At 41.8% G+C, this 144,179-nt stretch overlaps 3 protein-coding genes across 4 annotated transcripts in view; 1 reads left to right on the top strand and 2 right to left on the bottom strand.

The window, feature by feature from the left end:
- rpsa (ribosomal protein SA) overlaps positions 1-3,296 on the top strand; it is a 9,022-nt gene extending 5,726 nt beyond the window's left edge. For both annotated transcript variants that reach the window (XM_052043253.1, XM_052043252.1), the window contains exons 5-7: positions 391-519; positions 1,762-2,005; positions 3,123-3,296. In XM_052043253.1, the coding sequence (XP_051899213.1) occupies positions 391-519; positions 1,762-2,005; positions 3,123-3,217 (468 nt within the window). In that variant the 3' untranslated portion in view covers positions 3,218-3,296. The remainder of the gene's footprint in view (positions 1-390; positions 520-1,761; positions 2,006-3,122) is intronic.
- Positions 3,297-11,684: 8,388 nt separating this feature from the next.
- LOC127585632 (ubinuclein-2-like) lies at positions 11,685-70,853 on the bottom strand. The gene is made up of 17 exons (XM_052043245.1): positions 70,494-70,853; positions 65,534-65,626; positions 63,818-63,919; positions 59,349-59,486; positions 58,268-58,380; positions 57,199-57,709; positions 54,879-54,949; positions 54,318-54,447; positions 46,504-46,622; positions 44,125-44,238; positions 35,579-35,722; positions 32,299-32,349; positions 31,840-31,882; positions 29,081-30,691; positions 25,127-25,385; positions 21,775-21,855; positions 11,685-12,560 (listed from the first exon to the last, which is right to left on the bottom strand). Exons 1-17 carry the CDS (start codon positions 70,689-70,691, stop codon positions 12,508-12,510), a joined length of 3,831 nt encoding a protein of 1,276 aa, XP_051899205.1. The 5' UTR covers positions 70,692-70,853; the 3' UTR covers positions 11,685-12,507.
- A 9,459-nt stretch (positions 70,854-80,312) lies between these two features.
- Positions 80,313-135,146, bottom strand: ttc26 (tetratricopeptide repeat domain 26). Its single transcript, XM_052043251.1, is given in 19 exon segments — positions 80,313-81,504; positions 81,506-81,584; positions 90,459-90,592; positions 96,340-96,446; positions 97,233-97,302; positions 100,161-100,244; positions 103,342-103,430; positions 104,898-104,961; positions 107,066-107,119; positions 110,707-110,762; positions 114,613-114,715; positions 116,722-116,796; positions 118,523-118,694; positions 121,678-121,823; positions 123,420-123,469; positions 124,554-124,668; positions 127,258-127,350; positions 131,928-132,065; positions 135,096-135,146. Coding segments are annotated over 19 exon segments (1,665 nt in total). The 5' UTR covers positions 135,099-135,146; the 3' UTR covers positions 80,313-81,471.
- Positions 135,147-144,179: the final 9,033 nt, after the last annotated feature.

Below are 144,179 nucleotides of genomic sequence, written 5' to 3'. Positions count from 1 at the left end.
CCCAGATCTCCATCTTGGTTCAGGTGGGTGGCTACTAGAGTGAAGAGATTGGCTATGAGACAATTCCCTGTCCAAGATGACTCTAGAAGATAATTAACACACAGCTTCCTAATAACTAATGCCAGCCTCTCTTAACACCCACTTGCAGCCAGTGAGCTTCTGGTACAGAGTATGATCACTGGAGTTCTTTGCTCTTGTGCAGATTGTGTTGACAGTGAAGGTAAATTGACATGGTTTAAGCAATGCCACACTCCGTGCACTATTAAAGCCCGTTTATTCTGTGCATGTTTTTTACTATTTATTTAAATCAGTTTGTTGTTTTGATGCAGCTTTGTGAAGTGGAACAATGGCAATGAGGACATTTCTTATAACAAGTGTCTTGTATGTTAGGGAGCACACTCCATTGGTTTGATGTGGTGGATGCTTGCCCGTGAGGTGCTGCGCATGCGTGGTACCATTAGCCGTGAACATCCATGGGAAGTGATGCCTGATCTGTACTTCTACAGGGATCCTGACGAGGTGTGTTTCATGTATTTAGTTTTAATTTAGTTCAGGATTTTAATCAGTAATGGTTCAAATAAGTAGTGGGGATTGCTGCCTTGTTGGAAATGTTTTAGTGATAGAATTTTTGTCAGACCTGCCTCATTCAGCAACATAAATTCAGATCATTAGCCATGTGTGAATGTTTGCTCATGTAAGCAAGAAGATTCATTACTCTCCAGTGATAACTCCCATCGAAGTAAGTTTGATTCTGGGCCAGTTAGTGTGGTGCTGGTGACTGCTGTTGCTCAAAATCATGCCTGATGGGTGCAGCTGCAGTACTCAAAGCCCAACACTCTCCAGGACAGCGAGCTACTTGATTGGCACCCCACCCATCGTCTGAACATTCATTCCTTCCACTGCCAGTGGGTGCACTGTGGCTGTGGTATACCATCCACAAAATGCATTGTAGTTACTTGGCCAGGCTATTCCGACAGCAACGTCCAAACCCATGACCTTTACCGCCAAGAAGGACAAGGTAAGAAAAGACATGGAAATGCCACCGCCTGACTTGGGCATGTCCCTGTTCCTTAGTTGCTGGTTGTAAATCCTGGAACTCCCTCCCCAACAGCACAGTGGGAGCACCTTCAGGAAAACTAGCAGTTCAAGAGGTGGCACACTCCTTCCTTCTGAAGGGCAGTTAGGCATGAGCAGTAAAGCTCGTCCTTGCCAGTGATGTCCACATCTTGGAAAATAAAGGAAAGTATTTGGATTTCTCATAACTTTGTAATTTTTGCTGTTCCAAAATGTTCCTCAATATCTTTCACTCTGACTTTTGCCCCTCATTGAATCAAAACTAAACTTTGTGGTCAGTATAGATTTGGATTTGGACTGTTTCGATTGTTGGGTGCTTTATCAGCCATAATCTTTGAAATCTATACCAGAATCTGACGAGTAAATACTGCACTGGTTAACTTGCTGTGCTATTGGCTCAGAGCCTCATTTGGTTAATTGTGCTGCTGTAATGTGTGTAGGTTGGGGGGGGGGGGTGGTGCGGTGGGAATTGCATGCTCTTTTTCCTGCACTGTTGGATTATGGCATATCTGAATTTGATCCAGAAGTCTGCACTGCTCACAGATGCTTGTGTTGGCAGTTTGTCTACTTAATGCTGGGTCAAACTGTAAAAGTGGGTGCCAAGGTATATATCTTTCTAGGGAGCTGTCTTGCTGTTTGGACAACCTGAATAACTTTGTCCTCTGTTTTAACTATCTCTGTTTATAGATTGAGAAGGAGGAGCAGGCTGCTGCAGAGAAGGCTGCTGGTAAGGAGGAGTACCAAGGAGAGTGGACTGCTCCTGTTGCAGAGTTTGTTCAGCCTGAAGTTACTGACTGGTCTGAGGGCGTGCAGGTCCCTTCTGTGCCGATCCAGCAGTTCGCAGCTGCAACTGGTAAAAATTTGGCTGAGACGCTGGAGGCAGCCAATCCCTACGCCAAGCCTGCAGCATTCCCCGCTGAGACAGCTACAAGTGAGTGCTAGGCTAAGTAGTGTGCTTGGAATGATTGTCTTGGACTAGGAGACTGTGTGCGCTTATGAATGCATCTTGGAAAGTGTTGACCCCAACTAGAAATAACCAATCCTGTATTAGCCCAAGTAAGATTCTCTTTCCAAGTGATTCTAAGTGTCTTGTAATTTTATATGGATGATTAGCAGATTTAGGTGACGTAAAGATATGTTGCATTGAGAACAGAGTTCATTGCTGATTGTAGATTTTCCCAATGCAGAGTTCTGTATCTCTTTCCTTCCCTTTGGGAGCGATGTTGCAAACTTTCTGTGATTTTTGTCTTCATGATATTTCATAAATCAGATGAAACATTGTTCTCTCCACTTCCATTCCTCTGGAGTGTCAGTAGCATGCCTCTTTCTGTTGTGATAGATCCATTGTATTGGTCCCTATTCTATTTCTATAATTTTTAAAAATTCCTCTGTTGCAGTTAGGGTATCTCTGAACAGCAACTCTTTCGCCCTTATCTTCTGTAAATACTTTGTACCCTGCAACATTTAACCACCAGTCCTGTTGATGTAACTGGGTTTTAGTTATGCAGACAAACCTTTACTATTAAGCATGGACACTTATGTTTGGTTTTGGATGTTGTGTAGGTTATGCATGCAATTTAATTTTGTTAATTAAGTTTTTCTTGCTTCTAGCATTATACTGGTGTTCTTTGTTCACTGACTGCTTGTCAGTCTTGTTCTTCCTTGACCTTTCTTCATATTTCTTATTCAATGCTTATTAATTTCCAGCAGATCCCATACCAGTAGATGTTTTTGAGGTTTGTGGCTTGGTCTCTCTGGTCTGTACTTGGTTTGTTCAAGTACCTGGGCGACTTTAGTTGTCGGGATGCCCCAACCATATTCTTCACTTGGCGTAGAGAAATCCCTTGGGGTTGTGAGGGAAAGGCTATGTAGCTAATTACCACATGGTGACTAGAATGCAGGCTGAAGTGGTTTATGGATTAAGATGTGGACTAAATCCTCCCAAGGATAAGCCTGAGTGAATGAAATGTGAGTTGCCATTAGATTGTACTGTAGACTGCTGTGGTCACTAAGGTTCTCCTTGCTAATGTTTTTCTTTCTCTTAACAGAGGACTGGAGTGCTCAGCCTGCTGCTGAAGACTGGTCTGCTGCTCCAACTACACAGGCTCCAGAATGGGGTGGTGCCACTGCTGATTGGTCTTAAGACCATTAAAGCTAACTAGGCACAGGCCTGTCCTTCCTGCATTTGGGAAAGAATGAAATAAAAGATACTGGTTTTTAAATGTCTTGTTTACTTAATGGCTGAGAATGTTTCACCATACTGTTGGAGTTGGACTTTGTAGTCTGCTGGCCAGAGTATAACATTGTATTGGTAACTGGATTCTTAATGGCTGTTATACAATCAATCAGCCTGGGGTCAGGCATGCAAAGAGTGAATGGTGAATTCGCTGATTTAGTTTGAAGCTCTCTTCCTTGATCCCAACAATGAGAATTCCTCCAGGGTGGTTTATCTTGTGGGTATACCTGATTAGATATTGAGGTTGTTCAATTCATTGAAGAGACGTCTCTTTACTGCCTCAGTACCAGTCCCTGCAGCCTGTCACCTGAGCCTTGGCTTGCATTTCTGTACAAGACATGGCCTGGCTGATCCTGCAATAGGGAATTGGGTTCACTTCTGCATTGTTGGTGTGATTAAGCCCCTTAGCTTTGGGAGAGCAGTTTTTGACTTGAGTCTCTTGACTTTTCCAGAGTTATTTCAGAATAACATCATACAATGTTTGCATTTACTTTGACTTTGGTTGAGAACCAGTTGACTCCAGTGAGTTTGCCAAAGGTCACTCAGAATCTGTGTGTAGTACCAGCATCAGGAGCCATGCCCCACAACCTCTGATAGGCCATTAACAAGGCAAAGCATATATACAAATATGGGTACTCAGCAGCCAGTACCTGAATATAACAGGACCATCTCAATTACACTAGCAGATAGTTGGGGTGACTGAGTCAAAGATCAGTCATAAATACAGCAATGTGTACACTCAAATAGCTGACAACTGACATCTTTTACAAACCCACTGACTCCCATAGTTACCTTGACTACACATCTTCCCACCCTTGTCACGTGTAAGGATGCTTTTCTCTCAGTTTCTCCACTGCATCTGTTCTCATGGTGAGGCTTTCCATTCCAGGACCTCCGCGATGTCCTTTTTTTTCAGAAATCAGGGTTTCCCCTCCACTGCTATCAATGCAGCCCTCACCTGCATCATCTCCATTTCCCACACATTTGCCTTCACCCCATTCCCTCTTCACCACCACCCCCCCCCCCCCCCCCCCAGCATAACAGGGATAGGGTTCCCCTTGTCCTCATTTACCATCCCACAAGCCTCCGTATTCACCATCTCCAACGGGATCCCACCACCAGGTGCATCTTCCACTTCACTTTCCACAGAGATCACTGTCATCTCATCCCCGCCAATCCCTCTCCAGGCACTTATCCCTGCAACACTGTGTTACACCTGCCCCTACACCTCTTCCCTCACCACCATTCAGGGCCCGAAAAGAGTCTTTCCAAGTGAGGCAGTGCTTCACTTGAGAATCCATTTATTGCATTCTGGGCTCCCTGTGTGACTTCTCTACACCTGTGAGACCTGATGCAGATTGGGGGATCCCTTCGTCGAGCACCTTCATTTCATTAGCCAGCCATTTTAATTCCACTTCACATTCCCACACTGACATGTCTGTCCACGGCCTCCTCTACTGCCAAGTTGAGGCCAAACACAGATTAGAGGAACAACACCTCAAATTCCGTCTTGGTAGCCTTCAACCTGACAGCATCAATACCAATTTCGCTAACTTCCAGTACCACTCCCCACCAACCCCCCCCCCCCCCCCACCACCCTTTTTTGGTTTTCCCTTATCCCTCTGGCCCCTTTTCCCCTCGTCTTTCCCCTTCCCCGCCCTCATGAGCTGCCCATCACCCACACCTTCCTTCCTCTGGTTCCCCACTTCCCTTTATTCCATGGTCTACTGTCCTCTCCTATCAGATTCTACCTTGTTCAGCCCTTTGCTTCTTCCACCAATCAATTCCCAGTTTCTCACATCATTCCCATTCCCACGCACCCCCACCCCACCCACAGATTCGCTTATCACCCACCAGGTCATGCTCCCCACTCCCCCACCCTTTTAATCTGGCTTCGCCCTCTCTTTCTAGTCCCAGTGAAGGGTCTTGGCTTGAAATATCGACTGTTCATTTCCCTCCATAGATGCTGCCTGACTGAGTTCCTTCGGTATTTTATGTGTGTTGCTCCAGATTTCCAGCATCTGCAGTCGTCGTGTCTCTACAATGCAATTAATTTGTATATGGGCTTTCAAATGCTGTTTAGGAAAAGTACCACTTAATACACTTAAAAGAACATTGGTAGTTATGAGTAGAAATTTGGCAAAGGGGTCATAAAAGTAGCAGTGAATGTGTTTTCTGACCAGATTTGTGTGTTAGAACTTTTGGTACATTAATGACTTAGATACTGTTTGCAGGTCTCACAAATCAAATGGATAAAAAAAAGGAAGATTTAAGAGTCATAAGGGGCTCAGACACACAGATACAATTTAACAGATTTGTTTGGTAGGAGGAATTGGAAAGAAAATGAAGGACCTCTTGAGTAATTCAGTGCTGTGCTGATGTTCTATGGCACCTTGTGAGATGCCTTTGGCCATCTATCCTGATTTTGGGTGCTGTCTGACATCTGGGTTTCCTCCCTCACACCAAATATACACAGGTCAATTGCTTACTGCAAATTACCCCTTCATCTAGGTTAATGTCATCAACAACAAAAAATGATGGAAATGGGAGAGAAATAAGTTGTAGTGAAATAAGCAGTGGTTGAATGAGACTGATGGCTACTCCAGTGAGCCATAATGGATGCCATGGGCCAATCACTGGCAGCTTTTAAGTATTAAAGATGATATTAATACTGACTTGGCATCTGTCCCTTTCATGGCATTTCAAAACAACTACACAAATCCACTGCAACTCTGCTCATAGTTGTCCTTTTACCCCTTTGCTTTTGTTTTGATATACTTACCATCAAGTAAAACACCCTTGAGGACACTACCGCAACAGGGAGCTACTAATTTTTAAATCCCCTGTAGCTACATCTGTTGGATTTTGTTCTACACCTCCCAGGACCATTTCCTGCAATCTTCCCATGACTGACCACCCCTAATTGTTTCCTTTGGGGCTGTTTTAGAGTCATAGAGCAATACAGCATGGAAACAGGCCTTTCGGCCCAACCAGTCCATGCTGACCAAGATCCTCATCTAAGTTAGTCCCATCTGCCCACGTTTGGCCCATATCCCTCTAAACCTTTCTATCCATGTACCTGTTCAAGTGTCTTTTAAATGATATTGTACCTTCCGTCACCACTTCCTCTTGCAGCTCGTTCAATATACGCACTACCCTCTGTATAAGGTTGCCGCTCAGGTCCCTTTTATATCTTGACACGAGACTGCAGATGCCAGAATGTGCCGGAGGAACTCAGAGGGTCAGGCAGCATCTGTGGGAGGAAAGAAACTGTCGACGTTTTGGGTCGAAACCCTGCATCAGGGCTCATCATGAATTATTTATCTACTGACAGATATGGATAGTTGAATTTTAGAGATCAGCTACAACTGGACAACAGGAGAGGCTACAATGGTTAGAGTCTGAATCTTACTAGTCAATCTGCAGTCTATGCTGAGGTAGCTGTACCCTCCAGCAACTAATCTCAGTGCTTTGCACTGGGCAATGGAGACATTTGGTTGTGGTTCCTACACCTGACTGTAATCCAGCAGGTCCAGTTGGGCAACACCTGAGTTTGGTGCTTGCTTGGATGAATCCAGAGAGATGTGTGTATTGGAGGTGGGGAGGAGAACACATCGAGATCGAGGGTCACACCAAATCAGTGGCTTTAGTAAACAAATTACATTCATTCTGAATTTGGTCAATTCAGGATTTACTATTTTTCTTTTGTTACAGACATCAACAAAAAATTACAGCATGTCCATAACAGTCTGATCACAACCGACAACAGGACGCCTCTCACCAGTACAACACTGGTCTTGTTGGGCAATGTAGGACAGCTCCAGTATCTCAGAGAGCAGATTAATGAGTTTGACATATAATATGATCAACCTGAAGTAATTGTGCAAATGTTTTCAAAGGCATCTAACTCACTGTCATCCCAAATCTGAAATGAGATTTTGCCCCAAGTGTAAATTTGATTCAAATGGTAGAAAAAGCAGATGACACAGTTGTCTGAGGCTCCAGCTTCAGTTTAGTTACAGGATAATTAAGTAGATTAAGGCAGCCCAATAGATCCTTCCTATTAAGCACTAGAACACATGATAAAATGAGTTATTTGCTTCCATGTGGTCAGGGTTAGAACTCAGGGATCTCCTGTTTTAGCTGGGACACAGACCTGTCACAACTGATTGTGGAATCTTACAATACAGGAGCCCTTTTGGCTCCTCGTGCCTTTGCTGGTTGTTTGAAATATCCTGGGTTCTTTCCCAAAGATCTGCAAAACTTCCCCTTTTTATCCAAATCCTTTATTGTAAATTAATGAATCTGCTTCCTAGGGAGCGCATTCTAGATCCAAGCACACTGCTTAAAAATACTTCTCTCATCCTCCCCACTGGCTTTTTGTCTAATTACCTAACATTGTAACCTCTGATCACTGCTCCTGCTGTGACTGGAAAGTAAAAGCAAAGAAAATCCTGCCGGAAATTTAAAACCAAAACAGGAAATGCTGGAAATTCTCTGCAGGTCAGGCAGCGTCTGTGGAGAGAGAACAATGTTTCAGGCTGATGCTGCTGTAACTGGAAACTGTTCTCCCTTGTGATCTTCATTACCGCCATTAAACCACAAACTAGGTGGCTCCAGGTCCACAAGGTGGGGCTGCAGGTCATTCAATAGTTTTAACACTGAAATTTTCTAGGGGTCTAGTAATTTATCCTGCAACCCAAAAGCACTTGGACTCCATCAAAGGTGGGGTTGTGAGGGGTGGAGGGATGGGAGCTGAAAAGGGTAGGAATCAAAGAGGGAACACCCATTCCCGCAAATATCCAATCCCTGAGGAAGTAACCAAATCCACAGGGAATAACTACCCTCTTGCAGTTCTCTCATGGTAAGCACATATCAAGCGAACGGGTTTCAGTATCCACCATCTCCAAGCGGCAACAGTTGAAAGGCACAAAATAGTTGTTGGCACAATGGGGGCTGAGAGGAATGGGAAGTAAAAAGCATCATGAGATTGGGCGCTGGGAAGCACAGGACCCTTCCTCAATAATAGCAACAGCCCTGGGACCCTTGTGTGAATGAGCGAGCAACTGGCCCGAGTGTGCAGAACCCCAGAGGTCTACAACCAACAGGTCCCAACCAACCTTCATGTTGAGTCTCTCCTCCCAGTGAGGATCTGTTGTCACATGGGTCACTGTCCACTACTGGGTGACATGGTGACTGATCTGGTCCTGTCCTCAGCTCTGCCCTTTCCTGCATGTCCCCTGAACACTTGGCACCAAATAGTCCAAAATTCTGTCTCTCCACCTCTGGAGGAACAGGCCATCCAAACAATATCACCTTTAAAGATCTCATCAAACATAAAAGGCCGTTCCCTGTGAGAAACGGCACCACGGTCACATTACATCCCGGAGTGCAGGTGGCCCTGGACTGACCACAGAGGGGGTATCTCACCCCACTGACAGTTGCCAGGCTGAACATGCCAGGATGGCACCACCTGCCTGAAACCACACGTCCAGCAAATCTGGACAAATTAAACGAGAACAAGAAACACCAGGAGAGCTCCCTAAATCAGATAATCTTTGCTGAGAGAGAAAGCATCTCCCTCTAGTGTTGTGGATGTGAACATGGTTGACTATTAATTAGTCTTAAATGGCCAGCAAACCAGTCATTAGGCGCAGGTAATACAAGCTGACCTGATACCATGAATTAGTTTAAAAACTGTTCTGTCTGTGAACTCCCTCGGGACATGTCGCTACTTGAGACCTTTAGTAATACAGGTGCTGTTAACATTTTGGGACTTTGAGCTTTCAGCAGAGCTCCTGTTGTTGAGCCGAAACCTCTCCACTGATCCTGCCCCACGACAAGCACCTTGTTTTGTTTTGTTTTGATTTCACATTTCAAGCAGCTACAATATTTTGCTTTTGCAGACACGAATGTTGCTGTTTGAGAAATCAGATTCTTTTGAAAATAATCCAACCACTTTAAAAAGTTGTCATGTTTTAAGAATACGCCACCTTTCCATGCCAGATACTTACACCAGTTGGTTTGGGCTTAGGAGGTGGGTGGATCCCGTGATCCGGAATGCTATCTAATGCTTTCAGCAAGGCCAAGGGAAGGAGACGGAGATCTCCTTCATCCATTGAGAACACTGGCAGCAATTTGACCCAAGTGGGTTTCAGGAGTGAGATCTGCCTGACTTTTAGTGCACACATGTGGGTTCTCTCTCTGCCTTCACAGACTCCTGATCAAGGGCAACTGTTAACTCCTGGCACTGGAATATTCTAAATATCAGAAAGGAGAAAGCTCAAGAGAGAAAGAAATATGTTAAAACCACTGAGCTACAAACATGGGGGCCACGGTTTGTCTCTCACTGTGTGCTACATGTGGCTGGGATGGTATTTGGTGTATGAGTCATCACACAACATTTATGGATATAAATCACATATGGAAGTGCGGCTTATATACAAGTGGCGGAAGCTAAAGTACAGATAAGTAAAAGGTGGGGAAAAGAAGCCCTCATTTAGTCTAAAAATGCTCTATCCATTGTTGAAGTGGTTTGGAAAAGAGAATGGTTTATTCAGCCACATTGCCTTCAACAGACAATGATAAAAGGGTTTCCCCCACCTCATCTCCCCAGTCTTAACAATAAATGATCCGTGGATGTATTAAATCCCAGTTAACCTCGTGGTCCCAATTCAACATGGCCAGCGCTTTCCACTGAAGACTCTGGGTGGAACCTCATTCCACTCTCCACCAACCCCAGTCATTTTTTTTGCGCCCTGTAATCTAGAGCAGGAAAGGGTCAAAGGATAGGGCTGATGGGGGTGAGGGATGGTGTCACACCCACGTTGTTCTTTGTGGCATCTCCTCTCCTCTCCATTTGTATCAAGGATACAACATTCCAGCACGGGCAGCTGAGCAGCCAGCGTGACAAGTAGGGAGTGCTTACAAGATGTTCAAGCAGAGGGTATCTCTGTACGTTGCAGCTTTATTCATTCTAGTGCCCATGTCCAGCTAGGCTTAGAGCACAAGGCAAAGCTCACGCTTCTTGTCTCTTGTGAAAGGTATAGGACTGGATAGAACTCCGAGTATCGCCCTGTCCAATATCAGCAGAGGCACAGAACCAAACCAGTCAGCGTCAGTTTCAAAAGCCGGGTCAAATCTCAATCAGTATAAAGACCCAAAGTTAAACTCCAACTTCAAGCAAGGACACCAGATGCTTAAAGTTGGTAGGAATGTAGTTTAATATTTCACCTCTTTTAAAGGTGTGCATCTGTTAATCACCACACTGTACAATCTAAGCAAATGTCACGACTTTTTCCAAGGAATGGAACTGTTTGGGTGTTGATTAATGAAAGCCCTCATCAGATTACATCAAGAAACCCAAACATACTAAATGTATGCCACAATATAAAGTACAGGAACCTTCCACATCCAAAGGGAGGCCAGAACTGCTGAAAGAGACACCACAGGCACAGGTGGCCATGTAACCAGCAGCTAAATATAGTCTATGTGATACAGTCTGCCTTGTCAGCAGAAGATGCATCCCTCTTTGAAAGAAAGGAAAGTATTGAACTACAATGGAAGTTGGTTCTGGGCTGACAAAGCCCTCACAAAGTGGTTCATACAGTTCTTCCTGCTCCCTGACACCCAGTTATCAATCAACATTTTGCCTGATCTGCAGTATTGCTAATCACGTGTCAATAATCAAGTTCTGTTATTGGGGCATTCCAACCAATGACTGACCAACTCGAGGATGGGTTTGAATGTCAGGACCACGACCCATCCAGTGCCCACAGAGAAAACTCTGCCCACTAGGTTAAGGCACCCACCCCTGTCCACAGCCCCCACTAGCATTCAAAAACACCTCAAGCTCCCCAAACTTCATTTCAATGTCTCAATACTATCTGTACATAAGGCTCACTGGGTATTGGATAAATAAAACATGTAATAAACAGTCATTTGTCTTGAGCTCTCAATTTAATGTTCAGCCTCACCCTGCAATTCTCCTGGACCTCACTCAGTTCCACACCCTATGTGGGCCCACGGCTCAATTTGGCCTCAGTCTCTTCCCTGCACTGCTCCAGGCCCCGCATCACTCTCACCCCAGCCCCCCACCAAGCTCTTTCACTCCCCAGCGACCCCCACCTCACTCAACACTCTTCCACCTGTCCACCCCAATACACAACACCCCCCCGCCCCCTTTCCACCCCTGATCTGCTTCCACCTCTCAACAGCCCCCCCCCCCCCCCCCCCCCCCCGCTTTGCTTTCTCCCTCTCACTGTATCTGCTCCTTTGCCCAGACCTCCCTGCCACCTGGCCCCTCTCTTGTATCCATCTTCACCCACCAACTCCATTTCCCTTGCCCACTATCCCCTATTTCCTCCCTGTCCCACCACCCACCTTAGCCCCTCCCATCCTTTTCCCTTGCCCCTCCCCTGCCTCGCACTCTCCCTCCTCCCTGCTCAACTAATGCTGTACCACCTTCAATCTCACTTTCAGACCAGCCCCTCTCTCCTCAGCCCTTGACCACACACTCGACTCCCTTTTCTGTCCGCCACTGCCCCACCTGCCCCATCCCCCCCACCCCTCACACACAATTCTTCTCCCAGACCTCACATCTCACGGGTCCTGGATTCTTTCTCACTTCATGCCTTTGGGCCTTACACTCTCCATTGATCTCGCTCTCCCCTCCTTCCCCCATCTATAGTACCTATGGGATTCTGGTCTCAATTTTCCCCTTGACCCTCTTGGCCTCCTGCTTCCTACCCCCTAGTCTCACCTTTCTCTCTGGCCCTCACACTCCCCCCCCACACACCCCCTCCTTTGTCTCCTGCCAGGGCCTCAGGTCTCTGCCCCCATCCCCAAGTCTGCGCTACACATCTTGTGGAATAAATGCTGTGCTTGTTGAGTAACCTTATGCTTTGGAATCCTCTTTCACCATCTCAGTTCATCCACGGCTGAAGTCCTCCTGGTTAGCAGATGAGCTGACGGACAGATTGGCCTGTCCCAGCTCCAGCTTAGTTAGGTCCCATTTGTAAATTGACTTGGTAAAATATGTTCCCTTTCCCACAGTGCTCTGGGTCAAAAGTTTTATAAACATAACGAAAGGAAAACGCCCTCAGTCATGTACCCAGCAAGAGGCCTCCAAATGGAGGCAACTGGACCAATCAGGAGACTTCAATCCAACATGTCCTGTGTCACTCCGTTCTTTGAGGTCATTGTGATTTCCGCTGGACCTTCGAAGAGTCTCCCTGGTTTTGGTTGCCATCTGAACAGTGGAAGAAAGTGCAAATATTAACAGCGGAGTTTAATACCTTCCCTCATAATGTAAATTATTAATTTATTTACATCATACTTCAAAGTAATAAACAAATTTTCAGGAATACACAGTCACAGAACAAGGAGGGGACCAGGTTTATCGTGGCTCTGCTGACCTCTGATCGAGATTTCTAATTAGTCCCATGGCCCTGCTCCTTTGCTGTAGACCTGCATCGTCTCCCAGTACAGGCCATGTGGCCCCTTGATCATTACTGATCTTCTACCTCAACCCCTTTTCCCCCACTGTATCCCCCTGTCCCTGGACTCATCTCAAAGAACTCCCATGCCCTTGGCCTCATTCTCAAAAATCTTTAGGTCTTGAAGATTCTTCTCACCTAAGCCATTAATGGATGACAACATATTCTTAGAGAGTGATCACTAATTCTGAACGATCTAGCCAAGGGAAACTGCTTCTTTACATCTATGCAATCTAACTCTTTAAGGATTCTACACGTTTCAGAGAGATCATCTCTTCCACTAATTACTCAGTCACTTTTCACAGGCCATCCCTTTCATCCCAAGAAACAATCCATGAAACCTTGTTGTAATCCCTGCAAGGTACATCTGTCCTTCAAATAAAGGGACTGAAACTGCATCAACAGTGAGTCTTCTTACTTTAATATTCAAATCATCCCGCAATAAGGCTGTGGCATTTATCTCCCTAGTTCTTTGGAGGTTGGGTTAGCATTCCGACCTTGCATTTTAACTTTTAAATATTAATCCAATGCTCTTTTAAAAACTTATACTGCACCTGCTACCACTACTTTGAGAGTATATTCAATAACTCATTGAATATAAAATTTAATCCTGCTTCTGTTTCTTTTGCCGATTTCATTAAATTTGTCCTCTAGCTTCAACCCTCCAGCCAGTGAAGTATCATCAAAAATCCTACCCTATATAAGTCCATCATAATGTTAAGCATTTGTATTAAATCTCCCCTTAACTTTCTTTCTCTGCTTTAAGGAAAACAACCCCAGTTGCACCTGTGGAGACAAGTGACTGCAGATGCAGGAATCTGGAGCAACACTCCAAAAGCTGGAGGAACACTCGACTGAGACGCTGCCTGACCCGCTGAGTTCCTCCAGCTTTTTGCCCATTACCCCGGTTGCACCTGTGCCCACACATTCCTAGAGATATACAGCACAGAAATAGGCCCTCCAGCCCACTGAGTCTGTTCCGACCATCAACCACCCACTTACACTAATCCTATATTAATCCCATTTTTATTTTCTCCACATTATTCACATTTACAAGTTTGCAGATGACGCCACTGTAGTGGGCTGGATCTCAAACAACAATGAGGCGGAGTACAGGAAGAAGATAAAGAATCTGGTGGCTTGGTGTCAAGATAACAACCTCTCCCTCAATGTCAGCAAAACAAAGGAGCTGGGCATTGACTTCAGGAAGCGGGGCAGAGTACACGCCTCTGTCTGTATCAGTGGTGCTGAGGTGGAAATCGTTGAGAGCTTCAAGTCCCTAGCTGTAAACATCACCACCAATTTGTCCTGGTCTAACCATGTAGATACTATGGCCAAGAAAGCACACCTACGCCTCTACTCCCTCAGAAGGCGAAGGAAATTCGGCATGTTCCTGATGACCCCCACCAACTTTTACAGATGCACCATCAAAAGCATCTTATCCGGATGCATCACAGCTTGGCATGGCAACTGCTCTGTCCAAGATCGCAAGAAATTTCAGAGAGTTGCAAACACAGCCCAGTCCATCACACAAACCAGCCTCCCTTCCAATGACTCTGTCTACACTTCCTACTGTCTTGGGAAAGCAGCCGATATAATCAGGGATCCCTCCCATCCCAGTCATTCTCTCTTCTCCACCCTCCCATCAGACAGAAGATACACCAGGCTCAAGGACAGCTTCTATCCTGCTGTTAGCAGATTCTTGAACGAACTCCCTGTACGCTAAAGATGAACTCTTGGTCTCTCAATCTAGCGCATCACGGCCCTTGCACTTTATTTGTCCAACTGCCCTGCACTTTCTCCGTAACTGGAACACTTTATACTGCAATGTTTCTCTTCCCTTTTGTACTACCTTGATGTTCTTATGTATGGAATGATCTGTCTGGATGGAGCAAGCAAAAGCTTTTCACTGTATCTTGGTACATGTGACAATAATAAGCCAATATCATTTGTCAGCAACTTCCCTCAGACTTTGACACTAACTTACACACTAGGGGTGATTTACAGGGGCCAATTAACCTACCAATCAGCAGGTCTTTGAGATGTGGGAGGAAACCAGAGCACCTGAGAAAAACCCACATATTCACAGACAGCACCAGAGGTCAGGATTGAATCTGGGTCTCTGGCACTGTGAGGCAGTGGCTCCAATGAGCCTTGTTACTATTTTAGTAAATCTCCTCTCCTTGACATTCTGACACTTGAACACGACACTTCAGGGGAGCTGAAACTGATGAGGACAGTTAATGAGTTCCTGATGGCCCAGCAATCCAGAGATCTGGGTTAGGTTCATGGAGTTATACAGCACGGAAACAGGCCCTTTCGCCCAACTCATCCATGCCGACCAAGATGCCTGTCTAAGCTAATTAGTGATGTGGAATCATGAGCTCAAATTGCAAGAACTCAACTGATTTGAAGTTCAGTTAAATTAAAAATAACTGGAATTACAAGCTGGCATCATGTGACTGTGAGACAACCAGATTTCTGTAAAATCCATTATATTCATTGCCTTTTAGGGAAGGAAATGTGCGATCTTTACTTGGGCTGGGCTACATACAACTCCAGTTTCATAACACCATGGATCACTCAACTCTGTCAGAAGAGCAACAAAAGCCACACTAAGGTAAGTGGATGAAGCACCCGGCATCAGCCTAGCAATGGATCTGATTTGGACACAGTGAAGGCACACTCATCCTGTAAGGTTCTCCTCAGTAACAACTGGGGATGCACCAGATTGGGAAGGTTACCCAGAGAATGGTCAAGCAAATATTACAAAGGAATAATTTATTTGACCTTGTCCTTAGCTGTCTATTTGATCTTGATGCATCTTTCCACACCAGCCTCACCTCCATGGACTCTGTCTACACTTCTGGCTGCCTCAGTAAAGCAGCCAACATAATCAAGTTCCTGAACGTCAACATCTCAGGGGATCTATCTTGGGCCCAACACATTGATACAATCACAAAGAAGGCATGCCAGTGGCTCTACTTCATTAGGAGATTGAGATTTGGAGTGTCACCAAAGACTCTTGCAAATTTCTACAGATGTACGGTGGAGAGAATTCTGACTGGTTGTATCGCCGCCTGGTATGGAGGCTCCAATGTGCAAGATTGAAAGAGGCTGCAGAGGGTCGTAGACTCTGCCTCAATCTTTCCCGCCATCGAGGACATCTTCAAGAGGCGGTGCCTCAAGAAGGCGACATTCATCATCAAGGACCCTCACCACCCAGGACATGCCCTCTTCATGTTATTACCATCGGGGAGGAGGTACAGGAGCCTGAAGACCCATACTCAATGATTCAGGAACAGCATTTTCCCCTCTGCCATCAGATTTGTGAACGGTCCATGATCCTATGAACACTACCTCGTTATTTTCTTTTGCACTATTTATTAATTTTTGTAATTTATGGTAAATTTTATGTCTTGCACTGCACTGCTACTGCAAAACAACAAATTTTACGACATAGGTCAGTGATAATAAACCTGATTCTGATAATCAAAGACCCCACCCACCCTGGTCATCTTCCTCTCCCATTGGGCAGAAGATACAAAAACCTGAAAGCACGTACCACCAGGCTCAATGACAACTTCTATCCCGCTGTTATAAGACTATTGAACGGTCCCCTAGTGTGATAAGATGGACTCTTGACCTCACAATCTACCTCATCATGGCCTTGCACCTTACTGTCTGCCTACACTGCACTTTCTCTGTAACTGTAACATTTTATTCTGCATTCTGTTATTGTTTTTACCTTGTACTACTTCAACGCACTGTTGTAATGAATTGATCTGTATGGATGGTATGCAAGACAAGTTTTTCACTGTACCTCTGTATATGTGACAATGATAAACCAATGTACCAATTGAGTGGATTGTTAGGAGAAACTACTGCTCAGTACTTTGGATACAAAATCCCAACTTCAAACAGAGAGTGCCCTCTGTCATGTTGTCCATCAGTACCAACCTTCTAATTATAACAGATTCAGAACAGATCTAACAGCTCAAAACTACACTAACATGATGCAAAGCAAACCTTAACCTGCATTAGAATTGCATTCCACTGCAATCTGTAACATTATGGCTCAACCTTGTGGATCAACAGTGCTTCTGATATACGAGGAGGGAAGCAGAACAAAATTAAGTAACCTTGGAGTGGTTACGTTGACATCAGTTGTTTATAAAATCCTACAGAGCAAGATATGGTAAAGGGTCACCTAGATACCTGAACACAATCAGGTGAAGTCAGCTGAATTTTATGAAAAGGAAATTGTGCTTGACAGATCCAATAGCATTCTGAAAATAGTAACTACCCCAGGATAGCTATTGGGGAAGGAGGGAATGTAGTATATCTGCCTTTTCAAAAGGCATTTGAAAAGGGTCTTACACAAATTTAGGGTTCACATGGCTAGACGACTGGTTATAGGACAGTACGAATGAAGGTGACATTTGCAAGTTGGGAAGTTATTACTAATAGAGTGGCACAAGGATTAGTACTTATGGCTCAGCAGTGGTCAGCTATTTACACTGTACTAGTGACTGATGAGAGGACAGAAAGCAATCTATCTAACTTGCACCAGTCCTGATGCAGGGTTTCAACCCGAAATGTCGACAGTTCCTTTCCCCTCACAGATGCTGCTTGACTCGCTGAGTTCCTCTAGCAGATTGGTTGTTGCTCCAGGTTCCAGCATCTGCAGTCTCTTGTGTCTCCAACAATCTATCCAACTTTACCGATGAAACAAAGCAAGGTTGAGCAGGATGGAAGTGTCCAGAAAGGCACAAGGACGGGCCAAGAAGATGGGAGTATAATTTGAGATGTAGGGTTATTCTTTTTGGTACGAATATTTTCTTAAGTTATGGGGAACTAGGAATTGATAGTATAGAGAGGGATTTTGTGTGTTTGCAGGAAGTTACCATATAGGTAGAGCAAACAATTAGGAAAGCAAATAGAAACTGGTTCTTATTGCAAGCGGTTTGGAGTAGGAGAATAGGAAAGTCTTGCTGCAGTTGTTCAGGGCTTTGGCAAGATCTCAACTGCCGTACTGAGTGCACTGTTTTGGTCCTCAAACTTCATGACCTAAGTACTTACCTCTGGGACAATACAGTAGGGACGCACCAGATTGATTAGTGCTTTGAGGAGTTGTACTGGGAGGACAGGCTGCAGACATTCACTGGAGTTAAAAAGGACGAGGGATCATTTAATAAAAAAATAAGATTCGCAGGATGTATTGACAGGGTTGATATTGAGAAGCTGCTTTCTCTGGCAGGAGTCTAAATCTAGAGATAAGTGTCTCAGGATAAAGACACTCAACATTTCAGGAAAGCTTCTTCCCCTCCACCATCAGATTTTGAATGGTCCATGAACACTACCTCATTATTCCCTTCTTGCACTATTTATTTAATTTTTTAAACTTATAGTAATTTTTGTCTTTGCACTGTACTGCTGCTGCAAAACAACATATTTCACGACATGTCAGTGATAATAAACCTGATTCTGATCAAATACACCAAAAAATTAATTCCCTCCACTACTGGCAGAGCTCATTTCCAGTGCCCATCACCTATAAGATGCATATAGCTTCTTTGATAGCACCTTAGCCCATAAATTAACTAAAACAGATTTATCAGAACCTGCTAGCACAAACACAATGGGCTAATTGGCTACCTCATGTGTTGCAAATTTCTATGATTCTATCACTTTGTATTTTTTATAAATTGAGCTTCTATTTATAAAATGTCTTTTTTTAAAACAAGTCCTGTCCCTGCACCTGCTTTAAAATTGCACTCTTCAGCTCTCACTTCACTTTTTCCTTCCAAAGTGCAGTCCATTTAGGTGGAGCTTGAGCAACACCAACCACTTTCCTAGTTTAATGGCTGATAATTCACAAGACTTGTGCAACACTGAGAGGGACCACAGCTGGTTATAGTGTGGAACTAATGAGCCAGGAGGTGGATTCAAATCCCAGCACAGAAATTCCCAATTCACTAGCTGTGGGGATTCTAGGAATCATTGCTGCTTCTTTACACTCAGCTCTGGAGCATCTGGACAGTAAAGACACATACATTAGACTATTGTTTATTGACTACAGCTCTGCCTTCAATACAATAATCCCAAGCAAGCTTGTCACCGAACTACGAGACCTAGGACTCAACACCTCCCTCTGTAACTGGATCCTTGACTTTCTAACCAACAGACCGCAATCAGTGAGGATAGGCAGCAATACCTCCGGCACGATTATTCTCAACACTGGTGCCCCACAAGGCTGCGCCCTCAGCCCTCTACTCCCTATACACTCATGACTCAGCCAGATTCTGCTCTAACTCCATCTACAAGTTTGCAGATGACACCACCGTTGTGGGCCATTTCTCAAACAGTGATGAGTTGGAGTACAGGAAGGAGATAGAGAGCTTAGTGGAATGGTGTCATGACAACAACCTTTCCCTCAATGTCAACAAAACAAAAGAGCTGGTCATTGACTTCAGGAAAGGGGGCGGTGTACATGCACCTGTCTACATCAATGGTGCTGAGGTCGAGAGGGTTGAGAGCTTCAAGTTCCTGGCAGTGAACATCACCAACAGCCTGTCCTGGTCAAATCGCGTAGATGCCACGGCCAAGAAAGCTCACCAGCGCCTCTACTTCCTCAGGAGGCTAAAGAAGTTTGGTTTGTCCCCTTTGACTCTCACCAACTTGTACCGATGCATCACAGAAAGCATCCTATCTGGATGTATCACGGCTTGGTATGGCAACTGCTCTGCCCAGCACCGCAAGAAACTGCAGAGAGTTGTGGACACAGCCCAGCGCATCACGGACACCAGCCTTCCCTCCTCGGACTCTGTCTTTACCTCTCGTTGTCTTGGTGAAGCAGCCAGCATAATCAAAGACCCCACCCACCCGGGTCATTCTCTCTTCTCTCCTCTTCCATTGGGTAGGAGATACAGGAGCCTGAGGGCACGTACCACCAGACTTAAGGACAGCTTCTACCCTACCATGATAAGACTATTGAACGGTTCCCTTATACAATGAGATGGATTATGACCTCATGATCTACCTTGTTGTGACCTTGCACCTTATTGCACTGCACTTTCTCTGTAGTTGTGACACTTTACTCTGTACTGTTAATGTTTTTACCTGTACTACATCAATGCACTCTGTACTAACTCAATGTAACTGCGCTGTGTAATGAATTGACCTGTACGATCGGTTTGTAAGACAAGCTTTTCACTGTACCTCGGTACAAGTGACAATAATAAACCAATACCAATACCAGCTAGACCCATTCCCTCCCTTTTTTTTTACAGCCCTGCAAATTCTTACCTTTTGGAAACTTATCCAGCTTCCTTTTGAATGCTACAGTTGAATCTGCCTCCACTTGATGGTGCTTTCAAAACCTTAACCACTTACTGCGTAAGATTTTCCCTCATTTTACATTTCTCATCACGTAGGTGGTGGCCATTTGGCCTATCATGTCTATCTTAAATCTCAGAACAATTTCACTTATTTCCTTGCGACATACTCTCTCACACTTACTATCAACTGAACTCATTCTCCTACCACTACACCTATACTAATGGCAATTTACAGCAGCCAATTAACCTAATAACTTTTATTTACTTTTGATTCTTCCGCCAATCCATGTCCTCTTTACCTACTCTGTCAATACCTTTCATGATTTCATATATTTCTATCAGATCCCCAATGAACCTCCTCTGTTCAAAGGCGAACAATCTCAGTTGCTTCAGTCTATCTGCGCAACTAAAGTTCCTCCTCCTGGTAAATGTTTTCTACAGCTCCTTTAAAAATTGTTGAGAGCTTCAAGTTCCTAGGAGTAAATATCACCAATAGCCTGTCCTGGTTCAACCACATAGATGTCATGGCCAATAAAATGCACTTCCTCAGGAGGCTAAAGAAATTCAGCACGTCCCCATTGACCGTCACAAAATTTTATAGATGCACAATAGAAAGCATCTAATCCGGACACATCATGGCTCAGTGTGGCAACTGCTCTGCCCGAGACCACAAGAAACTGCAGAGTCGTGGACACAGCTCAGCACTTCACTTAAACCAGCCTCCCCTCCGTAGACTCTGTCTATACTTCTCGCTGCCTCAGTAAAGCAACCAACATAATCAAAGACCCCTCCCACCCCTGACATTCTCTCTTCTCCCCCCTCTCAACACACAGAAGATACAAAAGCCTTGAAGAACATACCACCAGGCTCAAGGACAGCTTCTATCCTGCTGTTATAAGACTACTGAATGGACCTCTTGTACAATAAGATGGACTCTTGACCTCACAATCTACCTCAGCATGGCTTTGCACCTTATTGTCTGCCTGCACTGCACTTTCTCTGTAACTGTAACACTATATTCTACATTCTGTTATTGCTTTTCCCTTGTACTACCTCAATGTACTGTTGTGATGAAATGATCTGTATGGATGGCATGCAAAACAAAGTTTTTCCACTGTACCTCGGTACACGTGACAATAATAAACCAATTCACTAATCTTTACACCTTTCCTAAATTGTGGAGCTCAGAACTGGATACAATACTCCACCTGTGGCTGAATCAGTATATATAAAGTGCAAAATCCAAAGTTTTAAAGGCCACATTGCTCTATAAGTGAGGGATGAGCAGAATCATCAGACTGTTGGAAGGAAGCTATTTTTGTTGCATTCAACACCATGCTTTGGTCCTGTAACTGAGCCAGTGTTTGTTGGGGGTCCACAAATATGACGGAGGATCTTTGACAGTGGTCTTCGAGCATTGTGCAGATTTGAATTGCAGCCCTAGGAACAACAGCTGAGAGATACGTCATGCCAGATCACAATAAGCCAAGGTTGAAGTTGTCATTGTCCACCGCCCACACAGCAGCAACACCCACCCAGCAGATTCGTTAGTTATTCTAGAAGAGGACACTGCCATTGTGCTATGAACCTGCCTAATAAATCATATGTAATCAGTGTGGAATGGTACCTGTGTAGCTCTGTTGTAAGTGGGCTGGTACACTCGATCGGGAAAGCTGTGTAGAACTAGACTGCAAACCTTTCAAAATATCTGTTGGGAAAGACAGAAAAAGAATTAACAAGGCTTATCCACCTGCTTTGAAACAGAAGTAAGCTTCCTTATCCCAAAAGCACAGATCCACAGAGAGCAAAGTACACTTAGAATCATAAATCATAAAGGAAGGCATTCAACCCGTCAAGTAGATGTTGTTTCTTTGAAGGAGCTATCCTACTAGCCTCACAATCCTCTTTCCCTACAGCCCTACCCATATTTTCTTCTCAAATATCAAACCAATATCATCTGAAAGCTACTATCGAACATTTTCCCATCATCCTTTCAGATGCAGTGAAATCTAGATCTTGCTGTGAAAAAATACTTTCCCTGTTCTCCCCCACTGGCTCTTCCCCTAATTACCATTAATTTTTCTCGTGGTTTCTGGTTGCCAAAGAAATTATGCTCCTTATTTACTCCATCAAAATACCTCATGTCAGAACCTCCCATTAATGTGAAGATCTCTGCTAAGTGTTTCTCTATCCTCTCTAATCATGACAATAACTCGAGGTTCTGCAGTCTCTTTACATAACTGTTCCTCAGCCCAGCATCATTCTAGTATATTGTATGGTTCACTGGGCAAATCCATTGTGTGATGTGCTCCTGGGCATGCAAACAGGATAAGTGGTTAATGAGCACTCAGGCAGCTGATCTTAGCAGACAAAGTGGTTGAGACTTTAACATCATGCTACAGAGGGGAGAAAGGCTGCAATCCATAGATGCCAATGACTGTATATGGCTCAGTGGCAACGTTATCACCTCTAGTCAGACAAGGTTGGTTCAAGCACCAAACCACAGAATCACACACATAATTGAGGTTGACATTTGTACAACAGTGAGGTTTGAGATTCTGAATTTCACATGAGATAATAAACAATGTTAAAAAAAAATCCCACGGCACCATTTTGAACAGCACGCAACCTTTAACAGACATCCCAGACAACTTGTTATACGTATAATAGATTATCTCTTCATTTACTTTTTGCTGCCTATGCACAGACTGGTTGCTGCATCCTCCTACATTAGAATTTCAAGTACACTAAAGTTACATTTTGTGGTTGTGAAACACATTTAAATGCAAATTTCCTATTGTCAGGTCAGTGGATTTAACTCTGCTGTCACTTCCTACCATGCTGATTGAATAGCCTACCAAGGTCACTGTCTGGACTACTTGGATAATATCCCTGAAGCTATCAAGCACCTGCACCATAAGTCACTGCCGGGAATCAAAGAGGAAGCCAGGGGCTGATGATGAAAGCTGGGATAATACACAGTGGAATATGTGCAAATAATGAACCACTAGAAGCAAAATGGCAGCATTCGGAGAATATTTAAGATGTGCTTACAGCAGCTCCTGTTGTTTTGGTAACTTGGCCTCTACCTGACTCCTGCCTCAAGGCTAGGGATGTAGGTGTTTGCTTACTTCTGTCCATCTTGTATCCTTTGCCAGACTGGCTAAATTCCCATGAGAAGGTGGGAGTGCCAGGGACCCTGCTCTCAAGACTTCCTTCCCTCCATACTTTGAATGGCTCTATTCTATCTTACTTCAATAGATGCCAATTCTCTGCAATTCCCATTCTATCTAGCTCAGAATTTGGGCTCAGTAGGTTTACACCTGCATGCTTTGGCGTGCACCTATTAACCCCATCTCCCTGCACACCAACAGTCTTTGCTGAAGGGCAGCCTTCACAGTTAAATCAATATGAACACAGCCCCGTTCATCAGTTCTGTTCTGGATTGCATCACCCTCCCTGCCCATCCCTGGGGCTTATTGGTTTCAAATTTAGGAAACGCCAATACAGAAGCAATGGAAATCTGAAACAAAAACAAGGGAGTGCTGGAAATATTCAAGATTTGTGGAAAGGGAAAGAAAGTTAACATTTTAGATCAATGATCTTACAACAGAACTGGAGTATTAATACTAATAATGATCCCTTCAACCCTTTTGCAAGATACTAAAACTGCTCCTCTTTCAGTGGGTTGACTGAAACCAAATCCTTGTGTGTTCATTTCACATCCATCACTATCCTTGAGGCAATGTGGCTGTGGGAGGGGGGAGATGGAGGGAGTGGTACTTCCATTACTCTCACTTTGCAAGATATTTGGATCCTTCAGCCTTGATGTCAAATTTTAAAAATATAGCCATTACATTACCATATCCATTCTTGAGCTGTAGACATCGTTTGCAAGGCAAACCTTGGTTGCCCACTGATTTTGATTTGATAGTAAGCCAGCTTATTGAACCACAGAAGTCTGTGTGATGAAAGTGCTTTTACAAAGGTGGTGGGTACAGAATTCCAGGGACTTGACACAGACACAATGACAGGTCAGAGATGCATTTCCAAGATGAAATGGTATGTGATGCAAATGGGAGAGAGAGGTCATGGTGTCGTTATGCAGCTGATTCCCTGGTGATTGTGGGTTTGGCAACTCCACAGCACAAACGCAATGGGGACAAGCCATCAGTCCAAACACTGGGCACAAAAATACAAGGCAACTGCTGATGCCCAGGAACTTAGTCTTTAAGAACCCTCTATGCTTCTTCACAGAACCAAACACATTACCAATTATTAGAGAGTAGGTATATAACTTGTAACAGAGCAAGAAACTACAACATAGAACAGTACAGCACGATACAGGCCCTTCGGCCCATGATGTTGTGTGACCTTTAAACCTTGCCTAAGACTATCTAACCCCTTCCTCCCACATATCCCTCTATTTAAAATAAATTTCTGCATATTATCTAGTAATCTATTGAATTTGACCAATGGACCTGCCTCCACCACCGCCCAAGGCAGCGCATTCCATGCCCCAACCACTCTCGGTAAAAATCCTCCCTCTGATATCTCCCTTGAACTTCCCACCCATTACTTTAAAGGCATGCCCTCTTGTGCTGAGCATTGGTGCCCTGGGAAAGAGGTGCTGGCTGCCCACTCTATATATTCCTCTTAATATTTTGTACACCTCTATCATGTCTCCTCTCATCCTCCTTCTCTCCAAAGAGTAAAGCCCTAGCTCTCTTAATCTCTCCTCATAATGCATACTCTCTTAAACCAGGCAGCATCCTAGTAAATTTCCTCTGCACCCTTTCCAACGCTTCCACATCCTTCCTATAATGAGTGTTTCACCATCTACAGCTTGATCTCAGTGTTGGGTGCAATGCCTATCCAGTGATACTAGAAAACTGATATGGTTGTGACCTGGTGAGACTGCCCACAACTCCTACCACAAGAACTCCCACCGGCCCATCCAACAACTTTGGGGAACTTACTCTGTGTAAAGTTGTGCTGGAACGTAACTGAGGTAGATCCAGTAGGCGCGGTGGTGGAGACGGCAGATTCTGGTGCAAAGCTCAGCAGGTTGAGCGGCAGCTGGAAGGGAAGGGAAACAGGAACCAGGCTGCCCAACATGCTGAACGCTGCCGCCGTGTTCAGAGATGCAGACGTCGCATTGAGATTTGTTACATTCAGGGGCGATGGCATTAGAGTCAGAGGTGACGTGTTTGCCAACAAGGTTGATCCAGCGGTCGCCTGGAAAGGGAGGCAAAAAGAAACGAATACAGAACGGGGACTGCATGAGGCAAGAAATGGAACTGGAAACGTGCATATCATGACGCTGCATCTAAATAATTTTTTGAACCAAATATTTTCTCGCTAACCAAGTTCAATTTCACAAGTTATTGTTGGCTGGATAAGCTGACAACTTGTTACGAGGACAGCAGTTATCGACCTGCAGCTCCTGCCTATCGATCATCAGGCACCGACTCCAGTTGAATAGTCAGTATGTAGGTACCAGGCAAGCTTAGGAAGGATGTACTGATGTCGGAGAGGGTGCAGAGAAGATTTACGAGGATGATTCCTGGAATGAAAGGGCTTACATACGATGAGCGATTGTCAGCTCTTGGACTGTATTCATTGGAGTACAGAAGAATGAGAGAGGACCTCATAGAAACATTTCGAATGTTGAAAGGACTGGACAGAGTAGATGTGGCTAAGTTGTTTCCCTTGGTGGGTGAGTCCATGACAAGAGAACACAGTCTTAGAATTAGAGGGTACCCATTTACAGCAGAAATGAGGAGAAATTTCTTTAGCCAGAGGGTCGTGGATTTATGGAATTCATTGCCACATACAGCTGTGGAGGCCGGATCATTGGGGGTGTTTAAGGGGGAGGTTGATAGGTATCTAAATTAGTCATGGTATCAAGGGATATGGGGGTAAGGCCGGGAATTGGGGCTAGATGGGAGAATAGTTTAGCTCATGGTGAGGTAGCAGAGCAGACTCGATGGGCCGAATGGCCTACTTCTGCTCCTTTGTCTTGTGACCTTGTGAAGCACACACTGATCACACACACTGCTGAACTCATCAACTCTCAGTCACTGGAGCAGTAAGCCAGTCAGTTGTTTGAACGGAGAACAAACTTTACAGGTTATTTGGGTGGTGGTGGGTGAAGTAGGAGGGTGAGGGGGTGGGGGAAGGAGCAGGGCACAACTGAGGGATAGGGAAGGGGGGAGAAGAGGTGGAGGGGTGGCGATACTGGTCAGGGACACTGTTACGGCTGTGGAGAAGATGGATGTTGTAGAAGGATCATCTCTAGAGTCCGTATGGGTGGAGTTAAGGAACAAGAAAGGAGCAGTTACTCTACTAGGAGTATTCTATAGGCCCCCCGGTAGCAGTAGAGATATAGAGGAGCAGATTGGCAGGCAGTGTTTGGAGAGAAGCAGAAATAACAGGGTCGTTATAATGGGAGACTTCAACTTCCCAAATATAGACTGGAACCTGCTTAGTACCAAAGGTTTAGATGGGACAGAATTTGTTAAACGTGTCCACGAGGGATTCCTGACGCAGTATGTTGACAGGCCGACTAGAGGGAATGCCATGTTAGATCTAGTTTTAGGAAATGAATCGGGACAGGTGAAGGATCTATTGGTGGGTGAGCATTTGGGGGACAGTGACCATTGCTCCATAACCTTTAAAATTGTCATGGACAGGGACAGGTGCAGAGAGGACAAGAGGAAGGGCTAACTACGAGGCTATAAGGAGAGAACTTGGGAGTTTAATTTGGATTGTCCTTTTTGAAGGAAAATGTACCATGGGGATGTGGTCGATATTCAAGGATCTTATGCAGGATGTTAGGGATAAATATGTCCCGGTGAGGCAGAGAAGGAATGGCAGGGTGAAGGAACCGTGGGTGACGAGAGAGGTGGAATGACTTGTTAGGGAGAAGAAGGTAACATACGTGAGGTATAAGCAGCAAGGTTCAGACAGGGCCCGTGAGGAATATAGGGTAGCGAGGAAGGAACTTAAGAAAGGGCTGAGGAGAGCTAGAAGGGGACATGAAAAGGCTTTGGCTAGTAGGGTTAAAGAAAATCCCAAGGCCTTTTTCAAGTACGTGAAGGGTAGGAGGATGGCTAGGGTGAAGGTAGGTCCGATTAAGGACAAAGGTGGGAGAATTTGTCTGGAGGTGGCGGAAGTGGGAGAAGTTCTCAATGAGTACTTCTCTTCGGTATTCACCAGGGAGAGGGGTCTTGATGATGCGGAAGGGAGTGCTGGTAGGGGTAATGTTCTCGAGGTTGTTGATATCAAGAGAGAGGATGTGTTGAAGTTGTTAAATAATATTAAGACAGATAAATCTCCGGGGCCTGACGGGATTTTCCCCAGGCTGCTTCGAGAGGCTAGGGAGGAGATTGCTGAACCGCTGGTAAGGATCTTTGAGTCCTCGTTGTCTACGGGGGTGGTGCTGGAGGATTGGAGGATTGCGAATGTGGTCCCCTTGTTCAAAAAAGGTAATAGGGATAGGCCAGGGAATTATAGACCGGTGAGTCTCACGTCTGTGGTGGGTAAGCTGTCAGAAAGGATTCTAAGGGATAGGATTTATGAACACCTAGAGAATCATGGACTGATTAGGGACAGCCAGCATGGCTTTGTGAAGGGAAGATCTTGCCTCACAAGCCTGATAGAGTTCTTTGAGGAGGTGACCAGGAAGATTGATGAGGGCAGTGTGGTGGATGTGGTTTACATGGATTTTAGTAATGCATTTGATAAGGTTCCTCATGGTAGGCTTCTTCAGAAGGTCAGAGGCCAAGGGATCCAAGGAAGCTTGGCTGTGTGGATTAGGAATTGGCTTGCATGTAGAAAGCAAAGGGTTGTGGTGGAAGGAGTACCCTTAGATTGGAAGGCAGTGACTAGTGGTGTCCCGCAGGGATCGGTTCTGGGACCTCTACTTTTTGTGATATTTATAGATGACTTAGATGAGGGGGTGGAGGGCTGGGTTAGTAAGTTTGCGGACGACACTAAGATAGGCGGTGTTGTGGATAGTGCGGAGGGCTGTCGGAGCTTACAGAGGGATATTGATAGGATGCAGAGCTGGGCTGACAAGTGGCAGATGGAATTCAATCCGGAGAAGTGTGAGGTGGTACACTTTGGAAGGACAAACTCCAGGGCAGAGTACAGGGTAAACGGCAAGGTACTTGGCAGTGTGGAGGAGCAGAGGGATCTGGGGGTTCATATTCACATTCGTTGAAAGTTGCCTCACAGGTGGAAAGAGCAGTTAAGAAGGCCAATGGGATGTTGGCTTTCATAAGTCGTGGGATTGAGTTTAAGAGCCGCGAGGTTATGATGCAGCTTTACAAAACTCTAGTTAGGCCACATTTAGAGTACTGTGTTCAGTTCTGGTCGCCTCATTATAGGAAGGATGTGGAGGCATTGGAGAGGGTGCAGAGGAGATTTACCAGGATGCTGCCTGGATTGGAGGGTATTGAATATGAGGAGAGGCTTAAGGTGCTAGGGCTTTATTCACTGGAAAGGAGGAGGATGAGAGGAGACATGATAGAGGTATATAAAATATTGAGAGGAATAGATAGAGTAGACAGTCAGCGCCTCCTTCCCAGGGCACCAATGCTCAAGACGAGAGGTCATGGCTTTAAGGTTATGGGTGGGAGGTTCAGGGGAGATGTCAGAGGGAGGTTTTTCACCCAAAGAGTGGTTGGTGCATGGAATGCACTGCCTGGGGTGGTGGTGGAGGCAGATACATTGAACAGGTTCAAGAGCTTGTTGGATAGGCATATGGAGGAATGTGAAATAGAGGGATATGCGGGAGGAAGGGGTTAGGTAGTGTGAGGGTGGTCTGATGGACGGCACGACACGGTTCTGTATTCCAGCCTGCTTGAGAAGAACCTGCTTTCTCAACAAAGTCCGGTAAAAGACAGGAAGGCGTAGAGAGTCATTACCTGGATACCAGCTGATGATCCTGAGGCAGAGGAAGGTCTGTGAAGGGAGGGCAGCATTTTTATAGCAACCTGAGCACCGCTTCCTGTCCCCCCACTCACATTAGTCCTTGTGCCAGCTCCGGTCGGGCTGCCCCTATTGGCAGCTGAATTGCTCAGAGTCCCAGTCCTGCTGACAGAGATGCTGGAGCTGGCGGTGCTGCGGCTGCTGGTGCTGAGGCCCACGGATCCAGTGGCACCGCTCCTCCCTGCCGCTCCACTGCTTTTGACGGACGCCCCACTTGCGCTCAAGCTGCTGCGGCTGACTGCTGCAGCTGTGACGGTTTTGCTAGGTGCAGCTGTACCGGGAGGGCTGGCCAGTTTCTGAGGCACTGAGGTTTTTTTCACAAGGGTCGCTGATTGTTGCTGACCGCTGGCCGAACTGGAAGATGACGGCCTGCTGCCAGACGGTCCGCCGGAGAGTTTGGCACTGCCTTGCCTGCTGGCAGAGCCCCCACCCACATTACCTGGCCCCACCGACACATTCTGGCTCCCGGCGCTGGAAGTGGTGACAGTCTTGAGCGGGCCAGCCATGGTGAACGGAGGCTTGAAGCCTTGCACTGAGGTGCTGGTGGGCACCGTGGCTTTCGGCATGTAACTGCCAGAGGTAGATGGGCTGACGTTGGTCCGAGAGGCCAAAGTGTGGGAAACATGGGTGCTGCTGGTAGCCGAGGGGGCAAACGATGACTGATAGGCGGCTGACTTCTCTGACAACTGGGGCAAGTGACTCGAGAGCAGGTGCTGCGGACAGGTGTTCAACTTCACCACCGGGTTTTGGTGAACCTTGCTGACGACATGCGAGGGAGATGCGAGGCTGTTGTGATGCACGCTGGACTGGGGTTGCTGCTTGTTGACCTGGGCCTGCGACTGGCTCAGCCTCTGCACTCCAGACTGCTGCTGCTTGGCCGTGCAGGCCACGGAAGGAGCTTTGGGCGCTTGTGGCGAAGGAGCTGTGTAGCCAGCGATCAAGCTGCTCATTCCTGGTCGACTTGCATCCTGGGATTTCTTTGTGCTCGAACTGTGACCAAATAAATGACTGAAGGTCAAGGGAACAGGAGAAAGCGTGGAAGCTTTTGGAGACGGCGTGGTCACTTTTGGAGACGGCGTGGTCACTTTCGGCGAGGGCGTGGTCACTTTCGGCGAGGGCGTGGTCACTTTCGGCGAGGGCGTGGTCACTTTCGGCGAGGGCGTAGCTTCTTTTGGAGATGTGGTGGCAAGTTTTGGGGATGGTGTGGCTTCTTTCGGAGAAAGTGCCAGAGGTGTGACCTTGGCCACAACCCTCTTATCCTCTTTCGTCATAAGCTGAGGTCGAGCTGTGCCTGGGACAGAATTATTTACAATTCTGGTGGCCTTGGGTGTGCTATTGAAGACGGACAACGCATCTGACACAGACTCTAAGGAAGGGGGTTTAATGGTCAGATCCTCATCTAGAGAATCATCCAAGTAAATAGTGTCTTGGTTAGGGGTACAACTGGAACTTGAGATATTGATAGGTGTGATGTTGCTCACTGGCAGCACTTTCAGCCCAGCATCTATAGAAGCAGAAAGCTTTTGTTCTTTCTTTGGGCTTGAATCCTATATAACGAAAAATCAAAAACGTAATCGGTTAGCAACTGTAACAGTCACCAGATTACCTCAACTCCTACCCAAACTTCAACATAACCTCTTGCAGAACAGAATAGTCCTCTTCATAACCATCCCAATTACAAACTTCCTGAGGTTTCCACCACTGAAAGTGTCTACATGAGGTGCCTCCTCAAGATGATGTCATCTATCATCAAGGATGCCTACCATCTGGATCATGCCCTCTTATCGCTGCTACTGATGGGCAGGTGGTTTAAAGTCCCACATCACCAGGTTCAGGAACAGCTGCACGACCCTAATCCTCCCTCAGCAACTGAACACTACGGACCACCTCTTGCACTACCATGGACGTCCCTGACGGTGTTGTTTTGCACTAGTCTTTTTTTTAAACCACTGTCGTGTATAATTTATGTTCTGTGTGTTGTCTGAATCTACATGCCTGTGGTGCTGCTGCAAGTTATTCTTTGTACCTGTACCTCACTGTACATGTGCACATGACAGCCAGATAGGTGTCAGGTGGTGATGGTAGGAGCAAGTGGTGGCATTGGGATGCTGGGGTTGGGGAGAAGGCAAGAGAACGGAGGGGGAAGTGGGAAATGAAGTCCATGTAGGATTGGAGCAGGGGACAAAGGCCAGTGGGTGGGGGCGGGGGGGGAGGGAGGAGCGAGACAGTGAAAGAGAAGAAATGAAGGAGTGGTAGATAGAGAGATTTGACCAGAGCAGAGCAGGATTTAATATGGGGAAGTGGTGGAAGGGGAAATAGGATTTCCTCAAGGTGCTCCAGTTTCCTCCCACGTTCCAAAGACGTATGGATTAGGAAGTTGTGGGCACACTATGTTGGCGCCGGAAGCGTGGCGACATTTGTGGGCTGCCCCCAGAACACTCTACGCAAAGATGCATTTCACTGTGTTTTGATGTACATGTGACTAATAAAGAAATCTTATTTTAACTACTGGGAGAGAGAAAGGGAGATTATTCCTACCTCAATTTTACAGACACCCATTTTCTAATCTCATGCTTAGCCAGTTGAAACTACTTAACTACAACTTGTCATTGCATGTTGTGACTGCAATCTAGTTAAATAAATCCAATGTAGACTTGAAGAAGAAAGAAGAGCAACAAGAAATAGAAGGATTCACCTTTACTTTTGGTTTTGGTGCCAGTATCACCTTCTTCTTGGCTCTAGGAAAAGAAAGACAGTGAAGAAAGGTCCTTGACTGCACCAACCTAAACAGTATTTTATAAATAAGATTGAAACTCAAAAGGTAATATGTAGTTGCCATCTGAAAGAGAAAGACACATTAATGGTCATTTCTTTGGTTCCATCCACACACGCACAGACATGCGGACACACAGACAAGTAATAGAATGCAAATGCATTAAAAAATTCTCAGCATTCTACAAATATTAATTTTATGGTTACAGAGACATACACAGCCAGGATCAATCCTGACCCATAAAGGAAGACTGGCTCAGGAGAGCTGCAGGAGCCTGCAAAACACATTCTAGGAAGGAGTCTAGGTCTTTGTGGAAGGAGTCTAGGTCTTTGTGGAAGGAGAGAAAATAGTTGTGAATAAAAACTGATGGGTTCTACTCACGGTGTGGCTGTCAGATGATTATGCACTTTCTTGCTCTCCTTAAGCAGCATCCTGCAACAGAACAGACATTCAATATCAAAGTCCATGACCAGGTGCAAATCGCAGTTTTGGGAGGACAGGGACTGTCACGACTGAACTGGGTGTTGTTTTTTTCAACAGAATATTTTATTTCTCACAATAATAGATGCAGAATAAAATCTCCACTCCTTTGGCTCAATATTCTTACCCAAACCTCAGAACAGTATCCATTTAGTATCATAACAAAAACAAAATACTGGAAACACTCAATAAATCAGACAGCATATGTGGGAAGAGAAACAGATCAATGTTTCAGGTTAACGATCTTTCATTAGTGTACTTACATATCTTCAAGGGTATCTAGATGTACCCTTGATTATTCACTGTTAACATCATCTACAACTGTCTCGTGACCCTGAACAGCTTGTTTTGCAGTTGGCATCCAGCTACACTGACCAACGCTGAGTGCCTCTCAGTACTTGGGACTCAGTGAAGAGGTGTACTGGGACTGTTACCTTGAAGAATGGTCTCAAAGAAGTTTACTGCTCAACCAGATACCCTAACCACCGTGCCCAGATTCCTTTTATTACCCGATGACGAATATTAATGATGAGCAGAAGTTTAGTCCGACATGCGAATCGGTTGATAATATGGCTTTTAATCATGGTGGGGGTCAGACTGGTATTGACTTATTACTATCACACGTACCGAGATCCTGTAAAAAGCTTCCTTTTGCCCGCCATCCAGACAAATCATTCCAAACATAATTACATTGAGGTAGTAAAGGAAAAGAGAATGCAGAATAAATTGTTACAGTTACAGAGAAAGTACAGTGCAGCTAGACAAATAAAGTGCAAGGGCCACGAAAAGATAGAATGGGAAATCAGAAGTTCATCTTTTAGCATATGAGAGGGCTGTTCAAGATTCTGATAACAGTGGGATAGAAACTGTCCTTGAGCCTGGTGGTCCATGCTCTCAAGCCTTTATACCTTCTGCCCAATGGGAAAAGGGGGCAAGAGAGAATGACCGGGGTGGGAGGGGTCTTTAATTATGTTAGGTGCTTTCCTGAGGCAGTGGGAAGTGTAGATAGAGTCAATGAAGGGGAGGCTGGTTCACAGCTCTCTGCAAGTTCTTGTAGTTTTAGGCAGAGTAGCTGCCATACCAAGCTGTGGTGCATCTGCATAGGGTGTTTTCTATAGCACATCTGTAGAAATTGGTAAGAGTCATTAAGACACATTATTGTAAGGCCATATCTTCCTCTAAGGGAAAAGAAATCTTCTCTCCCTCCAAATGACGAAATTGAAAAGGAGAAACAAATTCCACAGGCAGAATTGTCAATAAATGACAGAATCACCAGGGAAGAGATTATTTTTTTCTACCCAGCAATTATAATCATGAACACATTATCAATAAGGGTTGTCAATATTTTTCAGGAGAAATAGATAGGCACTTGAAAAAGACATAATCACAGGACCACGGTAGTGATACGCAAGTGGGTCAAACAGGATGGCTCTTCAAAGATGCCATTGGCCTTTTTCTGTACAATATGATTTGACAGTCATTGTTATCTGGTGTTTACAAACATTTGAATCAGGCACAGAAATAGGCCACTGGAGCCTGCTCTGCCATTTATTAAGATAACAGCAGATCCGATTTTAACCTCAACTCTAACTCCTGATTGTAACCCTTCACACTCTTGCTATCAAGAATCTACCTACCTCCTAAAATACTCAAAGACTCTGCTGCCATCATCCTCTGAGGAAGAGAGTTACAAATGCTCCACAACCATCAGAGAAAATAATTACTTCCTAAATGGGCAATACTTATCTTTTATTATTAGTGAACCTTTGTTCTAGATTCTTCCACAAAAACAAACATTACATCCACCTTCTCAAGACTTTACACATTTCAATCAAGTTTCCTCTCACTCTGCCAAACTCCAGCAGATACAAGAAGTGACAAGTCTATCCAATTCCTCATAAGACAACCTGCCCACTCTAGGTTATGAACTAGGAAATTGTCTCTGCTCTACTTCTAATCCAAAAACGTTAGATGGGGAATCCTGCTGCTGCTTTAACAAACTGCCCAAATTTCATAGGAGCAGCACACGAGGAGATGGGAGCACAACAACAGATGTTTCTTCTTTCCTTCTCCTGCTTTTTGTCTCACCTGGGTATCCAAATGATCAGACAGAGAATACCAATGGGGAAGTGCACACACCAGCCCAAGCAATAATATTTGCAAGTATAATGAGGGATCATCTTCCATAAGGTAATGGGGAAGAGCTGGAGGTGAGAATGCCAGAGTTACTGTGTCCGTGAGCAAGGGCAAAAATTTAAACTTGACCACATATAGAAGGGAATATTAAATCCATGTATTGCTTGATTATCAAGTGGATCCCATGCCCTTTCTAGTCCACCCCTGTTGGCTCTGTCAATTCCTGTGGCATCACCTTCAGAGTAAATAACCTCCAGAGCCAAGACCTCCCAATTCTGAAGATTCTCTGTATGTGGTCAAATTGGTTTTACTTTTACTCTGTCATTGGCATCAGATCCCATTTCTGAAAGATTGAACAAATAACACTATCCCAATTTCACCTGACACATGCCTGTTTTACGAATTATGCAGCTTTCTGATTAAAGTGTGGTTAATCATTTGTGGTTACTGCCATGATCAGTGTGTTCACCCGAAGATAACACTTCAATCTGGAGACGCCTGAAGCAGCTACGGAGAGAAGGGGGAGGCAAACCCTGTTTTCTTAGAAATGTACCACACACAGCAGAGCTTCTTTAATTTCTCTGCATCCTTAAAGGGCCAGGGGCCATTTAAAGCTGTGTGCTTCTATTGTCTCTTTCACAAAGTCAGGACATCTGCATGTGCTATACCTTTAATTATGTACTTCCTAAAATGCAGACAATATGTTTGTATAGATAATTAGGCAGCCAAGCCAGCCACTGAGTCAGAGGGATGGACCTCCTTACTCAAACCTTCTGGGTTCATCCAATAGCACTGACAGTTTACAGAAGTGATAATCCATTTTCCCAAGCAAATAAACCTCGCCTCCTGAAATGACTTGGCCTCTGAATAGCCATGTCACCTTTACAGAAAAGGCCAGACCAAAAGTAGGGAGGGTAATGGAAACAGACTCATTAACAAATGACGTGCTCAGTGACTCAGTAACTCTCAGACATCCATCTCTGTTTAAGTTATTTGATTTTGCTTAAAGGGGGTCATAAAAGTGACAAAAAGCAGCATATCTTACCGTGACTGCATCCAACCTTTCGGCCAGATAGGTTTCACCTCAGTTTCCATAAAAGCCTTCAGATAATCCTCCACCGACTGTGACTTGTTTTGCTCCAGTTCATAACATCCCAGCTTTATCTTCACCAGATTACACAGCAAGTCCCTGATGACAGCAATGATAAAGAGACTGTTGTCAGAATCTTGGTAGTTTAGGTCAATCACCTTGCACTGTTTGTTCTCTCTTTCCCCTTTACCTTAATTTCTCATATGATAGCTGGATGTTTGCCCACTCATGAGAAATTAAGTTTGGTCAAATAAGCCCAGGCTATCCAATCTTTCCTCATAACTAAAGCCCTCCATTCCAGGTAACATCCAGTGAATCTCTTCTGCGCACTCTATATTGCTGTTACATCCTCCGTGCAGTGTGGAAAAGAACTGTACACAATACTCCCAAGTGTTTTTCTAACCAATGTTTTTGTACAGCTTCAACATAACAGCCCAACTCTTATACTCAATGCCTTGGCCCATGAAGGCAAGTATACCAAATGCCTTCATCACTACCCTATCTACCCGGGTTGCCACTTTCAGCGAGCTATGAATGTGTACCCCAAGGTCCCTCTGTACCTCAACACTCCTGAGGTCCCTGCCATTTACTCTATATGCACTACCAGAATTTGACTTCCCAAAGGGCATCACCTCACACTTGTCTGGATTGAATTTCATCTGCCACTGCTCCACCCAACTTTCCAGCTGATCTTAGTCCTGCTGTATCCTTAGATAACCTTCTTCACTGTTGACGAGTCCATCAATTTTTCTGTTGTCTGCAAACTTACTAATCATACCACCAACATTCTCATCCAAATCATTTATATATACTATTTGGAATACTGTGCGCAGTTTTGGGCCCCACATCTTAGGAAGGATGTGCTGACGTTGGAGAGGGTTCAGAGGAGATTTACGAGAATCATTCCGGGAATGAAAAGGCTTAAGTATGATGAGCGTTTGTCGGCTCTTGGACTGTACTCACTGGAGTACAGAAGGATGAGAGGGGACCTCGTAGCGACATTTAAAATGTTGACAGGTAAGGATAGAGTAGATGTGGCTAGGCTGTTTCCCTTGGTGGACAAGTCCAGGACCAGAGGGCACAATCTTAGAATTAGAGGGTACAGTTTCAAGACAGAGATGAGGAGAAATTTCTTTACCCAGAGGGTGGTGAAATTGTGCAACTCCTTGCCACGCACAGCAGTGGAGACCAGATCGGTGGGGGTGTTCAAGGAGGAGATAGACAGATATCTAAATAGTCAGGGTATCAAGGGATATGGGGATAAGGCTGGAAAATGGGATTAGAATAGTTTTTTTTTCTCTTTTTTTTTCCCCACCCCATTTCTTTTTCCCTTTTCCTTGGAGCAGACTCGATGGGCCGAATGGCCTGCTTCTGCTCCCTTGTCTTGTGATCTTGATCTTGTGATTATACAAGGTCCCAGCACCAATCCCTTCAGTAAACCACTTGTTACAGATTTCCAGGCAGAAAAACACCCATCCATCCACCAGTACCACACACCTTGGATGTGTTGTGCCTTCACCTTCTGGACCAGCCTACTACAAGAGGCCTTGTCAAAATCCTTTTTGAAGTCCATGTAAACCACATCTGCCTTCATCAAGTTTCTTAGTTACCTCCTTAAAAAAATCAGCTTTGTGAGACATGATCTCCCCTGCACAAAACCACATTGACTTCTCCCAATCAGTTCCTGCCTTTCCAGGTGAACATAAATCCTGCCTCTCAGAATCCTCTCCAACAACTTTCCTACCACTGATGTAAGGCTCATCAGCCTGTAGCTTCCAGGCCTAGCTCTACTGTCCTGTTTGAACAAGGGGACAGTAGCAATCCTCCAGTCTTCAGGTACCTCACCCATAGCTAATGAAGATGCAAAATCCTCCAAAAGAGCCCCAGCAATCTCTGCCCTTACTTCCCACTGACTTCTTTAAAATTCATTATTTAGGACGTGGGCATCAATGGCAAGGCCAGCATTTATTGCCCATCCCTAATTTTCCTTGAGAAGGTGGTATGGTAATTGACCTCCTTGAACTGATGAAGGTTCATCAACAATATACTGGGTTGGAGTTGCAGGATTTGGACCCAGTGACAATGGAGGTGCAGTGATGCATTTCCGAATCACGATAGTGTGCAACTTCGAGGTGAACCTCCAGGTAGTAGTGTTCCCTTATTCTACATCCTTTGGTGGTAAGGTCACATGTTTGGGAGGTGCATCAGAGTAACCTAGGTGAGTAACTACAGTGCATTTTGCAGATGGTACACACTGTAGCAACAGTGCACCAATGGTGAAGGGATTGAATGGTTAGGGTGGTGGATGGGAGAGCCAATCAAGCAGATGATTTGACCTGTAAGGTAGTGAACTTCTTGAGTATTATTAGAGCTGCACTCATCCAAGCATGTGGAGAATATGCCATCAGATTCCTGACTTGTGTCTTGTAAATGGTGGAAGGGCTTTTGGGTGTCAGGTGGTGAGTCATTCACCACAGGATACCCAGACTCTGACCTGCTCCGTAGCCACAATATGACTCAAACTTCTGAGTTTCTGGTGAAAGGCAACCCCTAGGATACTGATGCTAGGGGACTTGATAATGCTATTCAACATCAAGGACAAGTGGTTAGATTCTCTCTTGTTGGAGACAGCCATTGCCTGGCACTTTTGTCCAGGCTTGAATGTTGTCTAGATCTTGCTGCATGTTGCAATGGACTGCTTCATTTGCTAAGGAGTTGCAAGTGGAATGGAACACTGTGCAATGAACATCTCCATTTCTGACCTTACAGCAGACAGAAAAAATGAATAATCAGTTCATTTTCAAGGTAGCATGGAATCACTAGCAGAACGTGCAAGGGTCATTGAAAGGGACAAAGTTCTCAAAATGTACTATGCATTAAGAGGCCAATTCCAGTCTCAAACAAAATTCAGATTAAGGGGAGAAATTCAAAGACACTGTGAGAATTGTGAAGCTTTGGAATTCTCTATCCGAGAGGGCTTAATGATCAGCTAGGTCCAAGACTGAACTAGATGGATTATCTGGCATTAAGGGAAATTGGGATTCACTGCAAACTGATGTAAAGGTTCAGGCAAGTTTCACTGAATGGAAGAGTAGAATAGATGGGATGTTCTGGAGTGTCAGTTTAGATTTATGCTGGCTTTGGAAGAGGACTTGAACACATAAAATTCTGGTTCAGAAGCAAGGAAAACTCTTGGTGTCAAAAGTGCAAAATCTACCAACAACATTCTTGACACCTAATTTGTATAAAAGTGCAGAAGCTAGATATTGTGGCCCCATAAATGTTAAGAATTGACTCTATGCCAGACAGAGTGAACCAAGTCTAGAGAAAGACTTCCACACATCACCATAAACTGGAATTACATCACAGTGAAAGGTTCAAGATTAGTGTGTTAACAGATTTAGTGGTGACCTACGTCTTGAATCACTACATCTTGTGGAGTATGATAAACAGGTCTTCTTAAAGATTAACTAGTGGCTGTATAGAATCTGTGCTTTCTCACTGGACATAGCTTGTGTCATTGTATTTCCATTTCATCCAGTAGGTGCATAAGCTGCTAAGACAGAAGAGGAGTTCTAATAGAAAGAAGAGCCTCAATAACAGGAAGCATTTGATGTTATTCTATTGAAAGGTATTTTCTTTCAACAGCTGCAGCTGCATCTTTCTGGACAGTAAGAAACACATATTGCCCAAGTTATGCAACATCAGTTCCTCTCTAGTCCATTTAGTTGAACTCATTGCATCCGCTGCATCAAAAATAGGAACCGATGCAAATATACTGAGCTTCTGTGAAGGACTACGAGGAAAGAATGGGGGAGGGAGACTAGTTGCATTGGGGACACGTGTGCTGGGCAGGGAAATGTTTAGGTATGAAGAGCAGTAAGGGTGAACATCTCCATAGCATCAATGATGAAGTTGGGGGATGGTGGGGGTGGGGGTGTTGCTGAATCTTGGTAGCCAGTCTCAGGGTTTACTGAATCTTGGTAGCCAGTGGTGATAGTCACTTCTTGCTTAATTGTTTATTGGCAACCTTGGTGGCTTTGACAGAAGTTTCTTTCTTAATAGCTGACTTGATCACACCAGCAGAGGGTGGACATTTTGAGTTGGATCTGAGGTAATACGATGCTGAGGTTGAGGAAGGAGATGAGCTTGTAAACGAGAGAGAGAGAGAGAGAGAGAGAGAGAGAGAGAGAGAGAAAGGAAGTAGAATAGAAAATGGACATATACAAAATAACATTAAAGACAAAACAGAAATAATAAAAAGGATTAAAAAGTGACTCATTGGCTTACTTTTCTGGAAGATGTCTGGCAGAACATTAATAGCAAGATAAAAAAGAAATATCATATGAAAAGTAGCCACAGGAAAACATGGCATAAAAGCAACAAGTACTGTTATATCCATAATGGGACAAAGGTAGGATTACTAGATAATCCACAGAAGAAGAAATAAATCTCAGGATGATGTAGAAAATTTGAAATTGAGTAAAAAATCTATTACCAATAAGATTGCCCATCAACATTAGTCTAGAATTAATAAAAGTCTGACTGGTACATCAGGGTCCTTTGCTATTTTACTTGGTAAGGCTTATCAACGACTCTGGTCGCACACATGGTTCAATCATAACTATCCATGAAAGCCACTCAGTTGTACCAAACTATTGCAAATACAGCAGCCTCAGCACCGTCTGTTCGGAGCAACTAAGGATGGAGATTAAATGCCAGAGACATGAATACTCTTTTGAAAAGTATGTGAACTAGAACTTCATGCACAATGAGCCTAACGCACCAGAGCAAATAACTCGAACAGTTTTAATTTTAACAGCTTATGAGTGGGGGTAAAAAAAATCTAAACTTAACCCTGCCAGTTAAAACAAAACTGAAATAACTATTTGGATATGTTCCTTGTGTAGTGCTGAGTGTTCAGGTTAACCCTTTACTGAGTGAAATCCAGGGTGCTGTATTAACTGTTTTCAATGAGCTGGTGAAGTAGCAGGACACTCAGCCCAAATACATGAAAATCTACAATGACTGACACAGAAATGAGAGTCCTACTGACTAGTGGATCTATAAATTTAGACCTATTCAGAGATGTTTATTCTGACTATTTAAAATATGAGTTTTCCTATCATTGATATTTGAATGCAACTTTAATAGTAGAGTTGGTTGCAGAAGGATTTAACTACAGTTTTGAGAGATTTTAAGCTTCAACACTACATTATTTTCACTGGTAGGAAGCTATAAGTAGAATAAATTTATAGCCATTTTTAATTATGTGGAAAAAGGAATTTACAACAGTAAAAATTCAAGTGTGAAAGAGTATTAACAGGAGCATTTGAATCACTAAGGCGTGATTTGAATCACGGACCAAGTACTGGTAAATAGGATTAGAATGAATGGGTACTTGATAGTTGTCACGGATGGGGTGGACACGTTTCTGTGCTGTATGACTATGAGGAAATGAAACTATAGAGGAAGGAAATGTTCATAGACAGTAGATTTTTTTAAGCAATGTTTTAAAGTCAACCTTAAAAATCACCTGGTTATTTTCATAATAATTCTAAATCTGTACTAAAATTAATCAACTGACTGGTAACAATAATTTCAATTCTCTTTTTGCCACTTCTGCTATCAGCCGTAAATCAGGACATGAAGGGCTCTGCTGTGTACTTCGCATTATGTCATTTCCAGTGAATGCACAGGGAGATAAATTTAGAAGATGCAAAAGAATAAATTAGAATCAATTAATATAACGTTTTGGTTATATTACATTAATCGAGAGGCTTGTCCAGTATGGGTCTCTTTGGAAATTAACTCCGTTAAAAAATTTTCTATTATTTCTCTGCTTGGTTCTCCACTTCCTTTATCATTAATTAAACTAACAGATAATTTAGTAGTTAAACGTGCCTTGAGGATTTGGTTACAATTTAGAAAATATTTTGGTTTATTGAGTTTTTCTTTGTCCAGTCCCATTTTCTCTAATTACTTTTTTAAACCTTCTATGACTGATGTAGTTTTTAAAGAGTGGGACAAATTAGGTATTACTTGTTTTCAAGATCTATTTGTTGGAGGAAATCTTTCTTCATTTGAATAATTGTCTACCAAGTATAATTTACCAAAAACTCATTTTTTTTTAGATATTTACAAATTAGAGATTTTCTTCGATCTCAATTACATTCTTTTCCTTTGTGTCCCGATAAGAATTTATTAGATGTAATTTTTAAGTTGGAACCTAGATAAAATTAATCTAAAAGTAATCCCACTAGATAAAATTAAAAATGCTTGGGAACAAGATTTGCAGATGTCAATTTCCGAGGAAACTTGGAATGAAATTTTCATTATGTGCTTCATCATTATGTGCTTCATCATTATGTGCTCGTCACTCTCTCCTTCAATTTAAAGTGGTCCATAGAGCTCAGTTGTCTAAAGATAAACTATCCCGTTTTTATTCTGATATATCTCCTTACTGTGATAAATGCAATAACGGAGTGGCTTCCTTAATTCACATGTTTTGGACTTGTCAGAGTCTTAAAAAAATATTGGACAGAGGTCTTTCATACTTTTTCTGTACTTTTTAAAATAAATTTTAAACTTACTCCTTTGACTGCACTATTTGGATAAAAAGATATAACTTTGAAGGCTTCTGATTTACATAGTCTGGCTTTTATTTCTCTTATAGCCAGGACAGCAGTATTGCTTAAATGGAAGGAAGCTACTCCACCTATGCATGTTCAATGGTTACGGGATGTTATGTCATACTTGAATCTAGAGAAGATTCGCTGTTCAGTTTTTGAATTTAACCTAGACTTTCAAACCCTGTGGGGACCCTTTTTGAATTATTTTCAAAATCTCTGATTTGGGGACTAAAACGCAGATATTGGCTGACACTGTTATGTTTTTTAAGGTTTTTCCTTGCTGTTTCTTCTATCCAACAGCTTCGGGTTTTGGTAGTGGGGGTAGACTTTTTTTTGTAATAAAATACTTCAATTTTTTCTTATTAACTGATTATTATTATTAAGATTATTATTCTTATTAACTTATTAACTGATTATTGATTTAGAGCATTGTAATCCTAAATATGACTTAATACAATGTATTCAGTAGTATTTTTACTTTCTTTTTTGATGCATGTACTCTGTATTTTTTTCATGGATTTAATAAAAATATTGTAAAGAGAGAGAGAGAATCAAGTAATCTTACAACACAGAGAGTAGCCATGTAGCCCTCAGGATGAAGTGCCATATGTTTAAAATTTAGCATAGAAACGTACCGGAGACATTTTGGAAAAAAAACAGAACAACTTATTCAATGTCAAAAACAAACTGATTGCTGCTTATCAAAGCATGTGTACTGTCCAGTGAACTTGGTCACTGGAGGAAGAAATGCCTGATCATGTGAGCTCAGACTGATACAAGCTATGAGTTGCATTACAACCCATGTTCAATCCTTTTTTTTAAATTAACTATCTGCAAATGCATACTTGGGAAAAAGATAAGTTAGTGCACCAGTGCAGTGCCCAGGTCAAACTTTAGCCCATCAGCCTCTCCAAAAATTGTCAAACTATAATAAAATTAATTCATCTGATATGCATCTCAGATACTGGTGCAGATCAGTAGCAGTATTAAATATTAACCAAGAAATAAAGAAAAATGAAGGAAACAGCTAAAACAAAAGAGATATAATAAAACAGACAACACTTTATTATGTCCAAAGGGGAATCCAAAGTATTTTGCAGCCAACGTACTATAAGCTGAGTTAAACTGGCAAAAACTAAAGAGACCAGGACAGAGGAGGCAAAGGGATTGAGAGGATGGAATTAGAGACAAATCTGAACTACTATATTCTGCATTCTCAAATATAGCTATTCCAGGAAGGTCAGAATTATTCTGTTAATTTAAGGATGACTAAGAAAATTATTTTAGGAAATTAATCTTTGAATTTGGATAAAAAAAACAGGTAAATTTTCTCATATGTTAGTTGATGGATAAGTATTGGCTATGACTGCTGAGAGAATTCCACTGTGCTTCTTCAAGATTAAAGTCTCATTGAAACAGGAGAATGTTACCTGCTTTTTGCCCCTTGGTGCAAAAGGGTGAAGGTGCTGGGTGTCAGAAGAGGTTTAAAGATTGAGACAGATATTTGTTTGTCGGGAGGTTTACGGGACAATGGTGGGGGTAAAAAAAAAAGTTGATACAAAATGCCCTACTCTACTTTTATGCTTCCAAGTAAGATAAAGAGTTTGGAAATGAATTAAAACAATAACTACATTGGGAATTGAAGTCCACGGTAGTACCAAACCCTCCACACAAAAAGGTAGCACAATTGGTTTTGACATGTTTCATTGTTTGTTTAGTTTGACTTTCAATCCTTGAATAATACTTTAAGAAGTGATTATTAACATTAGTTTTGGTTCCATAAGATCTTCTCAATGCACATAGTGATGATTATCATAATTATCAACAACAAAAATGTAAAGGCAGCCCTCAAGCTCATGGAACTTTTACCTGACATAATCATTCCAAAGAAATTTTTTCCGTGGTCCCATGACCCTTCGACCTGGCTTATCGTCATCCTCCTCTTCAGATCCATTCTTATCTCGATCCTCCTCAGATGCCATCCTGAAAAGAGACCAAGTACATCACAGAGAGCTGGGAAATGACAACTATTCCCCTACCACACTTGCATTCAAGGAGAGCTGTTGATCTGCAGTATTCACACAGGTAGCAACACCAACTCTAACCAATGACAAAGGACTAAGAGAGGAGCAGGACAAAACGTGCAGTCAGTGCATGAAAGTCAAAAGAACCTACAAATCTAGAAATCAGAAATAAAAACAGAAAATGTTGGAAGCAATCAGTAGATCAGACAGTACCTGTGGAAAGAAAAGCATAGTTAATGTTTCAGGTCTGATCTATTTTCCTTTCCACAGATGATGCCTAACCTACTGAGTCTTTCCAAAATTTTCTGTTTGCAGAGGACATGATGCAATCTAACCAAAAAAAAGAGATCTCCGAAAGTGAAACAAAGGCACTGCCTCCATGCACCTCGCCTCAACACCAGACAATAAATCGTGACTACTTCCTGGTCACACTCAAACAACCTGCAATAAATCAGAAGCAAAAAGATGTGGGATGTAGATACACAAATTACTGAAAGTTACTGGCTTTTATATCAAGGGGGCTGGAGAACAATGCAGAAAAACTACTGGTTCAATTTTACGCAACTTTGTTGAGACCTCATCTAGAAGCACTTAACCAGGACAGAAAGCATCTATGCAGAATCAGTTAATGTTTCAGGGCTGAGAGGGGTACAGGTTAAGTAACAAAAGTTAAGGCATTGTAAAGGCAAAAAACTTCCCCTTTTGTTCTTGCCTACATTTCTTCCTTTCTCTGCATCTAAAAACCAGTTTCATCTCCTAACTTCTTTCAGTGACTTTATCACTAACTTCTTCCAGTGACACATTGGCTTTGGTTCTATGGGACCTACTCAGTAGACACAGTGGTGATATTAATGTCAGTAACATTGATTCCCTTTGCCGCACACAAAAAAATGATGCTACAGTGGTCCCGCAGCCTGTTCATCACTTCGTAATACCTTCCTCACCCATGAAACCCTTCCAGCATTAGGGGTGCAAGCCCTATGTGATTTCTTCTGTCCTGAATTTAGGTTAGTAGTGATGCTTCACCTGCTGCATTGGCAGTCAAGATCAGCTAATTTATCATGGTCCTTCCAATTCCAGAATGTTACCTGACTCCATCCCTGCCTCGACCCATGTGCTGCTGAAACCTTTGCCTATTCCAGTGTTCTATGGGCTGATTTCCTATCCTTCATAAAGCTAGAATCATGTTCCAAGATCATTATCATCTTCTTCTTAAGATGGTTCCTGAGAATTGAGGATAACTTGTTTCCATTTCAGTTCTGTGGTGGCTGATAGACCAATGTCAGATCTATAGCCTGTGTCACCAGTGGGACAAGAGATGCTTGACAGAAGCAGATGGGTGAGTGAGTAGCACAGGAGGAGATGTGCTCCTTTCGACATTTTTATTGGTTTTCCACATGCTCCCAATGCAGAGACTTGAAGCTCTCAGTGCCATCCAGGATACTCCTCCATTTTGAGCAGGTGTGGTTCAGTTGGTGGGGAATATTACATTCCCTCCCCTCCCCACCAAAGTACATCCTCAGGATTTTTCTTCTAATCTCCCAGTAATCTCTTGATGTGATGGAGCTCAGTTAATTTCTTGTTTCAGGGGTCTAGTGCCGGACATATAAATGATGTGGTTTTGCCCACCAGAGACGACCGAGTGCAATTAGAGCCTCAGCTGGAGTTGATGCAATCTCGGTTCACTTCCCCTGCAGGTTGCCTAAGTCTCTGAACAAGAGGGTGGTGGGGATTACTGCTGACTGGGTGTTACTACTGTTGGGTTTGAGACTTTGATCATTGAACATACTTCTCTGCAGATGGTCAAAGACCAGGCTAACACCCAGGAGAGGGTGGTGAATCTCATCATCATTCCATGTTGTAAGAGTCCTGTTCACATATCACCCCACTAATTTACACCAGCTCCCTGCCCAACAACAATTTCATTTTGAAATCCTCATCCTAGTTTTCACACGGTGACCTATCAATGTAACTTCCCTCCAGTCCTATAACCCTCAAGAATTTTATGGCCTAGTACTTCAGCATGGTCTTTGACCATCTGCAGAGAAGTATGTTCAATGATCCAAGTCTAAAACCCAACAGAAGTAGTAACACCCAGTCAGCAGTAATTCCCACCACCCTCTTGTTCAGAGACCTGGGCAACCTGCAGGGGAAATGAACCGACATTGCATCAACTCCAGCTGAGGGAGAAAACATTTGGAAAAAGGTGTAAGGATGCACGTACTTGGCAAACCGGGCCTGTGTATGTGCTTGCAGTTCTTCTTGGTATTTTATCAGCTGTGCTGGCATCGCATTTGCCACTGCTTCCTTCAGTTTCTGTGTAGGATCGCGTAACCGCTCATCCTGCAAAGGCAACGTAGACACTGATAAAGAAATACAACTCACACTTTCATTGTGCATTTCAGGATTCGGCACACCCCACAGCATAGTCAATGAAGTGCAGTGCTTGTTGTATTATAGGAAACATGGTGGCCAATGTACATGCAGTAAAAACACACAAACAGCAAGGTGATCATGTTCTGCTTCAGTGAAAATATTTGTGGGGGTTAAATATTGTCCAGGACACCAAGGGAAATCCTGCTCTTCAAACTCTGCCTTCAGATCTGAGAAGGCTGATTGTATCTTGGTTTAATACTTTGTTTGAAAGTTGGCACCTTTGACAATACCACTAATACTTCACTGAAGTGTCAGCCTAGAGTCGAGGCCTCAAACCATTGGAATCAGGATCCAGACTGGACCCCAACCTCCACAGACTGAGAAGGAAGCAACTTTACTCTGCATAGTTTAACCTCCGTTGGTGCTACACACAACAGAGAAGAGATCATGTATCGTCTCCAGAGTTAGCAAGGTTAAAAAGGGAGAGTAAGTATAGTTCACCCCCATTTTAACATTATACATTCTCCACAAGTTTAGATAATGATTTCACTACAATTAAAGAACAAAAATTATGACATTTTATATTGCAGACAACTTGAGTCATTTGGAGGTTCTCTCCAGCACAATTAAAGCAGCTGGGAGGGTCAGACCTGGCAATATAGCACAAGTACTGTGACAAGTTTACACAGGCAGTTTCCACTATAAACGCTGACACAGGAATTTATAATGGAAAAGTTTACATTTGCAACATTGACAGGAAATATGGCTATGTCTGTAGGAGTGTACACTTAATATTTCGGGTAATTCAAATAATGCCCAAAGAACCATAGAGACTGCAGATGCTGGAATCTGGAGCAAAAAACAATCTGCTGGAGGAAGTCAGCAAGTTGAGCAGCCACTGACGCAGGGCTTCAGCCCAAAATGTTGACAATTCCTTTCTCCCCTCCACAGATACTGCTCGACCTGCTGAGTTCCTCCAGCAGGTTGCTTGTTGCCCAAAGGACCATATGTGGCTCAGGAACTTCAACAATATGGTTTGTTAAGGCCCAGGTAAAACATACTATTTGGATCCTCTGTTTGAATTTCAGAGAGCAAATGGTCTGAATAGGTGGCTTCCATAGAACCATAGAAAACTACAGCACAGAAAACAGGCCATTCGGCCCTTCTAGTCTGTGCCGAAACATTATTCTGCTAGTCCCATTTACCTAACCCCAGCCCATACCCCTCCAGACCTCTCTCATCCATGTATCTATCCAACTTAAGAGTGAGCCCGCATTTACATCAGATGGCAGCCCATTCCACACTCCCACCACTCTTTGAGTGAAGAAGTTCCCTCTAATGTTCCCCCTAAACCTTTCCCCTTTCACCCTAAAGCCATGTCCTCTCGTACTTATCTCTCCTAATCTAGGTGGAAAGAGCCTACTTGCATTAACTCTGTCTGTGCCCCTCATCATTTTGTAAACCTCTATCATATCTCCCCTCATTCTTCTACGCTCCAAGGAATGAAAGTCCTAACATGCTCAGTCTTTCCCTGAAACTCAACTCCTGAAGGCCCGGCAACATTCTTGTAAATCTCCTCTGCACTCTTTCAATCTTACTGACATCCTTCCTGTAGTTCGGCGACCAGAACTGCACACAATATTCTAAATTTGGTCTCACCAATGACTTATACAACCTCACCAAAACATTCCAACTCCTATACTCAATACTTTGATTTATAAATGCCAGGATACCAAAAGCCTTTTTTACAACCCTGTCTACCTGTGACTCTACTTTCAGGGAATTATGTATCTGAACTCCCAGATCCCTTTGTTCCTCCGCACTCCTCAGTGCCCTACCATTTACTGTGTATGTCCTCCCTTGATTTGTCCTTTCAAAATGCAACACCTCACACTTGTCTGCATTAAATTCCATCTGCCATTTTCTGGACCATTTTTCCATTTGGTCCAGATCCCTCTGCAAGCTTTGAAAGCCTTCCTCGCTGTCCACTACACCTCCAATCTTAGTGTCATCCGCAAACTTACTAATCCAATTTACCACATTATCTTCTAGATCATTGATATATACAACAAACAACAATGGCCCCAACACAGATCCCTGAGGCACACCACTAGTCACAGGCCTCCAATCTGAGAAACAACCATCCACAACCACTCTCACACTCATCCAATTTCGAATCCAGTTTACAACCTTTCCATGGATACCCATTGACTGAACCTTCTGAACTAATCTCCCATGTGGGACCTTGTCAAAGGCCTTACTAAAGTCCACGTAGATAACATCCACAGCCTTACCTTCATCTACTTTCTTAGTGACCTCCTCAAAAAACTCCACAAGATTCGTTAAACATGATCTACCACGCACAAAGCCATGCTGACTATCCTTAATCAACCCTTGGCTGTCCAAATACTTATATGTCCTATCTCTCACAACACCTTCCAATAATTTACCCACTACTGATGTCAGGCTCACTAGCCTGTAATTACCTGGTTTACTCTTCGAGCCTTTCTTAAACAATGGAACAACATGAGCTATACTCCAGTCCTCTGGCACCGCACCCATGGCTAAGGACATTTTAAATATATCTGCCAGGGCCCCTGCAATTTCTACACTAGTCTCTCTCAAGGTCCGAGAAATATCTTGTCAGGCCCTGGGGATTTATCTACCTTTATTCGCTGTAAAGCATCAAGTACCTCCTCCTTTTTAATCTCTATATGTTCCATGACACTAGTGTTTGTTTCCCTTCCTTCCATACCCACGCTGCCAGTTTCCTGAGTAAATACTGATGCAAAAAAACTGTTTAAAACCTCCCCCATCTCCTGAGGCTCCACACATATACGACCACTCTGATCTTCTAGGGGACCAATTCTGTCTCTTACTATCCTTTTGCTCTTAATATACCTGTAGAAACCCTTTGGGTTTACCTTCACATTATCTGCCAAAGCAGCCTCATGTCTTCTTTTTGCCTTCCTGATTTCCTTTTTGAGTATTTTCTTACATTTCCTAAACTCTTCAAGTACCTCATCCATTCCTAGTTGCCTATACCTGCTATATACCTCTCTCTTTTTCTTAACCAGCTCACCAATATCCCTTGAAAACCAAGGTTCCCTATGCTTGTTACCCTTGCCTTTAATCCTGACAGGGACATACAAACTCTGCACTCTCAAAATTTCGTCTTTGAAGGCTTTCCATTTACTGAGCACATCCTTGCCAGAAAATAACTTATCCCAATCCACCCTACCTAGATCCTTTCTCATTTCCAGACGTGATGGATTTCCAGTCTGATCCACAACCTAGGAATGGGGTGGGATGTTTAGAATTTGTGCCACATGAACTTCAGGCAAACATTTTCTATTCTGATTTTCGTTCCTAATTTTTGATTTTGCAATGTACAATATGTTACATTGTTGGAATTACCACGTGAGACTTGCAGGACTTCAGATTCAATTACTAATTGATAGATAAAGGCAGATAATTGGATAATCTTTGTATGAGGGACCATCTGACATTGATCAAAGCCTGTAATGCAGAACTTGTGACTCATGGATCAAATCCTGCCCATTGCATTCTGCCAGACCCCAAAGCATGTTTTATCGATTCTCATGCTGGCCAAGTGGTGGCTTCAGTTGTCATTCGGGTAACGCACAGAAGTTCAGTTTTCCCACTTCCATGGTACCTGAAGTTCTTCAAACAAAAATAGATGATAAGCAATCAAACCCATTTGGATTTGAATCTAGTTTTCAGTGTGTTAACTTGCTATTCTCAAGCCAATGTCATTATTTTTTTCCACTGTGTTTTATGGAAGGAGCAGTTTGGTTTGATGTTTTTGAGATTAATGGACTGATTTTGAGAGGAAAAGAAAAAAAAATAGTGGCTCACATTTGATTTTATCCCTTTTTTTAAATCATAGATTTTTCTTTTCCTTTCCCTCTCCAGTACATTTCCAGCGGCAACCTAATCCGTGAACCCAGTTCCTAAATTCAAGACTTCATGCTCCTGATAGTCAATTAAGCCACAACCATAGGCTTCCTGCCAAAAGACTTAATTTTGTGAATGCCTCTGACAATCTGTAATAATCAACAATTTAAATCCTTAAAAGATTAAAAACACTGGAAAACTTAAAAACAATTAAATGTTTTTAAATTAACAATTACACAGTTTTAACTCAATTAATTCAAAATTGTAAATTACCCTAAACATAACCTTTTCCTTCTATTGAAATTAATGAGTTGCTTATCCTGCACCAACCCAAATCACTATGCTCCTGTACCCAACATTATTGCAGCCACGGCCAAAGCAAGAGAAAAGAGCCAAGGCAAGGGTGACATCAATGCTGCATTTGACAGAAGGAGCCCTGTTAAAACTGGTCAATGGGAATCAAGGGAAAATGTCTCCACTGATCAGAGTCAAACCTCACACAAAGCAACATGGTTGTGTGGTTTCTAGAGAGTAATTCATCTGAGCCGCAGGACAGCTGCAGGAGTTCCTTAGGGCATGATCCAAGGCTCAACCACCTTTAGCTGTTTTATCAATGACCTACTCTTCCTAAGGTCATAAATGGGAATATTCACTGATGAGTGCATATTGTTCAATTTAATTTGTAATGCCTCAGAAAGCGAGTTAGCCCATTGCTCCATGCAACATTCAGGCATGGAGTGGAATGTGCCAAGTAACATAAGCCTCAAACAGTTGCCCCAGGAAATGACCATCATGAACAAGAGAGCACTTAACCCACCACCCTCGACATTCACAACATTATCATTGCCATTTACCACCATCAACATCCTGGGCTAAGACCAGACACTTAAGCCAAAATCAGGTCAGAGACTGTATCCTCCAGTGAGTGATTCAGCTCTAGACTTAAGGCTTACCACCATCTAGAAGGCACAAGTGTGATGGATTACTCTCCACTTCTCAACTGAGTGCAGTTCCAAGTATACACCAGAGGCTTGACACCATTCACGACAACACAGTCCACTTGATTGATACCCCACCCACTACCCAAAACATTCAGCCCTCTACAAACACCAGGGTGGTTGGAGCTTGTATCATTTACAAAATGCATTGTAGTTACTTGCCAAGACTTATCATCACCTCCCCAAACCACAATGTAAATTACTTTAAAGATGCGTGAAAATGTCAGGATCCGCGAAAATGTCAGGATCCGCAAGCTAAACACTATTCCAATTTAGAAATATCTTGCTGCTCCTTCAAGATGGCGGAGACAATTATGGATGGACAATCAAGGCTGGCTTTGCCAGTGACTCCCGTTATCTCATAAATGAAAATAAGAAACAAGACCTTTAACCTTTCACCCACTTCCCAAGGACACAAACACACAAGCAGCATTACTTGGTTCTCCACCATGCAGTATTTAGGACCCTACAGCAGCACTGTGGTTGGTGATCAAGGGTAGCATAAATGTGTTACAGGATCACAGAGGAGCTCAGGATGATGCCCAATTATTACCGAGTTCCTTGCTACAACTGCACGTTGAGTTTTAATGAGAAAAGGAAGAAGCCCAGCTCTGTTAAGCTTGAAATTCCTTCCTTTCTCCCACTTATCAGATTGAAATATCCTGATCAGCCTGGGAGTTATCAGCCCAGCAAAATTAAAGAATGTGATAAGACACAAAGAAGCCATTCAATCTGCTGTGTTTGTGCTGGCTCTTCGAAAAAGTTATCTAATCTTTTCCTCGTAACCATTTGAATTAGACCCTTTCAAGTATGAGGCAGAGAAAGGGAGGCAGACAGCACAGAGAAACCATAGAGAATCTCACTCCAAAATCAGTTCACCATGTTGGAAAACGGTGGGGTGAACACACCTCCGGAGAATCCAGCCAGAATTAAGATTACGGCAATATGGGTGTCTCAGCTGCATAAGAGGAAAGAAGCAAGTGTCCAAAGACATTACCAGTAGAGACTTGATAGCCAGTCAAATAGACAGGCACTTCTGCAGCTACAGATGTGAACCTGGATGGTGCATTCCCTCCCTGGCACCAGGATGAAGGATGTCTCAAAATAGTTGCAGGGCTTTCGAAAAGGGGAGGGTAAAAAGCCAGACATCATGGTTCACGTTGGTAGTAACGCAGGTAAAAAGAGGTACAAAGTTCTGCAACATGAATTTAGGGAGCTAAATAACGGATTAAAGAGCAGGAGTCGAAGGTTGTAATTTCTGGATCATTTTCAACACCATATGCAATGAATTGGAGGACAGATCAGATGAAAGAGATGGTGCAGAGAGGGTTTTTGGATTTCTGGATCATTGGAACCTTTTCTGGGAAGGCAAAATCTGAAACTGAACCCAAACAGGTCCAACCCTCTTGTGGAGATGCTTGCTCATGCTTTTGGTAAGGTTTAGAGGAATGCAAGCTAAATTGCATCTTTCTTAATGTAAGCAGTCTGACGAGCAAGGCAGATTCGCATGTGGGAGTATGATATTGTTGCTATCACTAGGATATGGTTGAAGGAAGAGCTGGCAATACAACTTTCCAGAGGATAGAATCTTCAGGCAAGATGGGAGGCGATGTAAAGGAGGAGGTCGCACTGCAATATTAATTCAGGAGTCCATTAGTACAATAATGAGGGAGGATATCCCAGAAAGCTCTTCAAATGTGGTCATATGGGTAGAAACAAAAAGGTGATCACTTTGCTGGAAGTATAGCACAGGCATTCAAACAGTTAGTAGGAGACTGACAAGCGGATATGTAAACAAATCACAGAGAGATGCAAGAATAATAGTTACAAATATTGGGGGATTTCAAGTTCCCCAATATTAACTAGGGTTGCCTTTGTGTGAAAATGCTGGAACTTTTAAAATGTCCAAGAGAGCTCTTTGAGCCAGTACACTGATAGTCCTCCGACACAAGTGGCAGTACTGGACCCAACCTTGGGAAATGCAGCCAGGCAAGTGAGGTTGCCGCACAATAGAATGGAGATTACATTGGAAATGATGCAGAGCAATTTTACTGGATGTTGCCCAAGATGGAACATTTTAGTCATGAGGAGAGACTGCATCGGCTCGATTTGTTTTCCTTGGGACGAAGGAGACCCCCAACTGAAGTACAGAAAATTACGAGGGGCACAAAGAGGGTAAAAGTGAGAAATTCTTACCCTTAATAGAGGTGTCTTAAATTGGAGGGCTTAAGGTATGAAGTAGGAGCTTTAAGAGTATCTGAGGAAGAATGTTTTCATCCAGAGGGTGTCTGTAATGTGGAACGCACACTGCCTAAGGGAGTGACAGAGGCTCTCATAACAATCAAGTATCTTGATGAGCATTTGAATTGCCAAGGCATAAGCTATGAGCTCAAGTGCTGGAAAATGGGGTTAATATTGATGGGTGACTGATGGTTGGTATGGACATGGTGGACCAAATAGCCTTTTACTGTGCTGCATGACTATGACTTTCATACACAACTGCCCTGTGAAAGCAACAATAAAACAACCATTCCATATGATTCCATTAATCTTCTGTCTGTAGAAATTTCACTCAAGTTCCCCTCCAGTTCTTTAGCCAACTCTCTTGAATAATTAACAGGGCCAGTGGCCCTGCCAACAACATCTCTCTTTCAACTTTTTATAAGGAAGGGAATGTACACAAAATAAAATGGCTTTCCCTTGGAAAACACAAACAAAATTCTGTTTGTTCTTGAGCTTTATATACCTGCTCATTGAGGTGTAGCTTTTTTAGACGTTTCATTAACGTGTCCTTACTGCAGGGCAAGAAAGAAGCCAGATAGCTGTACACTCCTGAACGGTGAGTCAGATTCAGCTCCTGCACCTGTAATTCAATGCTGCACAGACAGACATAGAGGATGGTTAGCATCATGGTGATAAAACTTACATTCAGCACCATCCCCACTCCCACCGCATACCTGGCTCTCTTGCTTAAAACTGAAACTTGTTCAGCAGCCTCGTTACAGAATCCCAGCGTACTAATTTGCATCTTAGGCATATGCACGTCATGTTTAGTATGTGCAGAGAAGGAGAAAGTCATCACATTGTACATGAGCAATCTCCCAACTTTAGCTTGTTTAGCATCTTTTTGAACACTTTTGGACAACTTGGTCTCGAGCCATTCAATTAGGTCATGCCAAATATTTTTATTATATAGATACTTGCTACTGTCATAAGAATCACTCTCTAAAATTCTATTAGGTTTACCGTGAAAATTGTAAAGCAGGGGTCTTGCTCATGATCTTATAAGTTTGAATAAATTACTTACTCCAGCAGGATGGTGTTAATGTCTGAGGTGAAAAATTTCTTCTTTCCTTCCCCTTCAGAAACTTTGGCAGCCTGAGTAAACAGATGTCAATTTTAAAGATACAGATTGCAGCTCAGGTACACTGACAGTCACAGTATTAAAGACACAGGCTGCCTTATAATAATTCCTGGATATAAACTACCAAATTCAGGCCTGGAACTTCCAATGAGTCATTGTAGAATTTATATAGGAGTGATATAATGTCAAATAATCCCAGTGTTGTACCTAAGGATGTACATGATTTTCACTACAGTATACATATCCAGTTTTATACCCAGAAAAGTAGTGCATCATTTTAAAAAGTATAAAAAGAATAAGCATCAACTACTTGATACAGATCCTTGTACAAGATGTTTTGGGATTGTCTGGATACTCCAAGGAACTAAGCAACAGATTAGTGGTGCAGGAACCTTCTCTTTCTGTAGCTATGAACTAAAAGTCCATCTCACTGCTTGTTCTGAACCTTTGTATTCAGAGCCTTTCTGCACAAGCTTGTGGCCTTTCAGTCACAAGGTGCTCAAATAAGGTCAAGTTATGTCAAGGAATCAGATAAAGAGTTGAAGATAAAATATCAAAGGGGAAGAAATACTAGGACAACACAATTAAAGAGGGCAAGGATGATCTCCCAAGCAATGTGCATATATTTAGTCTCTCCAATCAGATTCCATCATCTTCAGTTTTGTCACTTCCACCTATCACCTCCCAGCTTCTTACATCATTCCCAGTGTCCCCCTCCCTCACCTGGATCACCTATCACCCGCCAGCTCTTACTCCTCCCCCCATCTTTTTATACTGGCTATCACCCCTCTCTTTCCTGTTCTGATGAAGGGTCTCAACCCGAAACGTCGACTGTCCATTTCCCTCCATAGATGCTGCTGCTGCCTGACCCACTGAGTTCCTCCAGCTTTCTGTGTGGTGCTCCAGATTTCCAGCATCTACAGTCTCTTGTGTCTACATATAATTAATTTGCTGTCACTCATTATCTAGGTCTGCATATAAATAGTGCCTCACAGGTAAGGTGTGAAAGGGCCACCTGTGCTGGTTTCAAGGTGACCCAAAGTGCTTTTCAAGGCAAGTTCGTGCTATCTCCAGGGAAGAAACTGAGAAATGAACAGGCTCCTCTGATGAGATACATAGGAACATAAAACATTACAGCACAGTTCAGGCCTTTTGGGCCAAAATGTTGTGCCAACATTTTATCCCCCTCTAAGATCTATCTAACCCTTCCCTCCCACATAGCCCTCCATTTCTCTATCATTCATGTGTCTAAGAGTCTCTTAATTGTTTCTAATGTATCTGCCCCCACAACCTCTGCCTGCAATGCGTTCCACACACCCACCACTGTGTGTGTAAAAAAAACTTACCCCTGACATCCCCCTTATATCTTTCTCCGATCACCTTATGCCCCCATGTGTTAGCCATTGTCGCCCTGGGTAAAAGTCTCTGACTGTCTACTCGACCTATGCCTCTTATCATGTTTACAACTCCATCAAGTCACCTCTCATCCTCCTTCTCTCCAAAGAGAAAAGCCCTAGCTCACTCAACCTATCCTCATAAGACATGCTCTCCAATCCAGGCAGCATCCTGGTAAACCTCCTCTGCACCCTCTCTAAAGCTTCTACATCCTTCCTATAATGAGGTGACCAGAACTGAACACAATACTACAAGTGCGGTCTAACCAGAGTTCTATAAAGTTGCAACAGTACCCCGACTAATGAAGGCCAACACACCATACGCCTTCTTAACAACCCTGTAGTATGCAAAGTATGTAGTATGTTCAGTCAGCCCTACCGATGTTCCTCACTATTGAATCAGCAGGGCAAGCACCAAGGGGATTTTTTTTATATATCCGACTGAACGATAATTATGCTAATCTGCTTGTGAAAGGAAGGGACAAGTAAAATCAGAGCATCCACTCTTGATCACTGTCCAAACATCCTTGTTTGAAAAGGGCATATAGGATTGGGTCCAGCTACAATAAAATAGGATTGGGTTCAGCTGCAATAAATTTCATGGCCAAACAGCTTGGGAAGCAGCATTGGTGAAGTTCAGGATGATTTCGCCAACTTTTATTTCCTATAGTTTCCTATTTATACCTGCTGATTAAATTTTACCCACTTTCTCCCCACTCAAGTAAATCTCTCTCTAATCATGCCCTCTTACATTAAATTAATTCTGTTTTGCGGTTACTTTTTTGAAGATGCTGCCTGACATTACTGCCACAGGAGTTTAAACTCCATAAAAAAAAGCAAAAACCTCAATTTTAAAGCAGTGTACTTACGTATGCTTCGTTGCTCGAATACATAGAACATAAGGTCTTAAGATCACGAATGCGTTTTTCAAGCTGAGCGGATATTCCTGATGGCAACTGGGGCACCTGCTTTTGGCTCTGGGTGGGTAGGATGCAGCTTGAAGACACTGCAGTGTTGCTGCTTTCCTCAGGTTCAGAGGCTGGGCTTCCACTGGGTGTTTCTGCCAGCAGCTTATCTATGTCCAAATCCCCAAGCAACTCCATGGCATTGGCAGCTTCCTGAAGCAAGTCATTCTCATTGGAACTCCCCAGAATCGAAAAGACTTGATCGGATGCAGCTAGGTTATACTCGGAAATGCCAGGATTCTTTGTGGCCTGATCTGTCGGCTGAGAGGCAGGCAGTTGCTTCACGTTGGTCTCCTGCTTCTTCATGGCTTCTTTCTCCTTTTGGAACTTTTTGAGCATTGCGGCGAGCGACAGTGTGTCATTGTGATTTCTCCGCTTCTTCTTTTGATGTTTGACTGCATTGAGGGCCACCACTCTGAAAGACAACCAGAAGCAGTAGTGTCAAAGTTACAATAGTTCACTGATATTCTATGTTTAAAATAATGTTTATTTCCTACCACAGCAACTTGAAAATTTGAATTCAACTAAAAAAAAATCTGAAAATAAAAAGCTAATATCAATCACTGCCCCTTCAGTTTGCTTCATCATTCATTGCCACAGCTGATGATCTACATCAATTTCACTTTCTCATCTCATCCCCAGAATCGGCATAATGCATTGCTGTCGGAGGGTTGAAAAGGTAGAGGTGACAGAGGTCAGGAGGGTGAGAGCATGGAAGGATCCAAACTTGAGGATTTTCAATTTGCTGAGCAAACAGAAAGTGAGATGAGAAACGACAGCAACACCTCATCCCTCCACTTCAACACGAATGCCCAGCTCATTGTTTTTTATGAATGTTTTTAAACGTGCTTTACAGATTTTTTTTTGAATAACGTTTGCTCTAATTTCTTTTCCGGTCTCACTTTCTCATGCAGTGCAGTAATAATATTTCAGTAACCAGTGCAGTTTCAGCAATTCAACACCACTTACTCACCCAGACTCCTTGGGAACCTTCAGCTTCCTTGGCTTCTTCTCTTTCATCCCTCCTTCGTCTTTCCTTCTTTGTTTTCTCACTACCCTGTCTTCACCATCTCTTAATTTTTGTTTCTAAAAAAAAACATACACCAACTTTTCTGCTTATTATAAGGTATATAACGGTATGAGAGCTTGAGAACAACCAATCATATCCTTCCCAAGTTCCACATAAAACTTTAAGATGGAGGTTCATCAATATGTCATTCAAAGACTTTTGCAAAATAAAGAAATAGCAATTACATTAGCATCTCAGGACATCAATTAGAATTATACCCTATAGAATAACAAGCTTAACAAAGAAGCATAGATTGAAGATTTATACTTGGATGAATGAAAGGAAAGTTTGAAGACAACCTCATTACTTGGAGACCTTAGAATTTGGAATTTTTACTAATAAGCAGCTATTTAGGCTGTGATTAGATCACTTGAAAGGAAATGATTCAGTATTTGAAATATATAAAATGATAGGGTTAAAGGAGGAAAATGGGATTGGAGTACACAGTTCCAGCTTAAGTGCTCACACTGGATGGCAAACAATCCAAAACCAGGAGTTGCAGCACTTGTGCCCAGCAGCTGGATCAAGTAAACATTATTGAAGGCCAGGTGCACAACAAATTGCACCATGGACCACGTGACAGGCCCATGCTCCAGGTCTCCAAACTTGCCTGCAAAGGACAAAGGCATTGTAAACATCAACGTGCAGATCCTAGTAACTAATCTGACTGCAGCAGAGTGTCATTGAAATGGGACCAGAAAGCTCACCCTCACTAATGTGCCAAGTGTTTGACAGGGGGGCAATAGATGAAGGGGGGCAAGAGAGGAAAAATACCTTAAATTGATTTGTTATTGTCACATGTACCGAGGTATGGTGAAAAACTTGTCTTGCATACCGTTCATACAGATCAATTTATTACAACAGTGCATTGAGGTAGTACAAGGTACGATAACAGAATGCAGAATAAGAAAAATCAGATTTTAAATCACAGAATTAAAATCAAACTTTAGGTGATTTTAGGTAACAGTTTTAGGTGAATACTTACTTTAGGTGATTTTAATCTTTTCTTCCCCACCACATCTTCGTCTTCAGTGTCCGAAGTCTGCCGGAATTGCAGTGTTCCCGTGTTTATGTAAAATCCTCCATATTTCGTTGTCAGGGAGGCTGGAACCAACTCATCATACTGAAAAATAAATTCAGGTTTCAGCAGGAGTTCCAGCACTGTGAGCTGGAATTTTTAGCCTCAGTTAAGCAGACAACTGTACAGTGTTGAAATGGTTGCAGCTGCCCAGTCTACTTTACTCTCTGCTTGGCATCACCAGTGCTTATTCTGAAACTTCTTCTTGGTACTTGACTGCACAAGTTGAAGGTTGCATGTGCAGTTCTTTCCACATTTCCTACCTAGAATAAGCTGCTTCCTGTCACGTTTATCATACTTTGAAATCAGCTTTTTCCATTGCAAATTCTTAAAATTTAACAGCAAGAAACAAACTGCTAGAGGAATTCAGCGGGTCAGGCAGCATTTGTGGAGGCAAAGGATAGTTGACATTTCGGGGCGGGACCCTACATTAAGGTTGTTTGTCTAATGCAGGGTCTCAACTCGAAACGTTGACTATTCCTTTTCCTCCACAGATGCTGCTTGACCTGCTGAGTTCCTCCAGCAGTTTCTTTATTTTTGCTCCAGATTCCAGCATCTGCAGTCTCGTGTCTCCATCGTACAATTTTATAGTTAAATATGATTAATATCAAAGCATTATGGTATAAACTCAGGAACAAATGGCATGACTAAAGTGTACTCTGGCCCAGTTATTCATTCCACCTTTGTTGAAAGTTCCTTGCTTGCAATGCCACAGAACCTTGAATCATGCATCAAAGAAGACCATGATGCCAGTGATGGCTTTTCCAAAGAGCTATCCAATTAAGCCCACAACCCTGCTCTTTGTCCATAGGCCAGTAATCAGCAATATGTAACTGAAATTTTGTTTCAAACTTTCTGAATCCATATTTTTAAGTTGTAAGATGCTTCATGACATTAAGGATATGAAAGCTGTATATAAACATAAACTTTATTTTACTCTTCCCAATTCACATCGTCTACAGTTGAAATGAAGCTGGAACAGCCGAATAAGTTTGAGGGTCACAAGAAATTTTGCAGATGCTGGATGTATCTGGAGCAATACACAAAAAGTGCTGGAGGAACTCAGCAGGCCAGGCAGCATCTGTGGAGGGAGATAAACAGTCGACGTTTCAGGCTGAGACCCTTCATCCCGAACCGGCGACTGTTTAGTTCCCTCCATGGATGCTGCCTGGCCTGCTGACTTCCTCCAGCACTTTTTGTGTATTGCTCCAAATAAGTTTGAGGAAATTTATATTCTGTGCTATTTAGCACTTACATACATGATTAATACATTTAGAAATGTTACCAAAAAAAAGGCTGTGTGACTGTTACTGAGGAAAACTGCAAGATGTCAGTGGACCGAAATTACATAAAAGTGGTAAGGAATAAAAAAGAAACAAAAAGTAAAGAATAATAAAATTTTTTTAATCTGGGAAAGCCAACAAGACAAAGGAATACACAATTACTCATAGGGCATAGAAGTACTAAAGGAATGAAGGGAGCTTAGAACTGAAATCCCAAGATCTCTGGCAGCAGGACAGTGTAATTAAGAAGGCATTTGGTATACTTTCTGTTTTGACCAAGGCAACAAGAGCAGTGAGGATACGCTAGAATGACAAAATACTATCTTGGTGAAGCTACAGTGTTGCATAGAGTTTTGATCACCAAATTACAGGACAAGTGAGATTGCAGTAAAGAGATTACAGAGGAGATAAGAGGATGTTGCTGCCCCCAGAGAAATTTAGTCATCAGGAAGGAATGGCTAGGTTGGAGATACTTCTAGAGCAAAGGAAGCTGACAGGAGATTTAATTGTGAAGTTACTTCCCTTAGTGGCTGGGGTACATTTCCTTCAGTCACACAGTGCAGAAGGCCATTCAGTCCATCATCACTGTGTGGGTTGAACAAAGTTAAGCAATTCATCCCATTCCCTGCTTTTTGTCCACAGCCCTGCAAATCTGTCTGTAGCTGACAAAACTGAACCCAAGGGGTCAATTACTAGAGTGCAGAGATGCAAGATAATTGACGAAAGGATCAGTGGAGAGATGAGGAAAACGTTTTTTCACTAAAGAGAAAGATGGGATCGACATTCTAACTGCCTGAAAGAGTGGTCCACACTTAAACTGTCATCATTTTTGGAATACCCAGGAACACAACTCGGGAACACAACTACCATAATTTACAAGGCACTGACCAAGGGCCTGGACATGAAATACTATGAACAATTCACTTTTGGCCAGTAAAGGCACAATGGGCCAAATGGCCCCCTTCTGTTCAATAAATTCCCACGATCCCACATCACCACCATATAGCAGGAGCTCCACAGTGGCTGCACTTAATGCTCCTGCCATTTTGTTACCCAAATGCCAGAAACACAATAGGCCATGGTGCTACTCCCTGATCCACCTCCAGAAGGAACAGTGTTCAAAAACCATTGGTAGATATTGAGGAAAGAGAAGGTTACAAGTGAAAGCAGAAGTCCTACGAAAATACCAGGAAGAAGTCTGTTGCCACTTCTGAATGACACAGATTTGAGGTTGTTTCCCAGAAGTGAAAGGATGCTGTTATACAAAGTTCCTTCATTAAGGGGCCAAACAACATTCTACCATGTGATGGTCTCATGCTCTCAATTCTGAACTTCCATCTGATTTCTTAAAAGACAAAACTGTTCTTAAATCAACTAATAACCACAAGACTGAAATGCTAAGTAAGTTTTTGACAGTTAAATTAGGTATAATTGCACTGTATGAATATCATCTCACTATTTGAATATCAGCACACACTTGCACTATAGGCATATTAGCATTCAAATGCATAGAATTCTGAATGCTAACTGTAACAGCACAGAGAATAAAATCAGAAGATATATTGGCAATAGGAAACCCCAGAAAAACAAAATCAATAGCAGGAGATTTGCAAACGGCCAACATGCAAAGCTGGTGGTCAGACTCCTATCACTTGGAAAATTAACTCTTTAATATTCAGTACAGTTTCCCCTGGTAGAAGGAAACGACTACCACAATTTCAATTTATTCCATGGTGTCCTGTGAAGATTCTGCCTTGGGGAACAGACACCAAAGCAGAAAATAAATCCTTACCTCACACATGTATTTAGAAGGCCTACTAAATAGCACAATGGAAGTCAGCGAACACTACTCAACGAGTACAGTTATAATTAGCAGCTTGACACTGCTCAAAAAGCACATATCAAACCACCACCATAACTTCTGCACGTTACCACACTTGCTTTTCCTTCACTTGTGGGTCATAACTAGCAAAGTCTGCATTCGTTGTCCTTGGGATGATGGCAGTGAGCTGCAGGCCACATGATGGATGTTTTCCTACAGTACGTTTCACTGGGAAGTTTCAGGTTTTGACCCAGAGATGAAGGAATTGCAACATATTTCCATGTCAAGATCCTGTGCAACTTTAAGGAGAGAGCACACACGACGGCATTTCTTTGCATCTGGTGCTCTTGTCCTTTTAGATGGTGAAAGCTGTGATTTTGAGAGCTGCTGTTAACACATTGGCAAGAATTTATGTAGTTTGATTAAGTTACTTGAACACCCACACCCCCCCCCCCCCCACCCACACACACACACAATGTTGATTATGGGGGATTTAGCAATGAAAATGCTGTTGAATATAAAGGAGAGCTGGTTACATCACCTCCTGCTGGATATGGTCACTAGATAGCATGAATTTTATTTACTAATTCTCCGCAAGCCACTATTGCTAACGTTAACTTGAAAATGAAGACGTTCTCTGCTCATTCTGGAATTCATCTCTTTTGACCTTGTTTGGGCAAAGATGGTAAATGAGGTCAGTATCCATAGCCTTTCCTGTATCCAATTCACTCAATCCCTCCTTAATATCACATGAAGGAAACTGAATTGCCTGAGCACCAACTTCATTGATGTAGGCAACTATGCTGCCAGTAGGTCTGCTATAACCACACTTATTACAGGCCATCCCCAGGTTAAGAACGCCAATTTAAGGACACCCCTACATATAAACCTCCCATGATATTATTAAATTCAAAAGTCCAACGTACGTAAAAGTGCTCGTTCCTATGAACGGCAGAACTAGTTTCCCCCCCCCCTCTCTCTCCCTCTCTCTCCACTTTTAGTAATTGTTCTTTCTTATCAATCTGATGTGATTTTGATGCTATTTATTACAATACTGTGGAGGTACAGTTACCATATCAAGTGATTTTTGTGTATTTTCTGACTGACGGACAAAATCAACTTTTGGACATCTGTAAAAACCGAACCCATTCATTACCCAGAGACAGCCTGTACAATTGGTTCTGCTACTGACCAGTCTTGGAAGGTCCCACACAAATATGAAGTGAATTAAATACACAGGTACTCATCTATTGCCATAGACCAATACTCACCGCTTCAGAGTTATCAATGAATGGATCAGTGTCATCATAGCCGTATCCCATGTCAATTAAATCCTGCATGCGGTCTTTTCGTCGCTTGTGGTTCTTCTGACCCTGAAATCCAGACATATTGATTAATTTCCTTGTCAGCAAGTTAAGGAGACGAAAGAGAATGCATGCAAGATTACAGTCAATATCCTGCTGCTTTTTTGGACATCTATCTCCCAGTGCAGGGTAGGTGGTTAAACTCTGGTTAGTGGGGTGGATGTTTGGGTATCCCCAGTTAGTGTTTATCATCATCTGAGTGTTTTTTTCCACTCTGTCCAAGTTTATCCATACATAATTGCAGAGGTAGTTCCTGTAACAATGGTGAACCCATTGAATTCTTTTTGTTGCTGTTACTTGCCAGTGAACAATGAAATATGACCTGTATGACATGTCAGATGTATGTGCTCTGATAAAGGATTTAACCAATTGGATTTCTTATGAAGATAATCAGAGATTCGTTCAATAAAAAAAGAAATAAATGCAATGATAAGCGTAAGATATATGTCGTAAATGGTAGGGTGCTAAGGAATGCTGATGAACAGAAGGACCTTGAAGGAAGGAACTGTCGCTATTTCGGCTCGAAACCCTGCATCAGGACTGAGAGTGGACAGGCGAGATGGCCAGTATTAAGAATGGGAGTGGAGACAGGAGTCCGAGGAGATTGGTGGACTGAGGTAGGGTGTAAGATGACAGATGCTGCTTGACCCGTCGCATTCCTCTAGCAGATTGTTTGTTGCTCCAGATTCCAGCATCTGCAGTCTCTTGTGTCTCCACTGGTCAGACCACAATTGGAGTATTGAGTGCAGCACACTAGAGGAAGGATGCGGTTGCAGTGAAGAGAGTGCAGAGGAGACTCAGCAGGATGTTGCTTAGTTTGAAGGTCTTTAATTACAGGGAGAGATTGGATGGGCATACTTGTTTCCCCTGGAGCAGGAGAGGCTGAGGGGTGACCTGATAGAAATATACAAGATTATGAGATGCATAGATAAGGTAGATAGTGAGAATCTTTTTCCCTTCGTAGGGGATATCAAAAACAAGAGGGCGTAAGTTTAAGGTGAGAGGAAGGAGTTTTAAACATGATTTGAGGGCAGGGTTTTTTTTTGCACAGAGGAGATGGTGGAGTCACTAACTTTAAGAGACATTTAGATAGGCACTTGAATAGATAAGGCACAGAGGGATAAGGATCTAACACAGGAAAACGGGATTAGTGTGAATGCGCTGAGCCGAAGGGCCCATTTCTGTGCTGTACAACTCCATGACCTTCAAATAATTACTTTACAATTTAAATTATCCATACAATTGGTAGTCAATAATTTTAAAATCAACCCTTGATGTCAGTTCAATTTTACAACATACCCAGAAGTTGCCTGGGAGGCGTGATGCATTTACAACTCAGGAATGGGGTGAGAAAAGACCAATGAAACTATCAAGCTACTGAGATAGCATTTCGTTAGGCACAGAACACGTGCTCAGAGGGCTTAAGTTTTGCTGCATCCTGTCCAGTAGTTCTTCATTTCTCTAATATGGAGGTCTACAGAGTACAATTAAAACCACACTGATCATTTCGTCCCTGCAACGTCAACATTGGCTGAGATGTCAAACCGAAGCATTGTCTGAGTTGGATGTAAAATACCCCCTGCACAGAATCGCCACCTCGTGCTCTTCCGCGTACACACTTACATATTTTTCCTCAAGTTTCTTCGCTAAAGCTTCCACTTCTTTCCTTTCTTTCTCTTCATTATTAAAAGGATCATCAGGATTGGTAGGATTTCTCTATTGAAACAAAAAAAGAGATTTGTTTGAGATGCAAGACAGATGAAACAATTGAAATGGAAGTGTCTTCCTGTGGCCTCACTTGTGTACTTGCACTGGCTGCCCATTGAGCAACCAACATAAGAAGACCACAGGAGATCCAAGGGTGGTACAGTTGCGCAGCTGGTATAGCTGCTGCCTCACAGTTCCAGAGCCCCAGGTTCAATCCTGACCTTTGATGCTGTCTGTGTGGAGTTTATATGTTCCCCTTGTGCTGTGTGAGTTGCTTCAGGGTGCTCCGGTTTCCTCCCACATCCCAAATATAAGTGCTGGTTGGTAGGTTAATTGACCACTGTAAATTGTCACTAGTGAGTAGGTACGTGGTAGAATCCGGGGGGAATTTATGAGAATGTGGGGAGATTAAGATGGGTTAGGATAGGATTAGTGCAAAAATGGATGGTTGATGGTTGGCTGAAGGGTCTGTTACTGTGTTTTGTCTCTCTATGACTATATGCTGACTTATCTGATCTAATATAGGGGCAACTGCAACAATTAGGCCAAGTAAGTATAAGGCAAGAAAAGAGGAGAATTCAACTATTATTTCCTGAAAGTTATAAGCACCTGGTTCTCCCTCACCCATCTTGGGAAGGAGCACAATTAACTTCATAAAGCATAACTGATTATAGCGATAACAACAGCAGCTCAAGGAACTGAATGGTCTCTTCCTCTTGTTATGGTGGAAATATTTCAAAGAATCTGTATGAAACAATCTGGCAGCAACCATGCAACATATAGTGCCTTTCTTATATGGGACTAAGTGATTAGAATATCTTGAATACTCAAGAATAGAAATCCATTCAAATCAGAATAAAGCACATCATTTCCGAATTAGTACAATGAAATAGAGTTACCATGTGGTAGGACTACATTTGGATTTCACACACCTATGAATGACTACAAGCCCATGATAGGCTGAGATGTAATGATTTCAAAGGTGACCCTGCAAATCAGTTGTCAAGAGACACAAGAGACTGCAAATGCCGGAATCTGGAGCAAAAAATGAACTGCTGAAAGAATTCAACAGGTCAAGCAGCATCCGTGGAGGCAAAAGGTATGTGTTGACATTTCAGGTCAAGACCATGCATCAGTCTTTGCTCCATTTGCCAAGAGAACTAGGTTTGGACAATAAACGCAGCCTTGCCAGTGTCAGGCATGTTTCAGGATCAAACTAAGTAATTAAGAAACAAGCTAATGCCTATATTAGAGTAGAAACTCATGAAAAAATGAAAACAAGCAAGACCAAAGTTTCTAAGATTCATACTTCCAACCTGCACAAAATCTTAACTCAAAGAAAATATTTTGGACCACTAATGAATTTGAAAGCTCTCATAAAAGACAGTTGTGCTATATTTATGACTTGATTGAAAAGGCATAGAATCATGGAATCCATGAAAACTTTCAACATAGAAGAAAGCCATTTGATCCATCATGTTATGCAGCTTCCCAGCCTAAACTTATCCTCAAATGCAAGATCCATAGTCCTGAGGTCAGTCCTCTTCCATTACACATCCAGGTACTTTTTAAAAGTAATGAAGGTATAGCTTATGAATGCCAAGGCCCAAAAAAGATTAAACACCCATTAGCAAAATACTGCTGATACTGAAAATATGAAATAAAACAGAAAATGCTAGAAATAGTTAGCATGTCATGCTATTTCTGGTGAAAGGTCATCAACAGATGCTGTCTGATCTGCTGAGTATTTCCAGTATTTTCTGTTGTATTAAGGATTTAATATAATCCTTCAGTTCTCCAGGTAAAGATGCTAGTGAAGCAGTACTGAACCAGGTAGAAGCCCAACCTGTGGATGCCATAATTATCAGGGAAATATGAGAAGGAAATTGAGAAAGAAAATTAACTTTTATTCATACAGCAACTGCCGGAATAACAGAAAACTCCAAATTAAAAGAAAAACACAAAGATAACTTTTTACATCAATGTCCACAGTCGAGAAGTCTTTGACCAAAGAGTCTGTGCATGTAATGGAAAATGCTGGCAAAACACAGCAGCTTAGACAGCATTGCGGAAAGAGAAACAGTGAAATTTTCAAGTCAGGGACCCTCCATCAAAACTCCTAACTTTTTCCAGCATTTTCTGTTTCTGCTGTTTTTTTTTATTTGTGTAAGCTTGTGAAGCTGCAATGCCCTTCATAGTTAAGAAGCAAAAAAAAATCAATACTCAATATCCAGGGTCCACACAAAATGCTTGGGCAAGATACTTGGCAAAAGCCATAAACCTATATAAACCAACCATAGCGGGAGTTGGCATCTCTCAGAAGTACCAGTAATCAAACTGCAAAATAGAAAAAAGGTGTAATGTTTGGCTAAGAGAGAGAGGAAAAATAAGCTGGCATTTAGGTTACATACAGTGGACTAATTGTATATCAGATGCTTCTGAATGCATCTGGTACTTATTAACAGGGGAAAAATTTCACAAGAATCAAAGTGCCACAGCACAAGAGTTCCACAATATCAAAACTTTCAACACTTAGTAAAACAACAAACGATGTCTGCAGAGGTACAGGAATGTTTTCCTATCCTGATGGCAAAAAATTAAACCTGATGTATCCTGACATGCAAGTTAATTTATAAGGTAAGATAACATAAGATATATTTATTAGTCACATGTACATCGAAACACACAGTGAAAGGCATCTTTTACTTAGAGTGTTCTGGAGGCAGCCCCCCAGTGTCGCCATGCTTCCAGCGCCAACATAGCATGGGTCAATTTCCTGTTCAACTTCTACCAGCTGAATTTCAACACAGGTTTGTACACAAGAAAATATCCTGTACACAAGTCAAGTTGGTAAAAATAGGAGACTATTCAGTCCTTTGACATTTTGCCATCTGGCTGATCTCTACCACAACTTCATTAATCCAAATCATAGCATAAAAGTACTGGCTACACCAGTATAGTGCTAAGTGCTTTGTTTTCTTGGATGAAACATTAAACTAAGAGCATTTTGCTCTCTGAGGCAGACATAAAAAATTTTTCTCACTATTCTGAGAAAACCAGGATATCCCTTGCATCTTTGCCAATATTTATCCTTCAAGTAACTCTTCTAAACAGGTCATTATAACATTTCTGCTTGTGGGAAATTACTATGCATAAATTGACAGCCACGAATCCTATAACAGGGTAACTTTTACTCTGGCTCTAAAGTGCTCTAAGACGCCCTAACAAGGATGTGAATGGCATTATACAAGTGCAAGGTTTTTGATAGCCAGTTATCAGGATCTAGCTCCTGACAAAACCACACTGATAATTCAGGCTTCTCATTCAATGGTCCACGATGACCCTTCTTGTTATTTCACCGAGGAGCATTAATTCAGCTGCCAACCAATTCAGCTAAGTAATGAGCCAGTTTGACACAATAACAATGCCAGCGACAGTGGGATTCTCCAGCAATTTCTCGTGAGAGAAGGCATTGTTCAAAACAGCAACAAATAAATTCATTTCCAGCTATCACTTATTGTCCCGTGTCTGATCCAGATCCCAAGTTCCATGTTTTGATTACAGTGGAATATTAAACACAGTGACAGGACTGGTCAACGTTCAATAAAGAAAAGTAGCAAACTGCAAACGTGGTTATAATGATTATAAGATAGGAGACAGGCTAGAAGCCACTGTTTGGAGAGGATGAGAAGTTAGTGTTGGGTGGATAAAGTTGTGAGTGAGTGAAAATGACTTAGGGTGTGTGGGGGAATCAGTGGGATGGTGGAGAGGTATCATCATTCTGGTTGACGAGGGCCCATGGTGATGGTGGACTTGGAGAGCTTTTATGGGACAGTGGAAGAGTCCACGGGATGGTGATGGTACAGAAATCCTTGGTGGCAAAGGAGATCAACGGGTATAGTGGAAGTGGCTGATTCTCCAGAGTGGCAGGGAATGAGAAAAGGGTACAGAAGGGACGCGAGTGACAGTCAGGGGTTTTCAAAGGGTTGTTGACACGATGAGAAAGGGTGATGGATAGGATGTTGAGGAACAGGCTGAAGAGGCGATGATGTAGTGTTAATGGGGGGGCGTGTATGGGGGTATGTGAGGCAAACAGGGTAGAGCAAGGGAAAAAGTGACACACAACAGTCAATGATCAGTAGGGGATATAGGGGTGGCAAAGACTTAGCAGTGTCAGAAAGGTGGGGTCAATGGACGGGATGTAACTTGGCAATTTCAACGGGGGGGGGATGGGATGCATCAATGGAGGGAGTCACAACCTGGCACAGACAGTGAGCTTGGTGGTGGTGGGAGTCACGACGCAGTACATTCCATCGGTCAATGGGGATTGAATCCCGGCACAGTCAATGAGATCCTGAGGGGACGGGGTGGGGAGAAGTTACCCATTACGGTCCGTCGATCAATGGGGAACACAACTTGGCAAGGTCAACAGAGGGGTGACGGTGAGGATCAATGGGTGGCACGACTCAAGCGGGATCTGAATGATGGCAGCATCAATGGGTGCTGTGTAGTGGAGTCAAAGGGGGGCGATGGCGGGATCAATAGGCTGCACTCAACGGAGTCAAAGTGAATGATGGCAGGATGAATGGTGTGCCCATCTCAGCAGGATCGGTGGGGTGGGGTGGGGTGGGGTGCGGGGGGGGGGGGGTCAATGGGGCAACACAGCCGGGCCAGGCTGAGGTGACAGTGGATTCAGCACAGTGAGGACAGCGAAAACCTCGGAGATGAATCACTGACAGCCGGGTCAGCGGGGCAGCAGCTGTCCCCGGAGCCCAGGGAGGAGACCGGGGGGAGCCCAGCGGCACACCGACCTGACCTCCGGACCCCCCCTCCCCAGTACCGGGGCGCTGACGGGCTGCCGTCCTGCAGCTCCTACCTTGGCCTCCCGCAGTAGCTCGTTGTAGTTGTACTCGGTGTGGCTGCGGTCGCTGGGCTCGCTCAGCCTCAGGCCGAAGCGCACGTTGCCCTGTTCGCCCCGCTCCTCTCGCCGCTTCTTCTTGGGGGCGGCGGGAGGCGCGGGCACGGCGTCGGGCGCGCTCACAGTGTTGAAGGCCACCCTCCGGGGTTCTGACATGTCTGCGTGCGGCGAGCGGGGCGGGCCTGCCGCACCGGGCCGGGGCCGGGGCCGAGGCCGGGGCCGGGGGCCGGGGCCGGCGCCAGGCCGCGGAGTCGCTGCGGGCGCGATCAAACCCCCCTCCCCTCACCGAGGCCGCACCAGCGCCGCCATCTTGCGCGTTCCGACGTCACGGAGAGGCGTACGCATTGCACGTCACGTCATGGCCATACGTGCTTGCGTCATTTTCATCGAACCATGCGTCACGGCAACCCTGGCGCCACAGATGACGTCATATATCTTGCAGTAGCGCCAATGCCAAAGATGTTCTCTCTTTGACTGGTGACTGTGTTGCATGTTAGTCCAGTTTATTGTCATGTGCACAAGTACATGTATGAACAAGTGCAATGAAAAACTTACTTGCAGCAGCGTCACAGGCACGTAGCATCAGAGATGCAACATTTGCAAGAAAAATGTAAATTATACATAGATTATGCAAGAAAGAACACAATTAGAACAAAAATAGGTCCATTGTAGTGCAAAATGATCATCGTACTAACCCAATGTAACTGCACTGTGTAATGAATTAACCTGTACGATCAGTATGCAAGACAAGTTTTTCACTGTACCTCAGTACAAGTGACAATAATAAACCAATACCTCTTCCATCAGGTAGAAGATACAGGAGCCCGAGGGCATGTACCACCAGACTTAAGGACAGCTTCTACCCCACTGTGATAAGGCTATTAAACGGTTCCCTTTGTACAATGAGATGGACTATGACCTCATGATCTACCTTGATGTGACCTTGCACCTTATTGCACTGCACTTTCTCTGTAGCTGTGACACTTTACTCTGTACTGTTATTGTTTTTACCTGTACTACATCAATGCACTCTGTACTAACCCAATGTAACTGCACTGTGTCATGAATTGACCTGTACGATCGGTATGCAAGACAAGTTTTTCACTGTACCTTGGTACGTGACAATAATAAACCAATACCAATACTCTAATGAATTCTAGCTTTGCTTGTCCCCACAAGTGGATACCCACATTAAAACCTAATAGGATGTTAAAGATCTGTGTTAGGGCACTTGATATTGATAAATATTTAAAAGATCAAGGAATTGAGGGTTATGTGGAACTGGTACAGAAGAGAAGTTGAGGTCAGTATAGAGCAGGCTTCATCATAGTGAATGGCAGGCAGGTTTGAGAGGCTGAGTGGCCTACTCCTGCTCCTGCTCCTGCTCCTGTTTACTTACATCCAAAGCCATGTTTCTGAAAGAGAAAAAAAGACAATCTCGCAGAGATAAACTCCAGATTCTTATCTAAATCTTTACGCATTTTTTGTAGTGCCTCTTTAATACTCCAAGTGTAATCTAACCAAAATTCAATATTATTTTATAACTTCTCTACTTTCAACTCTGACCCAACAGGAACAGATAAAGATGTGGTTTGCTTTTGTTGTGTCCTTAATAACCTGTATGCCATTTCTAGTGATTTATATGCAAAGACAGAAAATACTAGAAATGTCCACAGGCCAGGTAGGATCTGTGGAAAGAGAAACCAAAGTTAATGTTTCAGGTCTGAGACCTTTCATTAGTGGTTTGTACAATAATCAGACTGCAGATTAGCAAGGTTCTGACCAAGGATTTTGACCTGAAACGTTAACTCTTTTTCTCTTTCCACAGATGCCACCTGTGCTGTGGTGTGTTTCCAGAGTTTCCGTCTTTATTAAGAGTTTTCTTTATTAGTCATATGTACATCAAAACACATGGTGAAATGCATCTTTGAGTTGTTACGAGCCAGGTTGCTACTTGGTGACTGTCCCTTTAAGGCACCTAGACAGTAGTGTAGTAGTGTGTGTGTGTGGTGTTATCTGAGGACTGCAAGACTATATCTGGAGCGTACTGGCTGTTGCACAGAGAGAGAGAGAGAGAGAGACAGAGACAGAGACAGAGAGACAGAGAGGAGGGGGGAGAGGGAGAGAAAGAGAGACACTGACTGCTGGTCTCTGTATCTATGGATGAAGAACAATAGCTGTGACTGTCACTATACAATCCACGTATGGATTTTCAGAGCAACCTGTGGAGTGCACTTTGTCGTTAACCTGGACTGGAAAGCGGGTATATATGTGGGCGGCCACAAATTGAGTGCCCTCGGTGTGGCAGATGCTTCGGAACAGAGCAATGGAGATCATCGATGATTGAGGTGTCGTATGGGTTCCATCGTGGAACATGTGGATTTCGTAAATTCTCTCTACATTCTCTCTACAATCTACCGTGGTTTTGCAAAAGCTTTTGCTCATTGTTCTAGGGGGCAGCCTGCAAGTGTGGTCATGCTTCCGGCGCCATCATAGCATGCCCACAACTTCCTAACCCGTACGTCTTTGGAATGTGGGAGGAAACCAGAGCACCTGGAGGAAACCCACACAGACACGGGGGGAACGAACAAACTCCTTACAGACAGCAGTCAGAATTGAACTCGGGTCGTTGGCGCTGTAATAGCGTCATGCTAACTGCTACACTACCGTGCCTGTGGATATTAGTGATTTATGATTTGTAATGTTAGTAATTTGTATGTTGGTCCTCCTAGATCTCCTTTGTCATCGAGTCATAGAGTGGTGCAGCACAGAAACAGGCCCCCTAATCCACCACGTTCACGCTGACCATTTTGCCCATCAACATTAATCTCATCTGCCCGCATTATGACCATATCCTTCTATGCCTTGTCTATTTAAGTGACTGTCTAAATGCTTCATAAACGTAATAATTGTACCTGATCCCACCACCTTCTCTGGCAGTGCTGATATCCTATGTAACTTTAACAGGTCTACAGCGGATTCCATCTCCCTGGCCCTACACTCAGCTCTGGAGCATCTGGACAGTAAAGACACCTACGTTAGACAATTGTTTATTGACTACAGCTCTGCCTTCAATACAATAATCCCAAGTAAGCTTGTCACCAAACTCCAAGACCTAGGACTCAACACCTCCCTCAGTAACTTGATCCTTGACCTTCTAACAAACAGGCTGCAATCAGTGAGGATAGGCAGCAATGCATCTGGCACGATTATTCTCGACACTGGTGCCCCACAAGGCTGTGTCCTCAGCCCTCTACTCTATTCCCTATACACTCATGACTGTGTGGCCAGATTCTGCTCTAACTCCATCTACAAGTTTGCAGATGATACCACCGTTGTAGGCAGTATCTCAAACAGCGATGAGTCGGAGTACAGGAAGGAGATAGAGAGCTTAGTGGAATGGTGTCATGACAACAACCTTTCCCTCAATGTCAACAAAACAAAAGAGCTGGTCATTGACTTCAGGAAAGGGGATGGTGTACATGCACCTATCTACATCAATGGTGCTGAGGTTGAGAGGGTTGAGAGGGTTGAGAGCTTCAAGTTCCTGGGAGTGAACATCACCAACAGCCTGTCCTGGTCAAATCACGTAGGTGCCACAGCCAAGAAAGCTCACCAGCGCCTCTACTTCCTCAGGAGGCTAAAGAAGTTTGGTTTGTCCCCTTTGACTCTCATCAACTTTTACCGATGCACCATAGAAAGCATCCTATCTGGATGTATCACGGCTTGGTACGGCAACTGCTCTGCCCAGCACCACAAGAAACTGCAGAGAGTTGTGGACACAGCCCAGCGCATTATGGACACCAGCCTCCCCTCCTTGGACTCTGTCTTTACCTCTCGCTGTCTTGGTGTAGCAGCCAGCATAATCAAAGACCCCACCCACTTGGGACATTCTCTCTTCTCTCCTCTTCCATCGGATAGAAGATACAGGAGGCTGAAGGCACGTACCACCAGACTTAAGGACAGCTTCTACCCCACTGTGATAAGACTATTGAACGGTTCCCTTTGTACAATGAGATGAACTATGACCTCACGAAATACCTTGTTGTGACCTCACACCTTATTGCACTGCACTTTCTCTGTAGCTGTGATACTTTACTCTGTACTGTTATTGTTTTTACCTGTACTACATCAATGGACTCTGTACTGACTCAATGTAACTGCACTGTGTAATGAATTGACCTGTACGATTGGTATGCAGAACAAGTTTCTCACTGTACCTCAGTACAAGTGACATTAATAAACCAATACCAATGTGATAGATCACATTTTTCTATGTAGAGTTGTTTATTATTCATTTAAAGATTGTGGATGTCACTGACAAGGCCTATCCCAAACAGCACTCATGCAAGTAGGTGAAGTGATGGTGTGGGCATTTTAACATATTGATACAACTAGGTGTTTTGCTACCCATTCAGAGAGTAATTAAGAGCAATCACAGGGCTGTGGCTCTGGAATCACTTACGTGCCAGACCAGGTAAGAGCAGCAGATTTCCTGCCCTGAAGGACACAAATGAACAAGACACACATGGTCCAGTTGTTTCACAGTCACCCTTAATTTCCATATAATTAAAAACAAATTTTAATTCCCCAGTGGAATTCAAATTCATGTCGAGGTCATTCCCAGGCCTTTGAATGATCGGTCCACTAATTTAACCCACTATGCTACTGTTCTATTTATCTTGCCAATTATATGCTTATTTTGTAAGTTTATTAATTCCTTTCAGTAATTTGTTGTAGTTTTCAGTTTTGAATATTCCCCAATGTTGTTTCATTTACAAATTTAGGAAATGAATTTTGATTACAAAGATTAAATCATTAATATAAATTATGAACAACAGTGGCCCACATACTAATCCCAGGTGACCCCACTTTGCACCTCAGCAACTCTGACCACATTTTTCCTCTCTTCTCTATACATTTAGGTTATTTATCCCTGACTCTGTATCAACATCAAACTATTAAATGGCATCTCTGTTGAACTGCATTTTAAGTGTTTCCCAACACACTTTACATTTGTATATTCTCCTTGTGACAATGTGGGTTGGTAGGTTAATTGGCCACTGTACATTGCCAAGTGTGTAGGTGAGTGGTAGAATCTGGAAGGAGTTTATGGAAGTGTGGAGAGAATAAAATGGGATTAGCGTAGGTTTAATGTAAATGGGTGCATGGTCAATATGGTCTCAAGGGGCCAAAGGGCTTGTTTCCATGTTGTATGTCTTGATAACATTGTTTTGCCAATATCATTACATATTTTATTTCCCCAGGTTCTGCTCTCAGTCCCTCAAAATCACTTTTTATCAGCCTTTTACTCTCATCATTATTAGATTTATTTTGACCTTTATTGAAACTTTTTCTGTTCTGGTCACTATAGCCTGTTCCCTTACATTTACTTTGTGTTGATTATGGCTCATTCATCATTGTGAATCAAGTGATGGTCTTACTTGATGGAAATTTTTACATAGAAAGGAGCCCTGTACATATTGTTGAAGCTGTAATTCTGTATTCCCTTTGAACACCTCTTCTGTTTAATTAATTTCAGGGTGATTAAAGTCTCTCGTGATTATTATTTCATGCAAACTTCTGTAATTTTCCAAATTTGTTCACATATTTTCTTAATTTCACTCCCAGTTTTAGGTAGCTATTAGACAATTCCCATTAGTGCGATTGATCTTTTATTATGCGCTTGGATTTTGTCTGTCTTACTGATGACTGCATCACTTTTCTCCTGTCAGTGTGTTATTTCTAATAAGCACAGCTGTTTTAACTCTCTTTTTATTCACTCTGTCTTTTCTGAGTACTGTAAAGTATGACTATCAATGTTTAATTTACAGCCTGACATTTTGGTATTCATGCCTCAATCATTCCCGTCATATCTGATCCTTTATAACAGATTATCTCTACTTTCCAATTTTATTATGGGCAGGCATGGTAGTGTAGCAGTTAGCGTAATGCTATTACAGCGCCAGCGTGCTGGGTTCAATTCCGGCCACTGTCTGTAAGGAGTTTGTACGTTCTCCCCGTGTCTGCGTGGATTTCCTCCGGGTGCTCTGGTTTCCTCCCACATTCCAAAGATGTACGGGTTAGGAAGTTGTGGGCATACTATGTTGGCGCCGGAAGCACAGCAACACTTGCGGGCTGCCCCCAGAACACTCTACACAAAAGATGTATTTCACTGTGTGTGTTTCAATGTACATGTGACTAATAAAGATAATAAAGATAAAGATAAAGATTTCACATTAGTGTATAGAATGAACATTCCAATATACTGAAGAAAGATTTGGATCTTTACGATGACCTTTATGACCTCAGGTCAACTCAATGCATTTTGCAGCCAATTAAATGCTTTTGAAGTGTCGACTTTGTTGTACTGAAAGGCACACATCCTCATTTGACATAGCATAGTCTCACAAACAGTAGTGTCAGAATAATCAAATTATCTGCTACAGTATTGTTCGTTGCAGGGTAAAATTTGACCAGGACACTTCCCTATGTTTCTTAATAATAGTGTAAAATGCTCTCTTCCATCTACCTGAGAGACAACATAGCCCTGGATTAAGTCTGACATGACGCACAAGTGAACACCTACAGGGGTGACCCAGGTAGCATGTTCAAGTCTCTGGAATGGGACTTGAACTCCCAGACCTTCTGACTTAGAGACAAGGGTTCTACCACTTAACTGCTGATGGTAACCAATTTCATGATATGAAGTGATGCAGTTTATCATAGTAATAATAGAACTGAGGCAGAAAGGCCCAGGTGTGAGCTATCAGGATTGAGAAAAGAACAAAGTGACCAAATACTGGTCTTAGCAACAAAAAAAATGCTGCAATACCACAGCAAAAAGGAGGTCCTTCATCTAAATCTGTCTGTACTGACTCAGAGAGAGCAATCTACTTTATCCACGTTCCCTCCCCTCTTTCTGATGCTGGAGGAACTCAGCAGGCCAGGCAGCATCCGTGGAGAAAAGCAGGCGTTCAATGTTTCGGGTCAGTACCCTTCCTCAGGACTGAAGATTGTCCTGACCTGAAACGTTGACTGCTGCTTTTCTCCACGGACGCTGCCTGGCCTGCTGAGTTCCTCCAGCATCGTCGTGTTTTTCTTCTGGATTCCAGCATCTGCAGTCCATTGTTTCTCTTTCCCTCCACTCTTCCCAGTGCTATTTAACCTTTCCAAATATATCTAAGTTTTTGATTGATTGATTCTGTTTTCATCGTTGGGGTGCTCCTTTTTTGCTTATAATCTTGCACATATGATCTCATTACTGACTCAGATTGGTGCAAGCTGTTTTCTCAGTTTCTCAAACCCTGCCATGTTACATCAGTAGAATGTAACTTATTAATCAATCCTCGGTATTAATCTGTCGCTATGAAATTCATCAGATTTATTCCGATTGATCCCATCAATCCCATCCTCCTTCCTTTTAATTCCTTTACCCCGAAGGTTTTGAATTTGGCCATAACTTGGGAATTTGGGGAGCAAAACGATCACTCTTTGCCCATTTTTATTGAGGCTGAAATTATTGTTAGTTTTCCCTGAGTGCAAGTTTTGCAAAGAGGGTGAACAAGTGTGAAGAATCTAATGAATTGTTTGAACCTAGCCAGTTCCAGAACCATAATGTCTGACAGTTATAGTGTTGCTAGATATCAATCCAGGTAGAATTTTCAAAAATGACCATTACACGATATTGGCAACACTTGCAGCCTTGTGATAATTAAAATCTGTTTAAGGGAATTGAATACGTACCTGAAGTGTTTAACATTGCAGTAAGGTGGGAAAGAAGCAGAATGAACAGATGAATTGGACAGGTCTTGGTATCAGCCTTCTTCTGTGTTGTATCATTCAAGGAACTCTCTCCTCTTTCCTTACGGCACAGAAGAGGCCCAAACCCTAACCCTAAAAGAACATGCATGTAAATGGTTTTGTATATTAATTCTCCATTTACCAGAAAAAGAAGTGACTGGGAGAAAGTTACTGAGAGAAGGTGCCCCATTTTGAGGCTAGATGAAGGCTTCATTCAAGTGTTTTCTTATGAATGGGGATAAATGAGTTAACCTTCTGTGGGATAGGTGGTCTGTGTGGAATCCAATATCTAACAAAGTCCATTTGTGGGCTGTGTTGACAAATACATGGGACACAAGGAGCTCAAAACAAGATATGTCTTCTTCATTAAGGGCTTCTCATAGAGCCTTTCTCTGGAACTTATATAGTGAGCTTGAGATCATGGCACAATCAGTAAAAAAGTCACAATCTTAGGCAACCATTACAGTTCATAGCCAGGATTATATAATTTATATCATCTGTCAATCATATCTGAAAAGAATCTGTTGGGAAGGATTTAAAATAATTTGGCAGGGGAATAAGACACAAAGTAGACGTATAGCTGGGGGACCAGGGGTGGGGGGGGGGGGGGTGGGGGTGGGGGGAGCAGGCACAAATGGTGTCAACGTAAACCTGATTCTGATATATTGAAGTGGACAGAGCAGACGGTGGCATGATAAAGCACATGGGAAGAATTAAAGGGCTAAATTGCATCTATTTTAATGCAAGAAGTCTGACTTGTAAAGCAGATGAACTTAAAATGTTGATCAGCACATGGAAATATGAAATTGTTGCTATCACAGAAACATGGATAAACGCAGGGCAGAAATGGCAACTCAGTATTCCAAGGTATAGAATCTCCAGGCGTGACAGAGTCCTTGAGTTGTACAGTAAAGAAACAGGCCCTTTGGCCCACCATGTCCACTCTGCCTACTGTACCTATCCCATTTACCCACATTAGGCTCACAACCTCAATTGCCTTGATGATTCAAATGCTTGTCTGGATGCTTCTTACAAGTGAAAGTATCTGCCTCCAGCACCTCTTCAGGCAGCGCATTCCAGACTCCAAACTTCTTCTTTGTGAAACAAACATGCCCCTCAAGTGCCCTCTAAACGTCTTACCTTTCACCTTATAGCTATGCCCTCTTCTCTTTGACAGTGGTTGGGGGTGGGGGAAGTGGAGGAATATAAAAGAGGAAATGGCATCACAATATTGATAAAAACATTATAGAGTCCATTACTATAGTAATGGAGGTGGATATCTTAGAAGGCAAATGAGGCCATACGGATAGAAGCAAAAAGCGGGCAATCACTTGCTGGGTGTATACACAGGCTTCCTAACAGCATTATTTGAGTTGGTGGTAGAGGCAGGCTCCCTCACACCATTGTGATTAGGTAGCTGATGGTCAGCATAGACTTGCTGGGCCGAAGAGCCTGTTTTTTTTGCTGTATGACTAATGGCTTTCAGAAATAAGGCATTTCCGAACTTTGGTTGGGTTCTTTACATTTGGAGTACAGAGTTATGTTCAATTATTCTGTTTGCTTTGCAACAGTGCAGAAAACAGATGAAGGGATTTGCAGCTCTACTTGCTTAGAAAAATAAATGGCGATAAACATGTAATTTACTCAGCAAATGAGTCATCATTAAGACATTCTGGTCCAAACAGCGTCTGCAATTCTGTACAATATTTCATTAAATAATAAGCCCATAACCCCCTTCATGCGTAAGTCAACAATTACACCCAAGCAGATGGTTGGGAGGGGTAGGGAGAGAGGGAGAGATTAAAAAAAAGAAAAAAAAAATGCAAACCGTTGTTGAACCATAACATGATCCAACTGCAGGCATGGTTCATTCTGAAATAAATATGGCAGTAAAAAGAATGTGTCAGAAATTAATGCTTTATTTACATAAAAATAAGTTACAAATTTTTGTTCTAAAAAACTATTATAGAGGAGGTAGGTAAATACATGAGAAAGAACTGTAACATAACTGTAGTGTCTGTAAAAGAAACATAAAACTAATTGATAAATATTGTTTTAAACAGAATGTCTTGGGACAGTATTTTCCCTGAGGTCCCTCAGCCACAAGACACACACCCTGGTGCCTCACACAAATAACCAGTTTTTACATGCATGGCTTGAACGATGTCTGCAGACTATTCCACACATGCACACTTTACAGCACAGGGCACCAGGGAAGGCAAGTACAAAACACACTACCATATTTAGTTACAACACACTATACATTATTTTCCAGCTCTGAGCATCTTCCTGCTCCCAGCCCCACATTGGTGCTTGTCTTGAACTGAAAATGATTGAGCACACCATGTGGGTTGCTTGATGCCTTTCAGATCTGTTCCTGCTGATTCATGGACTTGCCTCTGCTTATTCTTCCCAGTGTGAATTTAGTGGGTGGGAAACCATGGAGGTGGTGGATGGGGGAGGTGCTAAAATCTGTAACTGGTCTCCATAGTCACGTACATCAGTGCGGGTGCAAACATTCTGCTGCCACAATTTGTTTTAGACGATAATCTTACTCATCCTGCAACACAGGCTCACACACAGCCCTATCACACACAGATGCAGTGAAATCAGTGATTAGAACACAAATGGTGCTGTGGCTCTGGATGAAACCTTCCTGTTCATGCTTTAATGGATGGACGGGGGAGGGAGTGGTGCTGGCAGCAACAATCCCATGAAGAATATTAATGTAATTTATGAACCCTCTTTTACTTGAGAACCATGCAACCCACATGTGCTGACCTGCAACCTTTCTCTGTGCATATTAATGGGTGTGGAAAATAATATTGGAGCCTGTATGATTGAGCCTGTATGCTGAAACATTTGATTCATCCGTTATCCTCTGAATGAGGACGAGTAAAAAGTGGAAATTAAAAACCATATTGAAAGCATGGTTTTAAATTTAAATTACTTTTAGTCCAGTGTAAAAAAGCAAGTGTTTTCTCACAGAGGGCCACATTGTAACACTGCACTTTGTATGAACTCTTTGTTGGGGCTCATGGATTAGTGGGAAAATCAGAACTGAACCATTTAAAGCATTAGTTCAACAAAGAATTTCAGTCTAATTAATTCCTCGTCCGTCCCCTCACCACATTTAGACGGCTACTCGGTTGTCTTTGGCCCATTTTCTTTAAGGTACGGATTATGTATTCCACCTGAGGATTCCCAGTATTTCGGAGGAGATGGAGAACTTCCCGCATGGTCTCCCTACGAAAGAAGTATAATAAGTTAGTTGGTGGTTTTCATTACGGGAACACATGGCTTTTATTTTGCCACTACCCTGCTAATTTCTTGGACCCTTGGGTTGGTAGGAACCTGCTGGCTAATTGCTATAGTTCCTTGTAGTTGGTAGCAGTCTCAGTCTGAAAGCTGTGGATTCAAGTTCCACTCCAGGGATTTGAGCACAGAATCTGAGGCTGACACTCTGAGGGTGTGCTGCACTGTCAGCAGTGCCATCTGTAAGATGAGATTTCAAACTATCTTCTTTCAAATGGACGTAAAAGATTCCATGACACAATTTCAAATCATGAGATTTATCCTTCAATCAATACACTAAGATATTAACATGTTGCTATATGGAGCTAGCTATACACAAATTGGCTGCTCTATTTCCTATATTACATCTTCCAACATAATTCATTGACTGTAAAGAGCTTTGGGATATCCTGAAAATGGTGTGAATTCTGCTACTTAAAACAAATCTGGATTTTATGGGGCATCATTTGATACCCAGTCAAGTGGCCATTATTGACATGTGAGGTAAGTTAAGCAAGCAGGCCAGCGGACCTAATCTGGCCTCCTTATGAGCACTTTCCATTAGGAATCAGCATTTCAGGAGAGTCAGTTTGGTCAGTTGCCTTGCTAGCCTGGGCTGCTGAAACCAACCGAGTTCTCTACTGTGGTTCTGACTGAAACCAGCAAAGTCACCACAGAACACAGAATAACACAGCTATTCAACACATCATGCCTGCACCAGGTCTTTGCAGGGGATATCGAATCCATTCCACTCTCCCTGTTATTTCCTGTGTAGTCCTGCAGGCTTTTCCTTTCAAGTAAAAAGTACGTTTGAAGTTATCTTAACCCTGCTTCCACCTACCACTACCCACACCCTAGTGCATTCCACATTATCACACTTAACTGCATTAAAAAACCCTCTCAACTCTCTTTTAATTCTTCTGTCAGATATTATAAATTTGTTTAATTTGGTCACTCAACTTCCTGTCTGTTGTAATGGTTTCTTCCTACACAAAGCCCCCCATAATGTAACAAAACCCTACAAAAGCAAAAAAAAGGTCAAGTGAGGATTTACTAAGAACAATACCAGCTTCTCAAGTCTCACCAAGTAACTGAAGTCTGTCATCTTTGGAGGCTGACCCTGATATTACCCTGGTCAAAATGGTTTCTGCCACTCACTGAATCCATTCACTGAACTGTCAGCAAAGCAACAATAGATCCAACGTTATTTTGCCCTTGTCTTCTTTTGTTGGTGCTCCCTCCACAAGATGTCACAACTGGAGGTGAAAGTTCCCAGACCCCTGCTGGCTCTTGAGAAGCTACAAGAAAGCAGCTGTCGTGCCTTTGTCACAAAACCCTTGCCTCCATTCCTTCATTTGAGTGGGTGGAAGGCACGGTGTGGTGGCTTGACCTTTGTGGCAACTCACAAGGAGCGTAGCTGAAAGCGGATCAGCCACTGTGGGGAGAGAATACGGGCATGAACCCACATTAAACAGTACCCACTCAAGACCCTCAGCACATTACGATATTAACCCCAGAAAGATCCTGCCGATGGTTAGTGGTACTGATATTCAGTGGATGGCCTGCAAATTAATCTGCCACTCTATTCTGCTTATCTGAAATCCAAACTGTGCTAAGCAAGAACAGCAATCCCAGGAAAGGAATAACTCTTTCAGGGAAACTCACCTAGTCAAAGAGGTAGGTAGGCCAGCACTAGAGGACTACTCGAATCTTGCTGAAAAATAAGCAGCCAATACAGCAGCCTGCCTAGGTTCATGATGACCAAAGTATGCTGACTGAACACTTCCTACAGCCACAGTAAAACCAATGGACAATTTGGGGAAAAGGAAACTCAAACAAATTCCTCTCTATAGTCCTCAAGTGCTTGAAAACAGAAACAATCAAACCAGAAACAGTAATGTGCTAACTGTATAATGATATTCCCTGCAAACCTGCTTGGGAAAACAAGTTACTCTTTTACACAACTATTTTGAGAAGGATGTTCACCCAATTGGCAGGATAGCAAGGTTAGAAATCTAGGCAGTGGCAAGGAGATTGAGATTAACAATCAGAAGGACTGCATTCACAAAAGGGTGATAAATATATAGAATAATCTTGTGGTGGGATGGCAGAGACGGGCATTTTCCTGTTAACATTTACTTCAGTGGTGAGGAAGCATTTAGAAATATAGGTCAGGATTAAAAGTAACCTGGAGGAAAAACGATTAATTAAGGCAAGGCAGCACAGATTTGTTAGGGACAAGTTTTGTGTTTAACCAACTTGATAGAATTTTGAAGTAACAGATAGAATCAATGAGGGTAATGTGGGTATATATAGTGTTGCAAAAAGGCTGTTGATAAGATTCCACATAACCTGCTTTTGAACAAAGTTGAAATACTTGGCACAAAAGAGACATTGATGACATGGACGACATGGATACCAAGTTGACCAAGTAAAAGACAACGGAAGATCGTGGCAAATGGTTTTTTTTTGGGACTGGAGTAAGGTGAATGGTGGCATTTCCCAGGGATCGTAGTAAGGGCTTTTGATTTTTTGACCTATTTTAATAACCTAGACTTGGGTGTACAAGGCACAATTTCTAAATTTGCGTTGACATACGGCTTGGTGGTATTGTGAACTGCGAGGAGGATAGTGATGGATTACAATGGGATGTGGAAGGGCTGTTGGAGTCTGGAATGTGAGCTGGGGGTCCATTGTGCAGCAGGGTGTGCGGCCAGAGCCGGGGTCCAGAGTTCTTGGATAATCCCCAGTCCCTTTAAAACTCACTAGACTCACGGGAAAATTTATTATACTACCTTGTGACATGTAAAAAATTTTATGTATTAATACAGTAACATTCAATAGTCCAGAAATTTGGTTAATCCAGCACTTTCAAAGTCTCAACGTACCGGATTATTACAAGTTTTACTGTACTCTGATTAAGTCAGCTGCCATCAGCTGCTGTAAGCCAAATAGTTTTTATGCCTCCTTAAAAGGTAACAAAGTTATGTGATGAGAAGCCTGGCAAGAAGTTTCAGGTACAGATTAGACATATTGTATTCTGAGGGGGTGGGGAAGGAAGAACTCTCAAAGCCAGAGCCCACGTATAATGAAAGAAAGTGAATTGAAATTCAAAGAAGAACGGAGCTTTTGATAAATATCAAAATACAGCATATAATCAAGCAGATTATCTAAACGACAGAAAAATAAATAAGAGGGGTAACAAGAATGTAAGAGAAAAGATTAACAGATAACAGAAAAGGAAAGACAAAACTGCATTTTAACAAAAATACAGTAAGTTGAAGGGTGGGGTGGGTCTGGACAGGGACCAAAAGAAAATACAGAAAAGTGCATTGTTCTAAATGCATACTTTGTATCTATCTTTACCATAGGATGGTGCCAAGTTCATGGTAGTGAAAGATGGGATAAAAAAATTGGAGAGAAAATAAAGTAAATGTGAAGAAGGTACTTTAAAAAGGTTGGCAGTGTTCAAAGTCGCCCTGCTCAGATGCAATGGCTTGTGGGTTGCCAAGCAAAGTAAAGATGAAAACTGCAAAGCCTCTGGCCACAATCCTTTTCACAGATGGATTAGTACTTAGAGGATGGCGGGGGTTGCAAATGTAACAGTCCAGATCAGAAGAGAAGTAATCAAAGCAGATACACAAGTCAGGTTAAAGTGAAAGGATGGCACAATGGTGCAGCTAGTAGGGCCGCTGCCTCACAGCTCCAGTGATCTGGGTAAATCCCAAAGATGTGTGGGTTGGTAGGTTAATTGACTAATGTAAATGACATCTAGTGTAGGTGGGTGGTAGAATTGTGGGGAGCAGTTGTTACAGGTTTATTGTCACGTGTACCGAGATATAGTCAAAAGCTTTGTTTTGCATGCCATCCATACAGCTCATTTCAAAACACTAGTATTTTGAGGTAGTATGAGGGAAAAGCAAAAAAAGAATGCAGAATATAGTGTTACAGTTACAGAGAAAGTGCAGTGCAGGTAGACAATAAGGTGCAAGGACAAGGGTCATGATCAGGTAGATTGTGAGGTCAAGAATTCATCTTCATTGTACAAGAGGTCCGTTCAGGAGTCTTATAACAGTGGGATAGAAGCTGTCCTTGAGCCTGGTGATGCGTGTTTTCAAGCCTTTTTATCTCCTGCTTGAGGGAAAGAGGGAGAGAATGTCCAGGGTGGGAGGGGTCTTTGACGATGCTGGGAAAATTAGTGGGGGAATGGGATTGCTGTCATGGGCTGGATGGCCTTCTTCTATGTCAGGGGAAAGATGAAAACTTCTGGAGACCATAATCCAGGACACTAATTGTCCACTTGAAGGACAAGGGTCGGTATATCCGAAGCAAAATACTTCAGAATTCTAGCATCTGCAGTAAAGCAGAAAATGCTGGAAATTGCAGGTCAAACTTCAAAGGTTAACTCGGTTCTGTTTCCACAGATGTTGCCAGCATTTTCAGGTGTACATGTGTTTCCATGGGTGTATATTGCCTTTTAAAATACTTTGGATGAAGTTCCATAACATTTATCTATGAATTTGATTGAAACTCATTGGATGAGATAAGCCAGGACAGTGGCAATGTGAATGCGGAACAGGCCAAAAGGCAGACAGCAGAGAATGGCTGGTGAATACATCTTCATCAGACAGGAGTTGTGGGGGTAGGGAGGAGCAGATAAATGCAGGACTGTCTCCGCAAGGAATTGGTCGTGGGCTACTACTCTAAAACATTAATGATATGCGATTGAGCATGGTTTGGAATATAACAAATAATGTAGCAGACTTCAGGAGGACATGGGTTTGTGAAACAGTCAGACATGTTGTAGATTAAGTTTAATAAAGTAGCATGAACTGATGCATTCAGGGTCAGGGAGGAAAACTGAAAGGCAATGTCAACTAAATGGCAATGAGGGGAATTCTGTGTCACACAGACAAAATATTTCTTATACTGTGAGTACAAAAGAAATGAAGTTTACAAAAGATTCTAAATCTTTAAGTCTCTGGTGAGGTCTTATCTAAATTGTGTCCAACTCTAGATCCTAGACTTCAAGAAGAATATTAAGATCATGGAGAGGGTTCAGATTCACCAAAATGATACCAGGATAAGGATTTACAGTTATGTGGAAAGATGAGATATGCTGGGATTAGGGCAGTATTGGACAATCTGGTGCATCAAGGAGCCCTGGTATAACTGGTCAATAGAATTTAAGGGGCAAACTGTTCACTGGTTGGAGTTATACCTCAAACAAAGAAAGATGGAAGTGTTTGTTGGAGGTGAGTCATCTCAGCCACTGCACATTTCCACAGAACTCCTATGTAAATATTGTAGGTCCATCCACGTTGAGCTACTTCATTAGCGAACTTCCTGAGCGGAGATTGTTCACTGATGATTGCATAATGTTCAATTCCATTTGCAATTCTTCAGAAAATGAAGCAACCCATGCCTGCAAGGAGCAAAACCTACATAATTCAGGCATGGGCTGATAGTTGGAAGTAACAATCATGGCACACATGTGTCAGGCAATGATCATCCCACAAAGTGAGCATCTAACCACACCATCCAGGTCAAAGGAATATGACAGAGATGGAGGAACTGGGAGAGTCCTTACAAGAATCATTGGGATAACTGTGGGAGTCAATAGGTTTCTCTCATGCAGAGCTCAACAGTTTAAGTATTTTTGCTTCCAAATTCCACCTGGCCCTCACCTGCACATGGTCAATCTCTGAAACTTCCTTGATGAAGGGTCTCGACTCAAAATGTCAACTGTTTATTTCCTTCCATAGATGCTACCTGACCTGCTGAGTTCCTCCAGCATTTTGTGTGTGTTGCTTCTGACACTTCCTTTCCCGGATCACTTGGACTACATCTCAGCAGATAGGCTAACAACTAACATCCATTGCAAGCCTACTGATTCCACAGCTATCTTGACTACTCTTCATCCCATTCCGTCTCTCCCTATTCTATTCTCCCAGTTCCTCAGTCTCCATTGTGCTCTGCAGAGGTGCCTCTGAGATTTCTTCTTTCTTACTGAACCGTGGCTTTCTCACTACCATTGTTAACAAAGCCTTTGACTGCATCTCATCCATTTCCTGCACCTCTGCTCTCACCCCCTCTTCTCTGGGACAGAACAAGGATAGACTTCCCCTGGGCCTCACCTTCCACTCTACCAGCCTCTGCATTCAACAGATCATTCTCCACAAATCTGGCCACCTTCAATGAGATTTCACTACCAGACACATCTTCCCTTCTCCTCCCTTTCAGTATTTTGCTGGGACTGTTCCCTTCGGACTCCCTGGTCCACCCTTCCTTTTCTATTAACCACCCTTCTTCTTTTAGCATTTCCCCTTGCAACTGTAGGCGATGCAACACCTGCCCTTTCACCTCTTACTTTTCCACCATCCCGGGACCCAAACAAACTTTCCAGGTGAAGGAGCGATTCACTTGCACTTCTTCCAATCTAGTGAACTGCTTTGGTGTTCACAATGTAGTGTCCTCTACACTGGAGAAACCAAATGCAGAATGAATGATTGCTTTGCAGAACACCTGTGTTCAGTCTGCAGGGATGATCCTGAGCTTCACGTTGCCTGGCACTTTAATTCTCCATCCCACTTCTACTCTGATCTATCAGTCAATGGCTTCCTGGACTGTCCCAGTGAAGTCCAACACAAGCTTGAGGAACAGCACCTTATTTTCCGTCTGGGCACCATGCAGCCTTCTGGACCTGATATTAAATTCTACAACTTCAGATAACCTGATTTCTCAGTCTGTATCAGTCATCCATGTGCAATATTAACTTGTTTGTTTTCTTTTTTTTTCTGGGAGCGGAGGACATGCCCAGACTGTCCAGCTGAGCATGTCTTCTTACCCTACATTTTGTAACTTTCACATTCTTTTGTCTATGTTCTCGCTCTCTAACTGCTCCATTCACTCATTGACGAGATTACTTTGTTTACAGCAACAAGCAATCTGCTGGAGGAACTCAGCGGGTCAAGCAACATTCATGGGGGGGGGGGGGGGGTGAAGAAATGGTCAACGTTTCAGATCAAAACCCTGCATCAGAACCTCGTTTACAGCTTATTCCCATGGTCACCCCGATTTTACCCTATCACAGAACACCCCTCCCTCACGGTCCCCTGCAGATTTACAAGCTTCTTTTGTCTCCTTTTCATTTCTGACGTCTGTTTCCCTTCCCACCAGATTCAGCTTTACCTGCTGAATATTTTCAGCATTTTCCAGTAATAGAGGACACGGTTTTAAGATAATTGGCAAAAAAATTCAGGGGGAAAAAAGTGATTTTTTAAAAAAACAGCACAATATAATGATCCAGGACTTGTAGCTTGGAAAAATGGCGAGCAGATTCAGTGGTAACTTTTAAAAGGGGGTTGGATATATAAAATTGGAAAGGAGATAATTCCATGGATACAGGAAATGCAGAGCAAGATGATTCATTGAATTGCACAAAGGGCTGAATGGCCTCTTGTATGGCTATATGATTCTATAACTTGAAACCAAAGCATGCTGGAGAGAACCATAATTAATTTCAATCATTCACCTTTAAAGAGGACTGACAGGAGTTTGCATTGTACACCATACCATCAACCTGGCAATCATTATACACAAGGCATCTGATTAATGCAGTATGCAATCTGGGGGGAGCTGATTAGATGTAGCAAAAATAATAAAGGGATTAATGTAAGTGAATGGTCGGTGGGGAAGTGGTGGGCCAAAGGTGCCTGTTCTGTACTGTATGACTCTTTGACCATTTGCCTCAGTCCCTTACACAAGACCATGGGAAAATGGGAATTCGGATTAAAAATTAGCTCGGTGGCAGAAAGCAAAAGGTAATGGTTGACAGGAAATCTTTGATTGGAGAGATGCATGCCAATGGGATTCTGCAATGCTCAGCACAAGGCCCAAAGTTGCTGATAATATCAAATTGTAATGTGGTTGATAGAAAGAAAGAAAGTTCAATGTTACAAAGAAGAAATCAATGGACTGGTTAGGAGGGCATAAGTGGCAAATGAAATTCAAAGACAAACAATGGGAATATATATAATAAGTATCAGATACTAATAACTGTAGAGGAACAGGGGAATCTGGCATTGAATGTCCATAAGTTCCTGAAGGTAACATTACAAACACACAATGTAGTTGTAACACTATTTGGAATACTTGGCTTTATGGCCGAGGTGTAGAATACAACAGTGGGGAGGTCATGACAGAACTCCAGAAAAAGCATTCAAGTCTGAGCTGGAGTATTGTGTACAGTTCTGGTCACCACACGACAGGATGTGATAACATTAGAGAGACTGCAAAAGAGAGTTACAAGGATGTTGTCAGGACTGAAGAACTACAGTTATCAGAAGTTGTTTTCATTGCAACAGTGACTGAGGAAAAGATCTAATTTTATTAACTCTGGAGAGACCTGCAGAGTGCCAACAAAACAGTGTCTATTTCCCTCACCAGCAAGGCCACTACGAGGGAGTAAAGTTAATTGGTAGAAGGGTTAGAGAGAAATTGAGAGGAAAAAAAAAACATTTTACTCAAGTTGTGGATGTTTCAGATCACTGTCTGAAAAGGTGATGGAGACAGATCCTCACCACATTTAAAAGTACCTTCCAGCTACGGACCAACGTTGGTAAGTGGATTTAACCTGAATTCCATCTATGGCCAACATCGACCATGATGTGCTGAGCAGCCTCCTTCTGTCATAAATTTCTATAATTCTGTGTACCTTCTGATAAAACACATGGGCTAGTATTTCAATTCCTGATAATTTTTAACAGAATGAATGCCAAGTTAGAGTTCAATATTTAATGTCTAGCTATTTATACTCATACATACTTTGGTTCACGGCCTGCAAGGATCATTTGGAAGATACCAACACAAGCTCCCCGCTTCCCCTCCCAATATTCCGGATTTGGATCCAGGCGCTCAAGGACATCAAAAGCTTTGGCAGCGTAGTAGAACTGTCCCATCTGAAAAAAAATACAACTATTGAAATCTGGAGATTCACTATTTACGTTTCATTATTTCGAAGTCCCACTGTACACATTAAAAGTTATTTTTAAGAAATGGTAAGGGAGGAGCCTCCTAGGATGATACAAACTTCCTAGACACCATGGAATTAACATCACAGAAACTGGTCATTTGGCTTAACTGGTTTGTGCCAGTGTCCTCCCACTCCAGTGAACTCAGATTTTGCGATAACCTTCCGACCAAATTTTTGTGCCCACACGATCATCTATTTCCAGCTACGTAACACTGCCTGATTCCAGTCCTGCTTTAACTCTTCTTCTGACTTTATTCTTGATATTGTTACCTTGAACGACTATATTCTAATAATTTTTTCTCTTGTTTCCTACGTTCCACATCTTTGGGATGTGGGAGGAAACTGGAGCAGCTGGGGGAAACCTTGAGAGTTGTTAGAGCTGCACTCATCCTGCAAGCGGGAGTGTCCCATCAGGCTGCAGACTCATTCCTTGTAGATGGTGGAACGAGATGATAGTGTCCGGAGGTGAGTCACTCAGTACTTTATTCATATTATTTCAAAAATAAACTTTATTCATAAAAATATATAAATACAAAAAACACAGTGCATGCCTCTCTTTACATTCTTATTGTTGTTCAGTTTATTGGTTCTATACACTGGTGGTGTTTGCATATTCTGTGTACACAGCACCATTGCCACCCATGTGGCCTCCTAGGGTGATACAAACTTCAAGTGTTTGAGAGGTTGTTACTCCAGACTTAGCCCCTCAATATATTGTGGCAGAAGGACCCTGGTCTGCAGTCCTGCCCCCACAGAGCCTGTGCATTGGCTCCACTGAGCTTCAGTGCGTCCCTCAGCACGTACTCCTGCAGCTAGAATGTGCCAGTCGGCAGTATTTCCTTACATACATCTCATTGTACTGGAAGACCAACAAGTTTTGGGCAGACCAGAGTGTCTTTCACTTAGTTGATGATCTTACAGCAGCATTTGATGTTTGTCTCAGTATGCATCCCTGGAAACAGCCCATAGATCAGAGAGTCCTCTGTGATGCAGCTGCTTGGGATGACCTGCAACAAAGCACCTTGTATCCTTCTCCAGACCTTCTTTGCAAATACACAGTTTGCAAAGAGGTGGGTGACCCATCTCATGTTCATCACAACCGTCCCAAGAACAGCGTGCATTGGGAGTGAGATTCTGACTGTACAGGAAGGATCTGACAGGGAGGGCCCCTCTCACGTCAGCCAAGTAAGGCCTCGTTGGTGAGTTCTAGTGATGGGGCATTCTGCCAGATAATTTGGATAGTCTTCTCAGGAAACCACCCACAGGATCCATCGTGTCTTTGTCTCCGTCTCCCAGTGCCTGCAGGATGTTCCGTTCTGACCACTGCCTGATGGACTTGTGGTCAAGGATGTTTTTCTGAAAGAACTTTTCCCATGAAGGACAAGTAGTGTGGCAATGTCCAACTGACAGCATGGCAATGGGGCCAGGTTCATCCTTTCCAACACTGGGGACAGGTAGAACCTCAGTACATAGCAATACCTGGTGCCCATGTACTTTGGTTCCAAGCACACCCTGATGTAGCCATACACAAAGGTGGGACAAAGCAGGAAAATCTTCGACAGCCTTGTGCTGTTCAGAGATGCCATTGCCTACGTGCAGGACAGAGGGGTGACAACAGTGTGGGCCTGGAGTCTCATAAAAGTGAGACTGGGAAAGAATGGCAGATTTCCTCCCCTGAAGGACATGAGTAAACTAGATGGCTTTTAATGACTATTAACCACATTTAAATTCAACAACAGCCATGCTGCAGTTTGAACTTGGGTCTCTGGATCATCAGTCCAGCTCTCTGAATCATTAGTCTGGTAACTTAACTGCTCCGAACTCCCATCATCTTTCTAACTCTCTCCACACCTAAAACCCTTGAGATATCTATGCTTCTATAATTCAGGCCTTTTGAGCATCACTGATATGAATTGCTCACCAGTAATAGCTGTATCTTCAGCTAATGAGGCCCCAAGGTATGGAACTGAAAACAAAATAACTGCAGATGCTGGAAATCTAAAACTAAAACAGAAATCGCTGGAAATTCTCAGCAGGTCAGGCCGCATCAGTGGGAAGAGAAACAGAGTCAATGCTTCAGGTCAATGGCTCTTTGTAAAACTGAAAAGAACACAACATTTTGTAAAGTGGCAGGGAGGGTGGGGAAGGGGGAACATCTCTGATAGGATGAATCCAGGTGACCAGGTATGGAACTCTTCTTTCAGATCTCTTTTCTCCTTTAAAATGCACCAAGCTTTTGATCATTTTTACTTTGCGTACTGGTGTTAAATTTTGTTTGCTAATACCTATGTGAAGTGCCATGGAACGTCTTGCAACGTTAAAGGTGCTAAACAAAGTCCTGATGTAGTTATTGCTCCAAATTACTTTCCTCCCTTGGCTAACAAAAATAAATACATAATGGGTCAGGAAAATCAGTGAATTTTGTTGGCAGCAGTGGACTCAGAGCCAAAGTATGACACCCACAAGTGATGCAAGCTGGGGTCTCCACTATGGATTGAAATTTTCATTAGGAAGTAATCAATTTTTAAACAACACCCGAATAAATAAAAATGGAGAAGGTGTAATGAAAGGATCATGAGAAGTCTAACAGTGGTCATTATTTGATTTGATTTGTAATGTTAAAGTGAAGTTGTAGAAGTTGTGAATTCTGCAGTTTTTTCCGGCCCAGGCCATTAGTGCTGAGAGCTACTCCGCTCACTCCCTCACACCACGTCTCTTGAGAGTAAGCAGAGAGATACTGGCAGGAGTGCCGGGACAGTACACAGAAGGATGGGTGCATGTGGGCTTCATTCAGCATCAGCGACTGTTAGAGAGTGGCAAAAATGGTGGACTTGATGGACTGCCTGTGGAGCTTTCAGGAAGTCTGCTTGCCCTACAGGAGAGGGAAAATCAATAGCTGATAGGATCTGCTCCCAGTACTAGAGTGGGGTGAGGGTAGGGGCCACTTATCCTCAATTTAGGGTGTGACAGAGACCAAGAAGATTTGAATACAAAGGTACAAAAGATTTTGACGAGTGAATAGGAAACAATTGCTTCCTCAGGGAGCTTAAAGACTATTGCAAATTAGCATTATTAATAAAAAGTTAATATACTTTTCAGTAATTTTGACCATCTTGTCTGCATCAGCTATTTTAATGAGGGATTTAGGGCACTGAGGTTGACGAATAGGGGGCAGTTTAGGCAATTAGAGTGGGAGGAAGCTCTTAAGGAGTTGTATCAATATTTCCAGTGTTTGCTTTTCAGTGCTAGAATCCTGCATCTAGATACATGAAATTATAAATAATCTAATATACAAGCAGGTGATTCTGTCCAGCTGGTCTTTTCTGGTGTCTCCACACAACTTCTGCCCTCCAGCTCACTCAGCTCACCTTGCACCCTCTGTTCCCCTCTCTACTGCCATCCCACACAACCTCTATTCCAATATCTTCCATGTGACTTGATACTGAGGAAACTTCCATTGCAATGAACAAGACCAAGAGGATTTGAATACAAAGACATAAAAGATTTTGACGAGTGAATAGGAAACAATTCGTTCTTCCAGCTAGGGAGTCAGTAATGAAGGTCATCAATTTAAAATTGACACTGGGAGTGTGGAGAGGGGCTAGAAAAAAATTCTTTATCCAGGTGTTGTTGAATTCTTGGCCACAGAGACCAGTTGGGAAAAAGACCACTGTAGTTTTCAAAAGAATAGACAAATGCTAGGAGAGGCAACTACAGGGCCATGTATCTTTGTGAAAAGCAGGAGCTATTTGTTTGGGTTACTCTATAAGAGCTGACAAAATCACAATGAACTAGATGACCTGTTTTTGTGGGATAAACTTAAGAAATAGGAGGAGGAGAAGGACGTATAGCCCTCCGACTTTCATGAAGATCGTGGCTGATTTTCCTCCTCAGTGCCATTTTCCAACACAATTCCAATATCCCTTGATGATATTAATGCCCAGAAATCTATTGATCTGTGTTTTGAATGGAGATAATGAGCTGCTAGTCATTGGGCATCAATAATCCCAAAGGTTCACCACCATCTTAGCAAAGAAGTTTCTACTCACTTCAGTCTTAAACAGTCTACCCATTATTCTCAAACCTTGCCCCCAGTCCTAGACCTCAGTAAGGGTAACATCCTCCCTGCATCCAGTCTGTGAAACCCTTTAAGAATTTGGCAATTTTCCATGAGATCACCTTTCATCCTTCTAAACTCTAAAAGAATAGTCTGTCTAATCATTTTCTCCTCATACAGCAAACCCACCATCCCTGTGACAGCTCCAGTGAACTTTCGCTGCAGTCCTTCGATGGCAACTATGAGACCAAAATGGTACACAAAACTCCAAATGCAGTCTCACCAAGACCTTATACAATTGCAATAAGACTTCCTTACTCCTGTAATCAAACTCTCTCATAATAAAGACTAGCAAACCATTTACCCTCTTAGTCGCCGGCTGCACCTGCATGTCGGCCTTTAGTGATGTGTATAGAAATATATCCGGCTCCCTTTGAACATCAACACCAACCAATCTCTCACCCTTTAACAAATACTCTGTTCTTTTGTTATTTGCACCAAAATGGACATCCTCATAATGTTCCTCATTACACACCATCTGCCATGTTCTTGCCAACTCACTCAGTTTGTCCATATCACCTTGAAGCCTCTTTACTCCCTCCTCTGTGCACACAAACCCACCTAATATAGTATCATCAGCAAAATTAAAATATGACATTTGTATCAGCCAAACTATTGCTGTATATTGTGACCGTCTGGGAAAGCAATCGTCTTCTTGAAGGATTTTGTGGATAACAGCACCAAGTTTGAACAATGGACAATGGGTGAATTCAATCAAAACAAGTACAAAGAGAGGAATCAAAACACTGGATTAAGAGAGATAAAGGCAAAAGTAAAAAGACCATTAAAACAAATTTTAACTATAATCAAATTCTTTAGGAATCAGACTTCATACCAGTCTTAGCTGACATTCAATGGCAGAGAGGCAGCAGTAATCAGCCTTTACCAGTGTTCTCAAACTTGAGGTGACTTAATTTTCTGTAACACGTTTTTTGACATCAACAGTGCATGTGCAAGAATTTTATTCCATTGCAAGTTTAAATGGGGAACCCACCACCAAGGAGACATTCATTCAAAGCCATAGCTGGATGGAAATCTATAACAGCAATTTTTCATCTGCCATATTTAACTGCATATCTGCTGCAATATGAAGGTGCTGACTAATTGCACACATGATCAGCACGATTTTGACAATTCGCCAATGCGCCTTTAATGATCAATGATATTGGCTGAGATACAAATATCCAACAGGAGAAATGGAGAGTACTTTTCTGCAAATAGTACCATGTGTTCCTTTTCTCTCACCTAATGGGAAAGACCCTCAAAAGTGTGGCATTTCCTCAGTACTGTACTAAAATGGCAGCCTGGATAATGGCTCAAATCTCTGGATTGGGAACTGAATCCACAACCTCTGATCAGAGACCAGGGTGCTGCCTAATGAGCCATGGTTAACATATTAACTTGCACTGAGTGCAACTATATAAATATCAAGAAGCCATAAGCAAATGCTACTACAATAATAAAAAAACAAATCACTTGAAGCTTTATAAACTGTTTGCTAAATTTAGTGCGGTTTCTTGAGCACCAACCTCTCTTCAAATGCTTGCTTCATTTACCTTGTAGCAGTCATTAGCCAAGAGTTGTAGGAGGCTGAAAGACTCTCCAGATGTCTCCATCTTCAGGTAGAGCTCCCATGCCAGACGTGGTTTCTTATTCATGACATCTGTGAAGGATGGAAAGAATAGGAACTTCTGAAACTGAGTCAGCACCACCCTTGGACGCAAAGACCAAACAGAACATAGCGGAATGGATATGGGATATGCAGCAATATCACACAAATGAGATGTTCCTTGTGTTACAAAGACTTCCTCAGTAAGCTCTGGTGATCAAGGAACATTTATACTTTGTGGTACAAATGCAGAGACAGCAAGGGTATAGATTTCTTTTTACTACCACGATGTACTTACGTATGGAATTATCTGTGGAAGACATGCAAACAAAAGTTTTTCACTCTATCTCGATATATGTGACAATTATAAACCACTTACCTAAAGATACAAAATGCTTATTGGTAGGTCAGCCTCACTCCAACCAATCTCTCACCCTCACATGACTTGGGCATTATTGTTGTCTAGAATGTCTCTTGCTTCTGAAAGCATTTTATCGATTGGCCCAGTTACAGTCAATCAAATGCAGATGATGATGAAAGTACAAACACTGCAGCAGTGTTTAAGTACCAAAACTGAAAAGCACTGTTCTGGAATTGAGACACAAGAGACTGCAGATGTTGAAATTTTTTGGAATCTACCAGCCGCTGGCTCAGCCCTCCCCCTTTCCCCATTATACTGACTATCCAACCTCTATGCTCTCAGTCCTGATGCAGGTTCTTGAATCGACACGTCAATCATTCCTTTCCCTCCACAGCTGCCTGACCCGCTGAATTCCTCCAGCAGTTTGTTTTTTTATTGCTCTAGAATTCATGGCTTTAGCTAGATGATGTTTGACTTACAGCAACGGGCCAGCCAACTGAGGTAAATGTAGTCATTCTTCAGTTTCTCATTCTGAATCAGCTGAAATACCTGAGGAATCAAGTAAAAAAAATCCAATGTTTAGTAAAAGGAGGTACTAAACTGGCCAATATTCTGCTCACTCACAAAAGAGATGAAACAAAGGAAAACCGTGCACTTTAATTAAGAAAAGGACAAAGTATTAATCTAGAGTTCTACACAAGAAGCCTGCATTGATTGGGAACAGGAGTCACTGCAGAGGCTGGAATGTGGAGCAACAAACAATCTGCTGAAGGAACTCAGTGGGTTGGAGCAGCATCTGTGGGGGAAAGGAATTGTCGACGTTTTGTTTAATTTCGGGTCCTGATGCAGGGTTTCGACCCGAAATGTCGACAATTCCTTTCCCCCTACAGATGCTGCTCCAACAGATTGTTTGTTGCTGCATGATTGGGGGTAGTAGCACTCCACAAGTTCAGTTTAATTAATAATAAAGATGCTTGTACAAAACCTAGACTCCTTTAGGTACTATCGGTAAACAATCACTGCCAACAACAAAACTCAACTTCCACAATTACTGACAGACTTCAAAAGAGGGAGAAAACATAGTTGGCAGCAATGACCAAGTTTAGGGTTAAACCTGATGGAGTGTTGGAGCTAAGGAAGAATGGAAATCAATGGTTTAGGTTCCGAGGTAAAGAAATAAGCTAAACAAAAGGAATGCTATGTCATGGATTTCACATGTGGGCCAGTGGGGGGGAAGGGGTGAACTTGGAGGCAGAGGAGAAGCCTGTGGGAAGGTATATTAAAAACCACAGGAGCCAGTAAAGGATGGTTAGATGATGTAAAGCAAGACTGATTTAGTTACAGGGAATTATAAATTCATGTTTGGACAATATAGCTGGGCTTCATCGTTCAGCTAATTGTATAACTAATGAATAATGTAAAGCTGGGGACTGGCATTAGTCCAATATCAACATTTTTAAATAGTATATTTAAGGTTGTAAAATGGCCAAATGTACTTCTTCACAGAAGTGTGATCAAACAAAATTTGACACCCAATCACATAGAAGTGGGGAGGTTTAGGGAAGGAAATCCAGAGCTGAAGGCATGGCTGCTAAAATGATTAAAATCACCATTGCTCAAGAGGCTGGGTTTAGATTAACGTATCTCAGAGAACTGTAGGGCTAGAGAAGGTAGGGCTAGAAGAAAGGGAAAGGCATATCCATGGGATTACAAAAAGATCAATAAATATTTTAAAAGTGAGGCGCTGTTTGCCTGTGAGTTATTTAAGCAAGTGTACAAGACTGATGGGTGAACAGGACTGGAGCAAGTTAGGATGTGGACTGCAGAGTTTTGGATTAGTAGGTGGAAGCCAAGTGTGCTTTGAAAATAGTCTAGCTTGGTGGAAACAAAGACAATGGTTGAAGCTTTCAACAACAGATGAGGTGAGGCAGGGGCACAGGCAGACAAATTTCAAGAGGTGGAAATAGGTGGTCTTTGTGATGAATCAATATGTCCTCCAAAAGTCATGTAGGGGTCAAAAATGAACGAGATATACGAACAATTTGTTTGGCCTCAGAAAATATCACTAGAAAAGGAGATGAAGTTCAAATAAACTAAAAATACTCAATAAACGAATAGGCCATTCATTATCTGGGTGCAAATTCCAGCTTCTTTTCTCCAAGATAAACACAGCAGGTGTCATCTGGTTAACGAAATGGCAAACAAAGTGGCAGAAATTCCTTTAGTTGAAGAAGTAATTTACAATGAAATAAACCTAAAAGAAACTGTGTTAATTGTTTATTTACAGAGCTGAATATTTTACAACTGCTTTCAAGGAACATATTCAGAAATGCTGAGGTACAAAATCCAAACCAGAGAACTCCCAGATTTATATTTCTGAATGTATATCAAGGAGGCCATCACAATTGGCCAATGTTTTCTTAGAAGTTCATGTACATCCCAGTGGGTGCATTAGATATGCATTGCAGCCAGCAGGGGTTGGGGGTGAGGGTGGGGCATCAGAATGAGAGAGAAAAAAAAATCAGAATACCAGCATTGATAGTCTGCAGAGAGATTTTCAATCTTCTGTCTGGAAAAACAGCAGTTCTTATTTACATACAAAACTTCAATTTTTACTTTCTTTGAAAGTGTGCTATTTAAAACATTCAAAATGCAGTTCTCTTTCAAACTGCATTGTTTACCCTTGCTGAGATCTGTGACCCCTATGACCTCCAATAGAATCTCACAAGTGTCCTTTGACTGCATTAGCAACCCTCCCCTGTAGACGAAAGAACATTACTTGTATCGTGGGATGTCTTTCCAAGAACATACTGCAAAGATTGCAGCTGCTAGGCTACGCAATGACAACTGAGAGAACCCTGCAACATATCAGTAGGAACATTGGACTGAAATTGACACTGTCAGTTTTAGTGTGGCATTACACTGCGAAAGGTGACAATGACTTTCTGCAGACCTCACAACTGAAGTTCTCATTCTGTGCAACATTCACATACAGCATTAGAATGACCCTCGTTGCTGTTTTAATGCCATAAAATGGCAAAAATATTAGCTCAGGTCTATGCTTGCTGATTGAACTGAGATGTTCAGCAAAGTAATCAACCAAATTAATATGGTTTTCTGAGTTGAAGGACATGGGTCAGGGAAGGAAGGAGAGGGCAATTTGGACGGGGTGCTCATGGGATTGCCTTACACTAATGAAACCATAGAATGAGAATCAATGAGACCTGAATTCACAGTTTAGTTGTGTGTTCCTCTTAACCAACAGAACAAAATGCAAGTCTTTTTCTTGTCTTGGCACCAAGGATTACAATTAATGCAGCCAGTGTGGATTTAAATGTTCATCTCAGCGAGATGATGCCCAAGGTCAATGTTATAGCGCAAGTACTTGAACAAACAGTGACACTTACTTCCTCAGCTTCCTTGAAGTTGCCAACAGCTGCTTTCGCCTGTGCATAGTTGAAGTTAAAGAGGTCATCATTATAGAAGTAACTCTGTTTAATAAAAAGAGGAAGACTTTGTCACATCCTTTTAACATTCACAGTCTTCTGGAACATTAAGTGATTCTAATTTTACATTTAAAGATTGAATGCTGATGAAAATCAGGTGAATGGTCACATTTCCCTCCCATCATGGAATACGTTATCAATTACAATGAAATTTCAGCATCTGCTACATTTTCCCTGCCCTCCTCCCCCATAAGGACCTACTATTTTAGTCCTGCAATATCTATACGAGAGGCTAATGGTGATTCTTCCCTTTTCCTACGTACTACAAAGGGGAAGAAAGCAAGGTGTCCAAGTGTGCAACACCTCCATCATACCATTCCACAGTAAGCAAGCAGACTCATCACAATGCTGTTCCTCGTATACCATAGAGAGGCATAATATATACTCAGTGGTAAAATCCAGCACATGGATCACATGTTGAGACACCGTAAACTGGTGGAATCGATGCCTTTTTTCAACTTGTAATCAATAGAAATCAGCTGCAAATGATAGTGGAACATTTTATCCTTGTCATGAGCTTCTTATTAGGCACGTACCATGGTAGCATTTGCCAGCAACTGCAGATATATTAGCTGAAAGTAATGGTCTCTTACTCCAGCAGAGGAAAATACTACATGGAAAATACTACACGGCAACATAGTGGCGCAGAGTAGAGCAGCTGCCCCACAGCACCAGAGACCTGGTGTCAAACCTGCCCTAGGGTGCTGTCTGTGTGGATTTTGCACATTCTCCCCGTGGCCACGTGGGTTTCTCCCACATCCCAAAGGCATTTAAATTGGTAGGTTAATTGGCCACTGTAAATTGTGCAGGTGAGTGGTAGAATCTGGGTGATGAGAATGTGGCAAGAATAAAAAATGGGACTAATGTAGTGTCAATGTAAATGGGTGGCTGAATTCAGAGGGCAAAGGGCCTCTTTTGGTACTGTATCTCTCTATGACTCTCTAAAAGTTAGCCCAAACCACTTTTGCTGAGAGTCAAAAAAACAATGCCCAATACTTCCTCTATAAAAGAAAGGGACATACATATAAATTAAATCACTCACAACTGGTGTATTTAGTTTAAAAAATATTTTAAATAAATTTTCTATTAGTAATTGGAGACACAGCACTGGTGACTGGAATACTTTCTTAGTTTGGACAATGCATCAGCATCAAGCCCTCTCATACGAAGCACAGCCTGGTCATGTGCAGAGCAAAACTCTTTCCACTTTGGTACAACAGTGAACTGCAGCTCATTTTCAAAATGTTAACATTTCCATTATCCATCTGATCTATCCTGGAGGGCTACTAGTTTCAATTTGTCCAAGTGAAGAGCAGCTTTGTTGCGTGGTGTCCTAATGACTGAAAAATGAGTAGAACTAACCAAACAATTTTTGCCTAACCCCATACTAATATAAATTTATATTACATGATTGTAGAGTTGAAGTAAAACTAAGCCTCAGAGGAAGAAAAACAATATGCTATAAACCACTAACTCCACCCTTAATCCTTAGTTTTATGTTTTGATAGATGCACTGAAAGGTTGGAATTCTTACAAAGCAACATCTCCAGGCAAAGATCACCATGAAATCTACTTCAAAGAATTGGCAGGAAATCAGTGTCATTCATCTGATAATATGTAATGAATATTCTGATCCATGCTTTATATGGCACCAGTACAGCCTCTTTATGTTTGCACGTTTAGCTTCCTATCAATCCAGTTCTTTGTTTTCCTTGCAATTACAGCTTAGCAATGTGTTTATAGTTTCATAGATGCCCTTATAGATATATGGATCACTGTTCAACAAACATCATCCTTTGTTTCATTGTTCACACATATTATTTTATATTTATCCACATCAAGTGACATTGCTACTATTAAGCCAGTTGCTATAAATTAATAAATTGTTTGAAGCATTCTCTATTTTGATATCCTCTATCAAACTACAGGATTTTGCTCATGACACCGTCACATCATTAAAATGGCAATGGCAATCCCTCAACAGGTTATCCAGTTTTTGTGCTCCAAAAAGATCTCATTCTCAGTACAAGTAGAAAAATTGCCTATTCGTACTTAGATTCTCCTTGATAATTCATGGAGATTTGATTTTTGTCAGTTTCTTAAGACAGTTATATAATAATATGATTTCTTAATATTGTATCCTTCCAAAATGAACTAAAAATCAACTGTTTTTGAGAGCAAATTATCCTCTGCTATTACTTTAGATTTCTCTTTGATCTTACATTCAATGCTTCCACTGATTTCTTTTGTATCTATTTTGCTCATCTTTATCGTCCTCTTGTTTGATTCCAAAAGCCTTGAGTTTATTCCTAAAATGTATTTATCTAATTTGCTTAATATTATAAGTGTGCCAACATTCTTTCAGGCAATGCATTCCTGATCACAACTCAATCCATGTAGAAGAGTTCTTATCTTACCTCTATTCTTTTGCCAAATACTTAAAATTGGTGTAATTTGCCTACTGGCTCTTCTGCTACAGGAATTAGTTTACCCTTACTTATTCTATCAAAACTCATTCTCTTTTTAATTTTTTTCTACTTGAGATCTAACATTGATCACTCCACTAGCACTGAGTTCCAATTGACTTTCTAGAATTAAATCTGGATCCTCATGGTCTGCTGTGTTGAACTTCGATATTTTCATATCATTATGCTATTTCCACAACTTTGTTAATTTTTTGTTTCTGATAACTTCATGATGACTGGTTCTTAGGTACCTTTCTCTCTCCATCTCTCAGTTATTACTTAAAATCTACCTCGGAGGAGGTTTTTGTCACTTGTCCTAAACTTGTCGGGATGTGATGTGCCTTGGAACATTTCTACCATGATATGGTCACTTTAGTTGTTAAATACCACCTGGTCTGATTCCATGCATTCCGGCCTCTGACTTCACTAACTGCTGACAGACTCAGAAGGCAATTAGCATTATCACTATTTCAAACTTTCAAATATCTGTCTACGCTTTTGGATTACAACTCTTGTAACATAACCCCAACATGATTTTACACAAGGACTTGTGCACACCACCCAATGGTGTCATGGCAAGGTGGAAAGCTTGGGTGAAAGAAAAAGATGTTACCTACCTTGACAGAGTTTAGGTAGATTAAAACATCCTCAAATTGTTTCAGTAGGAAAAAACAGGAGGCCATACACTGGCGACCAGGGATGGTGTCTGAAAGTAAAATTGACATTTTATAGTAAGAGTGGAAGGCTATATGAGCAAAGAATATGATTTGGAATTAAACTAATCCATTTGTTCACTTTCCAACATTAATCAGTACCTGTACCATATTAAAAGCTGCTCTGTGGGAAAGGTTCTTTCAGAAAGATTCGTTCTCCACCTTAAAATTCCCTTGGCTCCACAGGCAAATATTTGCCTTAGAATGGGCGAGCATGCTGGTCTCAGCACTCTATGGTGAGTAGAAATAACTAGTACAATGATTTATAACCATTTATAATCATAGGACAAGTGTTTCTGCTAGGATAAACTGGGATTTTATGCAAATATCACCCCGTACATACTGATTTAGCAGATTTTTGTGCTACCTTAAAAAAAGACATCATGTTGGAAGTTTGCCCCACCAAAGATTAGCCACACCTCCATCACCAACTTTATTAATGTAAACAAATTTCAGTTAATTAATTCCATCTGTATTCACCTTTTTGGATGGGCTCAAGGATATCAACTGATACATGATTACTGTACCTCAGAATAACTAATAAACTCTGCACACTTTTTTTTTAAAGTCAGTTGCAGTACTGTAATTTAAAGTTGCTGGTAGATGGATGCACACACTCAAAATGTTAATTGTTTTTAAACAACCCACTCACTTTCAGCTGCATTATCAAGGTAGCTTAAGGCTGTGATTCCAATATTGTAAGAAATATTTTTAAGATATTATGTAAGTTTTATGTTTGGTGATTTTTGCATATCACCAAAGAGTGAGAGAAACAATAGGGAACTTTGTATCAGTTAGCCGGAGTTTGTTGTTGGCTAAATACTGGAATTTATCATTAAGGACATGGTAGGAGGTACTTAGAAAACCCTTAACTACAGATTCTATAACTAGGAGATGATTGTCTTGGGATAGGAGGACTGAAATGAAGAGAAATTTATTTAAACATAGGACTGTAAGTCTTTGCAATTCCCTGTTTCAGGGAGGTGTGGATGCTCAGTTATTGAAGATATTCAAGACTGTGTTTAATAGGGTTTCCTAGGATATGTACATAAGGCAGGAAAGGGGAGCTGAGGCACAGGATCGGCCATGATCTTAACGAATAGCAGAGAAAGCTCAAGGGCTACTTATGGCCTATTACTGTTGCCATTTCCTCACTTTCTTATATCTTGACAGAGTGTTGAATTGTTTTACACCATGAGCACACGAACCTGCTCTTTATTTCATGTCAGAATTTTTCTAAGATAAATTTTGCCTGAGACAGTGGAATTTAATACTGTTTCTCTTTACTGTTTGTACTTGTCTCTGGTTCTGTGCCTTAAATATTGCAGCACAAAACCACAATTGATAATTTGTGTATTTTCCATCTCGCCTCACTCAGTGAAGTGAGGGGCAGCGCCCATTACAATTAAATAACATGATCTGTTTTAACCCGCTTGCACTTGCACGACTCCAGTACATACCACATTCGCTGGCGGATCCTCCTACCAGCTGGAAATATTGCTGTGCAATCTTCAGATGCTCCCTCTGCAAACAAACGAAGAGACCTGGTCAGAATTTCTGTGCAGACGTTATCAATAAGTGTGACGCTGAATAAAGCTGGTGACATAAAACCAGATCACTGTTCTGAAAGATCCTGAATTGGCTTCAGGTCTCTGCGTTCCTTTCTCAATCTTTGTGAAGGATTGTTTGGGCCAAGGATGACAGTGACTATCCATAGGTTGATAGCCATTTCACAGAATTAATACACAAGTACATGAAAGTAAACACCTCTCTGATCAACACTGAGTCTTCCTGAAGAGTTTAGATAACAAAAATAAAATAAAAACATTTTCAGTAGTTAAAAGGTACAATGATCTGAGAGCTGAGATTTAAGATGAATCACAAAGCAACCAGAAGCTACATTTTCACTGAAGGACTGGTTAGAATTTTGAATGCGATTCTTGAAAGGGTGCCAAATAAAGTTTCAAGAGTATTAGGTAATTATATGAAGAAGAAAAATTAAAAGATTTTGGAAAGATCAAGAGAGTGGGAGTAACTGGATTGCTCTGTGAAATAGCTAGTGCATAAATGATGAACCACACCACCTCCTTCAGCGCTAGGTTATTCTATGATTCTAAGTGAAAGAATCACAAACCAAACTAAAGTGCTTGACATACTGAAGTCACTTTTGAACTCTAAACAATGCAAGGAACAGGCAGGAGCTAGTCTGATGGTGTAAGATAAGCAGGATATGTTTTCCATTCAATTAATAATGATTCATCCTCGACCTTTAATCATGTACTCCGGATACAACTAGGATCAGTGGAGAAACCCTTACTTATCTGATTATCCTTGATGGTAGCTATAGCATAGCTCTATGGCAGGATGGAGTTTGAATCACAATCAAAGAAGTATGGAGGTAAATAATCTGCTTTCATGTTACCTCTTGATTTGCACTGTGAGAAGTTGGAGGTTAATTTCTCACAGTCCCCAAAAAGGCAGTGGTAAAAATACAGTCTAATTGATGGGTTTAAAATGGTAAAGGAATTTGACAGATAGGATGTAGAAAATCTATTTCTTCTGGGGAGAACCCAGAGTAAACTTTAAAAGAGAACCAGGTCATTCAGGAGCACCCTCAGGAAACATTCTGGAACAGAAAGCATAGTGGAAATCTGGTAATGTCTCTCAGAAAAGGTTGTGATTACTGGAGTGTCAACTGGAGTTTTCACAAGGTTGATATTGATTTGGTTACTGGACATATTATCTAAACATATCATGTGATATTGATCAAAGTCAGGTAAAAGACAGAATGTGCAACAATTATTCCAATATGAAATCTTCTCCAGAATGAAGCCTTATTATTATCAGAAAATTTCTCATCCCTCCAATGGGACCAAGATGAAGAGGGTTGGAGTTCTAACTGCCTACAAACGCATACAAATTTGGTATCCAACTAATAATCAGTCAGATCTCACAAGTAGATGGAAGTGAAGAAATAAGTAAAAATAAACCCAGACTGTCTCAAAATGCAAGTGTAGTACTGTTTTGCCATAGCCAGATTTAAGAAATAACTTAAGCTCAATAAAACCACTAAATGACTTGTTTCAGTGACATAGTTAAGAAAACAGTGTTGGCCATAACATGAAGAGAATTCTCCTGCCCTGGGATATTTTACATACGAATAAAAGGACAGAGTTTTTGTTTAATGTCTTTTCAATAGATGGCACCTCCCTCAAGACTGAAACATAAATTTGGATCTTCCCTCAAATCTGAGATTGGGGCTTTAATCTGTGATCTTCTGATTAAGCTATTATGTACAAGAAGGTGTCAGTGATGTAGTGGAGGCTCATTGTGTATTTGTGTCTGAGGTGTTTATAAACTGGTACTGTCACTTTCAAATGAAGTACTGTGTCTCACCTGAAAAGATCTGCAAAACATTCAAAAATCAGGGCCATGATTCCTTATGTATTGGGAGTAGTTCAGAACAGTCAAAGATAGACAAATGGACATTCATCATACGAATATATTATGATTTCTCAAAAGGCAAAGTTACTCTCTTCATAATATCAAAAGATAGGAATTTATGAATGTGATCTTTTGTCCACTTGACAATGCACTACAGCAACAATTTATGAAAAACTCAACTCACCGAGCCCTGTTCCTGTCCCAGAGCTGCATTCACCACACCTTTCAGAATATATTCCTAATAGTGGAGAGGAAAGGCCACAGTATTATACAGACCATGGATTAATGTCTTTTGTTAACGTTCAAACTTGTGCAATGGGATTGGATAAGGTTTCCAACACAAAGGCTCATTTATCATTGAAACAAATAATGGGCATGTAGAAACAAAATGATGTGTTCAGATACTTTTTTATACTTAACATAAACTAATTGTTTACTGTTACAACTGTGTAACAATGGAGGCTTTCAAACATCCAAAAAATCTATTTATCTATTTATTTATTAGTCACACGTATATCAAAACACAGTGAAATGCGTCTTTGCATTACTGAGAATGTACTGGGGGCAGCCTGCAAGTTAGGACCTAATATCTTTATTCTCATAGAATAATACAGATTTATGGCACAGAAAGCTAATAATGGATGTTGGCATGGACATCTTGTCCATGCTGGCTAAAAATGGACCACATGTTTCTGATTTGTGACTTCAGCTATTATAAATTGTAAGCATGGAGCCTCTAGTGGCACTGAGCTAGTACTGTAGCAGTGTGAAACAAACTTCTCTTGACAACATCAGAACAAAATTGTTCAATACATTAACCACAATACAAATACAGCTAATGGCATGTCGGATAATTTAACAAAATAGAAATGGTAGCCAGCATTGTTGGGCAACTGATCTCAATGCTCATATTCATCACTTGATGATTGTATCTACCTTTAGCTTTTTCATCCATTTATTGGTAATGATTCAGATTGATTCCTATGTTGAATCATTTCATTATCAACATAGGCAAAGAGAGCTGGGACAGTTACAGACTTAGGAATGATTTGATCAAGGTTTTTAAAATGATGAAGGGAACAGACTGTGTTCCACTGATCCATTAAATGGTTAAAGGGAACCAGATCTCAGTCAGATATTAGGAGAAGGTTCTTTTCCCAGATCTGAGTGGACTTCCAGAACAGACTGCCTTCTCCTGAAGCAAATACTGATTTGCTCAACTTGTTCAAGTTAATGATGGGGACACCACCTCATACCTCGGAACTATTAGGCAACAGTGATTTCCAGCATTGCAAAATTATGTGGATGTTTGAAATGTTAAATAAAAGTAGAAAATGCTGGAAATATTGAGTAGGTCAGACAGCATATGTGAGAACAGAAACAGAGTCAATATTTCAGTTCAATGGCCTCTTATCAGAAATTCATTATTTCAGAACACAGGGTATTTTTGTTTTGCACCCTTTTTTAATTCACTGCTGCTTCTCTTTCAAAAAAAATCCAGCTTAAAAAGTTCTATTCTTGCTTCTGATAATAAATTAACTTGTGTCTTACTTTGTTTACTTTCATTGCTTTCAGCTTTATTTCTTGGCTTTAATCAGGTATCTATCAAAAACTTACTTTCCCATCCACATCTCTTCCCTCAGCAGCCCTTGGCTCCAATTTATTTCATGTGTTTAAACTGAAATTCCATCCTCTATGTTTCAGATTCACATGATTTCAGATACTTCCAACAAGGTCACGCATAATTCTTCTAAGCTCCAAGGAATACAGATCAAAACCATCCAGTCTCTCTTGATAGGACAATCCCTTTATCCCAGGAATTGGCCTGGTCAATCTCCTTTGGAATGCCTCCAATGCTACTAGGTAAGAGGACCAAAACTGTGCACAGTATTCCAAGTTTGACCTCACCAACACACTGCACAAACATAAAAAAACTCCCTATTCTTTAATCCCAAACCCTTTGAAATAAAGGCCAAATACTGCTTCTTAACCACTTGTTGGACATGCCTGCTAACTTTTGTGATTCATACTTTAGAACACCTAGATCCCTCTGAACTTCACTCATAAAGCTACATCTCTCATCAATGAGCTGACTACTAAATGCCATCACTGAGCAAACAGCTGGCACAAGAGGGACTTAAGCACAATTGTTTTTTAAACATCAGTACTATATATATAGGGGCATATACTTAACGAAGTCTTCAGTGCGGAGACTACATAACTGCTAAATATTTTTGTAAAGGAAACAATGCTATAACATTGTTCAGAACAGATCTGAAATGAACTGCCTGAAAGGTGTGCTGAAAGAAGACTTGATACTAACTGCTGCTCTTGTCTTTCCAGGTAGTGCAGGTTACTGCTTTGTGAGTTACTGTTGCAGCAGTCTTAACAGGTTGTGCAGTGCATCCTGTGGGTAGAACAGTGCAACTACAAGATACAATTGATGCAGAGAGTGAATGTTTGAGCAAGTGGATTGAATACCAGACTGCTTTATTGTGGATGGTGTCAAGCTATTTATTTATTTATTTATTCTTAGAGCTACACAACCTAGAGAATGGGACAGTATTCCTGATTTCTGCCTTTTGCGATTGCTGATAGAAAGGCATTAGGTAATCATCAGTTATGGCATTCATCACTGACTATCTAGCCGTAGCATTAATGCAGCAGTCCAATTATGTTTCTAGTCATTGGCAATCCCCAGAAAATTGATGGTGTTGGTAATGCTTATGGATGGCGTGGGGCGAGTTTGCTGGAATTGATCATTGCCTCATCCCTTGAGTATTTGATGCTATGAATAGAGGTGGAAATAAGAATAAGTAATTGAAACTGGAGGTGGCCATTGGTCAACTTGTGCCTTTGTCTCAATTCAATGAAATCATGGCTCATCTTTTACCTCTTTTCTGCACTAACCCCATAATTCCTTAATATCCAAACAGTTATCAAGCTCAGTCATTGAATATATTCAATGACTGAGCCTCCACAGCCCTCTTGGGTAGAGAATTCTAAAGATACACTACTCTCTGGGTGATAAGATTTCTTTTCATTTTAGGCTTAAATTTCTTTTATGAGTGGGACCCCGGTTTTGGACAGCCCAGCCCGAAGAAACAACATTCCTTTATCTACTGTAGGAAGCCCCTGAAAGAATTTCATGTTTCAGTGAGATCACCTCTCAATTCTTCTGAACTCTAGAGAGCATAAGCGCAGTTTATTTAATTTTCTTCATAGGACAATTCCTCCATCCCACAAATCAATCTGATGAACTTTTGTTGCATTACCTCCAGTGCAAATTTGTCCTTCCATACTTAGAGAGACCTGTACATAACATGTCAGGTCTGGTCTCACCAGGGCCCTTTATATTTCCAGTAAAATGCATTTACTCTTATTCAGTTTTCTTGTTGTTGAGCCTTCAACCAACATAAATCAGTGCACAAAGTAAACGAGAAAGCCCATCTAAAAACGCAGCTGAAGTACGTTGCACTTGCTCTGAATGAACAACATTTGCATTGTTTGGTGTCAAGCGGAAGCAAATATTAAAACTCTATGGTAGTTTTGGTTACAGAGAGAATCATGGAAGTGAAGTCGTGTTTGGAAGTTAGGTTTCATCAAACTCAAAGCTATATGGCCACAGTCCTTTCTCAAACAGTTGTTTCATAAGCAATACAAAATCTGTACTTATTTAAAATGAGACCACTAGTTCAAACATTTTTATTAGTACATTTTACTACTCAAACTATTCACTCACTATTAGTACATGCCATACTAATATTTCCATTGTGCAAATCTTTAGGTGGTAGTCTGACCCAGCAAGTCACAGAATTTGCCTACCTGAGGTGTTGTGGGCTCCAGGTCTTTGATAAGATTATAAGCCTCTTGCACATCATCTGCAATAAGTTAACTGAGTGTTAGTGAAGTGTTGAAATTACAGGTAAATAGACAAAACACAAGGTGGAATGGAAGTACGGAATACTTGACAACCACATTAAATGGGAGAGGGAATCTTGCCAATCATTCAGCTGAGGAAAGACTTAGGAACTGAATCTTATGGATTCCTCAAAAGTCATTTCATGGCCAGTTATAACAGCAAAATAAAGGCGATACACAGTTACAATTTTATTTGCAAAACAACTGGCTGGTTTTGGTTTACTTCAGAAAGAGACAAGGCCAGGAACAATGCTGCTCAAAAAATTTCAGAAGACAGCATTATCAAAAAAAGAACATAAGACAGTCAGTGCTTGTTTTCCTGAAATGACTTAAAGCACTGGTGGAGCAGTTCAATGATTTTCAGGTCCTTTCACAACTTTTAGAACCATTTCACACAGAGTCATAAGAGTTATACAGCATGGAAAACAGGTCCTTCAGCTCAACTCGTCCACACCAACCAAGATGGCTGTCCATGCTGGTCTCATTGTCCTGTGCTTGCCCCATAACACCCTAAAACTTTTCAATGCATATACCTGTCTAAATGTCTTTTAAACATTATAATTGTACCCACTTCAACAGCTTCCCCTGGCAGTTCGCCCCATATACCCACCATCATCTGTGTGAAAAGGGTTTCCCCTCGGTCCCTTTTAAATCCTTCCCCTCTCATCTTAAATCTATGTCCTCTAGTTTTAGACTCCACTACCCTGGGAAAAAGATTGTGACCATCACCTTATCTACGCCCCTCACAATTTTATATCCCTCTATGGTTTCTCTCATCACACTACTTGGTTTAATTGCTGTTTCTTTAAGCAACCTGAATTGTTTTATTTGGTAAAAATTAATAAACAAATTGCATAAAACAACAAAAGAGGGGGCTGTCTACTTTAAAAATCCAAGCAAACAAAAGCAACTTACACATGGTACAAAATGGACCACAAATGTTTACAAAATATAAGCCAAGAAGTTTTCCATGTCCATTGTTTGGAATCAGAACAAAGTTTATGGTCTCCTTAACTCTAATGGTAAAAGTTGCACAGAGAACAAAAACTTCCAGTGTTGTTGGATTTCCCTGTGTAATCTGGCACTGAAATTGAGACTGTTTGATTCCGCACAGCATTCATGAAGCCCCAGTGGCCTAATGGATAAGGCACTGGCCTCCTAAGACAGGGACTGTGGGTTCAAGTACCATCTGGGGTGATATCAAGTTTTATGGGCAGGCACGGTAGTGTAGCGGTTAGCGTAACGCTTTACAGCGCCAGTGACCAGGGTTCAATTCCCGCCGCTGTCTATAAGAAGTTTGTACATTCTCCCCGTGTCTGCATAGGTTTCCTCTGGGTGCTCTGGTTTCCTCCCACATTCCAAAGACATACAGGTTAGGAAGCAGCGGGCATGCTATGCTAGCGCCGGAAACGTGGCTTCACTTGCTGAATGCCCCCCAGAACACTACGCAAAAGATGCATTTCACTGTGTGTTTCAATGTACATATGACTAATAAAGATATCTTATCTTATCATTCCCTTTGATATGTTACAGGTTCTTGGTGTTATCAGCTTGGTATGATGTTTGCTGCCAGTCCCTGAAGAGAAATACTACAATACAAGCAACAATCTTCTGGCTACAGATTAAATGGAGGCTGTAGTGATGGGAGGAGAGAGGGAGAATGGCTCCCAGGTGCCTAGAAGGATTAGGACAGGGTGATAAAGAACAGTGCTTGCAAGCAGCATGCTCTTTACAAAATGTCCCACAGAGACCCTCCAGGGCTGCAGCCAGACAGTCCTGGGAGGACATTGTCAGGGAGGTCTCTATATGGAGTAATACTGTATGAGTACAGTTAATGAATGCCTGCACTTTGGGGAAGCTTTCAGTGCTGACATATTCCTGTGCTATACATGTGGGGTGAAGGACAAGTGGATTTAGTCTCCTCTTGAGTATTGGGTGACCTCCAGAGTATAGCAATGAGGCAGCAAACTATCAGTTGTGGCAGAAGCCTGGAATGATCCTCAGACTAGAAAAACTGGGAGCAATTGTGTCCTTGACTTTCTTGGGCAAGGCCACTGAGGAATGCATATGAGATTCTATTTGAGATGGATGGTAGAAAGTCAGAGATCAATGAGGACATTGAATGTTAGCCTATTTAAAGGTTTCAGGGAAAATGGGGTCCGTAAAACCTGGTTGTTTCTGTGAGTAAATAGGAAATTGCCACTTTTCAGATGAGTGAGGTTGAAATCTCACTGTGACTAATTACATGTGTTGCACTATCCCCACTGATATTTTGCACCAGAAAAAAAGCTTGTAGGAAATCTAAATTCTCATGGGCACCGAGACACACAGAAAAGTGCATAAAATTACTCTACTCTGGGCTGTCAATTTTCAAGTTCACATTGCCTTTTTTTTCCTTGAAGTTCTGTGAACATATTTCTAGCTCGTCAAGTCTGAATTCAACTGCAGCTACAACATACTTCGTCTGAGCCAGCTATGGACAGCGCAGCTCTGTACCAATTCCCAGCAATCACAGAGCTGCAAAGCAAAGAAAAAGGCCATTCCATGCTAGCCATCAAATCCCATTTATCACCATATGGCCTGTAGCTTTTTCTGCATTGGCGATTCATATGCTTCTTTAGATGCTTATTGTAAGGGTCTCTACTCATCCCTTCGACTGTGCATTCAAGATTCCACCACCTTTTGAGCAAAAAAAAGTCTTCTGTATGCCTTCTGAACCTTCATATCTACCTGTGCCATCACTTTCAAGAATCCTTGGAGTTGAAAAACCAAGGTCCCTCTGCTCCTCAGTACTCCATTGGGGCCTACCATTCATTGTGCATGTCCTACCCTTATTAATCCTTCCAAAATGCATCACCTCAAACTTATCAGGATTAATTCCATCTGCTGTTGACCTGACCATCTCACCAATTTATCATCCATAGACTAAGACTACCCTCCTCATTTTTGTAATGTTTCTGGAATTGTATTTCATCTTTTAAAATTTTTATTTCAGTGAGATTTTTGTATTTGTCACTTTCAGGAGTTCTGAGACTAGCATATTGATCCAGCACAAGAAATAAAATCTTTTAATGGCTCCATCAGACTGAGATTAAATAACATCTACTTCTATCTCATAGAACTCAAAATAGTAAACTAGTGCAAGGCACTCACAAGAGTAATTGTCAATCAAAATTGATAACTGTGCAGTATAATGAGACACTGGAAGAGTTGGACAAAACTTATACAAATATATATAGGTTTTAAGGAGCATCTTAAAGGAGAAGAGAGAAAGAGACAGAGACGTTTAGAATGAGAATTTCGAGCCTTTATGGTGAAAGCACAGCTAGCAATAATGGACTGCATAAAATCAAGGATCTGCATAGAGCAGAATAAGTACAGAGCTCTTTGAGGGCTGAAGAGCTGGAGGAAGTTTCAGAGAGCAGAGGGGGCAAAGTAACAGCAGGATTTGTAAACAAGGATGAGAACTTCAGAATCAAGGCATTGCTAGACTAGAGGAGCCTATATAAGTCAATGAGAGTGGGGCTGATGGGTGAATGGGACTTGGTATGAGCTTGGAATGTTCAAATTTATGGAACATGGACTAGGGGAGGCCAGCCAAGAGAGCATTGGAATAGTCAAGTGTAGAGGTGACAAAGATGGATGAAGGTTTTATCAGCAGAATGAAGCAAAGACAGATCATGTGACATCATAGAAGTGGAAGCAAGTGGTCTTGGTGATAGGGAGTATGTTGAAAGGGAGTGATGCAAGAATGTAGAACATTGCAGTACAAGGGCATTTGCCTTCTATATTCTATGGCACATTACCTACCTTGTCGCAGGTAATAAATGACAAGGTTGAGCCTGGCTTCAGGAATGACATCAATAAGTGGTGGGAGGACCTGCAAGGCACCCTCTCCACCCCGGAACACCACCTGAAGAGGGGAGGAGTGGGGGAAAAAACAGTTATGATATCAATCTTTTTGATGAGAAGATAACCGCTGCATTGTTGGCCTTTCGTCTTTTGTTATTTGGTTTGATTTGGGACAACTTGAATAATATTGACAATGTAATAATTTTGTTTCTCTTATTTTCAAGTTCAAAATGTGGTGAGCTCAGCCACTTATGTATTCTTTATAATAACTTTTAGATTTTGCTAGCATTTGCTGGAAATCTGAAATAGCAGAATGCTGGAAATACTCAGTAGATCAAACAGATAGATCTCTTTATTAGTCACATGTACATCGAAACACACAGTGAAATACATCTTCTTTGCGTAGAGTGTTCTTGTGGCAGCCCGCAAGTGTCACCACGCTTCCGGCACCAACATAGCATGCCCACAACTTCCTAACCTGTAAATCTTTAGAATGTGGGAGGAAACCGGAGGACCCGGAGGAAACCAATGCAGACACGGGGAGAATGTACAAACTCCCTACAGACAGTGGCCGGATTTGAACTCAGGTTGCTGGCACTGTAAAGTGTTACGCTAACTGCTACACTACTGTGCCTGACCAATAAGTAGCCTCCATGAAGAGAGATAAAGAAAGAGTTTGATGACCTTATCTGGAAGGAGTATTCGGGTACCTGGATGGTTGAAGGGAAGTGGTAAAAGGGCAGGTTTTGCACCTCCTGCAGTTGCATGGGAAAGTGCCATTAGCAGGGGAGTGATTATTGGAGATGAAATACTGAGCCAGGGAGTTGCAGAGAGGACGGTGCCTTCATTGAATTGAATGAGGAGGGGGAAGGTCAAATGAATCTGTACAGGGTATTTTGTTGACTTTAACAATTTCAGATAACCAGCCTTTCCAGTTTGTGTCAGAACTGGCCAGTTAAAATGTAATATCTGTAATATTAACAGTATATTTTTACTCTCAACAGATGTTATCAGGCCTGCTGAGTATTTCCAGCATTCTTTTATTTCAGATTTCCAGCAGCTACTGTGTTCTGTATCTTTCAATTCCAGCAATGATTTTTTTCTCCCTCAGCCCTCATTCATCAACCCCTAGTTACACCTCCTCTCACAGATCATCTGCATTTGACAAGCCTTCATCACCCTCTATAAGATGGCATGCATGTCATTCGGATTCTCTTGGTCTCCACCTGACCAAATACATTTCCTTTGTTCCCTCTACCTCTCCCCCTTTATTGCAACTTAGTTTCTACCTTTTCCCAATTCTGGTGAAATGTCTTTGACCTGAAATGTTAGCTCTGTCCCTCTCTCCACAGACGCTGCCTGATCTGTTCAGTATTTTTAACAATTTAAATCTTCGAACTTCCTAAGCACTTTTCTGAGTGCATGTTTAATTATTATCAATGATAGTTGGTACTGTTTGATAACATACTGTGAGCATCAATAAATGCTTTTCACCCTATTATTTCCAAGGATATATATACCCATCCTCTGACTTTTGAGATAAAAACAGAAATACCTCAGACAGCATCTATGGTTTGAAAAATGCTGATACTTCTAACATTTCTGTGTTTTTTAAAATTTCAGACATTTTCATCAGCAATATTTTGCTTTTGATACAACTCTACAAGTTAGTTATCATTATGTCATTCCAATAATCAAAATAAATCATGGATTCTCACTAGAAGCATTTATTTACATTATTACACACGCAGTATCCAGTGGGTATGATACTAACAAAGACTTGCATTTCTTACTGCATTGTAAGTCCCAAGTTTAAATTCTACCATGGTAAGTTATGAAATTGAATTCAACAAATTTGATACCTGTGGCCTGCAGAACAATATGGTTCTGAAAGCAGTGAAAACTGAGTGTACACACAGACCTTACTAATGTACATGGAAGCCATTTTCACAGTATGGTTAGTTTTAAATGCTCTTAGGACAACAAATATTGTCTTAGCCCTAATCTCCAGAACAAATATTTAAAAACCATTCGCAAGTCTGCCGGACAGAGACACATAATACATACCAGGTTGTGCTTTATGAGCTCTTTCGCAAAATCAAACACAGGAGAAGCAATGTCCATTAAATTTTTCAGCTCTGCCTGTTGGAAGAAACATATGCAAATAATAACCTTTGTTTTTATTGGTTAAGAAATTCAAAGAGACAATCATTAGCAAAATGAAAAACAACTATATTGTTATGCCTAGAGATGGGACAAACCGTTCAGTAGACTACATTCTATCTCATTCTAACTTTGACTCAATTACCATCCCTGCAGTGACTTATGGTCCACAGTGCACTGTTTAAAATTTTCTCAAATCTTTTCATGGCCTTTCCCAACTCCAATCGTGCAAGCCTCCTCACTTCACTCCCTCCTCTCCAAGTCTGACTGGTCGTAAAAGATGGGAAGATGGCCTCCTACATTTGAGTCCCAGGCATTCTTCAGGCAGTCCCCATTGCCTGAGAAACTTAAATGGAGTAATTTTCAACAGATTTCAGTGGAAAGTGAAATCAGGCAAGGATGTAATAAGCCTTTTGTATTTGATCAGGTGTGTCTAGAAAACGAATATGACCTCTATCCACCATGTTCATACCGGAGTATTTGACATGGGATAAAAGGTTGACTTTAAGTAGTAATTTAAAATTAGAATTTCCACTGGTCCAACAGGTTACAGATGAGTTGAACCTGCTGAGAAAATTCAGTGGCATTAACCCACAAAAAGCCTCATTATACACACAACATATTTCTTTAGAGAAATGTTTTAGGCATGATAAACCTTTACCAAATTATGAAAATGAGACTTGCATTTATATAGTGACCTTCCCAGCCTTATGATGACCCAAATATTTCATAGCTAATAAAACAATTTGGAACTGTATTCACAGTGCCAACGCAAGAAACAACAACCAATTTGCAAATAGCAAGGTTTCATAAACCCAGCATGATCTGGGGTGGGAGCGTTATCACTGAGCTGTGATTGACATTTAATCTTAATCATAGATCGTAAAGTCTAACCACTCTCAAAAAATAATTTTTCCACAAGACAGATCACACATGAGGGAGGCCATTCTGCCAACTTTAATTCGTACATCTACAGTATAACAGTTTAATTCATACATCCCTGTACCTGTGTTCAGCTTGGCCTTTAAGAATTCTGACTGATCGCCCCCCACTGCTCCAAGTAGGAGTACATTTCATGTAGATTACTCTATGCTTCTAGAATTCTGAACATCTGACTTAAGTAGGTCTTTCACTAGTTTGAACATTAGTCCCTTATCCTATCCTTGCAGTTTTTCTTCTGGATTAACATTTTCCACATTACCTATTAAACCAACGTTTCCTTTCAGGAGTGAAAAGCCCAAGTTTGTCCTGTCTCCAAACTGCATCAAATGGGAACAAATAGACCAAAATTACCACAAAACTCAAAATTGGATGAAATTTTCACCCCATCTTAGTCCAGAACTTCTCAGAAAAGTATTTTAAGAAAAATGATGCATCAAGAGAAAGCTACAATTATTTTTACATGAACAGTTTTTTGGATCTGAAGTATTACTACCAGTGGCCAAGACAATAAGAATGTTCAAAAGAAAAATTAAAAGGGGAGAACAGGCATATAGGATTACAGTGAAAGCTCCAATAAGTTCTGAGAAGTTAACTGGCAGAGGTCACCAGAGGCCTTCCTGTGATTCTACGATCTCTCAAAAAAAACAAGATGGACAACTAGATAGGAGACTTATGGGGAAGGCTTTGTAGAGGACTCAACATATCTGTTATTGAAATGAAGAATTCTTCAGTATTAACCTCTGTCCTCAGCTCAGAACGTTACCTCTGCTGCCTTTCCATTATAGAGCCGGAAGTGGTTGCAGGCTTTCAGGTTCAGTGCAATGGTGCTGTCAGGATAATGTTGCAAATAAACGGCAAGGACTTCCTGGGAAACATCATAGTAATCCAGTTTATAGTAGCACAGTGCCACGTACACATTCAAGGCCATAAATTCCCTAGCAAAACACAGAGTAAAATTAACAAGCTTAAGAATCTATATAATAGTTGGCAGTGAAAGCTGTAAAACAATGGAGCTAATTACTATTGTCGGCGGGCACACATGAACAGTGGAGTGTGGAGGTACAGTTCAAAGAATCTTAGTCCAACCTTTTCTGGGGTTCATAACTTCACCTACGATTAATTTGTCCGAATTTACTCCAGTGTTTACATTGGATTTCTTTCTGTCATTTTTTTTTTAAGACTTTCACTTCAGAGTTATGTCAAGCAGAATATATACGGTAATGTACAAGTTAATACCCGTGGCTTTGATACAGGCAAAGACTTATAATAAGACTTTTGGTCCTGTAACTCAGTCTCTGCTTTACCCGCATTCACCACCTTTCCCTCTTCGTGCTTCAATTTTTTTCTGTTACTCTCTTTTTATCCCTTACACCATCATAAAAACCAGTTTTCAGCCAATTCTATTCATTGCACATGATTAAAAAAACAGTTGAGATACAGTTATTAGTGTTAGGTATTGTAATTAGGTACAGTTCAGTATGGAAGAAGGATTTAGAACTGGACTAGCCATAAGCACCAGCTGCTAAAATTCTTAAAGGCCAATGATAGGAGTGTCAATAGTTCAGTACAGGCTGTTCAAGATGTAGCATTTAGCCTTAGAATAATTGTGTAATAACATTTGGTATGGGAATGTTAACTGTTATTCCCCTGAGAGTTGGGATGAAAAGAAACTATATGGATAGAAACCATAAGTCACAAGATGCCCAGAGTCTGGGGAGCTTGGTGTCGGGAAGAGAATAGCTATGTGCAAAGTGTTGAGAACACCATGTGGATTGGATGAACATGGTCACATGTCAATTGCCTCATGTGTAAAAAAAAAGTCAGGTGATGAATGGTGTTTGATCCACAACACAGTAAAGTCTGAGACTGCCTATACTCTCACAAGATTCAAGAAATATTTAGATAATCACTCAATATGCCATACCGTAGAAGACAATATGCCAAGTGCTGGAAATTGGGATTAGTATAGATAGGTACTTAATGGCCCCAGTGAATGCAATGTACCAAAGGGCCTGTCTGTCTGTTATATGACTTTTTTTTAAAACCATTAGCAAAGTGTTAGGAGGTGTCAGCGGAAGTGCTAGCAAGTGGCACTAACTCCCCAACAACATGCCCAGTGATGTTAAGTTTAGATTCTGCCTGGAACACTCAACTTCAGACCTCAATGTAGCCTCAATCCAATCAAGGACTAAATGATTAATTCCAAGAGAATGGTTGAATCTGTGGAATTCGTTGCCACAGGGGTCTGTGGAGGCCAATACATTTGGTGTATTTAAGGCAGAGATTGATGGGTTCTTGATTGGTAAGGGGGTTAAGGGTTATGGGGAGAAGGCAGGAGACTCACCTCCTGGTATGACAAAGCCTTTCCATGATCTATAAGACCCAAGTATGATGGAATGCTCTCCACTTCCCTGGATGACTACATCTCCAGAAACATTCCAGAAACTTCCAGACAAAGCAGCACTCTTGACAGTCAGTTAATAAAAGGGCATCATGAATAAAGTGTCTACCATTTACAAAATGCACTGTGAGGACTCACCACAGTTTCTTTGACAGCATCACCTAACTCTGCAAATACTACCATCTGGAAGGAAAAAGGGCAGTGAGCGCATGAAACGTCATAGCCCCAACAGTAAATATATTGCATTTGTTCATTATTGCTGGATTAAAGCACTAGAACTTCACTTCCAACAGCATCAAGGAAGTAAGTACCTTCTCCACAATGATGGTAGCAGTTCTAACCAAAACAATTCAATGACTTAATAAGTTCTTTTGTCTTTCAGTTTATTTTCCTGTTCATTCAGATTCTAGGTCTCCCAATCTTTTTCTCCCTTTGCATGTCTAACTATTAGGAAAGGAGTAGGTCATTCCGTTCTTCAAGCCAGTTTTACCATTCACTTGTATCATTACTCATCTGAATGAATACTCATCCTGATAAGATATAAATAAAGCAGGGATGCAATGATCTGTGGGAACCACCAGCCGAGTACAAGTCCTCTATATAAGATATATGCTGCAGGAATGAATAAGTGGCACATAAGGAGTGAGGTTTGTTCAGTTTCCAAATAGCGAGTATCTGTTGTCCCTAGTGGACGTGAGTGTTTGCGGAAGTGCAGAGCTCAAGTCCCCACTAGTTGGGTAACTCTGGGAACTATTGGATTAGCTCCCCAAAGGTGGGCATCTGTGGAAAGAGGTATCTCAGATCTGCAATGAATGGGTTTAAAAAAATCAAATAAATACAAATGTCTTAGAAGATATGCACGAAAATTATTTAAAGGATAAATAGAAATAAAACACAAAGAAGCCAACAACTGAGGACACACAGGGTCACAGGGACTACTGTAGGATTCCAAATTCTTCTTAAAAAGGACCAAATAAATTCAAATGTAGATGGTAAAACTCATTACACTGGACAGGATATTCAGAAAAAGCCTCCCTTTTCCAATCTTCATAACAACATTGATAAGTGATAACTAGTAATAACTTCTGACCGTCAAACAGACCTCACACATGACTTCCAGGGATCAAAGTTTATCACAAAAATGGTATCTGACTTTGCAGGAGCAAATCACCCTGTTCACAGTATCAACTGAGTTATTTCATATGGATTCAACTTGATCATGTTACCTTAGAGTGCACAAGAAATTTTTCCATTATGAAAGAACATCTGACGATTAACATATTTACTTAAACAGTTCCAGATGGTGAGATTAGGAAATAGCAATAACACACCATACCTACCACTCCCAAAATGAGATCTACGGTCAATTAATACCTTTTTCATGCCAATGGGGCTGGACATGTACTATCTTTACAATCTAAGCCAAGGTTTTGATCCAAATTATTCGCTAATGCTTTCCCTAACCACCCAAGTGACTCATTGTCACATAACCACTAACTTGGCAATATAGGAGTTACCGGTTATCGAGCAGGATGCGCTTGTAGATATCAATGGCCTCCTGGTAATGAGAGCGCATATAGTGGATCGAAGCCAAACTGAGCTGATCTTCAGTGATGTCCTGCAGATTCTGGTGATAGTTCATCAATCTCTTCTCATCACTGAACTGGAACAAAGCAAAAGGGTGTAGAAATTGCTTTATTTCATTTTAATGTTGTTGAAACAGTAATGTGTGTCACTCTCATGCTTTGTAGAAGCACCATAAAGATCATAATCTTCAATTGCGAGGTTCACAGAACAACGGTGGTGGGTTTCTCTGCCCCAGTTCAAGTGAGGCATTACTCTATTGATCACAAAACTGTCAGTATTTAGTGGCAATCTTGCAGAAAGCTTTTAAAGGGACAATATAACAGTGCTGTTCCAGCTACGGGGGAGTGTTGCTACTTAATGAATGGATGATGCAATAATGGGGGAGGGGTGGGAGTGTTCTCGGGGTCACAAGGACTTGGACAAGCTGGTGACGAATAGTGCCACAGAAGGCATGTTCTTTGTTGAAGCAGCCCACGGAGACCTCCCAGTTACAGACATGTGCTCCTGCCAGGTGGCCAGGAAGGTCTTTGTAAATGTTAATGCTACACGAGATGTCTACTCTTTGGGGGAAGCTCGCAACAGAGACTAACCTCTGTGCCTACTCTGCCTGCCCCTAGAAGCTGAGTATATGAGACCCTTTCTCCTTGAGTTATGGAGTTTAGATGACCTTGCTAACAGAATGAGAACTGGTAGAGATCAGCAGTCACAGCCTGGAATGCAGGCAAGTCAAGAGAGCTGGGGTTAACTGTGATTTTGACCTCCATGAACAATGCAGGCTAGCAAAATGTGTGATCCTGCATCTAAGGTTGTAAATCTCAAATTTCAGCAATAGACAATCAATGCAGTTTTAACAGTGACCCTTTAAAAAGCACAATTTTAAGGCAAGTGGGGATAGTAAAACCTGGTTGTTTTGTGAATAAAAATGACAACTCTTATTTTCAAGTCAAGTCCAGTTTATTGTCATGTGCACTAGTACATGTACACACAGGTGCAATGAAAGACTTACTTGTAGCAGCATCACAGGCACATAGCATTAGATACACAATATTCACAAATTTAAAACCGATTAGGTTAATACTGGAAATTAATTTTAGGCATTGCTCTGCTGTTCATATCATCTGGAGAGGTTTTATGCCAAACATAAAGGAACTAGAAGAAATGAAATTTCTGTTACAATGCTGGAAGTCAAATTCCCTGAAAGGAGCCAAGGAATTTAGAAATGGGCTTGATATTGTTTGACTCCACACTAAGCCAATCTTCAAATGGTACAACAATTTCACCTGGAGTTGCACAAAGGAATTTCTAGATCAAGGAATTCAATTAGCCAGTAACAGAACTGGAGGTAAACAGAGAGAGAAGGAACTGGAGGAAAGAGTGAATCAGTGAAAAAGAATATAAACGACACAATAGAAAGAGGAACAAAAGAGACAATGCAAAAAAAAAGAGATAAGCATGCGATAGCATAACCAAGAGATGAACTCAGGAAATCCCTCAGTCTAAGTTTGATGAGTTAATGATGAGAAAGAGTAAAAGCGAGAGAAAGAGACAGTAGAAAAAATGTCTGATAGAAATAAATATAAGAAACAGGCAGAAAACAGGAAGACAGAGAAAGTAGGCCAATTGATTCCTATAAAACAGTCAGACTGATTAGTGTGCTGATTCCTAACTTTACCTTATGAGCCAGGTGAAATAACAAGCGGTTTTGTAATCGACTCTTAGGAGCTGAAAGAGAGAATGAATAGGTTTGAGCTTTTTGAAGTTGCATTTTCCTCTCTTCTAACTCCTATTGCATGCAATTGCCTATGTTGGCACCTGGTCCACATGAAACATAATAATAATTACAATCAATAGGATTTTAAAAAAAAAAGTCCCGAATAGAATCAAAATCAAATTGCGCAAAACAACACCATTTAGCCCAATATAACTGTGCCATGTCTCTGAAAGTTATTTAATTAGTCTCACTCCTTTGTTCCTTACTCACAGGCCTGAATTTTTTTACCCACTTAAGAGCAAAAATCCCTAATCAAAGTTATTATTGAATCTCCTTTCAGGTGCTGCATATCAGCTCATAGAAACCAATTCTGTTCTCATTTATATCCTAGCATTTTCTTCCAGTTACCTTAAACGTGTGCTTTCTAGTTACCTATCATCTGCCAGTCAAAATAGTTTTTCTGTCCACTTTATCAAAATCCCTCATGATTATGAGCACCTCTGTTAAATGTGTTTTTAACCTTGTCTGTTCAAAGGAATCACCATTATTACGTACATTTGTGTATCACAAGATTCCATAAAAGGCATGAAATACCAGTTCAACTGCTGTAGTACTCTTGATTGAGTGATGACGAATTCCCTTGTTCTTCTTCAAAATGGTGCTATGGAATCTATTACATTCATCTGAATGAGTGATCTAATTCCTCACATAATATACATTACTGCCAATGCAGCATCCCTCAGTACTGCACTGAACAGTCAGCTAAGGTTTGGGTCCACAACTGTTCAATTCGAAGACAGGAAACTATTCCGATGAGCCAAACTACCACAGTTAAAGTATTCCAAACAAAGACACAAAACAAGAAGAACGTAACAAAATGACAGTGAGAAAGAGAGAATGAAAAAAAATGGACACACAAAACACTGAGATAACACAACTAGAAAAAGAAATAGAGAAAGAGTTGGCCACAGAAAACAAAAGTAATATAAGGCCACTTCCAACAGAAGAACCTGCCTGCACAATAAGGGCATTATGATAAAAATGAAAGGTTCAGCGCTGGGAGGTTAACTCTTACACGACGATAGTCTGACTCACCTTTCATTGCAGCTTCCTCTGCTTCTTTGTACATCCCCAGGAAAAAGAAAGTACATGCCAGATTCACCCAAACATCTGGGTGAATGTCTTCATTCTTTGTGAGAGTTTCATATTCCTCAAGCAAGAAATAAGGAGAGATCATAAATCAGTTATGGCCAAGACAGACTGTGATAATACCACAAATCACAAGTACATTTGATCATATTATATGAGTTTTAATTCTCTTCAATGATGGCTTTGTTTCAATTACCACATGAATCAGGTTCTTCATGTCAGGACAAGAATATTAAAAACAGAACCCATTTGGCCCCTCATGCCTGCTCTTCTATTCAATAAAATCATAGTTGATCTTTTACCTCAGTGACACTTTCCTCCAATAACTCCATACCACTTGATTCTCTTAATATTTAAAAAGCTATCAATTTCTAACTTGAATACACTCAGCAACTGAGCCTCCATAGCCCTCTTGGGTACAGAATTCCAAGTTTCACTACCCTAAGGGTGAAGAAATTTCTTCTCACCTCTGTGTAGAATGACTGACCCTTTCTTTTCAAGCTGTGACTCTAGACACCCCACCAGATAAACATCAACTCTGCATCTATCCTATCAAGTCCTGTAAGAATTTTGTACACTTCAATGAGTTCATTTCTTGTCTCTGTACTATATACAATCAAAACAAAGCATCCTTCCTAATTATTCATCTCCTCTGCATTCCCCCATTTGAAATCTTGATTGATTTCTCATCAGTAGGTACTAGCCACCAGGAATCACATGGAGAAGGGTAACAATTTTTGTTGCTGTTGGAAAATGTTTGTCCTGTATCCAAAAATAGCAAGGCAGAAGCTGAGGATCTCTACAGTAGTAAGGCAGAGACTGGGGTGATCTTGCAGTGGTCAGGCAATAAACTTCAGCTGTAAACTGTTTCTTCCTGTCATCAGACTCAACACGAAGGGCACCAATATCCTGTTCTGCTGTAAAGCAAGATACTGTGACCAAATTCCATTCAATCACCATAAGACACAAGAGCAGAATTTGGCCATTCAGCCCATCAAGTCTGCTCCGCCATTCAATCATGGCCGATTTATTTTTCCCTCTCAACCCTGTTCTTCTGCCTTCTCCCCATAACCTCTGATGCCCTTACTAATCAAGAACCTATCAAACTGCTTTAAATATACCCAATGACTTAGCCTCCACAGCCATCTGTGGCAATGAATTCCACAGATTCACCATCCTTTGGCTGAAGAAATTCCTCCTCATCTCTGTTCTAAAGGGATTTCCTTTTATTCTGACACCCTCTGATCCTAGAATCTCCCACCACTGGAAACATCCTCTCCACGTCCACTCTATCCAGGCCTTTCAATATTCAGTAGGTTTCAATCACAATCACAATGCAATGCAGTGGGATAGGAAACACAAAATGCGGCTTGTGTTCCCAGCATGCAGTTCGAGAGGATGCCTTTTTTTAAAAGTACAAGGACAGGGGGAGATGGGTGGTGGGTACATTCTCGTAAGTGTGCAGATTGGAGGACCAAGAGTGCTATAGTGAATCAGCACACTCTAGGTAGCACTATATGTATCACGTTTTTCTGACCATTCTGCTAATGGGCAGAAAAACGTGATACATTTAGCAAAAAGAATAAGGTACTGTATTAGTGAGTGTGCATGAATAGAGGAACCTAGTTGAAAATGTGTATAAACCTTTGAAGGTGGCATGTAGATGTGACTTGTAAAGCATATATGATTCTTCACAAATATAGGCATAGAGTGTAAAAGCCAATTGATCATGCTGTGCCTTTATGAAACATTGGTTGAGCCACAACTGGAGTACTGCTCCAATTCTGCCATTAAACTTTAGGAAGAATGTGCAGCAAGAAAAGATTTACTTGAACTGTTCCAGGGATGAGGGATTTCAATCACTAGATTAGAGATATAACCTTAAGCCTAACCTGTTTAGCTCTAACCATCTCCAGTTCTAATGAAAGATCAGGGACTTGCAACATTAACTTGGTTTCTCTCTCTTCAGAAGTTGTCTGACCTATTGAGTATTTCCAGTAGTATCTACTTTTAATTTCAGATACAGTGAGCATTTGACAGACCTGAAGTAACACCATTCACTACTCTCTACCTACAAGGAGGATGGCTGGAAAAATGAAAGCAAAATAAATTACTCAGTGGAAAATTAGACACTTTGGCCCAGCAACACCCCGGCAGCTCTCCTACATGCTGGGAATATAAAACTTCAACAATGGATGGAGACAGTATGCATCTGCAGTATATGGTCCAAGATTAAGTACTTCTGCTGGTTATCATCTCAAAGGAAGCTTGTGTTAAGCACAGATCTAGTTAACTAATACAAATCTGGAGAAATATTCCATAGCTTCATTTTGTGGAAATAGGTATTACACAATCTCAGAATCGGGTTGCATGTGAGTGCAGCCCAAAGCAAGTGGTAAATTCCATCTAAGGCTAAATTACTGACATGAGACCAACAGTCAACAAGTACCATAAGAAAAAAGTTAAAAGCTTTGAAGAGAGAGCTCAGGAGGTCCTGAATTGGCTAAGAGGTGGGAGCCACGTTCTTCTGGTTGATCGTCACAGGATGGGGGTAGAAGTGATTGAAAGAGTTTAGAACAACGACTTCCTGATATATGGGATGCACCAAAATGCTGTTAGATTTTATGTTCTTTCCAAAGCTTCACCTTACCTCCATAGCCCTCCTATAATCTCCGAGATGGAACGCACAGTATCCCATCCACATGTCAATGTCATCCTCCTTCTCGCCCAGATGCCGTTTGAACTAGGATAGACAAAGAAGAGTTTCTGAGAGGCCAACCCACTAGTTTAAGTTACCAGAAAATATAAGTTTAGGACACTTTTGTATTCCAAATTCAGCACATCTTTTGTATGCCTGTATACCATGGTGAAGTACCTTTTAAAAACACTGGAATTGAAAGGGAAGGAACAACTCAGGAAAGTAATACTGAGCAAATTATTGTAGCTTCAGGTTGACAAACCTATGATCCTGATGGACTTCATCCTAGGCTCTTAAAAGAAGTGGCTGGTAAGACAGCTGACACATTGGTTTTAATTTTCTAAAATTCCCTAAATTTGGGGAAGGTTCCACTAGTTTAGAAAGTAGCAAATGCAACCTTTTTTCAATCAAAAAAGGAAGGTGGAAAGTAAGAAACTACAACCCAGTTTATATAACATCTGTCACAGGGTAAATGTTAGAAGCTATTATTAAAGATGTTATAGCAGGGCCCCTGGAAAAATTCAACATAATTAGACAAAGATAACATTATTTTGTGAAAGGGAAATTATGTTTCACCAGTTTATTGTCCTTTGAAATTGAAACATGCTGTAGGTAAAGGGAAACTACTGGATGGTGTAGCATCAAAGGTTATTGAAGAAAATAAAAGCTCAAGACGTAGGAGGGAAGATGTAGGAGAGGGCAGGGGAGTGGGATGAGCTGGATTGTTCTTACAGAGCTGACACAGACTTGATGGGTTGGATAGCCTCCTTATGTTATGCAACCATTCTGCAATTCTGTGAAGTAAATCCATATGAGATTATCATGGACAAAATAAAAAGAGGCATGGGCTATGTCGACCTTCAAGGCTGTTCTGCCAATCAGTAAGATCATGGTTGATATGATTCTTAACTGTTATGTATCAGCCATGGGGGAGTTGGTATTGGTGTTGCCTCTGTATCATAAAGTTATACACCATTAATTTGAGCAAAAAAGTCTAGACTGACAATTTAGTGTAGTGTTGAGGGAGTTCTGCAGTATAAGAGGTCTGTCTTTTGGGTGAGGCATTGAAAGGAACCCATCTTCTCCCTCAGATGAATGTAGAAACAAAAATCCATTACGGTATTTTAGAAGAACAATAGAATTATCTCTTGTACCTTATCCAATATTTATATCTCAATCAACATTACTAAAAGGAAATAATGGGGTTGTCATCAAACTTCTGTGTGGGTGAACTCTGTGCACAAGGTAGCTGCTGCATTTCCTCCATGGCAACAGTGATTCTGCTTCAAGTGATTTCCTGCATCATCAATATCTTGAAGTAAATGCAAGTTTGTTTAACTTACTTATCACAGCCATTCCTTATTGGCAATTAGTGTGTTATGTATAATAAGTGTCCACAACAATAAAGTTCCACAACGGGACTTTGAAAAATGTGGAACTCTTCTCACAGGAGCTACCTCTCAATGAAGACATCATCGATGAACTCAGCCTTGCCTTTAGTGTGCTAGCACAGCCATTGGCCAATTGAGGAAAAGCTTGTTAAAAGATAAAAGTACTCAAGCCCAGCACAAGCTTTCTTTCTTTATTCTTTATTAGTCACACGTACATCAAAACACACAGTGAAATGTACCTTTGCGTAGAATGTTCTGGGGGCAGCCCGCAAGTGTCGCCACGCTTCCGGTGCCAACGTAGCATACCAACAACTTTCTAACCCGTATGTCTTTGGAATATGGGTGGAAACCGGAGCACCAGGAGAAAACCCATGCAGTCACAGGAAACATACAACCTCCTTACAGACAGCGGCCAGAACTGAACCCAGGTCGCTGCCGCTGTAATAGCGTTATGCTAACCACTACGCTACCATGCCTGCTTGTTGTCTAAGGAGAGCAATGATCCCTGCCCTCCTGTATGTTTCTGTCGTGGACAACCATCAGCAGGTAGCTCAAAGCATTGGAGGGATACCACTAAATCCACCGGCAGGCCAAACAAAACAATGTCAGCATTTTGTCCCAGGCCAACTATTGAGACTGTGGTTATACTCAGTTGGATCCAAAATGCAGGCCATGTAGCTTTCATACCCAATTTGCAAAACAGAAATTATCATGGCATAAAATTAACAGGTTAATAGAGGAAATATCCCATCAGCTTGTGGGAATCCCTGACACAAAACCTCTCAAAGCAGAGCAGCAGCATTTCGGGATGGCATTGAGAACCTCTAGATCACTGTTTGGTATGAACTGAAGCCCAGTGTAGATAGTAGGAACCTACCACTTCCCAAACTACCCAACTGCCTACATGTCAAACATCTCCTGCCTCATCTGTGGTAGTGTCTGAAGATCCCACGTTGGCCACATCAGTCACCCAGAACCCTCAGAAATAGAATGGATGCAAGTCATCCTTGATTCCAGGGGACTGCCTAAGTACAAGAAGAATAATTCTTGCAATTCTTCTAAAGTGTCAGCAACATCATAAAGATAACAGGAAGATTTCCTAACTTCTCATGGAAATTTTGTTAGCCTTTGTTAGAAACATTGACAAGCACAGCCCTTCATCTTACCCTTCCCACAGTGGCAAACAGGATTTGATTCACACCACTAAAATTACTGTTACGTGCTGTAATGTTTCACTGGTTTAGAGACCACTGATAGTGGTTTTGATTTTTTTTCCCCGCAAACGTATTTAACGATTCTATGCAGTCATATCTGAAATGGTAACAAACTGCCGTTAAATTCTGATAATCCAGCACGCTCGAGAATTTGTACCTGCTGGACTGGTAGATTTTCCAAACTATTGGATATTATTTCTTCTAGATATTATGCAGTACCATAATAAATTCTCCAGTGAATTCAGTAAGTTGAAAGGGACCATAGGAAATATGGTTTTGGTGGGTTTAAAGGGAGCATGCGAAACAGAGCCCTGTGTGTTTAAAGGGTGCACCATTTACATAGAATTTGTGAGCTTAGAGGGGGCATGGGGAACAGAGCTCCTGTGAGTTTCAAGGGAGCGTAGTATTATATTTGATAAATGTTTAAGAAAGTGATTGTGGGTTACAGCAATGTTATTTTTTTAAACCATTCCTCAGATTTACTACGTTTGATGGTAAATTGTCTTATCCAATCTGCTCCTGAGTCAAAAGCAGTGTTCCATAGCTCCTGAAAGTACTGAGGGAAATAAAAAAAATCAGCAGGATACTCCCTGACAAGCTGATTGTTTCCAGAATTTTATTTTATTTCAATGGTGCTTTCATAGTATTTAACATTATGACACATATGGAGGACACGTTAGAACTAATATGGATTTTGTGTAGTTACTCTTTGGAGAGTTCACTAGCTAATGACTCCCTAACATGTCAGTAACCGACAAAGACTGCTGAAGTCCCAGAGTCACTGACTTTTTTGCATTGAATAGCCCTGCAGATGACCCTGTTTCTGTAATTCTAAAATACTGCTGTAGTTTTAAAATTATTAATTCAGGAGGCCTTTTGACCCACTGAGTCTGTGCTAGCATGGAAGAACAATTCAGCCAGTAACACAATCCTGCCCTCTCCCCAAAGCCCTGCAAATTTTTTGCGTTCAAGTTTTTTCCAGGTCCCTTTGGAGTACCATGATTGAATCTACCTCCACAACTCACCCTGGCAGTGCATTTCAGATGCTAACCACTCACTGCATAAAAAGGTTTATCCTTACGAATACTGTACTTTGACCGCAGTTGTGGATATATGCCAGGGAGGCTCATAGAACCGTACACATTTTATTTAAAAAGATGGACCAGAGTATTCCAAATGGTGCACAGCTAGAGGTAGTATATGAGCAGAAAGATTAAGGAGGTCCAATACTGAAAAATCTAAAAGCTAAAGCATACAAATATAATTTACCACTCTGATGGTATGGCAGCCTTTCATCACTAGAAAAGGTAGAAATAAGTGGGTTTATTTAGCAGCTGAACAGAACAGAACTCTGGATAGAATTGACTAGAAGTACTACTTTCAGTTAGATACCCAAGAATGCACGTTAATACTAACTAATTGGTCCACATCCCACTAAACTTTCCTTATCCATGCACCCGTCCACTGAGCCTTGGAGTGGATGCCCTCCAGGTTACCAGAATGACATTGGAGATATTGGATTAAACAGTGAGTACAGGCTGTATTGGCTTGTATCCTCTTTAATATAAAAGATAAAAGAGTGATTGAATTGAGGTATTGATAATGTTTAAAGGTGGCAATTAGAGAGGACAAAAAGAAACTCCTTCCTCTGGTAGGAAACAATCTTGTTAAGAGAAGTAGGCCACTTAATGGGAGATGACAAGAATTTTTTTTAAGTCCAATTGAAGAGGGCAGACTATGCCTCAGTTTAATGCCTCATCCGAAGATTACACCTCCAACAGAACAGTATATTGTTACTACTGTACTGCTCTGAAGTGCAAATCTAGATCATATCTCAAATGTCGCGAAGAAGTCCCTTGAACTTTCTGACTCACAGGTGACATCAAAATTACTGAACCGAGGCTGACACAGGTTTAAGAAAGTAAAGATTCACACCATTTTTTTGCTAGTTACCCTTGACCCTAAGGGATCATTGCACCAAATGTACAAATCAGCTGACCTCAATATCAAGATTTACCTCCAGTAAAGTTAGGGCCCCAGAATAGTCTCTGGCAGTGAGATATTCCTCGAGCTTTGGAATTTTTTTCCCTTTTTTCTTCTTTTTATCCGTCTGTAGTGTCTCTCCACTGACAGCAGGTTTTGCTCGTGAGAGCATCTGGACAGTCAGGAAAAAAAAACATAATCAATTTAGAATATTTTTACACTCAATGTTAGCACTTTAATACTCATGTAATCATTCCTAGTCAACTCTATAACTGAAATCCCAACCACCAAGAGATCAAAATTTGGTAACATTCATAGATTCATAGTTATACAGTACAGAGATAGGCCTTTTGGCTGAACTCGTTCATGCTGACCAAGACACGAATCTCATTTGGCCCAGATCTCTCTTAAGCTTTCCTTATCCATGTACCCATTCAAACGTCTTTTAAACGCACTTGACTCCACCACTTCCTCTGGCAGCCCATTCTATATACCCACCACCCTCTGTGTGATACACCTGCCCCTCAGATGCCCTTTAAATCTATCCCCTCTCACCTTAAGTTTATGCCCTCTAGTTTTAGACTCCTCTACCCTTGGAAAAAGATTGCGACCGTTGACCTTATCTCTGCCCCTCATGATTTTATAAATGTCTATAAGTGACCCCTCAGCCTCCTTCACTCCAGGGAAAACAATCTCAGCCTATCCAATCTCTCCTTGTAACTCAAGCCCTCCAGTCCAGGCAGCATTCTTATGAATCTTTTCTGCATCCTCTCCAGCTTAATCACATCCTTCCTATAGTGTGGCGACCAGAATTGCCCATAATACCAAGTGGAGCCTAACCAACAATTTGTACAAATGTAACATGACGTTGTAACTCCTATACTCAATGCCTTGACCGATGAAGGCAAGCATACCTTTGACAAACATATAGAACATAGAACAAACAGCACAGCACAGGAATAGGCTCTTCAAACCACTATGTCTGTGTTGAACATGATGTCAAATTAAACTAATCCTTTCTGCCTGCACATGATCCATATCCCTCTATTCCCTGCATATTTGTGTGATTATCTATACACCTCCTTAACTTCACTATCGTATCTTGCTTCCACCATCACCCCTGGCAACGTGTTCCAGGCACCTACCACACACTGTGTAAAAAAACTTGCCCCGCACATCTCCTTCAAATTTCTCCTCCCACCTTAAAGCTATGCCCTTTCGTATTTGACATTTCTACCCTGGAAAAAAAAGATTCTGTCTACCCTACTCCACAATTTTATTAACTTCTAATAGGTCTCCCCTCAGCCTCTGACACTCCAAAGAAAATAATCCCAAAGTTTGTGTAGTTATATCACAACGTTTTTGTGTAGTTCCAAACCAAAGTTTTATACAGCTGTAACATGACCCTGACTCTTATGCTCAATGCCCCAACCAATGAATTGAAGCATGTCATATGCCTTCTTTACCACTCTATCCACTTGTGTTGCCACTTTCAGGGAGCTATGGACTTAGATCCCAAGATCACTCTGTACATTAATGATGTTAAGGGTCCTGCCATTAACTTACATTTGACCTCCCAAAGTGTAACACTTCACACTTGCTCAGATCAAACTCTGCCATTTCTCTGCCCATACCTGTAACTGATTTATATCCTGCTGTATCTGCAACTCCACCAATTCTTGTGTTGCCTGCAAACTTCTAACCAACCCATCTACATTTTCATCCAAATATATAACAGAGATCCCAACACCAATCCCTGCGGAACACCACTGGTCATAGTCCAATCAGAATAACACCCTTCCACCACTACCCTCTATCTTCTATGGGTAAATCAATTCTGAATCCAAACTATCAAGTCACTGTGGATCCCATTCATCTTAATCTTCTGGATCAGCCTACTATGAGGGATCTCATCAAATGCCGTACTACAGTCCAAGTAGACAATATCCACTGCCCTATCCTCAATCACCTCTGTCATGTCCTCAAAAAACTCAGTCAAGTTTTTAAAGACATGACCTGCCTTGCACAAAGTCATGCTGACTGTCTCTAATTAGCCCATGCTTTAACAAATGAGAGTATAAAGTTTATAAAGTAAAAGACTTTATTTGTTCTTTTTCCCCATTTTACTCCGCTACTCATTGTTAATGTATATTTTCAGAGAATTCCATTTCCACTCAAGCATCAGGTTAACTCAAAAAAATTCCACATATTCATTCTTCATTCCATGCCTAGACTGAGTTCCTGTGCACTATTCAAAAAAGGATCATAGTAATGCCCATTCCTTACCAAGCACTAATAAATCTGAACTGACCAGCAGTGGTAAATTCAGTGAACCTGACATGCTAATTATATAGGGCCTTGATGAAACCGCACAGTTTTATGCACATTTTTGGTCTCCTTCCATAAAAGGATATACTTATCAAAAAAATTGCACTCAAGATTTGCAAAAATGGTGCCATTTGAGGAGAGACTGAGTAGACTAGGTCTGTATTCTCCAGCGTTTAATAAAAGAGGACTCCTCATTGAAACAAGGAATTCTCACAGAGATCCGTAGCCTGAATACAAGGATAATATTACACCTGAGAATCAAAAAGAAAACTGTGGATGCTGAAAATTTGACTTAAACACAGAAAATGCAGGAAAAATACAGGACGTCAGGCAGCATCTGTGCAGAGAGTAACAGTTCACATATCAAGTCAAACGTAAAGGGTCTTGGACATGAACTGTTAATTGTGGTTAACCCAATTATTGTTCAAAGTTCAAGCAAATCTTTAATTTGTTTGCCTTTTGTACCAAAAAGGTTGTGAAATCTTACCTGGCTGGGCTACTCTGGGTTTTCCAGAGCCAACTATTTAGGTCCATAACTTAAAACTGATCTTCAGATTCCTTGCATATCCCACTCTCCTTTCTTATCCATCTTGGCCCCCTTCCTTGACTGTGATGCCCAGGCCCCACTTCAATTTCACTTTACCCATTCCCTGTGCCTTCCTCCCTCAGATCCCACTCTCTGGCATCCAAATCCCACCGTGACTCCCGGGACACCCCTCACTCTGTGCTCTCAGCACTCGCTGCTCAGTTGCCGCCTTTGGCACCGTCATTTTGCGAAAAATGAATGGAATTCCGCTGCTGGCGGCCCTTCTCCCGCAATGGGACCAACTGGCAGGTCTGCGCGGTTCTCTGGACTCGGGTAGGCCCAACTCACCATTTTCTCAGATCTCTCGCCTGGGATCCAAGCAAGGAGAAGCTCGACGGCCTGTTCACGCCGTCATAGCAACGAACCCCGCCCCCTCCACCCCCGTCCTGGCAACGAAACCCCGCCCCCTCCACCCGCCGTCCTGGCAACGAAACCCCGCCCCCTCCACCCGCCGTCCTGGCAACGAAACCCCGCCCCCTCCATCCGCCGTCCTGGCAACGAAACCTCGCCCCCTCCACCCGCCGTCCTGGCAACGAAACCCCGCCCCCTCCACCCGCTGTCCTGGCAACGAAACCCCGCCCCCTCCACCCGCCGTCCTGGCAACGAAACCCCGCCCCCTCCATCCGCCGTCCTGGCAACGAAACCCCGCCCCCTCCATCCGCTGTCCCGGTAACGAAACCCCGCCCCCTCCATCCGCTGTCCCAGTAACGAAACCCCGCCCCTTCACCAACCTTCGCCGTAAGGAAGCCCCGCCCCTTGACCTCGCAACGAATCCCTGCCTAGCCATCAGGCATCGCGGCTCGATGACAGTCCCGCCTCTCCAACAGTTGTCATAGCAACGAGGCTCGTCCCCTTTTTAGGGCTCACGACGGCGAAGCGCTGCCCGTGCACCCGTCATTGAAGCTGTGAAAGGTTCCTACCAATGAAGTTCCGTGTTAGGAACGTCTACAGGGTTGGATGGAGCTTCCTCTCATTCAAGTCAGTTTATTGGTTTATTATTGTCAGTGGTACCGAGGTACAGTGAAAAACTTGTCTTCCCATCCAGTCATACAGGTCAATTCATTGCACAGTGCAGTTACATTGAGTTAGTACAGAGTGCATTGATGTAGTACAAGTAAAAACAATAACAGTACAGAGTAAAGTGTCACAGCTACAGAGAAAGTGCAGTGCAATAAGGTGCAAGGTCACAACAAGGTAGGCCGTGAGGTCAGAGTCCATCTCATTGTTTAAGGGAACCGTTCAATAGTCTAAACCAATAAACCAATAAGCTCCACCGTGTTAGGAAGGTCTACAGGGTGGGATGGAGCTTCCTCTCATTCACGTCAGAAGCATGGATGTTATTGCCACGGAGCTCGGATTCTCGCCCGCCTGTCTCTACCCTCTGTGCAATTTGGCGCAATGTCCCACTTCGGATGTGCAGAGTCTGTGCAGTCTCCATCTCTCTTACTGCCGACTGTCATTTGAGCCCCAATCCATTGAGTTAAATTCCAGACAGACTTCAACCCAAATGCTCCCTCCCTTCAGTCCCCCTCCAGTGAATTCCCGCTTTTTCGCCCTAATTATGACGGCCAAGCCTTCTGCTCCCCAACCTGTGGTCTCACTCCATAAAGGATTGTCCTTGCTGCTTCCTTAAAACACACCCATGGCTCAGGTTTTATCACGCTTTCAATCATTTTCCAGGCAACAACTTGCAATTTAACATGGTAAAAATTCTCAAAGACTTCATAAGGTTGTTATCAAATAAAATCTGACACCGTTTCATCGAGGGACAGTTAGGAGAGATCACCAAAATCTTGATCGAAGAGGTACATTTTAAGAAGCATTTTACAGGGATTATGAGAAAGGTCCTTGACCTGAAACATTAACTCTTTCACTCCTCACAAAAATGAAAATCAACAAACTGCAGATGCCTGAAGTCTGAAACCGAAACAGAAAATGCTGGAAATATATATATATTTTTTTCTGTTTATATTCCATACGAGTAATATGATGAAAACCATTTCATCAACAAGGGAGTTATCAACCAACCAGCCATTTCAGGTTGACCTAATATATTAGCTGTTTCTGTCTCCACAATTTCGACCTGATCTGCCAAGAATTACTGGCTTTTCCTCTTTTGCAGATTTCCTTCAGTTTTTTGCTTTTCAATTGTCGCCAGTTGAATATCTTATCCAAAAAATGTACCTACAACAGTGGACTTCTTCCTACGTGCTGTGCTGATGTGTTAGACTGTGGTATGTGCTCAAGCCTCAAGAGGGGCTTCAATCCACAACCTGATTCAGAGGAAATTAAAAAAAATGCAGATGCTCGAAATCTGAAATAAAAAGGTTCGAAACACTCAGCAGATCAAATAGCATCTATGGAAAGAGAAACAAATTTAATGTTTCGGGTTGAAAACCTTTGTCATGGAAATGTCTACTAACTACTTACACAATGCAAAAAAAAATAATTTTTATTGGCAGCAGCTGGTGCCAGATCCCCTACAAATTTGTTGAGGGTAAGACCAATACAATAAGGGGCAAATAGTGAAAATGATGTATTTAGATTTTTAGAGGGCTTTTGATAAGGCTCCACCAGAAGGTTGGTTGGTAAAATTAAAGCATGTGAAAGTTGGGATACTAACTGGCACAGACTGAGAAGTGGTTGATATACAGAAAGAAAAGAGTGGGAATAAATAGGCCTTTCTCAGGCCGGCACATCATGACCAGTGGGGTACTGCAGCGATTGGTGCTTGAGCTCCAGCTATTCACAATCTATATTCATAATTTCCTGAAGATAGCAAATATATTTACAAGCTTGCAGTAGTCAATAAACCTAACATCCAGCATATCTTTGGGATGTGGGAGGAAACTGGAGCACCAGAGAGGAAACCCACACTATCACACAGAGAACATGCAAACACTATCTCTCAGTTTTTATCTGTTTCTCTCTCCTTCATTCTCTTTTCTTCTCTGCACGTTCTCAAGATAGAATAGCTGTCATTGCAAGACTTCAAAAATTCTGTCACCACCAACCTGTTTCATCTATTTTCTTCTGGTTTTCACCCTACTTTGTTCTCTCCAACTCCCTCAACTCTGCAACTTAAAACATAGCTGTTTCCTTAATCTTCCCAGTTCTAACAAAGGGTCATTGATCTGAAATGTTAACTTGTTTCTTTGCCCATGTGGTGAGATCTGGCACAGCACAGTGACATGGAGGTAGTGCTCTTGCTGTACAGCTCCAGCGACCTGGGTTTGGTCCTGACCTCGGTGCTATCGGTGTAGAGTTTGCACATTCTCCATGTGACTCTGTGCATTCCTGGGTTCTCTGGTTTCCTCCCACATGCATAAGACATGCTGTTAGATTAACTGTCTAATTGCCCCTAGTGTGGGTAGGTGGCAGAAGCATCAGATGGTAGTTCATGGGCATAGGTTACAAGGAAACGTGGGAGAATGGGACTGATGGGAATGCTCTGAAAGTCACATCGACTCGATGGGCTGAATGGCCTGTTACTTTGCAAGGTGAAGCAGAGGAATCTGGGTGTTCTATGATTTTCAAAAGGCTAGTGTTCAGATTTAGCTGGTAACTTGAAAATCTACAAAGTCATACAGCATAGATATTGGCCCTTTGGCTCACCATGTCCATGTCAAACATCAACTATGTTTGATAAGGGATCACACTAAATCAGCTCTGTCTCTAGCTAAACTGTTCCTGCACAATTACACCACTTGCATCTATTTGATACTGTAGTAAGTTGCCCAGATATGCAATATCCACAAAATGCAGGACCGATCTAATTCAGCAACTACTGCCTCATCAGTATACTTTCAGTCATTGGCATTGATGGAAGGTGCCATTAACAATGCAATCAAGCAGCACTTACTCACGTTCACTGGTGCTTAATTTAGAGTTCTGCAGGATCACTTGGCTCCAGATCTCATTATATCCCTGATCCAAATATCCCTGATTCCAATGGTAACATTTAAGTGACCACACTTAACATTAAAATAGCATTTGATTGAGCATGGTATCAGCAATCCCTGGTAAAATTGGTATTGGGAACCAATGATTTGGCTAGAGTCATACATTGCACAAAAGTTGCAGTTATAGGAGGTCAGTCATCTTATTCCCAGGATATCATAGCCAGAATTCTTCAGGGCAATGTCTTAGATCCAGCCATTGTCCAACATAACTTCAAGAGTAAGGATGTTTCAATTCCATTCCCACACCACAAAATGAAGCAGCTGCTACCTGAATGCAGCAATTCTGAGCATAGCCTGGTAAGTGACAAGTACCATTCATGCCATGTAAGTGCCAGGCAGTGACCATCTCCAATAAGTGAGAAAATCAAAGGATTGCAGTTGCTGGAAGTCTGAAATAAAACCAGAAAATGATATAAACAATCAACAGGTCAGGCAGCATCTGTGGAAAGAGAAACAGGGTTGATGTTTCAGCTTGAAAACTTTTCGCCAGAACTGTGAAAGAGAGAAAACAAATTAGTTTTAAGATACAAAGGATGTGGGGAGGGATTGAGAGGACAAAGGAAATATTTCTGATAGGGTGAGACCAGGATTGCCATGGGGATAAGTTGTGGAGGTCATCTGGTCAATGGTTTAGAGAGGATAGTTTGAGAAGAAATGGAACAAAAGCCATGAGATGAGGACAGTTCGAGAGCACCAAAGAATGTGAAGAGGTGCAAAATGCAGGGTTATAGGGCTTTACCACTTTTATTCTCCATCCCACTGCTACTCAAACCTATCTATCTGTGGCCTCCTGCACTGTTTTAACAATGCCCAAAGTGAGCTTCAGGAATAGCACCTCATCTTCCGTCTGGGCACGTTGCAGCTTTTTGGACTTAATATTGAATTCTACAACTTATGGTTCCTTACTATGTCTGTATCAGAACAAGCCATTTCTACTGAAATCATCCACCTGTGATATTGGCTCAGTTTATTTTTCTCTATTAGCATAGCTTGTTGAAATTAGCACGAAGGAAGCGATTGACTCAATTTGTAACTGATTTATTCTGTATTTATCCTTTGTTTATTATTCAGTTCAAAAATTTGCTTACACATTTATTTCTGTGTTACCCTTACACTATTTAATGGTCTGAACCCTTTTGTCCTTTAATCTCACTTCATGTTGATTCTGTTTCTATCTTGATCTTAATGAATTGTTTAGGGTTATAGTAGCATAGTGGCTATGGAACTGGATGTGTAATCCAGTTGCATAATGACCTAGATAAATGAGTTCAAATTGAAATTAAATAAATATGGAGTAAATCAGTAATGGTAACTGTAACACTATTAAACTGTCATAACATTAAATAAATATGGAAATAAATCAGTAATTGGTAGCTATGAAACTAATGAATGTCATGAAAACCAATCTGCTTTATTGAAGTAGTTTACAGAGGGAAATCAGTCCTCCTTACCAGGTCTGGCTGATATATGACTCCAGACCCATATCAACCTGGATGGGATTGATCATAATTCTCACTCAGCTACCGACTCAGGCTTAGGTGACGTGCACTTGCAGCAGGAGTGATCTCATGATAATGATTAGTAGGAGCTTTTGTTGATAGTTCCCTTCCAAGGCAAATTTGACTCATTTGCCTTCTGAAATAGCCTAGCAAGCTACTCAGTTGTGTTAGCATGTGGAAGATGACTCAATGCTATCTTCGCAAGGGCAATTGGGAACAGAAAGTAAATGCTGGCCTCACCAGTAATGCCTACACTTATGAATGAAAAAAAAAGTTGCATCCATTTTTTTAACTGCGGTTCTGATATCTCTAGTTAGTGCAACCATCCCAAACTCTCCGCCTTCCCTTGCCATTCTAGAACCTGCAATGTTTAGCAACCAAATCTATTTTATTGCAGTCACATTACTGTTACTCGTACTACATCTGTTTCCTGTCTATAAATTATTACTTCCATTTACCTTGTTCTGTTTTGTGAACATTAATGTACAGGATTTACTTGTTAATTGGTGCACATTTTTTGCAGTCACTTTACACTTGTACTCTTTGAAGTATGTTAACTGGCTAGTTCCTTACCTTAATCAGACCTTTGCACTCTCACTTTCTTTTATTTTCAGGTTGTTGTTATTTTTACTAGATTCCCCTTGTATCAGAAGTTTAAAGTTTAAAAAAAAATTCATTTACAAGATATGGGTATTGCTGGCAAGGCCATTGTTTATGGCCAATCTTGAGAAGTTTTGAACTATTTGCAGTCTGGTGAAAGGAATCCCATGGTATTCCAGGATTTGAACCCAGAGATGTTGAAACACGCAGTGTATTTTCAAGAGAGGATGGTGTGTGTAGATGGAACCTGTAGATGGTGGTGATCCCATGCATCTTGTCCTTTTTGTTGATAGAGGTTGTGGGTTTGTGAGGTTTTGTCTGAATAGCCAAGGCAGGTAATTGCAGTGTATTTTGTAGATGGGAGAATATGAAACCTTTAATGGAGAGAGTGAATGTTGATGAGTTGCCACACAGGCAGGCAGCTTGGGTGGTATCAAACTTCTTGGGTGTCATTGGAGCTGAACTCATCTGAACAAGTGGATAATACTCTATCAGACTTCTGGGTGGTGAAACAACTTTGGGATGTCAGGAGTTGAGTCACTTGACACAGGATACAAAGCCTCTGACCTGTTTTTGTAATCACAATATTTATGTGGCTGGTCCATTTGAATTTCTGGGCATTGGAGAACCTCAAGATGTTGAATGTGGGGGACTCAGCATTGAAAATACCATTGAACGTCAATATTTAATAGTTGGACACTCTCATGTCGGAGATGGTCATTGTCTGGCATGCGTGGCACAAGCATTACTTGTTATTTATTAGGTCATGACTGAATCTTGTTGTATTGGACTGCTTAGTTTTTTGAGGATTTGTGAATGGAATTGAACATTGTACAATCATCAAAGAATATACTCAGTTCCAACCTTTAATCTATGGTCTTTTTTAAAACCCATTTCATTAGGATTATCATCCCACTGTTATTTATATGGATCCCAACCCAGCAGTCATCTTAATCCAGTGCTGGTATCTCTTGAAATGGAACTATTTCTTGCCACACCAAACTTTCAATCATGAAGTCACCTTCCTGGTTTTCCAATTTCTTCTTGGTTTGACTGCGGAGTATGCTATTTATACTACTAATGAACATAGCCTTTGTATTTCTATTTTGTTTCCCCTCCTTGGATTCTTTCTCGCCATAGCTAACATTCTGAAGAACTCATGTTTGCATAATCCTGCTTATCCCAAGGCACTGTACCAATAATATTAGTTATTTTGAAGAATATTGTAATATGAAAATTTGCCTTCAATTTATGCACAGCAAGGACCCACAAACAGAAATGAAATAGATGACAATATATCCTCTTTTATTGATATTATTTGAGATAAAGGTTGGCCCCATCACCAGGAAAATTCCCATATTCTTCTTCAAATGGTGGTGTGGAATCTGGGAGAGAAAATAGTTTGATTTAATATCACGTCTGGAAAACTGCAACAAAAGGGCACCTGTACTGAAATGTCAGCCACTGTTCATGGCTGAATTCTCTGGAGTAGGGTTTGAACCCACAATCACCTAATTCAAAATCAAATTCTCCAGCATTAGATAATCTGCTATTTCTTTCTGTCTGTATCAGAACTGTCCATTTCTGCCTGATATTATTTTGGCTCAGTTTTTCTCTTTCCTTTTCCTTTGCTTGCTGGCCATATCTCACAGCCTTGTTATTAGCAACACATTACACAAACAAAAAAAATATTACGACCTTTTAACTGCAACTTTATGTCATTTGGTCTCACCCAACCAAAGATATTCCTGCTGTTCTACCCATTCCTCACCTCCCCCTCCCCACCTCCTACCTTCTCTGCAACTGAAAACTAACATTAATTTGTCTTCTCTCTTTCCCAGTTCTAATGAAGGGTCTGGGGCCGGAAATGTTGACTGTTTCTCTTTCCATGGATGCTGTCTGACATGCTGAGTGTTTCTAGCATTTTCTGATTTTATTTCAGAATCCCAGCATTTGCAGTTTTTTTTTCATTTTCACTTGGCATTCAATTTCATTCAGTCACTTTTCACCAGTTCAAATAGATTAGTTATGCCTGCTATCTAGAAAGCTTCTGATGAGGGTTTGGAAAAATCAATGCAATAAAGTAATTTATGCATAACAATGTAACCAGGAAACAGATGCTCAGTGGACTTTGATAGCTCTGATCAGATACAAGTTCATTTGTTGGTGATTTTAGTACCAGTTTAATTTGACGTGTATTTACAGTACATGTAGTACAGATGCCTCTTGATCAACATACACAATAGGCTAGAAAGTTCCTCACAAAATGCCAGGAAATTTTTGATTGTAATTTTCATTTTCCATGAACCTTTTTCCACTATAGAAGCCATCCAAATTAGATCAAAAGTATTCCAAAACACATTAATTTGTCTGCATTGATATTTTGATTTTAATTGATTTCAGAAACGATGGTTCTTATTCACAGAGCAACACAGTGCTAACCCTATTTTCCCCCACTCTTAGATCTCTTACTTCTTATAATCTGAAATACAATCTCAAATGCCTTGATATCTTTAGTATTGAAGATCGAAGTAAAGTCATTCTCAGGTATCTGGCTTCAGGATTGTTTCAGGCTGTTGTTGCTGACTCCTGTTACATCTCACAGTTTGCTGCTCACTGTCGCATTAGGAAAGTTACACAAACTCCATATGCACAGAGAGATTTTATGTGCTTTTCCTTCAGCTTACAGGAGCAAGTAGAGCAGGCATGGGTATCTGCCTTCCATGAAGAGCGGGCATTCAGGGAGCAGACTTTTGTCCTCTTCACCACCCTCCATAAACTTCAGTTCATACAATATTTTGGTAGTTGCATCCTATTCTGCATCATATTTTGTTCAATCATTACCGTTGTACAAAATAATGGCTAAAGTATACTGAAATGTATATGGAACCTAATTTCTTCTTTGATGCTCTGCTTTCTTCTGTTAAAGAAACTGACAAGCCATCCGCCTTCTAATTCCTTACCAGAAGCCACATGTATGCCCGCACAAAGCTCCATGAGACTTTTTGGTCTGGCTGAGTTTTACAGGAGGGTATAACCTCATCATCACTCCATACCTGCACGTGAACAACAGAGTACAGCAATTTGGAATAGCAGTTGTAGTATTTTTTTCACTGCCTGGCCCAAAGATGGTGTCTTCAGATTGTCACCTGTAGCACTACTTTTCCTGAGATAATTCAGCACATTTTGAAAGATCAAACCTGAAGTCATCTACTATATGCATTACCTTTATGAACTGTGTAGCTGTGAGAAGTGCTGAATTTTCATGACAATGAATATTCCAAAGATCATTACCTCTTCTGAAGTTGGTA

Source organism: Pristis pectinata, chromosome 33, assembly GCF_009764475.1.
Source record: "Pristis pectinata isolate sPriPec2 chromosome 33, sPriPec2.1.pri, whole genome shotgun sequence".
NCBI classification, from domain to species: Eukaryota; Metazoa; Chordata; class Chondrichthyes; order Rhinopristiformes; family Pristidae; genus Pristis; species Pristis pectinata.
This window is presented reverse-complemented; position numbering and strand designations above follow the sequence as displayed.

Excerpts from the sequence above, each read along its gene's own strand:
- LOC127585632 (XM_052043245.1), bottom strand. The coding sequence starts at position 70,691 with ATGTCAGAACCCCGGAGGGTGGCCTTCAACACTGTGAGCGCGCCCGAC. Across the intron at positions 54,950-57,198 it reads ATTCGAGCAACGAAGCATAC|GCTGCCAAAGTTTCTGAAGG; the intron begins GTAAGTACACTG and ends CTGTTTACTCAG. Across the intron at positions 32,350-35,578 it reads AAAGGTTGGATGCAGTCACG|GATGCTGCTTAAGGAGAGCA; the intron begins GTAAGATATGCT and ends GTTCTGTTGCAG.